This window comes from Chroicocephalus ridibundus, chromosome 1 (genome assembly GCF_963924245.1).
Source record: "Chroicocephalus ridibundus chromosome 1, bChrRid1.1, whole genome shotgun sequence".
Taxonomy (NCBI): domain Eukaryota; kingdom Metazoa; phylum Chordata; class Aves; order Charadriiformes; family Laridae; genus Chroicocephalus; species Chroicocephalus ridibundus.
Window position 1 is genome coordinate 49,250,997 of NC_086284.1, and position 144,179 is coordinate 49,395,175.

At 39.6% G+C, this 144,179-nt stretch overlaps 2 protein-coding genes across 5 annotated transcripts in view; both read left to right on the plus strand.

The window, feature by feature from the left end:
* The first annotated feature begins 9,690 nt into the window (after window positions 1-9,690).
* Window positions 9,691-87,390, plus strand: SCEL (sciellin). 3 transcript variants are annotated; one of them, XM_063344344.1, is made up of 18 exons: window positions 9,691-9,851; window positions 35,744-36,058; window positions 42,523-42,596; window positions 46,414-46,531; window positions 47,223-47,285; window positions 47,599-47,670; window positions 52,374-52,442; window positions 54,257-54,322; window positions 55,432-55,497; window positions 57,555-57,587; window positions 58,854-58,925; window positions 70,682-70,741; window positions 73,736-73,795; window positions 75,285-75,374; window positions 78,658-78,732; window positions 80,036-80,144; window positions 84,489-84,591; window positions 85,634-87,390. In XM_063344344.1, exons 3-18 carry the CDS (start codon window positions 42,554-42,556, stop codon window positions 85,648-85,650), a joined length of 1,116 nt encoding a protein of 371 aa, XP_063200414.1. In that variant the 5' UTR covers window positions 9,691-9,851; window positions 35,744-36,058; window positions 42,523-42,553; the 3' UTR covers window positions 85,651-87,390. The 3 variants fall into 3 exon arrangements, with proteins under 3 accessions (XP_063200414.1, XP_063200592.1, XP_063200501.1); XM_063344522.1 differs by having other exon boundaries at window positions 47,602-47,670; XM_063344431.1 differs by lacking the exons at window positions 9,691-9,851; window positions 35,744-36,058 and adding an exon at window positions 41,122-41,244.
* Window positions 87,391-98,110: 10,720 nt separating this feature from the next.
* SLAIN1 (SLAIN motif family member 1) overlaps window positions 98,111-144,179 on the plus strand; it is a 57,309-nt gene continuing 11,240 nt past the window's right edge. The window contains exons 1-5 of one of the 2 annotated variants that reach the window (XM_063336015.1): window positions 98,111-98,664; window positions 101,959-102,098; window positions 131,783-131,932; window positions 133,851-134,000; window positions 136,817-137,155. In XM_063336015.1, coding sequence (XP_063192085.1) covers window positions 98,180-98,664; window positions 101,959-102,098; window positions 131,783-131,932; window positions 133,851-134,000; window positions 136,817-137,155 — 1,264 coding nt within the window. In that variant the 5' untranslated portion in view covers window positions 98,111-98,179. The remainder of the gene's footprint in view (window positions 98,665-101,958; window positions 102,099-131,782; window positions 131,933-133,850; window positions 134,001-136,816; window positions 137,156-144,179) is intronic. The other variant, XM_063336023.1, reaches the window with a different exon arrangement.

The following is a 144,179-nucleotide window of genomic DNA, read 5'->3' on the forward strand; positions in this document are numbered from 1 at the left end:
TTCCTCAGTGTTGTTTTTATGCTGAACTGAGACTTGGCAATGTTTTCCATTGGAATGTGACACTGTCATGTCAGGTCAAAAGCGAAAATGCCAGTCGGTGTTTCCCAGTGGTTGTACACACGTAACATTATGTCCTTTCGTTGAACTCAGCCTTTATTCCTGAGAAAGAACTGTTATTTTAACTTGCATCACTGCAGATATTATCAGTCATAAACACATGCAACTGTTCATAAGTCTTATGTTCAATAGTCAAAGAAAAATACCTACTAACTTTGCCATCAAATATTTTAAATTATAATTTGCCAGAACCAATATTCCTTTTTTTTTTCCACCTTTCCTTTCTTCTTCCCTTCTTTTTTTATTCTGTTTGTCTGTCCTCCTTTATTGGATTTTTTCACGGGTGGACAGAGGTGGAGGGATGTATATATAGTTGGCAAGGCACAGACCTTGGACTAGATTTATACTAAGCTTTGGCAGCGATTGCCTGTGTAACTGGTTCACGTAAAGCCCTCTCGTGTCTTTTGTTTCTAAAATAGAGATGAATAATTCTTACATTTTTCTGTAAACTCTTTAAAGAGCATCTGTATAAAAATCTGTTATTATCTCTGCTAGAACCCCTCCAAGTAGTGTTTAGAAGATTTTAGTGAACGAGACGATAGGATTAATTCATTCTTTGATTTATTTTTAATCTCAGCCTTTTGAATGACAGAAATGCGATGCCCATTACCTTGGAGATGGACACATCTGCAAATCTGTTGGAGTTAAGTAACTGAGTACTGCTTGCACAAGCTGTCATCTAAAGGTTGAAAAATCTTGCATCATCCCTGAAATATAAAACCAGAAATGCTCAGTTTCCCAACACTGCATTTTACAAAGCTCTGGGCCAACTCCTTAAGTAAGTCCTTAGAGAGTTCTGTTTAGTCCGTTTGAAGGGAAATTATCTAATTCAATGTATCTTCTCTTTTATTTCAATATGAATTATTCTGGATAAAGGCAAATTAAAAACTAAGACTGTATCTCTCTTGTTCTGTTTGATTACCAAAATGTCAGTGGGAAATTAATCTTTTTCATTACAAAATAATTTCCCTCTCACATATGTCTCTGTCTAAGCAAATTTTAAAACACTTTGCCCTTACCAGGTGCTATATTACTACAGGTCTCTGCCTGCAATAGCCTGTGAGTTTATACCAGAATAGAGATGCTTTAGGACTCTAAACCCCTGCAATAATTGTAAGATTTTAAATTCTTTCTAAATTTTCCTTTTAATCCTATTAGAGAGAGAGGTCCAGCTATGAAATTGAGTTACACATCGCAATTCCTGATACATGACCTTGATGTGACTACATTCGGAGTTCAAACTCCTATGTAATTTTTTTGTGAGTAAAATAAACTCGCTGTAGCAATTCCATTAACCACAAATAAAGGAGAGTTGATTATTTTTTTCATCATGTTGCAATAATATGTACGTACCAAGCAAACTCACAAGTGAGTTTCAGTCAAGTGCAATGCACTTGGAATCATCAGGTAGATAGTCCTATATACACGTTATTTCAGGTCCTGCAAGCAATAGATCTATATTAGCATAGCAATACCCCAGACTAATTATTCCTACCTCTGAGGAAGGGTTAATTACCATAAATGTAGTGTTACATTGACACTGTTACATAGCATTTAGTCTAAATCAAGCTGAAATATTTTTACTCCATGATGCATTTCAGATATACATGTACCTAGATACACCTAGCCAGAGAGAAACTAATTGCCCATCTCTGAATGCGCATTTACACCATGATGTTGGTTATTCTCTGTGTTTATCCCAGGTTCCAGCTCCTTGTATTGCAGACATAGTACTTCAATCTGACCTGGAACAGAGTGGTTCCTTCAGGTCGACGGGGGATACAGCTGAGAAGTAGTTCATGCTGGAGTCCACGTTATATCGAATGGACACAGGTCTGTTTATACCCCCATCCCCGCCAGCCAGGGAACTTCACTCTTCAGTGGGGGTACGGAAGGCAGATAAGCCATGTCCACCCAGCTTTACAAAAAAGCTGTTCTTGGTTTGGAAGGTTCCTGGATCAAACACCAACTTCTCCATGACTTGGCCATTTTAATTTTCCATCCTCTGCCAAAGATAAACAATCAAATTTTTATTTAGGTATCAAAGCGAGGTGAGTGGTTAGAAGTACCTTGACTGCTGAACAACTTGCAAATGAAATGCAAATAACTTCCATTTGGATGGCAAAGGCTAGGCCTCTGCCTTCTGAAATTTAGCTTACAACTGGAAATTAGCTTCTCCTTTGCTACATTGTGCAGTGGAATCATAATTGTGTGTTTGGCATTAGTCTGTTGCCATGGTTAGTAGGAATCAGGGTAGGATGTGATGACATTAAAAGGTCACTTCAATCTCTAATGGCTATGGTTCTGGGAATGACTAATGGCATTGTACCGCTACAAATGTAGAGCTGGAACAACGTGATTAACTGTAACTGACTCTTGTTTAAGCATAAATATCTCTGAAATTTAGAAGAAAGGATGATGAAACCATACAAAAAAGTGAATGGGCGTATTTTTCATTTTGTTCTTTTTTTTGAGATTGCATGTATGGTCATTGGATGGAGTTATTTCACTTGTACGAAAGTATAACTTAGCAAAATGAGTGTATTAATAAATGTTATTTCTGGTATAAATCTATGATTGTATTTAAACTATCATCCCTAGATAATATTTTACAGGGGAATGACTTCGACCAATAATCACCACTATTTTTGTTTTCCTAGAAATATTTCAAGACTGCCTTTAAGATGTGACTCTTCTTGTCTAGTCATAGGAAATAAGGGATAATGTTTATTTTCAGAAGTACATATTTGAAGTGTTTGACTGAAACCACTGAGTTTGTGCTTGGTTTCAGACAGTTGGGTTTGATCTGGCAGAAGAGCATGACTGAGTCATCCTGAATTGTTAACACAGCCCTAATGGTTATGTCAGAAACTCTTTAGTGGATGGAAAGGAGATAGAGCACAGATTCCTACTACAGCAAAAACTGTTAAAACAAAAAACAGCCCAGAATATGTCAATTGTGAAGGCTGTTTTCTAGAATTTCTGTGTAGTTCTAATATAAAATTTTTATTTACTCATGCAGTTTGACAGGAAAGTAAAAATATAAAGCCTTCCTGCCATCCCTCTCCTTTTCTTTTTCCCTTCCCTTCCCTTCCCTTCCCTTCCCTTCCCTTCCCTTCCCTTCCCTTCCCTTCCCTTCCCTTCCCTTCCCTTCCCTTCCCTTCCCTTCCCTTCCCTTCCCTTCCCTTCCCTTCCCTTCCCTTCCCTTCCCTTCCCTTCCCTTCCCTTCCCTTCCCTTCCCTTCCCTTCTTCAGAGATCACCTAGTCCAACCCCCTGCCAAAGCAGGTTCACCTGGAGCAGGCTGGACAGGAACACATCCAGGCAGGTTTTGCTCTATATTTCACTTTTACATGTAGAGGAGTTCATTGCACATTTTGCATTCTTGACAACTGTTTGTAGAATGTTTCCTTTCTTTGCTGGTCGACATCGACCAAGCTGCTCTTCACTGCTGCTGTGAAATGGTGGTATCTCCATCTCCCTTTAAACAATACTCACAGCTTCATGATAGGTCTAAGATCTGTCAGTTATGTCATTTCACATGCACAGTTTCTACAACTTGTACTCCAGATGAAAATTTCCTCTTGTCCCTCAACCACCATTCCCCAGAAATATCATAGGAAGATAAAGTGTCCAGAGAAGAGAATAGCTTAGATTAAAACCTGATTAACCCACAGTGCTCTTCTCACTGTCAATAAAGGCTTTGCTTTCAGCAGCTGGCTCATCCCATTAGCAATGCAGTTCATTTGGGTAACGCAAAAGCTCAAGTATCTTAGAAGCTTTTCCTTGTGCTGAAGTAATCCAGTGCTGATCATGAAGCCAGTGGTAGAGTGTGATGACTACAATACCTTTGGTCATAGTTTGACACGTAACCCTTGGCTACATCTACACTGCTAAAAGGAGAGGGCAAGGTATCAATTCCTGACCCCATGGTCAACTGCCACAGACTGACTCATGTCCCCGTTTCCCATGGCTTGCGGCTTCTCTAACAGGTTTGCCTTGGAGACAGCTGGTTGATGTGATCCACAGTGGATCCACATAGAGAAGAAAAGTTAGGCAACATGGGTGGCAGAGAATCCTGAGCAGGAGCCCACAGCCTATCTCTGTTTATTTAGCGGTTAGAAATTACCTTTTGAGAGTAATTCAGTGCCTGGTCTTAAGCTGGTAAGAGAATCAATAATAAACAAATAAATGAACCGCAAATCCACACCAATTAAAAGCCCTCCCAAAATAGTATCAGGATGCACTGGCCGGCACATGTTAGTGGGAGGCTTCCCTTTGAAAACCCTTTGTCAGAAAAGGCAGATTTTGCAGTGTGGTGACAGCTCTAATGGGACTTTCTTCCTGATGGCTGGGAAGAGGGTGATGTTGCCTTTATTTTCCCAGTTCTGCAAACAGCGGGAACTCTCCAGTCCCTTTTCCACTTTCCCTGCCATTAGAAAGTAGCTTGACACCTGCTATGGGCACTGCCTCCTGAGAAGTTTAGGTGTGCCATCGTGTTCTTCCTGTCCATCCTCACAGGTTCTTGTTCATAAATTAGTGAAATCCTTTTGTTTGTAAAGGAGGACTGCAGGTTACTTGAGAATGTCCCTTGAAAACAGTAAATAAAAAAAATAAACATGAATTTGCATTTGGTTTCTAAAGCTTCTGTGCACATTCATTCATGAATGGAGATTTATCATCCTCAGCTCCACAAAAGAGTGGAAGTAATGCATCCCACAGTGAGGGAACTTGCCTCGGTGACAATGGAAGATCAGAATAAAATTCTTTATCTTCTCCTGCCCAATCCTTTGCATTAATCACACAGCTCCACTCCTGATTATGAGTATCTGGCCATTCTCAGAGGCAGCTGGACTTCGCCTGCAGCAGAAGAATAAACAAAGAAAGAGTAAATCCATTCTTTAATCTCAAGTGCAGAGATCATTTTTTCTCCAATAATAAGAAGCTTTCTTCTGAGGGTGCACAACTGCACCATTGGAGCATCTGTCTTGTGTCTTAGCACATGCTACAGATGATCAAAGCAGCAGCTTTTGTTTAAAGCAAGAGAAAAACTGGGTGGCAGAACATCCAGGGTTGGCACCACAAAGCAAGGGGGAAACAGAAGAGCCAAACTGTATAAAATATGTTTTCAGCAGTTTGCCAGTGTGCGAAATAACATTGTTAGGTGGCTCAAGTGACACTGTACTGAAATAATTTATTCAACAGACATTCTCCCCATTTTTGTTCTCAAATTCCTTATATAGATTTTGTATATGTAGATTTTTTTCAGCATCTATGTCTCAGTTCTGTAGATAATCAGTCCAACTGACAAAATAATGTTGCTGTTTTCCACAACGGTGAGCAACAAATTCTTTTTTTACCAACACTTTTCTTTGCTTGCTAAGCAAATTTAATCTCCATTGTTAAATGAGCAATGAATGAACCTAGGCACTCTGTTCATAAGTAACAATTCTCAAAATGGAGCAGGTTCTATTTATACTAGTTCTACTTTCATACAAATGTAACATTGAATCAAGCAATGACATTTGCATGTATTTCTATACGTGATTAATTCATTTCATACCATCAAACAGTACAGAGAAGGCAAACATTCTAAATCCACAGCAAATCATTGAAATACGTATTTTTAGGCACCTGATTCTGTTCAGGAACAGGAGGTCTAAAGTATTGTATATGAGTAATCATCAGTATCAGTCATCTTCACATGATTTATTAATGCCTGGCTAAAAAGCTCTGTTGTAAATGTCCAGCGCTGTTTTCTTTTTTCTATAGGGAGAAGAAAACCCCAAGCACTGTCATCATCAGCTGGCTTGTGTCCAATAATTCCAAATTAATTTACGCGGCCAAGAACTGGGCATTAACTTCTCTCGTATGTTAGGAGAGTAGGTAATAAAATAAAACCAATCAGTTATACCGTAGCAGCTCTTTGCTCTGTAGGAGTGGGAGGAGAGGGTGAGATCACCAGTTCTGCAAAGCTGAAGTGACCAGCTGACTTCTTTGTCTGCTAGCCTGCACGCCCTCCACTAGCGAAAGAAGAGAGGAGACATTCCTCCCTCCTACTCTGTGAATCAGCAGCTTCCACACAGAGCCACTCTGCACAATGAAGCTAAGTGGCCCGGTGACAGTCCTCCTGAAGACAGTTTATGCCTCCGTAATTTTATTCCTTCTTGCATCCCACCTGTGGAAAGAAACAGCTTAGTTAATGAGAAGAGTGATGCATAGCTTTAATTCTCATCGTTGTGAATACGAGCAAGGCCCCTGAGAACACTGGAAATAATTACGTTATATTCCCTTCTGTTTTAGCTGCTATGGCTGGCTTTGTTCACAGCAGATGTTAAGGGAATTTCTTGCCATCTTTAAGACTGGCACTTGCCCTTTTTGGCTTGGAATCTTCTAGGATGTGTCATTTCAATTCTGAGGAATGGATGCAGGCATTTATTGCTGAGTTACCTTCTACGAAAGAAACAACCCCACCTCCTGAAGTCAAATTTTCCATTTTTTCTATTAATGTATTAAAGTCCCACATGATCATACTGCATTGTAATGGACCGCTTGAGTTTGTGAGTTCTTTATACAAGACCAAAAAGCAGCCAATTTAAATTTATATGTTGTATGTGTGCCTATAATTCGAGTTTAGTCGTCTTTAGTCATAGAAGATACAATACAGTAGGTAAACACCACACACTATGAACCGAAAGCATTTTTAAGATACAAGTCACATGGTTCTGTATATTGTGCGTAGGAAGGCAAGATTTCATTTTTCACATGCTAAACAGGCTTCTATATAAAACATAGCTATAAGAAGATGTGTTGTTATCAGTCAAAATCCAACTTGGTTTTAGATTTTGTTTTACACAATAAAAGACAAGCTCTGCCTACTTGTAACTGAAAGTCTGTTGTGGTTTCCTCAGTACTTTGAGGAAACACCAGTCAATAAGAGCTCTTCAACAGTTCCCTTCATTCCAGCTGGAAAGGAAAATATTTTTAATTATCTCTAGTTAGAAACTGCAGAGAGGGGCTTAATACACTGTAGTTATTCTGAATTAAGATTAAAATGCTACTTGATAGCTGCTGGCTTTTTTTAGTAGCAATTATTCTGAGTGCATGATAATACTTGTTAGCGACTGCGTGTGCTTTAAGCTCTCCACTCCTTGATATGTTCTTGAACTTCTGCCATTTTGCAAGGGGCACTGAATCAAAGGTCTTGATGGGGTAACAGTGGACTGACATTATAAAATTAACATGTCCTGAATTATTATCCAAGAATCACAGGCTCACAGGCAGTGAACGTTTTGTAGAATCGCTAACTGACATTAAATGGACACTGCTGTCTTATTAAAAAGCTGTTAAAAATGATACTTAATAATTCACTATGATTTGATGATCAAGCATGCTAAATATTCTAATTTATTGTTAGTTATGAACTAGTTTGATGATAGGAAATTATTGTGTCAAGCTAATATATTAATGCATAAGTGTTATTTTCAGTACTGTTCACTGAATATTGGCAGGTACTGGTTTATTTGGTTGTATAATGTCGTTGCAGTTTATGCTACCCAAGACTCACTAATAATAATATCATTCAGTCCATCAGTCTGTTAAAATAACCTAAAATAGATTTGATATGGAGACTGAATTAAACACAACTAATTAGTATGCATGCATGCGTACATCTGTGTATACAGAGCTCATAATGAATTACTTTCAGTACCTTTTAATTGTGAAGATGAGGACTAGCACCCAAAAGCGAACCAAACCACACAGATGATAAACTACTTTTGTCTTTAGATAAGGCTTGTATTTCTAAAAGTATCTTACATGCAGCAGTTCTGCATCTGAGATGCTTATTTTTTAATCAAGGGCTGTCAAACTTTTTGACAACCAAGGGAGAGATTACTTTAGAGCTGTTTACTCAAAGATTTGATGGCAAATAAATTTTACAGTGTTAAAGGATGATGGAAAATGATCTGAGGACCATTTGAGAATTCTTCCATGGCCTGCCAGTTTGATGGTCTAATTTGAGTAATAAGCACATTTTGCTATGCCCTGCATACAGATTCTGCAAATAATTGTGTTGCAGATGCAGCATTGGTGCAGAGATTCAGGTTTTTATTACCGGTGAGAAAGCAGAATGTATACTGCACTGTAATTTATGATCCACTTTATGTGAAAAAATATGTTCTAATATAAACAAAATTCAGGGCAGTTCAATGGCCTCTACAAGATGTCAGAGTGAAGATCAAAGTGTTCTCTTTCGTTATTGTAATTTATGGTTCTACAATATTATAGGGGCAAAAAATGCAGATTCATTAGTGGATGAGCAGGTGATATATGTAATCACTCATGGAGAAATCCTGACTTCCTTTGAGTCAATCTTCTTATTTTTTTAATTCTATATCTTCATTTCTCCTTGAATTTTCCTAACAAACAAGCCTATTGAAAACTGTGTTTATTTTTGTTTGTTCAGTTTATTGGAGATAGCAGGCTTAGATATAGTCTGAAAAGAATATGGTTGCATATGTCTTTTTTGATCTGTGCCCAGCTTATTTCTATACATTTGAAACACAGATTCCTGATGTCCCGTGTTGCAAAAGCGCAGTTCTGGTTTGTCTATTGAATACATTCCTTTAAAATTTTATACATGCAGTTCCAGTTTCACAGTGGCAATTAGCAGCTTCAGGGAATGAATACAGAATCCTGCTGGTCACCTGCTTAAAGTCCTGTTTGTCTGCAGAAGATATTCTACACTGCCAAGACTTGTAACGTGTGATATTAACCCAGGAAAGCAAATTACTATCCCCGCGATATGCAGCACAGAGACATGCTCTAAAGAGCTCAGCTGAATGACTCTTGCTTCAACGCAGCTATTCACCTGGAAAAAAATTTAGCGTGTAAAGATCTCAGATTATGCTGTTAGCTGTAATTTACCTCAACCAAAACAAACTAGAATATAAAGGCAATCTGTTTGAGGAAACAGAGGAAACAGGACAGGGAAATTTGTTGTGAGGGATTTTCTTGTAGAGGAAACTGGCTGGAAGCAAAGATGGAAGAAGATGCAAAGAAGTGGCCAGAAGAGTAAGATGGACAGGAAGAAAATGGGCTCTGTGGGAAGCCCCCTCCAAAGTGGTCTGCAGTGTTTTGGGGCAATGTCATTATTCTGCGGAGGTCGATGGCATTTTGCTCCTGGCTTTAGAGCAGCCAGGATATCACTCTTGACGCTTATCACTCATACTTGACCTTGCAGGCAAGAAAGTCATTGCAATTTAGAGTGCCTCAAAAAATAACTCGTGTCACATGCCTGTTGGGCTCAGTATGAGTACAGTCTTTATGTGTCAGAAAGGCAGATATATTTATTGCATCTAAAGATCATCAAAGACAGATTTCTGTATCAGATCACTTTGTTTACAGAGCAGGAGGAAAGCTGGGCATGTCTGGATTTATCCTACATGTTGACTCACAACTACCCTATTCAAAGCCAAAACCACTCCTAGTAACGCTTTCAGCAACTGCCAGCTAGCAAGAGTTGATAACAGCCGAGACAAACTTTCAATCTGCTTTAACCTGAAACTTGAATCTTGGTGAAAGAGGAATTTTAGCTGTAGAAAGTAGTAATTGGAGGCCACATTAGGAGTCTATTCACTCTATTCAGTGATCAATAAATCATCGGCTTTATAAGCAGTGGAAGTTCCTGCATCTGGAAAGCTGACCTTAGCTACGCTCTTCAGTATCGAAATTGGTAAGTCCATATTATAGCAATAAGTTTACCTATGGAACTTGGAAATGTGGATTAAGTTGAATTAAAAAAAAAAATTAAGAACATTTGTGTTTGACTTTCAGAGTTTTCCATATTTCCATATATTTCCATAACCTGTGCTTAATTTACAAGTAGTGTTTCCCCTGCACTCCTGCCATGTGTAATCTGGGCTCTGGTTGTCATGAAAATGTCTTTTTTCTTCTCAGCTCTGCACTAATACGCGACTTATTTAAGTTGGCATCAGGAAACCGTTCAGTCAAGTAGATAGACTGTACTAAAAAGTCTGATGGATATAAAATCCAGGTCATACATATTTAGCAGAGTTGGAATAACAGGACAAATAGAAGACACGCCAGCATCTTCTAGCACTGTTTCAAGAGGAGGTGATACTGAATGTACACAGGAACCTGCTTTCTTTATTGTATTACAAAGAGATTTCCATGCTATTTAACATGTGCCTTCTCCTCTGATAGATGGCCTTAAGGATAAGGATTAGGATGACCATCTTGTGAGGGGCAAAGAACTAAGTTAGACATTACTTATTTTACAGCATTTTTTTAATTTTTTTTTTAATTTTAACAAAGATTTGAGGAAATGTACAGTATCCCGCAGGTAGGTTTAATTCAATGGCGTCTGTACTGACTTCCTCAAAATCCTTCCAAAACAGAAGTTTTTACTTTGTAATTGCATTTATATCTTGCCCTATCTAAACTTCCTTGCACCAATTACACACAAACTTTCTTCAGGAATGCAGACAGTAGGTCTTATGCATCTACCTGATACTTGCTCTTCGAATTTAGCTTAGTGTTTGTTCCTACAGAGTTTAGAAAATGTACTCAAAATCATTTAATCTAACCTATTGAATTGAAATACCTGGTAGATAGGAGGTTATATTTACTTGGATCGGGAACAATAGGCTTAGTTATTCCCCAAGCTTCAACAGGTTTCAAGTTCAGTTAAGATTTTGACTTGCATTCCACCAGTATGAATACTTGCTCTGGCATCTGAGCCGATTGACTAAGTCACCTCGGGCAGTTGAAATCCACTTCAGTTTGCCAAACTGGCCTGTGACACTAGTATCTGCCCTCTTACTGTGTTAAAAGGTGGGCAAATAGGCAGAACTTGGGTAAACACGCAGAATGAAACAGAGCAAGTTATTGGGGATCACCAATGTACTAATTAAAAACTTTAGATGAATTTGGAAGAAGTGAAAATAGTGCAGGAAACCTCATGATTTGTTATGTATTAATTCTGGATCCAAGCAGGGCGCCAATCACAAATGAAACAGTACGTCATGAGCTATAGAACTAGAGATGTCCCTTGCTGCTACACCAGCTTCTTAACCCAGACCTTTCAGGCTCTGCGAACAATACTGAAAGGGGTGAAGGATGACTAGGCCAGTCTCTTTTGAGGCTGCGTAAATCTGTATCCTTTCAAATGGATGGTCTTACACTAAGATTGGTCGTTTTTTGGAAGTAGGGTGAGAATGGCCGGATGTCCCATCCTGACCACGCACACTTGGACCAGCGCTGCAATTGTGCAGCTCAGCTCTGCTTTGTGGTTTCCATTGAAGTGCTACATCATTCCTCCTTATTTCTGTGGCTTTTGCTGCAGTTGCATTCTGCATATGGATTTTTTTGGAGCCAAGATTTCCACAAGCAGCACGATATCTAAAAGATGGCTATCATCCAAAGCTAAATATCATTTCAGTTCTCTTGAGCTGAAAAAAAAATCAGAATTATATTAAAGAGGCTCCTAGAACTCAGTTATACAAAGGATTAAAATGAGGGTGACTTTTCTAACTGTGCTTTTCTTGTTGCATATGCAACAATTTATGTGAAAAGCACACATTCTATTTTCACTATGTTATTTGTTTAGAACCTATGACAAGCAAATGGCAGCAGACAAAAGCAGCTCAGGCTAAGTATTTGTTAAACATGAAGTTTTACAAAACTACAAAAAGCAATAGAGGAAAAAATTGCTATATGTCTAACTCAGATACTAATTTCCACTGAAATACTTGAACGACAACCAGCAGAAATACATCTGAGCAGTCTGAATACATGTATCCCAAAATTTAGAGCAAGTCAGCAAGGAAAGAAAATGAAAAAGTCAAGTTTAAAAAGTCTAGGGAGAATATTTTTTCTTGTGCTTGCGCACAAGAAAGAAGAATGATAAAGGTCCCCAATAAAATGAAGCGGATTTAAGCTGCCATTTCTCTCCTGGGATTTCAGTCGTGTGTTGGAGAAAGCTCTTCCATTTGTTGTACTGAAGATTTGATAACAGCTCTTATTTTTATTGCTCTATTTCCACCTAGTGCTCTAACTGCAGATTGCACTAAATGGTAAGCATGTTCTAGAATCGATAACTGCAAATCAGTATCACTCTCAGTTCTGAGGGAATCTGCATTATAAATAAGCAAGTGGATATAGTAAAATTAAATATTTAGTTTATGAAAAGGTATTTGCACTGGATCCCGGTCTAAAGGCTGTCAAGTATCTAGTATGGTCCTTGCTGCATGATCTGTTCAGAAACAAGATTATCGGTTATTTGATTCAAATGTTAGAATCCCTCTTGTGAACGTAAGTTTAGCGTGAGTTCTGTCGTTAACTGAAGACAAGTGAGTGCACATGAGCAAGGAGGGCCACACCGTCATCATGGAGAGGCGTTCGTTTCTCTCACAGGCAAGTGTGTGCTCGCGATGAAGTCTAGAAAGGCGTAGTTAAACCACCTGGAAGTTTTGAGGTAGACTCATCTGGACAGCCTATCCCCATGTATCTGGACCTATGAAGTATTTTACAACACTTTGTAACAACCATGACGTTTTAGTAACAGAACTGGAGGGTTCAAAAACTCATCAGGAAGAAAATAGGAGAGATTTTGTGCTGAGCTATGAATTTATTTTTTTTTTCAGGAGGCCGAGTAGAGCATAGCTAGAAGGCACAACTTATGGATCGGCCTTGTGAAATGTAGCAGAAGGTTTATGGAGAGATACAAGCATACATAGACAGAACAAGGGATGTTTTAAATCTCTCTCTTGTTCTAACACAAAAGAAATTGCTCTTATACTTTGTGGTATACATGCTTAAAAAAGTAAAAAAATACTGGTATTGCTACTCTCAAACGGTACTTCATACAACACAAGTACAGCCCTAACTTGACAGCTAAAGATGGGTTTTATTCATGCACTTTTGTAGCAAAATGTAGACACAGCAATTCTGTTTATTTACCTGCTCTTGCAACTAGTGTAAAATAGACAAATGGCTCTTAGTTCCACCACAGGCACCATCTGAAAAACACAGGATGGTTATTTCTCCGAGAGTCTGATGTGTAGGGAGATGGAACATCCTGTCTTCAGAATTTTGTAGGTTGGACATTTTCTTTAGGAAAAAGGCTTCAGCTCCTCCTTTTCTCTTGTGCTCTCTCTGAGCACATGCAAAATATAAATGAGTTAATGCCCAGACTTAGAAACTGCAGTGTCCTTCACTCAGGACAACATACTAACTGCTGGTTTATTTAGATAGGAGGCAGCACAGTTGTGGCCACTTTCTTTTCCTGGATACAAGCAGGGCACCAATCACAAATGAAACAGCACGTCGTGAGCTATGAATAAACCAAGGAAGGTCCCTTGCTACTACACCAGCTGTGGTCACATTTATTTTATAATTAAGCGTTTGCAGCAACTCTGGTTTAGTGTTAGTTTAGTGTTAGGCTTCCGATTTTGAAGGGTTAGGCAGTGCCTGAAAACACATATTGCACCAAACTCTTCAGGTCTTCATCAGGGCAGTATCACCTCTGGATGCTCCTCACCCAGTTTAGATGTGAGGTGGACACCAAGTTCCTTGCTCCAAACAAGGCAGATACCTACACAGAGACATACCTGTATGTGGCTAGAGAATTCCGAATAAAATAACCTGCCTATGGAATTTACATATTTCTGGAGAGAGGTAAGAGATGGGCTGAGGATTTTTAGAGGTACAGCTTTCCATTTAATCATGTTAAAGAACAATTTAACCTTTCAAAGACTAAGTGCATAGGACTCTATAGTCAGCAGTTTTCTAGCAGAACTGCCTTGTCGAAATACTGGATTATTTTTACCTCTGTGAGCATTACTGTGAACTCTGAGCTACAGAATGGCTCAAGTCTAGACCAGTTTCTATTATCCCACCTTATTGCTTGAATAGTAAAATCAAATTTTATTTACAGTCAAATTCTCCTTATTTGTGAAATAATCTTAATTGCATAGTGCTTTTAACGGAGAATACATGGAGAGGGGAAAGTGGACAGCATCATTTTATTATATCATCTGGGTTACCTGAGAGCTGTGCTCCTGAAAGAGAGCTTCCTGCACTGAAGCTCAGATTTGCTTTGGTTTGAGTCCTAAAATCATCTGGCAGGACAGGTAAACTGGGAGGGGATTGCTGCAGATGCAGCTCTGCACTACAGAAAGGAGCCTCTGAAGAGGGTAGGGTCTCTACGTGGGGTCCATGGGAAAGTCCAACCCATCTTGGAAGAGCTGTCCTTGTCTTGGATCATGGTAAGGTGAGGGGCTGTTTTATTCTGGGCAGTTGCCCTGTCAGAAGACGACTATCTGAGTCTTTCTATTACTTCAGGCGGAGTGGGACTGAGACAATGTCCTTCCAAGGGGATGGAAGGCAGGACTTGGTTACGGGAGAAAAAAAAAGTATTGCCAGTATCTAAAATCAACTATAAACTAGTGCAAGCAGAATAAGTGATTGTAAGTAATGATAAATAACAAGATTACCTGACAGAATTAAAATTGGTACATTCACCTCTAAGTAATTATTTGTAATAATACGTGTAGTATTTCTTACCCTATCATCCTTCAAGGAACTGCTCTTGGCAAATAAAACCAGATTTCCTTGGAGGATTGCATTTATGTAAATACTTAATAGATTGTGATTAAATTAAATTAGCACTATGTACCAACTTCAGTCTCGTGTGTATTGCCCTGTCCTATGATCTTTGGGCTACTGCGTACATCTGGATGAAAATATTTATGTTTTTTGAGAGACGATAATGTGGAAAATTAAATCAATTATAGAATCATAGAATAATCTAGGTTGGAAGGGAGCTTTTCATTAACCTAAGTCTGACAAAACCACTGCTAAACCATGTCCCTAAGCACCATGTCTACCCATCTTTTAAATACCTCCAGGGGTGGCAATTCCGCCACTTCCCTGGGCGGCCAGTTCCATTGCTTGATAACCCTGTTGATGAAGAAATTTTTCCTAAGATCCAATCTAAACCTACCCTGGTGTAACTTGAGGTCATTTCCTCTTGTCCTATTACTTGTTACTTGTGAGAAGAGACCGACCCCCACCTCTCCACAACCTCCTTTCAGGTAGCTGTAGAGAGCAATAAGATCTCCCCTCAGCCTCCTTTTCTCCAGGCTAAACAACCCCAATTCCCTCAGCCGCTCCTCATAAGACTTGTTTTCCTGTCCCCTCACCCGCTTTGTTGCCCTTCGCTGGACACGCTCCAGAATCTCGATGTCTTTCTTGGAGTGAGAGACCCAAAACTGGACACAGTATTCAAGGTGGAGCCTCACCAGTGCCGAGGACAGGGGGATGATCACTTCCTTAGTCTTGCTGGACATACTATTTCTGGTAAAAGCCAGGATGCTGTAGGCCTTCTTGGCCACCTGGGCACACTGCTGGCTCATATTCAGCTGGCTGGCAGCCAAGAGCCCCAGGTCCTTCTCTGTTGGGCAGCTCTCCAGCCACTCTTCCCCAAGCCTGTGGCGCTGCATGGGGTTGTTGTGACCCAAGTGCAGGATCCGGCACTTGGCCTCATTGAACTTCATACCATTGGCCTCGGCCCATCAATCCAGTCTGTCCAGATCCCTCTGTAGAGCCGTCCTACCCTCAAGCAGATCAACGCTCCTGCCTAACTTGGTGTCATCTGCAAACTCACTGAGGGTGCACTTGATGCCCTCGTCCAGGTCATTGATAAAGATATTAAAGATAACCAGCCCCAGTACTGAGCCCTCAGGAACACCACCTGCCAACTGGATTTAATTCCATTCACCACCACTCTGTGGGCCCAGCCTTCCAGCCAGTTTTTTACCCAGTGAAGCATACACCCATCCAAGCCATGAGCAGCCAATTTCTCTGGGAGAATGCTGTGGGAAACGGTATCGAAGGCTTTAGTGACGTCCGTGTAAACAACATCCACAGCCTTTCCCTCATCCACTAAGTGGGCCACCTTGTAATAGAAGGAGATCAGGTTAGTCAAGCAGGACCTGCCTTTCATGAGCCCGTACTGACTGGGTCTAATCACCTGGTTGTCCTGTATGTGCCACACGATGGCACTCAGGATGATCCGCAGGATGATTATTACAGCTAAAAGTAGAAGGGGGACCTGACTAGGATTTTTGTAATATTGTAATGTCAATATCATATTTTGAGTCACTCTTTTCTATTGTGAAGGCTGGTAGCAAGAAGGGTACTTCTGCCTTTAATCCTTTCGATTATAGAGGTATGGACACACTAGATTAGAGCTACATACCATCCAGGCCAGTAATTTGTTTCTGACAGGGCCCTGAGCCAGATGCCTCAGAGGAAGGTGCAAGGACATGCACTCAGAAGTAAGGACAGTGCTCAACCTCTCGCATGGAGACAATAAATCATGGAATACAATCATAGAATTATAGAATAGTTTGGTTTGAAAGGGACCTTTAAAGGTTGTCTAGTCCAACCTCCTCTGCAAAGAGCAGGGACATCTTCAACTAGATCAGGTTGCTTAGAGCCCTGTCCAACCTGACTGATGATGTTTCCATGGATGGGGCATCTACCACCTCTCTGGGCAACTTGTTCACATGTTTCACCACCCTCATCATAAAAAGTTTCTTCCTTATATCTAGTCTAAATCCTCCCTTTTTTAGTTTAAAACCGTTTCCCCTTGTCCTAGTGCAAGAGGCCCTGTTAAAAAGTTTTTCCCCATCTTTCTTATAAGCCTCCTTTAAGTACTAAAAGGCCGCAATCAGGTCTTCCCAGAGCCTTCTCTTCTCCAGGCTGAACAACCCAACTCTCTCAGACTGTCCTCATAGGAGAGGGGCTCCAGCCCTCTGATCATTTTTGTGTCCCTCCTCTGGACCCACTCCAACAGGTCCATGTCTTCCCTGTGCTGAGGGCTCCAGAGCTGGATGCAGTACTCAAGGTGGGGTCTCACCAGCGCAGAGTAGAGGGGCAGAATCACCTCCTTCAACCTGCTGGCTTCTTTTGATGCAGCCCAGGATATGGTTGGCCTTCTGGGCTGTGAGTGCACATTGCTGACTCACATCCAGCAGTACCAAGTCCTTCGCAGCAGGGCTACTCTCAATCCCTTCATCCCCCATCCTGTATTGATACCGGGGGTTGCCCCGACCCAGGTGCAGGACCTTGCACTTGGCCTTGTTGAACCTTGTGAGGTTCACATGGGCCCACTTCTAGAGCCTGTCCAGGTCCCTCTGGATGGCCTCCCATCTCAGGTGTGTCAACTGCACCATTCAGCTTGGTGTCATCTGCAAACTTGATGGGGGTGCACTTGATCCCACTGTCTATGTCACTGATGAAGGTATTAAACAGTACTGGTCCCAATATGGACCCCTGAGAGACACCACTTGTCACTGGTCTCCATCTGGATATTGAGCTGTTGACCACTACCCTCTGGATGTGACCATTCAGCCAATTCCTCATCCACTGAACAGTCCACCCGTCAAATCCATATCTCTCCAATTTAGAGAGAAAGATGTTGTAGGGGACCATGTCTAAGGCCTTACAGAAGTCCAGATAGATGACATCCGTAACTCTTCCCTTTTCCACTGATGTAGTCACTCCATCACAGAAGGTCATTAGGTTGGTCAGGCAGGACTTACCCTTGGTGCAGCCACGCTGGCTGTCTCGAATCCCCTCCCTGTCTTCCACGTGCCTTAGCATAGTTTCTAGGAGGATCTGTTCCATAATCTTCCCAGGCACACAGGTGAGGCTGACAGGTAGGTAGTTCCCAGGGTCCTCCTTTCTACCCTTTTTAAAAATGGGTGCAATATTTTTTTTAAGTCACCGGGGACTTCACCTGACCGCCATGACATTTCAAATATCATGGAGAGTGTCTTGACAACTACATCAGACAATTCCCTCAGAACTCTTGGATGCAGGTTGTCAGGTCCCATAGACTTCTCTATGTTCCAGTTTCTCAGATGGTCACAATCTTGATCTTCTCTTACAGTGTGAAGGACTTTGCTCCCCCAGTCCCTCCCTTGTGGTCCATCCACTCAAGAGGTGTGGGAAGAGAGGCTGCCAGTGAAGACTGGGGCAAAAGATTGTTGAGTACCTCAGTCTTCTCCTCGTCCATTGTTACCAGTTTGACAGTCTTGTTCATCAGGGGGGGTACGTTTTCTTTGACCTTCCTTCTAGCTGACATACCTGTAGAAGCCCTTCTTATTATTGTTTGTGTCCCTCGCCAAGTTCAGCTCCAGCTGTGCCTTGGCCTTCTCGATCCCATCCCTACACAACCGGGCAGCATCGCTATACTCTTCCCTCCTGGAAGAGTACGTACAAGCGTATACCTGTCCCTGTTTCCATTGCCTGTGCATTTCCTTCCTGCCCTTTAGTTTGACCAGCTGGTCTTGACTCAGACGTGTTGGTCTCTTGCCTTCCTTTCCTGATTTCTTACATCTGGGGATCAAGAGCTCTTGCACTTTAAGGAAAGTGTCCTTAAAGATCTGACAGCTCTATTCTTCTCCCTTGTCCCTGAGGGCAGTTTCCCAGGGGGTCCTATTGATTGGAAGTTTGCTTTCCTAAAATTCGGGGTCTTGACTTTACTCTTCCCCTGACCCATATCCCTCAGGACTGTGAACTCCACCTGTTCATACTCCATCTATTCATACAGCTTGAGCAGCCTCTTGAAGATTCATCCTGCAATGCCAGAAATAATGAATAAATCCTTCACAGATTTTTCTGTCTATTGTACTGAGTGATTCTGAAATATAGCAGAAGCTCTCATGTCTGATAGTTCCTTGAAGATTTGGTGTAACAGAACGTAATACCTGCTGTGACTTGGAGGGACACACGGGGCTGGGAGGCAGAGACAGCAATAGCTAGGGCAGACCCTGGCCCAAGACCCATAACAATTCATACCGGGACATACCTAAGCATGTGTACTGAAAATCCCTGACAGAAGTAAGCAGACACTTCTTTGTATCTGTGACAAGGGAGTAATCTAACCCTTTGTGTTTCGTGCTGGTTTTGGGAGGATTTCAGAACTTGCATCTGTCCTTATTCTTACTCCCAAGTTTCTCTCTGGATTTATGGGGAGAATTTACATAGGTCTCAACAAGAGCATTAGAGCCGTTCAGGGAAGGTCAGACATAGCCAGAGGATGCAGTGAGGTGTCTGTCACTCAGACTGGCATGCAAATCTCTGAGTCAGGCCATTTCCGCCTGCCTTAAATGATGCATGGAGTCAGAAACCCCCGAACATGGAGCCACCTGAAATTCCCTTTCCCTTTGTGCAGTCATCTAGGAGTGTCAATGCAAAAACACTGAGGGCAGGGGATGTCTTACATCTGTCTTGCAGGTGCCTTATTCTGAGATTTATCTATCTGGAACCAGAAACAGATGGATGTCCACCACCTTTACTTCAAAGTACTGACTAAGGACCGCTCCATTAAACGCAAATTGAGGAGAAAGTAATACAAGGGACTTGTGGCCACCTTGTGTTCATAGACTCTACATAAGCAGCCTAGGGGCTAGGGCTGGGACTCCTCCCGTTTGACTGGCACACTGCTCATGACAACTATAGAGAAAGCTTGCCATCTGGAACATTAATTTCGTACATGACCATATTTAAGCTCAGGAAACCAATATTTATTTCTTACAAACATGAAATTTACTGTGGAATTAAAATATATAAAGCAGTGGTTAAAGTTACCCTCATCTCTACACTATCTATGTCTGCTTCTACTGTGTGGTCATATATTTGCCTGAATGTATATTCTGTACCTTGTTGAATAAATCAAAGCTGTTATGTATTTTACCTTTCATAGTAGTACTGCTTATGAGATAGTGTGCCTGTGTATTTAGATTAGCTTGGGTGTTCATCACAGAGCAACACCTTTAGTGCTTACTCACACAAAACTGCAAGTGATTAAATACTATTTGACTCAGTGGGAGCATTGCAATATAATATGCTTATTTAGTACGCTCACCTCCTTGGCTTTTAATACAATTTTTTATTTACATTTAAACTGCCTGCTGTATATGAATTTCAGTTTTTGGGCTTGTACTATTCTTTCTTTTTGCAAACTTTTTAATAGTCATCTCTGTTGCAACGGAAGAATGAAAATAAATCTGTACATTTTAGTAATTACAAGAAATTAATTAGAAGGCAGAAGTGGAGATAGTTTACATTTCATTGACTTTCTAATTATAGAGTTGCCAATGTACGGGTGATTATCTCCTTCCTTCTTGTTCATTATTAAATGAAGAGTTCAAGGAAGCCCTTCATCTTTTTTACATACCATGGTTGTCAGGGATGGGATGTGGCAAGGATGGGGGGAAAAGAGGGAGGAAATAGGTTGACGCTGTCCATGAAGAGAAGATGCACATAATTACAGAGTGAGTGTGGACTGCTTTTCAAAGTTATTAACTCTGGCCTGGTCTTCCGTGTGGGGAAGCAGCAATTTATATAGTTTACATACAGCTTTGGGAGAAGAGAAATTGTCACTCATCATAAGAAGAACGAAGGTCTATGCTTCAGATTGTTGAAGTCAACAGTGATGTATCCTAGGGCTTAATACTGGGGCCAGCACTGTTCACCGTCTTCATTAATGACCTGGACGAAGGAGTGGAGTGCACTTTCAGCAAGTTCACAGATGATACAAAACTGGGCGGACTGTTTGATGTGCCAGATGGTTGTGCCACCATCCAGAGGGACGTTGACAAGCTGGAGAACAGGGCAGAGAGGAATCTCATCAACTTCAACAAAGGCGAAGTCTTACATCTGGGGAGGAAAAACCCCAGGCACCAGTACACACCGGGGGTCCACTGGCTGGAAAGTGGCTTTGCTGAGAAGGTCCTTGGAGTGGAAGTTATCCAGGAGGCGGACAATAAGATGAGCCAGCAATGCACCCTCATGGCAAAAAAGGCCAGCAGCCTCCTGGGCTATGTTAGTAAGACCATTGTCAGCAGGTCAAAGGAGGTGATCCTTCTTCTCTTCAGTATTGGTGAGGCTGCATCTGGAGTACTGTGTCCAGTTTGGAGCTACCCAATACAAGAAAGATACGGACTTAGTGGAACAAGTCCAGAACAGGGCCACAAAGATGATTAAGGAACTGGAGCACATTTCATATAAGGAGAGGCTGAGAGAGCTGGAACTGTTCAGCCTTGAGAAGAGAAGGCTCGGGGGGATCTCATCAAGGGAAGGAATGATGCAGAGACAGTCAGACCCTTCTCAGTAGTGCCCATTGACAGGAAAAGAGGCAATGGACATAAATTAAGAGTCATAAAATTCCATCTGAACTCAAGAAATCACTTCTTTACTGTGGGGGTGGTCAAACACTGGAACAGATTGTCCAGAGAGGTTGTGCAGTCTCCGTCCTTCCAGATATTCAAAGCCCAACTGGGCACCATCTTGGCAACATACTCTAGTTGATTGTGCTTGAGCAGGAGCATTGGACTACATGATCTTGAGAGGTCCCTTCCAACCTCATCAGTTCTGTGATTCTGTGATTCTATGAATTGATCCTATTATTTGATTAAAGTCTGTGTTGTGGGTTAACCCCAGTATGCAGCTAAACACCACTCAGCCACTTGCTCACTCCTCCCATTATGGAATGGGGGAGGGAATCTGAAGGGTAAAAGTGAGAAACCTCATGAGTTGAGACAAATACAGTTTAATAGGTAAGCAAAAGCTGCATGCACAAGCAAAGCAAAATAAGGAACTAATTCACTGCTTCCCACTGGCAGGCAGGTGTTCAGCCATCTGCAGGAAAGCAGAGCTCCATCATGCATAATGGTTACTTAGGAAGACAAATAACATAACTCCAAATGTCTTCCCTTTCTCCTGTCTCCCAGCTTTTACTGCTGAGTGTGACATCACATGTTATTGGATACCCGATTGGTCAGCTGGGGTCAGCTGTCCCAGCTGTGTCCCCTCCCAACTTCTCGTGCACCCCTAGCCTACCCACTGGTGGGGTGGGGTGAGAAACAGAAAAGGCCTTGATGCTGCGTAAGCACTGCTCAGCATCATCTAAATATCTGCATTGTCAACATTGTTTTTGTCACAGATCCAAAACATAGCACCATACAAGCTACTATGAATAAAATTAGCTCTCCCCTAGCCAAAACCAGTACCAGTCCATCTTCAAGGATGGTGGTGGAGAAACATACAAAAGTATTTATCTTTTGAGTTGTTGACTACTTTGGATATCAGATGGCTTCATTAATATCTAAAGTGATAATGATTCCTGTCACTCAAATCCCATCCTCAAGTTTTGCCCTTCCCAGTAGTGGCTGAAAGATGTCAAAGACCACTAATGTGAGAACAAATGTTGAGACCAGAAAAAGTTCTGCCATGCGGAAAAGAAGATATATGGGTAATAACTGGAAAATCACTCATATTCCCCAATTATGTTTTTAATAACTTTTCCCATATATGTATGTGTAGAGATTTGAGTAAGGTGTGATTTACAGATGAGAGGAAAGCTAATGCAGTACTTCAAGAAACTTAGGGCATTCTCTCAAATGCCATAGAAGGTTCTTTCTAAGTGTTGGCAAGCCCTTCCAATTGAAATCCTGTGGAGACTAGGGCAGGAAAAATACTCTAGTGAAGGGATATCCTTAGTAAAATAAGACTGAATTACAGAGAAGTTAAAATACTGATCTTGAGGTGTGAACTGTCTGTGTCCAGTTCTGGGCTCCCCGGTTCAAGAAGGACAGGGAACTGCTGGAGAGGGTACAGCAAAGGGCTACCAAGATGATGAGGGGACTGGAACACCTCTCTTATGAAGAAAGGCTGAGGGATTTGAGTCTCTTCAGTCTGCAAAAAAAAAGACAGCTGAGGGGGGATCTTATCAACACTTATAAATACTTAAAGGGTGGGTGTCAGGAGGATGGGGCCAGGCTCTTTTCAGTGGTGCCCGGGGACAGGACAAGAGATAATGGGCACAAACTTGAGCACAGGAAGTTCCACCTAAACATGGGGAGGAACTTCTTTCCTTTGAGGGTGGCAGAGCCCTGGCACAGGCTGCCCAGGGAGGTGGTGGAGTCTCCATCTCTGGAGACATTCAAAACCTGCCTGGACGCGTTCCTGTGCAACCTGCTCTGGGTGACCCTGCTGTGGCAGGGGGGTTGGACTCCAGAGGCCCCTTCCAACCCTACCATTCTGTCATTCTGTGATTTTGTTTCAGTAGTTGCTAAATTAAAATGCTAGCTTTAAGAGCTAATTTCCTGACTGGTGTAAACCACCTAACTGCATATTTTGACTATGGGGTGGTCTTGCCCTACCCTGTATCTTTTTTTTGTTTGTTTTGTTTCAGTTCTGTTGATTGTGAGACTTGCAATGAACTGAATCATGATGTTTGCTGACTGACAGAGGCAATCTGAGGGACTAGTTGGAGGGCATGGCCAAGGGCAGGACAGGGAAGCCAGAACTGTTCCTTGTGGTGGGAATGTGGTAATAGATCAGTTTAAACTGATAATGAAACCGCACCCTTGCTGTTCACTGCAAAACCTATTGTCAACACCCGTTTACTGGATCACCGCACTGTACAGTTAGATAAAAGGCAGAGATACTGGTTCATGACGATCTCTGTGGCATTTCCTGAGTGGGTAGTCCCTGCAGTTATACCTTTGACTGTTTAGGAGGCTGGCCTCACAAAACCCTGAGAAAAATTGTACTAAGAGGCTATAACTGAACTTGCCCTTCTGCATGAACCTCCAAGTGTTGCATGTTTGTGGCACTGTCTTCAAATCCCTTCGTTCCCTTGTTTGCAGCTGAGCTACCATCATCCTTTCTCATCCTGGGTATTTGCCTTTATTTGCTCCTTCTGCAGCATAATTCCGATGTTAATCTGTCCCGATCACAAACCGTGTGGAAGGAATAGCTGACATGCCATGCATTGTTCATGACATAGCTCTCATGCAACATCACTGCTCATCCTGTCTCCCTTCATTTGATTGCAATTTTTCTAAAATGTAAGATTTCCAGGGAAAGAGATATTCTTTTTTTAACATGAATACTTTTATCACTGCTTAAAAACCAGTAGGAAACATTAATCTTTATATATGAGGGTACAGTTCTCGAAACCCTTGATGAGCACAGCTCTGTAGGATTTGCATTGTCGGTGTATGAGATCAGATTGATCTTTGACCTTCTAGATCCTTTTTTGCTTGCTTCCATTTTCTCTTTGACGTCTTCCTCCTTCAGTTTTATTTCAGCTCCTTCCAGCTCCTCTTCAGTTACTTTGCTACCTACTTCCAAATCTCAGTCTCCATCTGCTCTGCTTCTTCCAAACAGTGGCACTTGCAAGTCATGTCCCCACTGTGTTCTTTTCATGAACTAAGTTTTGGTCTGGCTAACAATGATTTTTGTGTGTTTCATCGAGCTCTCTTATTGCCTTTGGAAGGGGGGGATTTAAAATATATGTTTTCTGAATAAATAAATATTGGACCTTTTGGTGCTGAATATTTATATTATACAGGATGTCAGATAGCACTGTAGGTAGTGCTATCTTATATATCTATAATGCCACAGTAGAGATCCAAATTTTAACATATTTACCAGCTGGGGGAAAAAAACGTGATTTAAAAATATTCCCTAGAGAGTGAGGTTTAATCCTCCCAAACAAAGACTTCAGCGTTATTTGCAATAATGGCAGGCTGAAGTTTGTATGTACATCATGCTCGGCTAATTCTGTCCTCCTATACTAAGCAAGCGATTGAAATTGATATTCCAGTCATCTCTTGTGAAATCCATTTAAGAAAGATTGCTCTCACTTTCAATTGGAATTACCCTTAGTTCCAGTAGTATACCCAGAAGGAGAAAATACCCAGTAGATCTCCAAGGCTCAAAGCCAATGCTATGTCTATAAAAGTTTTCAAGTTATGTCTGGTATCCATGCAAAATCTCTGAGAAACAAAAAAATTCGTGTTCAAAATCATGTGGCTTTTGCCAAGGTTCCTGGGAAGTTGCAGCCCAGAATTTGGATTGGGATATTTCAGACCTTAAAGCGGCGGCCCCAGCAACACTAGCAGATAACTCTGCACTGCTCTGAGTGGAGAAGTAGTTTGATCCAAGCGTTGCTTGTCCTCACCACAGCTATTTTTACAGAAAACCACAAGATTTTACTGGCTGGACTTGATGGCATGTGAATTCTGATCTCTGAGGAGTGCAGAACAGCAGTTCTGGCAGTTTCATTTCCTGACTGATGGCAAAAAAAAAAAAAAAAAAAAAGACAGAGAGCACGACCAGTGAGACACATAACTGCTACACTGGATTTTGTGGTATCACTTAAACAGAGAGGCAGGCTGCAGCTTAGCTGTTTGTAACCACAGAAACAGAAAATGTTATTTGGAAGGAAGGAGGAAGTACACCAAATCTACCACGTCTCAAACCTGACGGTGTCTCTTTAAAATGTTCTTAAACCTGTTTAACACACCCCTACTTTTCACCACTCCCTGGGAACATGCACCTCTTATAGCAACTTGTAAATCAAGAAAAACCAAACCCAGCAATTTATTCTCCAGTGTGCGCTGGCTATTTTCACACACCCAACCTGGCCATATAATTAAGCTGCAACATAACTCGCTAACTTGGAGCTTTCTGCTTCCACCTAAAAAGAGTCTAGGACTATGAGTTTAAGAGTTTAAAATATTCTGGAGCAGAACTGCATATGGTAAAATGAAAATTAAGAAAAGACAAAGAATTCAAAGATTGAGATTTAGGCACAATGCTATGGAGGTTCTGCTCACAGGTCCATAGAAGATGTCAAACCCCATTTATAACTGGTTTGTCGGTAGCTCGAGAATCTGAACAGAGCGAATACAGTAAACTGAAAGTAAGGCAGCTAAACCCAAAAATTCAAGTCTTACTTTTGTTGTAGCTAGAGGGTGAAGATCCAGAAAGATCTGACAAGTTCCTTCTAAAAATAGAAGGAATATTTCCTTTGTACCCATGAATGAAAGGGACAGAACTGCCAGGAAAGCACAATGTTCTTTTGGTTTCTCTCGCTCCTCTCGTCTTGCAGTTTCTCTGTGGGTCAGACTCCCCACATGGTCAGATTATAATTTCCTTGTCACACTTTTTGTGTAAGTGGCCGCAGTGCAGTAGGGAAGCTGCTTTCTACAATGCATCTCAGGACACGTAGTTCACTTGAGAATGAGACAAATTTTGATGTAGTATAGATGTGGTACTGCTGAGGCTGCAGAATGAGCTTTGTGACTTGAAGTTTGGCCAGACACAGAGAAAAAAAATCTGCATGCTTGTTTCCTCTTCCTTTTAATTTGGAAAGAAGTCATTGCTTTCTGCAAGAGGAAAAAAATTATTTTAAATCCTGCCATTACATGGCATTTGTCTGACATGTCCAGGTGTTTACAGAGTAGATGCCTACATCTGACTTGTCATCTTAGGCTCCCTTTCAAGACAGTGGAGAGAAATAGTAACTTCCAGAGCCCAATGCTCTGACCTACTTTAGTCATCTACATTAGAGTGAGATGAATTACATTAGGGGTGCCTTGAGTGACAAATGCAGAGGTAGGAGCCTAGCTTTTGATGTAGCCTAGCTTTTTTGTTAAATAGGGCCTGGGATGGAAAGTCTCGCCCAGCTCTGAGGAAAGAAGTGTTTGAAAACAGCTGTCACCAGTTTGGCTTCTCCTTTCATTGAGCAGAATTCAGATTATTTACTTAGACATTAATTGTCACTTAGTTTTCTCAGGCTAATAGCCCGCACGAGGACCCAGAGCAGCCCACATTCGAAATTGCTGGGTTCTTCATGGCATGCTCCTATAGCACCATGGCAGGATCTGGAACTTCAGGAAGTGATATGGGACTCCATGATTACATATAGATAATTACAATAATTCTGTTCTGACTCTTTCCTTTGTAATATCACCCAAATTATTTGGAAATCTTCCTGTTTTAAAGCCCAGCCTTGTTTTCATTGCACTTAAAAACAGCAGCAACAAAAACAAATGAAAAAAACCCAACTTCAGCTCAATTCTTCGTGTAGTGAACATTAAAACTCATGTAAAACATGCCAACATTATTTCCAAAGTACTCACAATTTTGAAAACAATTATTCAGAAGAATATAATTTACTCAGAATAAAAGGGAAGGAGAAGCTGATATTTAAAATGTACTACCTCACCGTTGTAACAGTCTATTGGCCAGTTCATATCAAAGGACAAGTATTTTGTAAAGGCAAGAAGAGAGCTCAGTTGTTTCTTCAGCTTCTCAGCCCATGAAGACCTACTTGCAGATATGTCAATTTTGGAAATGTATTCTCCTTTCTTTCCCATAGTTCTGCTCGTGATTGAAATCTGCACCTGAAATTTATTCCTTGGAATACACTTGGAAAAGCTATTAATTGTTCTGCTTCTGTGGACAAGGGAGGACAATGAGACAGCTGAATTCTTCTCCAGAGAATCTAGGAGGGGAATGTGTAGGGAAGATGCCACCTCTGTGAAACCATTTTCTATTTTACTCCTGCAGATGACCTACATTTCAACACATATCATAAATCTGTCATGCTATTTTATCTGTTCTTTGAACAGATGAGCAATTTTATTTGACTGCAAAGGTATTTATGAGTAAGGAAAGGGTCTTAAAAATGTGCTAACAAAATACAGTGCTCTCCATATTTACATATACACATACTCTCCACATTTGTCATCTAACTAGAGAAGAAATTCAGACTGAAGAAACTAAAATAACAATGCTGAATGACTCTCAGCTGAGAGGCTGAGTGACAGCCCCTTTACTGAGTAGACTGGCTTATTCTAATACCTAAAACATCAACATTCTACAAAAATTTGTATCACCTTAATTGTGTTGCTCATTGTTTACATCAACATGAAAGAATTAGAAAACAATTTTAATGCAGTTCTAGTTATGTGCCTTACATAAATTTTGACCATAGGGGCATAACATAGGAGTGACAGTCATTGGGCAGCTCAAAGGTCTATTTAGTCCAATATTCTGTCTCCAACAGTGGCCAGAAGCAGTTTTGCTCAGGGAAGAGTGGAAGAACAAGGAAAGCATATCACTTGCTTTCCCTAAGTGCCCTTACAGTGTCTACCAATTTGCATGTTAAGATCTTTCTTATCCAAATGTAGTTTCTGCTTACTTAGTAACCATCAGTGGATTTCTCTTCCACAAGCTTGTCTTGTTTCTCATTGAACTGTTTCTCATTGAACTGTACACATACATACATATATAAGTATTGATATACATACACACATACACACACACAAGTACAGATATACATGTATATAAATAAATTGTTGCATTTCATAAACTACTGGAAACACAGCTTCCTGCAGCAAGGACAGCTTACATGCATATTGTAGGAAGAAATACCCTTCCTTCCTTCCTTCCTTCCTTCCTTCCTTCCTTCCTTCCTTCCTTCCTTCCTTCCTTCCTTCCTTCCTTCCTTCCTTCCTTCCTTCCTTCCTTCCTTCCTTCCTTCCTTCCTTCCTTCCTTCCTCCCTCCCTCCCTCCCTCCCTCCTTCCCTCCCTCTTTTTTTTTTTTTCCTTCCTACCAGCATAATTTTGATGCCAAATAGCTCTTGTACTGGGGGACAATTGAAATACACCTTTCTCATACTCTTTTTTAGACCGCTAATACCTCCTTTCATATATCCCTTCACCACACTGAAAGGGTCTCAGCTGATGCATTTGTTCCTTGTGTGGAGAAGTAATTTTGTATCTTTGATCATCCTTTTTTGTCCTTCTCTGAAACTTTTTAAGTTCAACTCCATCCTTTCTGATTCCCATTTTTTGGCCTTTGTCTTATTTCTGCAGTTAGTGAATTTGTCATTTTGGAATGCATTTTCTAAGAACTTTTCTACAGGAAGCCATTCTGTGCTAACTGTACCACAGCCAGCGTCTTCCAGGAATGGGGAGAAACCTTCCTTTCTTCCATGCTTATATTCAGCTTTGATGTGGATAGAGAACAGGATCACAATCTGTTACATTTGGCTGGCATGCATAGCAGTTACATGTGCTGATAACACCAGTGTGGAACTCACCCATCAAATGAAGATTTCATTAAACAGGCGGGATATTGGTTCACTGGGTTTTTTTGATTGATATAAAATTTCCACATAGGTTTTCAAATTACTAGCAAGTTGTCAATCAACTAATTTGATCCAAACAGTAAAAGAAAGAATCATCATTACAAGGGAAAAGGCTGTTTAGCCCTAGCAGATAATCCCACCACAATACCAGGACAAGGAGAGAAATCCAGTCTATCAGATAAGTGTAATCTGAAGTTCCTCACATGGATATGATTTTATTGGACAGATACATCTCTTTATCTGCATCAGAAAAAGAACTGCCGGGGGTGGGGTGGGGGTTGTCTCCTGTGTATTTACGCTGCCCTTAACCAATTAATTGCTATAAGAAAATTTCAGATATGGAGCAGGAACAAACTTTCCTCCCTTTAACTTCTCCTCCTCCAACATGTTTTAACAAGATGGCTTTCCCTAAGTTCAGCACTGTTGGTTCTTTCCCAGAGCTCTCTGGGATTTTTAGGTGATGGGGATATTATAAAGTCTTTCTAGTTCTTTAATGAAAAAATGCACATCTACTCATAATTCTCACACTCCCACTATTATTGATCAGAATCTGATTTTCATTTCATTAGTCACCCATATGAATATTCTTTGTTAATTCAGGTAATGGTAACACATTAACAAATACGTTATTTATCAATAACACAAGCTACAAAACTGGTTACAGCCATTCAGCTGGTACCACACAGGTGTCATTTGACTTACCAGATTTTCCTTAGATAACTGATTTTATCAGTAACTCTTTGTGGTCTTTAGCTAAGGTAGTAATGGCAGTGGTGCAAGATCAAGATACACAAGTTGAGCGTGCTATGGACCAGACTTTCAGGGACTTTTGCAAGATATTTCACGCGTTTTCAGAGTAGAGAGGTATTCAAATTGTGTGAAAACCAGGCCCACTAACATTGAAGATTGTGCATCTCCATGAAATGTGGTGGCACCTGCTATGATTAGCATCTTGCTCTGCCAAGCAATTTTAGAAAGGAAAACATAAGACTGCTCAGCCGTTTTCTGTGGCAACTGGAAGCGGTGAAAGGGTTTAGATATTTTGCATACTATTTATAGCAATTTTTTCTTCCTTCTTTAGTTTATGAACTTTGCCACACCTTATGGGAGAACAACGGGCTGCCAAATACATCTGCATTGTCACTAAGGTTTTCTTAGCATTTAAAAAACGCATATGAAAAAGCTCTGACAGTGCTCCTTCTGGTACTCAGGAAGGTGTGGTTAAGCAACCAGACTGCATACCTTACACTAACCAGCTGAAAGGTCTTCCCCAGAAACAGCAACCTGCAATGGCAATAGGAAATGTAAGCTGGGTTGGCAAAAGTTTATCCATGAAACACAACATTACCCCTAGTGTATTCTGGTGTTTCATATCAGACTTACTGAAATGTTGTACTCACTTTAATGGTAACATAATTTAGTGAAAGTGGCTTTAAGCTGTTCTGCTTCTGCACAACAGCTGTTGCTACATGATATTACAAAATTACTTTTCTCTCTACCTATTTTCATCAGCCAAGTGATAAAATTCTGAGAAGTAAAATATATGTTAAAAAAAGGAGAATTCCATATATAACACATAATTATTTGTTTAGACAGTGGTGGGACCAATATCTGTATGTCATAGTAAAGGGGCTGTAGTATTATTCTCTCTCCAGTGAATATTTAAACGTGGAGGTAGAAAAACTGCAGGAATTGTGTTCCCTCCCATGAAAAATATCTTACAATGCAGTGACCAGGACACTTCTTATCTACCTTTAAAACCCACATCTTAGTATGAGCTAGGATGCCCATGGAGAAAGGGGGTTTCCATCTCACATCAGATCAGTAGTTTATTTTACTTTGAGATGTCTGTCTAGGAGCAGGAGGACCAGAATCTTCAGGGGAAAGTTACACAAATCCCATGGGATTCTAATGATAGAATAGCCTGCCCGTGGAAAAAAAAATAAATCATACTCCTTATTTCTACCTCTCCTATCTTTTGTAGTCATGAATGCTACTGGGATTCACACAACCGTTTCTAGCTTGATTCTGAGTCATACATACCTCTTGGTAAGGGCGTACCCATAGGCAATATGTTCCCTCGGTTAATTATTTTGACCAGGGGTGAAAAGTACTTCTGTACATAGAGGCAGCACAAGTCCCACGCATCCCTTTATTTTATGTAGGACTGGACAGAGAATTAAGGGAGGAGCAGTCCTTATGTTAGTCACCTTCAAGAAAAGGTGTCACCCTATGCATGACTGCCGCTTCCTTTTCTATGTTAAGTAGTATTGTATTTGCTGCACTGCATTCTTTTTTCCCTAAATGACCCTTCCCCTTTTGACTTAACCTGTTAGGACTGCTGCCTACATATATAGGTGATCTTAGACCAAGCTTAAGCAAGAAAAATGTGCGGGTGGCACAGAAGTGCAACCCACCTCCCAAATAAATGTTAGTAAAGTTAGTAAATACTAGCTGTGTCTAAACGTTGCCTGGCAGCTGGCTGTCATCCACTGCCGACATCTATTTGCGTGTTTTAGAGCGTTTAGTTTCAGTCATCTTTTGACACGAGTTATGTTGAACACAATTCACTTTGGAAGAATCAGGTCCAATGAGTAGGACCATACTAGTTAGGTAAGGAGGGGTAGGACCCGGGCTTGAGCAATATCCTCTGTTTGTCCATGCCATTATCACGCACACTCCTTGACACAGTTTTCTTCCTGCCAATTAGTTATCTACGAAAAAAACTTTGAGCATAGATCTCTCTAGGGCAAGCCCTGGACTGTTTCCAATAGGAGTGTGGACAAGGCCACACAGTTCTTTTTGGAAAGCAAGTTTAGCATTATTCATACAAACCAATCATCTGTGCCACTTGTCCTCAGGCCAGAGACCGGGCTTTGGTATGTTTAACCTAATAGGATAAATTTAGCTATTTGATCTGTATGTTGAAACTATAACATTTGAACAGCATTTGCTAGAACGTCTTTGTCTTTTGGACCTATCATTTATAATAATAGCATCTTATAACCCAGAACACAAGAGTTTACCAATCCTACTTGGAATGTCTGAAGTATCAAAGGAGTTTTCTTTTGGAGGACACTATGTATGAAAAAAATGTGCTCAGTAATGTATTCCTGCTTTTTTGGGAGGAGTCACAAAATGGTATTTGTCCAAAAAGTTGCCTGCTGAGTCATTGCTCATGCCTGTCTCTCTGTTGAGAAGCTACATAAAAGCTCAATAGGGCTAGGCTATATTATGTCATTTTCATATGATGGCCATCTTATACACCTTAATAAGGACGTGGAGGTAGAATAATATTTTACAGTATGTTTGTACTTAAAAATGAAAACTCAACAAAAACTGACTAGAAAATGATGTAGAGAAAATGCATCTTACTAGCAATCAAGGGACACAGGCTTTGCAGAAAAGTATAAACTAAAGCTAAGTACACAGAACACAACCACGTTGTTCAGAGAAAGCTGGGAATTGGGAAGTACGATAATGTATTGCCACTGTAGGGTGCTACACACATTTGACTTTAATAACACTGAGTAAGCCATTCGAATATAAATGATGGCATTTCTGAACTAGTTATGTTCACTTTTCTGCCAGTGCTAGTCTATTTTAAAAGCCAACATCCCCTACTTGTCAGTTTCTTAGGAGGCATTTTAAGAATTCTTTGGATGACAAATAAGCCTAAGCCTCCACTGCTGATGAGGTAGTAAAAATGACCTTGCAGAAATGGCCTCCAAAATATGCTAGCAGTCTAAGTAGCAAGAGATAGTGACCTCTGATTACTAATCAGCAAAGTCCTCCTATTGCTTGTTTTTAATAAATTAAAAATAGGAGCTAATGTAGGGAGGAATTCTAAGACATTTCTTGTTTTTTTCTCATAAATCATGTCAGGCCACACACTCTGCTAATGTAAAGTGAGCTATCAGAATGGTTTGGGGGGACTTATATCCCATTTTATCAGCTGAGGATGGGGCCATTTATGTTTGTATCTATTTTTCAGAGTTTCTTCTTTTTTTTCTTGTGAGAATGGCAAGCAAAAGCGGAGTATTTGCCTAACTCCCAACAAGCAGGTTACATAGACATTACGGTGATAGGTAGATATGAAATTAGTTACTGACATCACCAAAGCACTTTACTGTTTGTACTAAAAAAAATTTCCCCTGACTCTGATAAACCAATAGTAAAGCTTGGCCCGATGCGGTGAACTAGTAGATTAGGTAAATTCCATTCTTTGATTAAAAGTCATTGGTGGACAATACAGTGGCATATACACACCTGTATTTTTTGCATTGCTCTTTTCTGACACTACTGGAAAATCTGTGTCCAGAATGATATCTGTTTGTGCTACAACTGGGGGATTTTCTTGCGAGCAAGAAAGGGAATAAGTGAGACATCATTCAAATTCTGATACAGTCGAAGCAATTAAATTTCCCTGTACCTATATTTCTGTCCCTCCTTGATTAAATAAGGACCTTAAACTAGAGAATGAAAACAGAACTTTTTCTCTAAACCTGACAGCAGAACAGTTCACACAATCTGGGGCTGGCTGGATTTGTGAAATGCCTTATTTGTTATACTGAGATACAGAGGCAAAGTTTGAGTTCCTCTGAATTTCTGAAAGCTGAATTTCTTCCGAGTATGGGAAGCTTGTTCATGGAAAATATTCACTGTATGCTCATGCTGAAAATGTTCAATTCCTGATACACGGCACTGCATCATATAGTCTTTATTCACCAGATACAAAACTTCTATGGGATTACCATAGAGAAAATCAGACAGAATGCTTAGAATTAAGATGGATTTCCTTTAATCTGAAAAAAAAATGTTTTGCTTTATTTTTTCCAGCTTTGAAATACTAAGTAATCAGCATAGCTAACATTAAAAATTCACCATCCATTGAATCTGTTGGTTGGTGCAGATCAGTCAATAAAAGATAGCTGGCCTGTTTTATTCTTAAGATGAGGTCAGTACCATTGTTGGAATTTCTTATATTTTTGCATTTTCCTGTAAAGTGTCTGTTCTCTGTGTCAGATACCAAAGATTTAGCAAGGACTGTCTTAAAATAAGCCTCTGGGTAGCAGAACCACCTTGCTGTGCCCCATAGTTTCTTCTCTGTGTCCAAAGGTTATAAATACAGAAAAATATAAATTTAATTTCTCCAGACTTTAGTGGTTGTATCTCTATTTGTGTTTCCCAAATATTTGGGCTAAAGAAGGCAGCACTGTGAGACAGGTTAAGCTTATCTCTGACATGCAAGCAGAACTCTTCTGGTTGAATGTAAAATGATAACAAATTAATACCATCTGGCACCTGGACTGTGAAAGAAAAAGGCTTCAAAGCAAAAAGATATTCCTAGTCTCAGGTGCTGTTATTATAAATCAAAGCTATATGTCCATTTCAATTCAAAGCCTATGTAGATTTTTTTAAGCTAACTCACATTCTGAGTTGCTTATGGGGAAAGACATCTGTTTCATTTCGGAGGTGTGTGTGCTAAAATTGCAAATCATAAAATCATAATATGTCTGTAAAGAGATGCATTCACAAAGTTTTCTTCTCAATCGTAAAAAGATAAACATATAGTACGGTGTACCCGAACATGCCAGGACTGCTCTGAGTATTCTTCATTTGCAGAAACCCGGAAGATGAGACGTACTAAGTTCAGAGAGGTTTGCTTGTTTGTATTCATTAATTCTGAAAGTTGTGGTAGTTAGTAGTTTATACTTGGCATTTTCTTGCCTGCTGCGCTGCTTCATCAGCTGTATTTCATCAGATATAACCAACGTTTAGACAATAACTTCATGCTACTAAGTACCAAGCCTATGAAGAGGTAACCATCAGCAAAAATAAGGACTAGATATATGGCTAAGGAGGCATTTAGTAAGTTACTTTGTGTCAGAGTTTGCTTCTTTTGTGTTGAAAGAAATTCTTAATTTTCACAAAAGACAATAAGACTAAAGGTTACTCAGAATCTTGTATACCCACATCTTATATATTTCATTACAAAAGCTCCCCAAATATAAAATAAGTGTGGGGTTGTATAAGATACTTTAAAAACAGACTCGGTATCTTAAACGCAACCATAGGGTTGTATACGGCTTTCCTATAAGGAAGTTTATGTTCCTTGCCACTGTATTTATTAATAGTAAGGCAGTTCTTAGTCTACAGAGAAAGGTATTGTAGCCACTGTAAAGGAAAAAAAAAAGTAGTGAAGGCAGCCTCTTCTCTCCTTTCTGTTTATTACTGCCTGTACTGAAGGAGAATGCAAATGTGCAGAGATAAGAGGGACTTGCAACAAGATCTCATGTGGGAGGGTTTTCCCCCACAGGTCTTTCGCCTCTGCCCACATATTCAAACAGCGCAGACACTTAATGCCTATCAGATTCCAGCGCGTGTTCCCCATGTAACACTTCTGCCGAATTCTCCTTTTATGAAACATGGTGTTTCTTCATGTTCACCTGTGCAAATACCTGAAACCCTCTAGCTGAGAGGCAGCCCTATAACTCGGTGACGTATGTTCTGTGGAAAATCCAAATGAGCGTGGTATATTTTTCCAAATAGTAATTGCTTGGTTTTCTGTTTCAAGGTCCGTGAAAGCATTTCATTTGGTGAAACCCAACCCTTCTGCACTCAAAAAGTACAGCAAGCACAGAAGGCTAACAACTCACTGGTACTTTTAATTGATCTGGAATTTCTACAAGGTGCCACCCTTTTCCACACCTCCTACCTCCTCCTTAAGTGACTCAGCCTCTGAAGGAGAAATCTCTTGAGTTTTCAGACAGCTGGATGGGGAACGACAGTTCAGCTCTCTGTCTGCTTTGATTGTACCTCACTTCCAGGTATCTCCAGGTTGACTTACCACACTGAGCCACACCAGGACACTAACTTCTACCGTACCTAGGTGAGGGTGTTTACTTTTCTGTTTCTATATACCATGTATTGAAAGTCCTACGTTTTCAGATGTTCTGTGGTTTCTTAGCGTCCAACTAAGGATTCCACTTCAAAGTGGAATCCCACTGCTTTTCAAGATGTGTGGAGAACTTGACTGTGAAAACACAGCTCTTAAAGCGTCTTATTTTAGGTGTTCAGGTTCCCTGGACTTCTCTGAAATCTTCTCTTAATTACTTCAATATTTACATTATATTGCTAATTGTATTTTATTCTAGTGATGTTTCTCTGATGACAAACTCACTTTTCATTAATGGTTGTTTTAATGTCATTTCTGCACTTTGGTTCATCTTATTATTTCTTTATTATTTCTTTGGATTTTTTAATCTAAAATTACAGAGTACTAAAATCTCATTTACTTCAATTTGCTTCAAGTATATGATTTTTGGGGGAAAAAAAAAAAAGCAACAGTTTGCTTTCATTTCCCCCTTTGCAAAAGGTATAGCAAAAAATACTCATTCTGTTTTGATACAATGATTTATCTGTACCATGAACTGCACCCTGTATAAACAGGAAGGTTCTTCATTAAAAATATAGCAAAGTGAAAGGAAAGAGTTGGATTAAAAAAATTAAAATTATCACCCCCCTTCTACATTGTATGAAAAAAAAGCCATTTAAAACTGATCTTATATTTCTAATTTGAAAACACATACAAATTTGGGTTCTGACTTAGCAGCTGATTTTACATTAGTGACAATTCCAAAGCTTAATTTCTTTCAAAACAGAATCTCCTCCGCCCACGTCCTGAAAAACCAGTTCTGAGACCTCTTTCTGCTACAAATAGATGAATGATTTCTGTCGTACATTCACGTGTTCTCTAGTCCTACCTTGCCTGTTCTAACCTTGCCTGTTTTCTCTTTTACACACATACGTGTGTTTTTCCTATTCTCTGTGAGGGTTATTATCAATTCTGTGGCCTGAACTGTATAGTAAAATACTTATTTAAACACAGTCTATTATTTCCAGAAGTTTATAAATGTATTATACGGCTATTGCTCTGACATGTAACTCTTGGAAAAAAAATCCATTCTAGGAGCATGTTTTTGTTGTTCTTCAATGGCTGTAAAACAAATGTAGTTATTTTTACATGTAGTTTTTACATGTACCTACAGTCTTGACCTATGGCAGTGGATACTTGTGACAATTTTGCAGGGAAGAATGCGCAGCACCAGTTATACATACAGATCTGCACCTGGCAGAGTGGGCCTTTGAGGCTATTTAGGAGATGATATGTTTGGAAATGTGCAGCTTTGGGTGGCTCTAGCTGTGATGGTGATTTGAAAACCAGCCTTTATCTGCGATGAAGAAGAGAAGCAATGTTTAGAAATAGAAATCCTTATTTGAGTTGAAGAATAGGTAGCCAGGTCTGACAGCACAGTCATAGTGCTTCTGATATTTGAGGGGAGAAATCATGGATGTAGAGAACAAAGCAAAATTGGTGTTGACTTCTGAACCAGCAAGATTTCACCTCACACACTAATGGATGTCTATCTAGAAGAACAACTGTAATGATGTCTCCAGTGCCTTATTTCTGAGGCTTGGAGATCTTTATCCTGTATGAAGTCGGAATGACTTAAATCAGTTGCTTGCTCACACATTTAGGTCTTACTATATTCAAGAGAAATGATGGAGAAAACAATAAAGTTTACTGACCTGACATGAAAGTTGTTAACTAAAAGGAAGGAATTACTGTAGCTTGCTTTGAAACTGTGATTAAGTAGGATCAAATGTGCTTTTGTTTAAAATATTATATTCTCCACATTCTTCTCATATAAATGAAAGATAATGCATGAAGTATAGAATTAACATTAACAGCTCTAATAGAAAAAAAAAAGAAACAAAAAATAAAGCTGAAGTAAGCCTTCATTTTAGTCAATCACCAGTACTTATTCGGTGCAAAATTTCTCCTGGACTGCAGTGAAAACAGCAAATGGATTAAAACGCAAAGGATGTGGAAAATTAATTTCCTAACCTTTTATTAGATTTCTATTGGAACAATTCTAAAATGTTGAGCTCTGATTACTCACAAGACTTTGAATGTTCAGCTTACTTCAGAGCAGAATAGTCTTTCAAGAAGATGAAATTTTGGTGCGAAGTTTCATATTTGGCATAAGGAAAGACCAAAGTGTCTGTTTATTTTCTTTTTCAAATAGCAGATACTAGACGATTTTGAAAAGCTGGAACTTTAAGAACGCGTAACAAACAGTAGTCAGCGAGCTGTGGCTGTGTAGAGCCATGTGTAAGAAACCTACTTGTTCCAGCTGGCTTTTTTGTGTGGACGTGCCAAACTCAGTGGCTTCTCTACAATTTTGCTTTAGCAAAGCAGCACTAGAAGTGCGAAAACAGGAAAATTCTGAAACTTTTTTGTTTTAAACTGGTTGTTCATCTGCAACTTTTTGTATCACCCAGTTTATTAATAATAGTAGGAAGTTTGATAGTTGAGGCATTCACATTTGCCAATGCTTTATATGAAAAACTTTAGTATAAATCCAAATGTTTTGATTTTTAAAGAAGGTGTACCTCCCTTGACACTCCTTCAGCAGCTACTATGTTGAATTACTTATTATACAGCGCGATGATATGCAGTACCTCTAAGCTGTGGAAAGAAATATTGTTTATTAAAAGCAAAATACATATAATCTGAATATTTATAAATAAGGTCTTAATCACTGTCATAGCTAGAAGCTAAAGAACAAGGACGTTTTTAGTTGTAAGTAGTTCAGTCTGATGTGGAAAACATGATTCTTACAGGAAACATTTGTATTATTGTTATGTATTTTTTTAAATATAGCAATACATATATGTGAAACCTAATTACATAGAAAGTTACAGCCAAGAACAGAAGAAGGAAGGCAAGAGGCCTATGTATTAGAAGAATGGGTGTGTTCAGGCCAGCTGAAAACTAGAATGTCTAGCTTTGAGAATTTAAGGCAGGCCTGAGATCTTCTGCTGATCATTCACCATAGGACGTGGAAAGGAGATGTAGGAATGTGAATATTTGTGATAAAAATAGAATTGGAGACCTGTGCTGCTTTCTGATTAACTTACTGCAAGCTTGGAGGGGCATTTGACTTGCGCTGAAGTCATGTCTGAAATTTTTTCTGGATTTCTTTGGGATTGTATTTGGATTTCTCGAAAAATGGGGGAAGGTCTGAATTCAGAATTGGCATGTCTTAAAACTTTTGCGGAACTTCTCATTGGACTGGCTGGGGCAGTTTCAATTTTCTTTTAAAGTTTCCTGACGCTGTTTTTAATTTCAAATTACACTGGAGCTGCATTCCTGTTTGTTTTTGTTTTGCATTCCAGCTGAGTTGTTTTGCTTCAGTGGTTGAGACCTTATTAAGAATGCCTGAACATAATTTACTACTATACTACAGAAGCCTGTAACTTCTCTTTATCACAATTCCATTTACTACGTTAATTTTTGTTTTTTTCTCTCCCCTGAACCATGGGCTGAAGATAAACAGTTCATTGACCTATGTGAACAATGTGACGGTTCCAGATCTTTATCAGATGAAGTTTTTAAATCAATGTGATCTTCACAGTCTCCTGTCCATTCTCCTTTCCGGATACACACATACACACACTTAGTTCACAACAGTGAAACAAGAAAAAAGTGCTTTGATGAGTTGTATTCTGCCTCTTTACACAAGATTCTTTTAATTTCTAGGATCCTGAAATTTAAATCTTACTACGATGATTCTTGATTGTCTGTGATAGAGATTAAAGTAGGATTTTCTTTAATTTGCATTTTAAATTTTAATATATTAATCTTTGATATACAACTTAAAAGTTCTGAAGAAGTAAGCCTTGAGGACAATATGCCAGTATTCTGTAAGACTAAAATGCCTGGGTTTAAAATTTCAGAATAGCTGGTACATTTTTCAGTGCTGAGTGTAAAAGCGAGTGTGCTTGTTTCTTATATTCATTTATGCGTACTACATTCAAACTTGGAGACTAGGTAGTAGTTTATTCTGGATGCTGTACACATGTGCAACAGAAATATTGTTTTGCCCTAAAAACATTAAAAAATGAATATAGGACAAGTGACAAAGCACTGTTTCAATTAAATGATGGAGGATGAATGAAACACTCTTGCTCTGGGCTGATTTTAGTTCTTTGCTGGAATTTCCTTTGTCATGCATGGATACAAGTGGGAGCTGCAAATGTGCTTTCCAGGGTCTCGGTGTCATTAATGCATTTGTAGTTATTCCGTAGATTTTAAAGACAAGCCTCAAAATATATGGATTTTCTACTTTGGAGATAATTTATATCTCAGAACAAATGTCTGAGGCTTTCTTGTTTATTTTTAACAAAGATGTATGATACTTTCTTGCCAGCAATGTGAGAAATTTCAGTTCCCATCATGAATCCGTGGAAAGCAAGGCTATAGAATAGCATGAAGTCTACACAGTAGTTTCCTGTTATTTTTAAAGATAAATATTTAAATTGGAAAATGTGTATTTTAAACAAGATATTCTAAGACTCAGAATGAGCAAATTTGGTTTAATTTCCACAAAAGACGACTCCACTTTCAAAGTTTTATGATTCACTTCCCCTGGGAAATGGCTTTAAAAGACTTTGTTAGAAAATAAATCCAAGTTCCTTTCATACAAAACTACTACTTTTTCTCCAGATGAAGTGCCAGCACTCACTGTTTGTGAAATATACTGAAATGTCAAGCTTCCTATTATCCTGGGGCTGACTGAAATAAATACCAGTATCAGACATGTAGCTGTTGCTAAGCTGAAAATGTAAATAAATCAGAGTCCTCTCTATCATCTTGTGACAGTTCAGGAAAATTTATAGCAAGATTGGTTATTATCTAAAATTGATTGCTTGATAACCTACCTGAACAGCTTCTAGGAAATTCAGTGCATATCTGCTTAAATCCTTACGTCAGTAATTTTGAAAAACATTTTATAACCTATTGCAAAATAAATAAGTCTCACCATAGCCCTGAGCATACTTTTATTGGGTGGGAACCAGATCCAGCAGTCACATGTTTTCTTCACACACCGTGCCAAAGCATGCCTGATACCAACAACTAAGGTTAAAAGAAAGAAGAGTGGGTCAGAGCCTTCCGATTCACATGCCAGAATTTTAAACTCTGGTAAACATCTGGAATTTCACAACTGGGTAAGATACATGCTGAGTTTTGGACTCTGATATTATTTTTGTATTTATTCTTTACTTTCTAAAACGATCTGAATTTGTTTGCATCCAGACTTTGGTTTCCTGCTTTCTTTTCTTGGTAATCATAAGGTATTTCAGCTATTGCCTGGCAGTAAAACACACAGAACAAAAATCTGCTCTAAGTGCAATTCATTGGGGTATCCACTAGTTTTATATGCTTTGTTGTCAGCCTTACTTTTAGTATTTTTGCCAAAATTCAACATCTTCACTTCCCATCAATACAGAAACAGCCACAGGCTCTAGTCTCTCAATCCACTTTATCTTAGGTGAGTGAGCGCTACACTCTACGTCTGCAAAAAAACAGGACAACTGTGTCACCCAGGCAACTGGGAATGTTTCTGATTTTTAACAACCGCTTCTGTCACAAAAACTGTTTTCTGGTACTTCTGTAAATTTTAGCAGCCTGACCCCTGGAACCGGTTGGGAGCTTTCCAGCTTAACATTGTTTTCTTGGAAAATGCTGCTTTTCAAAAAGGAATCCTTTTGCTTAAGAGGATCAGTTTTGTCCACAGTCTTAAGTCAATGTTAGAATTGCCTTTTTTTTTTTTTTACTTAATTTTTTGTCATTAAAATGTCATTATGTTCTGCTTGATGCCTCCTCTAGGAAAGCTGAAATCCAATTTCAAAGCATACCATGAAATCTTTTGAGCGGCGCGACTCCTAAATAATAATTATTTTTTCTCAAATCAGCAGTCTGGGAGGCTCGTTTTTGTAACCTGATTTGAGATAAGGGAAGCTGCCAGTGACTGGAAAACTGCTGCAGGGCAGAAGAACCGCCTCTGTCCCGGACCCCGACATTTGCTGCGGGCCACCGAAGCTGCACGGCCGGGTCAGCCCACGTGTGCTCGAGGCGCCGCTGATATCGTCTTCCCATTAAGCTAATCGCCTCACCCCATCCTTCGTTAATCTGTCTTCTCCTCCAAAGGCTCTCACAGCCCAACATGTTCTCAGGGAAGGAGCTCCCAGCAAGGAAAAGGAGGGAGAGGAGATGTGCCTGTGTGGAGGCACAGGGCAGGAGCACACGCAGCCATCACCAGGGAGGGAAAAGCCACCGCGGTGGCTGATCTTCAGTTCAAAGAGGGCTGCAAGCTAGTGCTAGGTCATTCCACCCTATCAGACTAAATTTGTGTGAGGAGGTGATGAATGTGGCAAACGAACTAAAACTGATTCCTAACCTCACCACCAAACTCTCTCTTCTTTTTTTTCCATGTTTTCTTTTAGATTCCTGCAGAAGGACACCCCACTGAACACAATGTCAGCTTTCAGCATACGAAAACAGTCTCCTAGTCAAAGCGGTAATACTGTGTCTCCTTCATTTTCTGCTCCCGGGGCACTTACAGGTGGAGGCAAGGCCTCCCTCCTTTCCAAGCACCGCCATGCCCATGGCGCAGCTCCCTCACAGGCCACGCCGCCGCTCTTCAGCGGTGACAGGATGGTTTGTTAGATTCACAGCAGAACTTGCTTCCGACGCAATAGCGATTTTATGCATAAGCCTTTGCTGGCAAAGATTCAGGCCGAAACACAGTGCAGTGTGGTGGAGCAGCGGGGCCGGGCAGCCTAGTGCAAAATGGCGCTTCCCTCCACTGGGGCCTGTGGTTGCTGGGGAAACCCCACAGGTGCATGGCGGCTGGGGGGGCAGACAGGGCATCCATTGTCCTCCGCACTGTCTCTTTGACTCGCTCAGGGGAAATGAGAAGAAACTGAGGAACATTAGGGTTCGGGGAGGGTAGAGAAATGCGATTTAATCACTCGCAGATGGGAATGTTTGTTCCCCTGGAGGGACAAAACTTGAGGAGGGTTGGAGTTTGCTTTCTATCCGGAGAAATGACCAGAGGCAAACTGGAAACAGAATGAAATCTTCCATTTCCCTCGAACCTGCAAAATACTTCTAAAGACTGAAAGGTTTTGAGGCTCATGAGGACCTGGTTTGGGTGGGATGCACCAGGCCTAAGTACACCAAAATGGGCGCAGCCATGGAGGGGAGCAGATTGGCTCTGCCGTGTTAAGGACGTAAACTTTTTATTGCCAAAATAAGAAGGCGATAAGCTCCATCTGCCTGTGCTCATGTGACCTGAACTGTTGTATCAGATCTATATTTCATTTTTAATTGAAACTCGAGACAGAGTTCATTAGACCATAAATGAGTAGTCTTCATCAAACCCAAGGCCTCATGCATTAGCAAATTACTTGTGATGTTTCTTGACAAGAAAACACAATATATATTCCTTGGCTACTGCCTTTATAGGAGATTTCCCAAAACCTTTTTTTGCACTAAGCAATTAAGAAGACCATGATTTCTGTGAAATCCAAGTGATTTTTGGCTAGGTGATTACAGTTTTCCGAAACTGCTGTTGGAAAAAAAGACAATATTGCATATGCAAGGTTAATTTTCATAGTTCGGTATATACTGAGTACTTCTTGACTATATAGAAATGTTTAAGTTATGTTATGTTTGCGTCAAAGAAGGTTATAGATGACAGTAGAGCACAGATTAAAATGTATTGCAGACAGTTTAAAGGATCTTTGGCTAAAACTATTAGTATGAAAGGAATTCTGGAATAATTTCCATCCCTTTAGTTGCCATCAGCTATCCTTGGTGTAGAGAAGCTTTATACCTGGAATGGATATATTTGAAAGCACATTTTTCCTACTTTCAAAAATTAACTTTTTTTCAGTGCAAACGATTGTACCAAATTAATATCTAAATATATATGAGAGTGGGAAGGTATAGTTTTTGCTATTGGATCTTCACTCAAATCCTTGATTACTGGATGCTTCAAAGGTTTTTTTTCTATCTATATATATTTATCCAAGTCCCTATTACATCCCAGTCATCGCTGGTATTATCAGTATATTCAAACCAGCAAATATTTAGATGCATTTAATATAGTCTTGTTGGCTAATTACAACTATCTCCATTCTTGGCAGTGACTATAAGACACTGCTGTTGTTTAAACTGATGGAAGTCCTTCCCCTTTTCTGTTTGCAATAAATGTTTATTTTAATAGATATTTTAATGAAACAGTGGAGCTATGCAGGCAAGGATGGGATGTCTTCATTTTTGAAGTTGTTAAAGTTAGATTTTTATAAATACTTTTAAGAGAAAAACTGTCTCAATTGGCAGTGAACAGGCTGATGCAGAAATCACGCAGTGAGGATAGATGACTTTTTGTTCTTAATTTACCATGATTGTCAGCACATTCTTACAAATCTCATCTTTGATGTTCCTGTTCATTTCTTAATGGTCTCAAAGGGCTGCATCTATGCTGCTCATAAAAGAGAAAGCCAAACCTTGTCATCAGCAACACAAATCCGTGCTATCACAGCCATGCTTCTTAAATGGTTGTCACTTCTCTAGCAGCCCAATCTTGGAGAGAGCAAGTCCAACACAGAGCCAGAGAATGCAAAATGTGAACAATGAGTCCAGTCCTTTAATTCCTTCACTGGCCTTCTTTTATTTGGCAGTATGGTTGTATCTACAGTGAATTGCAACAGATAAGAGCAGACACAGTTGGGGTTACAGTCAGATATACATTTTTAGATTGAATTTTATCTTTGTACTGCAGTGTTTTTCTTTCATAAAAAAATGTATTTTAAAAATCAGTCTTGGCCATTGTCACTTATAATAAATATTTTGGTGCTTTAGTATCATTTGGTCTTCCATTTGATGTAGTTATTTGTAATTTTTCAAGTTATCACTACAGCTGAGGTTCTTGCATTAAATGCAAGAGCTACATTTTCTTATAAATCACAGCAGAATGCCAAAACACAGCTCTGATAAATGACATAATACTGACTGCATGTATTTTCTGTGAAGTGTTGTCTTTCTATACACAAACAAATGTCCTTACTGAACACCAGATAATGATGTCTCCTGAAATCTGGTGGTGTTGAACTCCTTTTGCGTGGATGCTCAGAGAGTGAGGACTTCATGAAGAAAATCATGAATGTCTCTAAAGGGAAAAGTGAGAAGCTCAGTATTCTTCATCAGTCAGTTTGTTAATTAATTGGATGCTATTGACAAAGGTTTTGCATATTTAATTTTTCACCTTCACTTGTCTGGTAAAGTTTGGGGCAAATATCACAATTAAAAAATGGAGTTTCTGTTTGGGCTTAACTACTAGTCTTCCATTTTAAAAGGGAATGTTAAAATGGCACAACAGTATTCCCCTTCCCCTCAAACAGGCTGATGATAGGAAACTTAGGTGGGAAGAAAAAAAAATGAGCAATAGTTTTGCTTGCTTCTGGGCTAACCCCCTCACAAAGAGAAACCAAAGGAGCTTTCTAATACAGCAAGGAATATATATTATCACAAATCAAGCGAACTAGTTAGTTAGTTGTTTAGTTCCTCAATATACTAAATATAAGCTTTGTTGGCCAAAGTTATTTTAGGTTGTTTTCATAATTAAATAAGGCTTCCATGTTCATACACCATGTGGGTGTGCATGTCTGTCTGCCCCTCCCCATAACCTTTGAAACCATATACCAATTTGAGTTAAATCTGACATAAAGATACAGACCTTAAAGGTATTGCTTTTATTAAAAGTCAATAAAACTAAGTAGCTGGTTAGAAGAGACCCTGCTCATTCATTCACTGAGGAAAAAGTTTCAGACGGAGCCTGACCCTTTTGAGAAACCTGAAAATCCACACACGTTGGGCTGGATGTAGGTGGAGGACCATGTGATCATCTTAAGATTAGCTTTCATTCAAAATTTGCATCCTGTCACACATCTAAAAATACAAAAACCACAGAAAACACCCCAGGAAATAGGATTCATTAGTTTGACTTTCCTGCAATTACTGTTGTTTTTATATTTCATAATTCCCTTATCAGATCTGTGATATTTGTTTACATTAAAAGTATACCAAGCTGTTTCATAATAAGGATGAAACTGAATTTAGTTTGGTGAAGTGGGCTTCTGCAGTCCCTTCAAGATTGAAGGGATTAAGCCACAAACTTTTCAAGTAAATGGTCTGCACTAAACAGGAGTGATAGCTGAGGATCCAATCTGTGTTAAACTTTTACATATTTCGGCCTTTCTAATTGTACTTTAAGTTTCCAAAATTATCCCATATCTTCATTTTCAAGACATGTTTTTCTGCATTTGCAGATAATAAGAGCCCCTCTGTTGCAATTAAAAGCAGACAACAAGCCAATCATGATATTAATAAACGACGGACCCTTTTGCAAGATAACAGCTGGATAAAGAAGAGGCCTGAAGAGGAAAGGTAAGAAAGATATGAAATACATTTCTTCTGCATTTAGTTCAGTGTGATATGTACATTTTCTTGGAGTGCCTACTTTTTCATGAATGGTATCAACCAGAATTACATAAATTTCATCAAATACCTATTATTTGCTTATCTTGATGAGATATTGATTACCTTTTGGAAGTACTAGTCTGCTGAACTTTCACTGACTATGTTTTTCATTGTGATTTTTGAGTACTGAGCATTTAATGACATGTCAGGCTTCTGCTCTACAAGAAAAATCCCACATTTCATAAATTTAGATTGCAAGAATGCGATCTGACTCTTTTTTATACAAGCATGAAGATTATAAATCTTAACAAGTTCTTTCAAGGAGCTTAAGTGAGAATCAGTTGAAATTTACTGTAATACAAACTAGGACTTGTATTACAGTAGAAACTCCACCTTTAGACCAGGCCCTCATTACAGTAGAAACTCCACCTTTAGACCAGACCCTCATTATTTGGTCCACAAACAGCACGTGGGAAGAGATAATTCTTACTCCAAAATGCCTGGAGTCATCTAATGCAGAGATCTGTACCTCATGTGGTTACGGTGGTAGTGGACAGCTGTGAAATCTGATGGAGGACAGAAATCTTTTGCCAAGAAACAATTTTCTATTTTTAATATTAAAATTTGAACTAACCACTGTCTTTGTTTTGCTTTGAAGTGCTGATGAAAACTATGGAAGAGCTGTGCTTAATCAATACAAATCCCAAGATAGCCTACACAGGTACAGTAGAGTATCTGAACACCTTTCTAATTATATTGCTAAAGAAAACTGAGTATCCTTTTACTTATCCCATTTATAGCAAGAGCTTTCTTTGTTCAGTTTTAGTCTATATATGTATCCACTGTAAATCTGACCTCAATACCAATAATTGTTAAGTTGATGATTGCAATGGATGCAGGGTTGGATCTGGTGACACCTGGATGGTCTGAAATCCTGTATGATACCTTAATTCAAGATTTATATATTGTTTTATTGGTGATGAGTTGTTTAATCAAAACAGTGAGCAAAGTGGCATTTCTAATCTTTTTTGTAGCAGTAGCACCAATGAAAAGGAAGATCAGAAAGCTGTACTTGGACGATACAGGTCTGATACTACCTTGGACAGGTAGGGTTTTTTTCTGCATTTATCCTATTTTGTGATTCTCAAACCTGTGGGAGGTCTTAAAAATAAAAACACAAATGAAATCAGTGGGGTTTTAAAATTTTTTAATTTAATTAACGCCTAAGTAGAAGACTTTGAATGATTTTTTTCATGAATTGTCAATAAGATGGATGGAAATGCGATTTGAGAAAAGGTTCTTTTGACATCTCGCTCTTCTTTTTCTATATCAATTTCTGTGTATATTCTTGTCCTCATGAATGTAAGTATCTCTGCACAGATGATATCCACTCCTCCCCAGTTTCCTGCTTTTCAAACTATAAATCAAAGCCGTATCTCCAATAGTTAAGCACAACATGGCTAAACCCCTAGTTCTTTGCAAATACTTGCTGCCACTTCATACCATGATCAGTACAAATATCATAATCATATGCTTTTCATACAGGTGCTTAATTTGAATGTCCTCTTCAGCTTCCACCTCTGCTGAGTTCAGACATGACCATGTCTGTGTTTCCAGATTCTTTCGGTGTCACATCTTCATGATTCAGCACCCATTAACATCTAGTATCCACAACATGCTGAGGCTATGAGCACCAGCACCTAAATGCACACTGTGGAAAAAGTGCAGTTGTTTGGTTGGATCTTAGCACTGTGCAATTTTCTTTGATGATCCTTACTCCCATTGTAAGAAACAACAAAAAATTGTTACTTAAAATTTACCTTCTCCGTAGAAGTCTGGAACGGAGTAGGCTACAGGGCTGAGTGATATCACCACTCCATCGATTCTTCTACAGGCTGGTGAATCCTTCTGTATTTGTTCACTCATCATGGGGAAGCCGTTCTATAACTTCAATTTACCTATTGCCTCTTCTCTGTATCTTTTCTATTTCGATATAAGTCTTTTTAATCTGGGGGTCCAAATCTCCATGTAGGTATTTAAAATGGGAGTATAACTTGCATACATAGAGGAGTATAACAATGGGCCTCATTTGCTATTCTTTCCCTCATACTTTATAATATTCAATTTGCTCTTTTGAGTGCTGTTGAGAATTGAGCTTTCATTTTCATAACATTATGTATATAACTCCAAGACCTCTTTCCTGAGTGATAATAGCTGGTTCAGAGATCAATTGTTTTCTTGGCAGGCATTATTTTGTATCTAAGAAAAGTGAATGTCATCTGCCATTTTAGAAATCTGACATGTTAGCAAATGTCTTCTGAAAGCCTTGCCAGTTGGCATTTGTTTTGACTACCATGAGTTAGTGTCATTGGCAAGCAACATCATCTCACTTTCCTTCTTTTTCAGATAATTTGTGAACATATGGAAAAACACAGGTCTTGTAGAGATCCCTCCTTCCACTCTGAAAAATTGTTGCTTATTCCAAACCTTTGTTTCCTACTTTTGAACCAGTTATTTATGCATGAAAGGACCTTCTCTATTACCACATAGGAGATCAGTTTACTTGAGTCCTTAAAGCAAATTTCTATGAAGTTCTTTGGAAATTCAAGTAGAACCGAGTAGAATCGAATCAAGAGTGCCATATTAGCTATGGCACTCTTATCCACATGCTCATTGACTTAAAAACAATTTTTAAGGCTTGATTTTCATGCATAGAAGATTACGAATTTTGAAGTCTTAGGACAATTCCAGTTTCTACAGTGTCGCTGAACAGCATTGTCTTTTTGTACTCTATCTATGTCTTTTTGCTTTATGCGGAGTTATGAGGATGTCTGAATTATTTTAGGTTGTGAGCTGACTTTGTGTTTTCATATACACAAATATCTAACATAAAGGGTTCTTAATATGCAACAGATGACAGAGAATACAAAGAACAGATTATAGGTGTGAATATACATCTGCGATAACTAATGCAGAGTAAGTCCATAAATGGACTGAATAATGATGGTTCTATCTTGAAATAATCACAATGAGGAAGCTGCAGTCAAGTTGTTTATTTTTCCTCATTCATTATTGGTCTTCTCAAAACTGTGGAATATAGCCATTCCAGGATTACTTAGAGCACACCCATTGCCAGCAGGCACTTCTGTAAGGGATGACCACGTGTTCTGCATCTCCTCAAACTTGCAGCCTAAGGCATAAAAGGGTGTGGTGATTTCTTTTCTATTAGCACCTTTTTATAGCCTGCAGCCAAATTTGGTACTTCCACTTCCTCTTTGAAGGATGTTCTCCACCAGGTACAATTCCCTTATTTTCTTATAAATTATTTCTGGCAAGCATCACCATAGTACAGAAGTCTCCGAGCTTACAGCAGATCAGTTTGCAGAACAGTTTAGTTGCCTGTGTGAAAAAGAAGCATTCATGTTTTTTCCTGCTCAAAATTAAAAGGCAGAGTTGAAAATGAGCATGTTCCTGGAATGTTGAATAAAGTGTAAAGGACTGCTCCTAGTAGAGGAGACAGAAAGAACTGTCTCCTAGTTCTTGAGAAGAAGTACCTTGGTGTTGGAGATCTCTTAGAGCTGTTTACAGAATTAATGTAAGTCATATTGCCTATATGGAAAATAATTTTTGTCTACCTAAGATGCTGTAAAGTGGTAGTCTTCCACCCTGCAAAAGGTCTTTAGGAGTTACCTGTTTTCAAGCCAGAGATTGGAACATCTTTCCAGAATTCTGCTTTGTATCTCTTCTGGCCCTGACTGTAACATCCCAGAAGACAAAGATTTAAAGAATCTGGATCTTTCTGGATGAATGTCTCTTCAGTAGCATGTTTTCAAAATGGCAAAATGTTATTAAAATTCTAATGGAAAAAAAATTTAAAACTGTTTGAGGAGTATAGGAGTGATTTTGAGTTCATTGCATGTGTAAATGTGACAGTGAAAACACATCTAAAAGACATTTTAAGTACAGCTTTTTGATTCATGGATACTGCCATATCCATGTTCAAAGAAGGTATTGGTTGATATGAATTTTACTTAACCCAATATCTACAAAATTTGGACATCAGTTTCAGTATTAAGAGCATGGAAGAGATGTTGCAGATGGCTACGTGCAATTGCACTATTTGCTGCAAGCACAAGAAAATGCCAAACATGGTTAAGTTGTTAACAAAAATCCATACTTGATGGCAGTAGGTGCACATATACTTGTGCTGGCATGTAGATCTACACATCGTAACTCAAGACAACAATTGCATTGTACAGGTGATCGCAGACAGCCTTTCTGGATGGGAGGAAAAATTTTATTTATGCATTTATTTCTCTATTATTATTAGCAACTAACTGAATATTTGAAAAAAGACAGGAGAGACCTTAAAAAACAAATAGTGACAATGCTATTTTTCCAACTACTAAATGCTATTAAGTCCAGAATAACTTCCAGGAAGAGTAAATCCTGACTGCATTTATAGCAATCAGATCTGAAGAGATGGGACTGAAGCAAATAAGACACTTTCACTGTCTGCTTTATTAGTAAACTAATATTTTGGAATGGTAGAAATGATTAGAAAATGAACTAAGAGCAAACCAGAAACCACTGTTCAGTCATGGTATGAACCTGTTTTGCAGTATATCACTCATGTGAAGAAACTACAATAGAACCAGGAAAAGAAAGGTGAGAAAGGATGATCACAGGGATGGAATAGCTTTCACATGTGGAATGTCTGAAGAGACAAAGTTTCTTTAGCTTGGAAATGAGTGATGCAGGGAAAGTGAGTAAGGAAGGAATATTTTCTCTTTGCTGCACTGTAAGAATGTCAACATACTGTATGAAATGTTTAGGTAATGATTTAAAGAGAAAAAAGGAGAAAAAACAGAGAAAAGAGCAAGGAAGGGAGGGAGGGAGGGAGGGAGGGAGGGAGGGAAAGAGAGAGAGAAAGAGAAAAAGAGAAAAAGAGAAAAAGAGAAAAAGAGAAAAAGAGAAAAAGAGAAAAAGAGAAAAAGAGAAAAAGAGAAAAAGAGAAAAAGAGAAAAAGAGAAAAAGAATACTTGTTTTTCTCCTGAATATGTGTATTAATTGTAGGAGTCACCACCACAGGATATTGTGGAGGTCAGAAATTTAAATTGGTTCAGAAAAACATTTTTGGGGGTAAATGGATAATTGATTCAAAGGTGTCTGTTGAAGACAGCATTCTGGGTGCAAACAGAGGATATTCTTTGACTACTGCTTATCAGAAGCTGAAAAGTTGTACAAAGAAAAATTAACATTATACTTACCTTTCTTCTTTCAGTTTTTTCAAATCTTCTGCTACACTGGGCAGCAGTGGAGTAGGATGCCAGATGGCCCCTTTAAATCTTAAAAATGAGCAAATACAGAACTACTTAAAGTATTGTGCTGATATTTTGAAAATACGAAATGAAGCATGAAAGAAATGCAGGTTCATTGGGTAGCTGTGAATTAGAAGAAACGCTCATGTTTGCATCTGTAGTAATGCTAGCAAGTTTAGTGAGACCTCTAGTGATCTTTCGAGTAACTGTATCTGCCAGTCACAGTCACAAGCTGACCATATTAGCTAGTTATTTGCACAATTAAATTTAAGACTTGAAAAAGGCATAGAGCACATGCTGGTGCAGATTATGTCCCAGATCTCCCTTGAAGGCTTTTCATGAAATTCTGTGATACTTGGCTGAAGGCAGGATACAAAATGTTTTGTACATAATATTAGATTATAGTTCTAGGATTAATTATTTTGTATCTATAGCTTCAGTTTATAAAAGATCTAGACTTTGTATTATAAATAATTTCTGTGTTTCAGAATTCCAGACAGAAGTGACACTGACAAAATAAATAAGTCTCCAACTCTGAATAACAAGCAAAGCAACAGGTATGAGTTTCGGAAACTTTATCATCTCAGTATTACATATTATAATTTATCATGTATCGTTTATCATGCACTATCATCTAAGTATTATATATTATCATAACTTTTGATTACATTTACATCCTAAGAATATATAGGGAAATAGTTTGTATGGCATATGGCCGAATAGTAGGCTTCATTTCACTACCTGACATCTGGAATGCAGACATCCATATCTAGGTAATCACAGACTCTTTTTATAGCCAGTGAGGAGAAAAGGTGTCTTTTAGAGGTCAACTCATCTGACGTCTCTCAGATAGTTTCTTTAGAATAAGAGGAATTTTCCTTAAAAATGCCTATTTCTCCGTATAGATTAAAAAGAGAGACTAGCTTGGATTACACATTTAATCCGCGTAACACTTTAAGAAATGTGTTTTTTAAATGCAAAAAAGAAAGAATTAAGAGTGTTTTGCAAACAGTTCGGTGTGGGTATGTTCCTAGAGCTCTACATGTCTCTGCATGAATTCTACAAAATATAATATGTATTTCTGAGGAAAGACTACATGAAAAAATTCTGATTAAGGTTTTCAGTAGGAAATGCCATTGAACACTGCCAAAGGAAAACCTGAGTACCACAACATAAAAGTACTTTTTTAATAGTCAGGCTAACTGATTTTTTCCAGTGGCAAGGTTTTCTTTCGTCAGAAGGTCAGTCTTCTGTTTTAAAAAAGGTTGAAACCTATTTTAAATTTAAAATAAGTTAGTACAAAATCTTTGACATGTTATGAAAAAAGTTGTGAAGAATCAGAGATGGCCACTGTATATGTGTAATATGACTACACAACAATGAACATTTATTTTCTAAAGAACTTGCAGCTCTTACCTAATTGAAATTTTATTTAAAATATGAAAGTCAGAAGACCTCAACCACCATACTTATAAATGTAAAGGCACAAATATATTGCTGTGTGCCTTCATCGATGTCAGTGGTGTTCTATAAGTAATAAATTACACTGAATGTAGTTGCTAGTGAAGACCGAGCACAGCAGTTAAATGTCATTTTGCAAAGTGTTGAGATATTACGCTGAAGAGCAAATTAGTATGTCTGGCATTTGAAGTTCAAGTGAGATCATTCTTTTAAATTATGATTTTGCACCTTTATGTTGTAAATCATGGTGATGATGACACATGAAACATCACATAAATTAGATTTTATATTATTTTGTCCAGACATGATTTTTTTTAATAGAAAAATGAAGGGGGACTTAAGTGAGACTTAAATGGTATATACTTTTTCCTGCCAGAAAGCAATAAAATGATTTCAAATCTCTGTTCTTCAGTTATTCTCATTACATTAAGAATTGCAGAGGACATGACAATAACTTTTTGATAAACTTTATGAGAAAAATCACTGGCTTGGAATTTATATAGTTAGGAGTATGAGGATTACTGGCTCCTTTTACAGGCATATCATAAAATAGAGCAGTATTGACAAAATTTAATAAGAAACATAAAACTTAAACTATGAAAAATATATTAATATTTCAGTGGTTGGAGACTGAAGTATAGGTACAGAAGGCAAAATTTTAAGAAGTCAGAAATTACTTTGGATATCAAGTAAAGACACATCTGTTCTCTAAGCATCAGAATCCTTTAAGGTGTCCTTTGAGGTAACTCCAAACTTTCATCTGTTTATATATAAACTTAGTCATACCATTTACCATACACAGTTGTATCATTCTGATAGTAGAAATAAGATCTCTTATCATTATTTTTTTCATTTAAAGGGATACACTTATCGAAGATTAATGAATTAATTAAGTATATTTCCTTAACAGAGAATCTTGGACTCCTAATGCATCATCCACAAACACTGCTGTGACTTCTCCAATCAAGAAGAAAAGGTACTCATTAACACCATTGCTTGGTGGCCGGAGGATATATACAAACCTCAGTAATGTATCACAGTTATATTAAAAAAATTACCAGCTCTCTCCTCTAGCACGCTCTAACTCCTCAGCAAGCTTCAAGAGTTCATCTTTTACATGCTCTGGCTTTTTCCGTGGGAGTACAGTGTTGCACGGTTGTTCTGTAGAGCCAGTTTTGTGACCCTGGTGGATATAGCACAACAGATGCTAACTCCGCTGCAGCCCCTAACTCAGCTGGTGTACGCCTTTTCAGTGTCTAAATTTAAAGCACTGCAGCTCACCATAATTGCGACCAGCTGAAATCTCTGATGCCAAACTTGACCCTGTGCTATTGCAGTACATAAGAACCACACCGAGGTTTTCTGCATGATACACAGCTAGCTTTAAAAATCTGAATTCCAGATAATATTACCTGGGCAAGAATAAAAACCCGGTGTAGAAAGAACTACAGTTTTAATTTAAAATGTACTGCTGGCAATAGCTGTATTTTTATGCATCACTCCCACACACAAATCCTGTCCATTTATGATTTTCTCTTCCATATTTCATGCACAAAAATTGTAATCAGTAGAATTATGAAGGTAGAAATTAAAATGTCACCATTTTGTTATTAACAGCCCTCCTTGTTCAATTTAAGTTTATGGTGTTTTCAGCCCACTAGTTCTCCTCAGGCTCTTTGAAGATGTTAAAGGTCATCACTGAATTGCACTGTTTAAAGTGCAATTGCTTTTTCCTCACAAATTGGATTGATAGTTTCGAGGGGGAAAAAAAAAATATAGAAGAACTGAAAGTGCTTGTGATGTTTACGTGACCTCTAATACCAGCCTGAATGTGTTTCTTGGGTTGATACTTGACACCGTTTCCGTTGAGCATTGTATCTGGTTGCATTCATTTGTCTGAAAAAAAAACCCAACAAGGTCTAAAAATTATTTGTATGTAGTATTTAAAAATACTAATAATTTAAGAAAAGTTCCAAGTATTTCTGCATCACTTCTGACATTCTGACATTGTTAACATTCATAGTGTGCTGCTCAGTCCCATAGTATTAAACTAATACTCAAGAATTTTTTTGTTGACACTGACAGGCAATCTTGGATGCCTCCACCGGTTTCAAGTAGTAAGACCATAACAGAAACAGTGGAAACAAAACGGTAAGTACTGATGATCACTAGTTATTTCCTAAATCTTGTCTAGACCTGATTTGAGGAGTGAGCCAACAGGACAATTCTTTGAGGGACTGAGTTTGATGAGTTAGATGGCATGGGAAGAGAAAGTATCCCATGCCTAAATACTTCTTTTGTCTCTCAGCAGCTTGATGCCCAGCATTGACTGAGGTCCAAGTATATGAAGTGCCAGTGACTTGAGGTTACATAAGTGCTCCGAAAATTTTTCTACAGTGATTGCATGCTTTCTTCATGGTTTTTCTTTGGACAGTTCCAGTTATCTCTCCACAAGACAAATCTGCTACAGAATGACTAGCCATAAGGACAGGAATCTATAGGTGCCATGTGGTCTGACAGCCAGTGGCTAACCCCTGGGCCATTTGGGTTAACAATGTGGACAAAACCTCAGTATCTGCTTAGTTAGCTCTCAGTAAGGTGTCCAAGAAATAGTTTAGCAGAAAAGCTCAGGCTAAAGTTACTTGCAGATGAACATTTAACGTTTATTTCTAAAATTATGGTTGCTTTCTGGCAAATCAGAAAGAGAACAGGGAACATTTCTTGTGCTTTCATCTAAAAGCAGAATATGGATGGTTTAAAATATTCCTGAATGAAGTTTCATTATATTCTTTGCTTAAGTCCCCTGTTGGCTGCAGCATGGTCTTGTGCTTCCCTGATTTTAATCTGGGAAACTTCCAATATGAGTCTCATGCATATCAATGATGAAAATTAAATGAAACAGAAATGAACAGATACATTCTTGTGTTCACTAGAATTCCTTGGTAGACCATAGCCTAGGGAGTTTATGGAAGACTTTAAGATGAATCCTTAAAACCAAGTTTAGAAATTATTTTTAATCTTATTCTGTGTTTACTACTGTCCATCTTTTTGGCCAAGATTCAAAGTCACTCACCACCCAGAAGAAAGATAGCTCCTAGATGCTAAAGTTTATTTTCTTTTAAGTTAGTGCTTACTAGATATTTTTGATATTTCAACTGTGATGAATTTATCTGGCTTCATTTCAATATCTCACTATGATCATGGTAATTTTGAAAGCATAGGATAGGATGCATCTGCCCAGCTTCCAACAAAATGCCAGGATTCCTGTGTCCTTCTCAACACTAATTATCCAGTTACTCCCCTAATCTCATAGTCCAGAGAAGACCAAAATACAGGCATATTTTTAATGAAGCTTTCATGACCCTTCCTGGATCATCTAACAATGTTGTCACCAAGGACAGCTGGTTAAACACTGATGGGCATTAAATGATTAATTTGTTTATCTTTTAAAAGTGCTTTAAAGATGTGAAAGCTATATCAAATTATGAATATTACTATAACTAATAATAGTCACCAAAGCAAAGCCTTTTACTCGCCGGTGAGTTTCAGGAAATAAAGTGCTATGCATAGATGCTAATCACAGTTTTATAAGGTCACTATCAGTCTTAATGACAGGTGGAGCAAAGAGCTGTGTCTTTTCTTCAAATATGAGAATGGCCATTTGTTCTGCTTTCCTTAGGAAGGGAGTTCAGCAATCATGGTTCTGTGGGGGTTTTTGGTCAGGGTTTTTTATTTACTTACTTTTTCTGATCCTGAGACCTGATTCTAGCCTTCTATAGTCAAGCATTATGTAAACTTCTGGAGTGCTTTGCCTCAGTTCCAAGCTGGTTAAGCATACTTTACAGAGCACTTAAAATAAATTGCAATTGAAGCTAAGAATGTAAGCAGCTAACTGCAATTGGAATTTTTGGTTGTGAATTGTGTGCTGAAAACAAAACGAAACACTATTGGTCAGAGTGATTGACTGGAGAATGTTAATCGAAGAATGACTGTCTTAGTAACATACAAAGAAAATGATTAGAATTTAGTATTATGCTACTTGAGTTAAACATGCCGTGTTCCACATTAAGAAACAAAGAAAACTACCATCTTGGAAGGAAGGAAGAATAAAATTAATTGCTGTTGATTGATCTAAAATCTTGCAAAGTGCTTCAATACTAGCATTTTGCTACTTGGTTTCTGAGATGTTTATCCTTTTCTTTCTCTAGGACCACTTCAGAAAATTCAGAGGCTCCAACGACGTATGTCTTGCTTATTTTGCTTCTTAGTAGATTTAGAAATGCAACATAGTCCCGTGCACAAACCTTATTATTTTACATTTAGTTATAGTACAAAGACTCTAAAATTTACCTGGGAGGCTTCCTCCATAGTCAATGTCACAGGAGCACATGAAGAAGACTTCCTTCCTTGCAGAAATGTACTTTCACATAGCTGACAACATTTAATTGGATATTTATTAAAATTGAAAAATCAACTGTTACTGCAGAAAAAAAAAAACGCTTCACAATTTTAGTTCCACAGTTATATATGTTGCTAATGCAAATTCTCCTTTACATTAAACTGGTGCTCTAAAGAAAGAGTGAAAAAGAGAGCATGAGCAAAGTAAAGAAAAAGAAAGTGGTAAATTAAAAAGCTGTGCACTTGCAAAGGCTTGTAATAAAAGGCATTAACATAAGATGAATTGATGTAAAGTACTTTAAACTTATTTGAGTGTCTGCAAAGGTTGCCCTAATTTTAGAAAATAAATTTATTAAATTAATTCATTAACTAAATATACATTTCACATGGCCTGAATTAGGAAAAGATTACTTAACTAACCTATAATTTCATGGCTTTTAATTAAGACAGCTACAAAACTTGTCATGGCTTAGTTGCAATCCTAATAGAAAGATTCTCTAATGAAGCATGTAACTCTCACATCCAACTGTATCACCCACCTTCTCCCTTTCTTGTACTTTGTTATAACTTTAGTATTCGTGTAGTGACCAACCTCACTGATCACACAAATAAGTAAAAATAGGAAAGTGCAATTGTTTACTTATTTAGTTTTTTTAAAAAAAGTAAAATTTATTTAGTAGGTAGTAGCAAAGTATTTAAAAATTCCTTTATTACTAAAATATTTTTTAAAAAGTAAAGAAATTCTACTTTATTAGTATAGCCATACTAGCAAAACAGCTAGTCTGGGAATACTAATTTTTCAAAAGGCCCAATGCATGCAGTAATATTGTGAACCAAAGTGTTACATAGGTCTTTATATATTTATATTTTCATATATGTCTCTTATATAAACAAAACTTTATATATTATAAATATATATTTAAATATTATAAATCCATGTAAAGAAAAAAAAACAAAACAGAAAAAAGTTTCTCAAAGAAAATCCAAACTCACTGTGATTACACTTGTAAGAAATATAATATCTAAAATGATAACCCCAGTAAAATCATATAATGCTTTTCCAAATATCTTCTTATGCATTAAGTATGTTTTCACCATCCATATTGCAGGGCTGCCTTTTCATCAGAACAGGTGACCCCGCAGAAATCAAAGACTGATGTGGATGACCAAGCTCCAGCAAGGTAACATAAGCAGATAGAATCAGAACAGGGGTTTGATAAACATTGATAAATGTGATATTAAGTACTCAGTTTGTTTGATTTCCATATTTGACAGCTTATTTGGACATGGTGTGTGATAAATGCAGCATTTATCTAGTCCCAAGAATTGGTCTAGAAGTACAAACTTTGAGTTCCATTTCATTGACTCGCTAAGTTATCGCAGATGGTTCATTTTTGATTCTTTCAGTCCACCTAGCCTGCATCTTAAAGAGCAGCATATAGAAAGTTGCTGCAAATGCTTGGAAGCAGATGAATTACAGAAGCGTGGGTTATGTAGTCTATTCTCTTTGGGCTTCAATAAATTGTGGGAGAGGTAGTATCTACACAGTACTAGATAACATAAAAATTTCCAACTTGTGGATTGCAGTGTTAACATTTTAAATAGTGAAAAAACAACATACACCATTTAGTGTGACAAAATTAGTACGTTTAAACAGATGGACTTGTTCTCGTGGTATGAGTTAGATGGCATATGTAGAAATGTTTCTTGGAAAGTGTACAGAATACCATGAAAGCTATCGGTGGAAAAGACATAGAAATGGAGGGGTTTTTACTGAAAATCCACCGAATTGTAAAGTTCTTTAGTAACATAAATGTTATATTTTTCAAAACAGTCATCAATAACTGTGCAAAAAATTTGACTTTGTGACCTTGACCAGAATAAAATGCTTGAATATGCAATTAAAAAGTGAGTGAATTAGAGACTGATTTCTAGATATGTACCAAGAATTATGGTAGCTCATTTTGCAGTTTTTACCAGGAAATACTAAATGGTGCAGACAGAAAAATTAGTTTAAATTAGCTCATTTTATTTAATTTGATTAATAATGTACAGTTTTCTGAGGTTTTTATATATATTATATCTATATATTTCCCCCCTCGCCCAAAGCCCCCAGTATGTAAAAATAGTACAAAATAATTACGAAAAACATCTAAAAGATGTCTGACAGTGTTATCCCTAGGAAAAAAGCAATGTTTCAGTGAAATGTTTTCCGGCCGACAAATATGGGAGATCTTAGAGAATTAAATACGCCACTGTATTAACTAGGGAAGTCACAGCCATTCTTCACTCCTAAAGGCTTGTTAAGGTCTTACTTAATCCCCACCCTCAATCAGTTCACATTCATCATCCCCCGGGTGGCTCTCATTACCATATCAAGCTTTGTATTCCCATCCTTCCATTGGTGGAGAGCTGGAGGAATATTTCACTGGTCTACAAGTTTCTATGGCAACGTTGCACTGCTACAGCTATTTGTGTCAGTATATAAACTATAAGTAGCCTGTAATCTTAGTGGGCAAAATTCAGCCCTCTCTACTCCTGCTATAATTTCTTTACATTTGGCTGGTGCTTCAGATGTCATCCATCTGCTGCTGATGTGTCAGCTTCACAAAACTACAGATTTTCGTTAAATTTACGCTAGCCAAAAATGCACTAAGCAGCTGTCAGCAGAAGTGCCTTTTTTCTATTAAAGATGTCGTATAAATACTACACTTTTGGCAAAAATGATTGTGCCATACAAGGGAAGTAAACAGTTACATGAAAAGTATTGCTAGTAACACCAACATTTGTTAGAATTATATTTTATCTTACATCCTTTAATTTCCTCTATTTTTACTTAGAATGGAAAGATTTTCAGGACATGCTTTTTAAAGTCGTATTTAATTGATATTTGTCTCCCATTCAGGGTTCTCATAAGGATGTTAAAGGCATCATGAATTAATTTCAGTATAAAAAAAGTGGAAAATGGCGATTGGTTTTCTATCAAACTGGTCAGTGATCCAAGGAAAATCTTTTGGAAGGAATTTACCCAAAAAGGATGTCAGATACTATCTCTTTTGGCTAAAAGTGTAAGCTTCACTGTGTACTGTTCTGTGCAAGGCCTAAGACTGATTCTGTTAACTTAAAAAGCAATTTTTGCATTGTTTTCAAGTACAGCAGTTAGATGTGGCATCCATCTTAAAATATAGGTGCACAATAATATACATAGCATATCTGAACACGTGGACATATGGACCTCCACCTTTTGGAGATGATTCACAGAATGGAATAGGCATCTCATGATTAGTTAGGGCATCCATAGGTACCCTAGACAACATAAGTAGGCTAGGATCCAGAAAAAGTAAAGATAACCACTGTCTAATAATGATGTATTTTTCAGAGCGTAATAGGTTATCCTCAAATCAGGTCTCTTGGAATATTACAAATGCAGCAGCATATGAGCACTGCACTCCAGACATACGGAGACATTTTTCTGATTTACTCAATGAGTCTTTTATTCATTGCTTATCAAGTTCTTTTTGTGTTTTATTTCCATTTCAGAGTACATCCAAGATTCTTACTCTGTGTTTTTCCATTACAGAATTGTAGCAACTACTAAATGCAGGTGTTTAAAAAACTGCATCTTTTTAAACAGCCATGTTCTGTGGGCAGTCTTGTTAAACCACTTCAAACATCCTGAGGGTGTTTACCACAGCTTTAGTCAATCTTTCATCAATGATTATAGTTAGGAAACAAAAATGTGTATTTCTGTAAAATGCTTTTATATGGTGTTAACTTGTATTTAACTGCGCTGCTTCCTTGCATATGATCTATACAGAAAGTAGCGGTATTTGGCACAGTGGGCCACATATACCAGTTCAGTAACAAAGGTATTACCACCAAAAGCTGCAGAATAATCAGAAAGCCATTATTTCCGACGTTTCATAAATTGTAGGAATAGTGAATTTGTCTTTTATTTTGCATAGGTATATCAGAATTTGTGTTGGGTATACTTGATGAGAAGCTTTTGAGGTGATAGTAACAGGGGCTATGTAAGAACTTAGAGAGAGAACTCACTCAGCTCTTAAAGCATCCATAGTGAGATTGTCTGCTACTAGTGAATGACTATTAGTCTGTAGGAGCATGGCATATTTTAGAAACTTTTACATAAGCATTTCTTTTTGGCATGCTGTCTACAGCAGAGTTAAGTTGAAGAAAATGTCTCAGCTGTGTCTTTGTATGTATGTGGGTGAGAGAGGCAATTTCTAGGGAAGAGAAACAAGGAACTAGAATATTTTTCTGACATAATTAGGCAGATACTATATTCTTGGCTCTTCAGCATTTTATTTTCTATAAAGTGCAGTAAACTGAATATTAATCTGTAGAGGGTTTTCCAATATTGTACAGGGTAATCCACTATAATTACTCCTGTCAGACAGTAGTAAATTTAGACAATGCTGTAAATATGTTTGTATTATGCTCCTTTTTAATGTTATTCCTATTTGACCCAAAATCATAGAATCATAGAATACTTTGGGTTGGAAGGGACCTTTAAAGGTCATCTAGTCCAAACCCCCTGCAATGAGCAGGGACATCTTCAACTAGACCAGGTTGCTCAGAGCCCTGTCCAACCTGACATTGAATGTTTCCAGAGATGGTGTTGCTGGTTTTCATTATAAAAGATCATGAAAGAACAACCCATCAATTACCTGCGCTTAAATTATCTCTTGCAACAAGGACGCATTTTTCTGTGTCTACCAATATTTGGCAACTTTGTAGAGTGGAAAAAATAATATACAGATTTTTTTCAAATTATTTAAAAAATATGAGTAAATTGGTATTGGCTTGGAATTAAGACCATCGTGTCAAGTATCCTAAATGAACATTTATTGATAAAACTTGTATTGTTATAGAGCTGCAAAGAGCACAAAACTGGGAGAAAATGTAGGTGCATTTTGAGACATAAGCCAATTATGTGTTCCCGTTACATGAAAAAGAGAAATCTGGTCTATGGAGAGACCTGGACAATTCCAAACAGCCACTAGAAACATCCTAGAGAATTATCTTGGGTTGGACTAAAGTTTAGATGACCATAATAAGAAGGTATAACTCCCACACGAGGTATTCCTGTGTGACTCTTCTTTCATTGTGATGTCTTTTTTATTTGCTTTCACTTTTTAGAGAGACCTTCAGGAGACCTCTAAAATGTTGTGGAGGAAACTTGTGTCACTCAAAAAATGTTGGAAACAAGGATACTAAAATAGAACTCACGTAGGCATACCCATAATTCAGTAGTCATAACTGCAGACAGATCTTGCTTTGTCTGCAATGACAATTTTTTCCTTATGGTAAAGTGAAGTGGCTTTAAACTTTCTAAACTGTTTTTGATAGTACAAATTAATACAGTCATTTTTGATGATACATTTTTGCATTTCAGCAGAAGGCAAAAATATTAATTCACTTTCTAGTGACAGGGACCTTCTGCCCTCCAATTCTGACAGATTTGGCATTCAGTGGAATGCTAGTTTACAGCTTTTCTGCATGTTGATATAAATGATTTGCTGTTGCAGAGTTTATGTGAAGAGATCCAAGCCCATTATTCCTAACTGAAAAGTTAATACAGTGTTTACAGGGTCAGACATATCCTCCAAGCAAAACTGAGTAAGTTGTTGCCCTTTCTTCGGTGATCTTTCCCAGTCCACCTCCTATAAAACATCCTGATCAACAGCTTCTTCCTCTGCATTTAACTCCAAAATCCTCTGGGCTAAGCATTACACTGGTTTTGGCACAGTATAAATTGGCTTTCACAGTTGACTGCAGAGCTCTTCTGTTCCCTCATCCTCGGCTATTATTGATGAATGCGGACTCCTGGCACTGATTAGTGGGCATAGCGGTGTGGAAGGAAATGCACTCTGCTTCAGAACAAATACCTTCTTTTCTCAAAGAACTTCTTTATTCATTCTCAGTTATACATGACAAAGTCTAAAACAGCCATGGATGGCAGATCAAAATTCAGACAGGCCCATGATGTTAAGCTTTATGCAGTGAGATGCCTAATGGACTTAATATATTAGAATCATAGAATCATAGAATCATAGAATCATAGAATCATAGAATCATAGAATCATAGAATCATAGAATCATAGTTTGGGTTGGAAGAGACCTTTAGAGGTCATCTAGTCCAACACCCTGCAATGAGCAGGGACATCTGCAACTAGATCAGGTTGCTCAGAGCCCCGTCCAATGTTTCCAGCAATGACGCATCTACCACCTCTCTGGGCAATCTGTTCCAGTGTTTCACCACCCTCATCATAAAAAATTTCTTCCTTATATCTAGTCTAAATCTTCCCTCTTTTAGTTTAAAACCATTACCCCTTGTCCTATCGTAACAGACCCTGCTAAAAAGTCTGTCCTCATCTTTCTTATAAGTCCCCTTTAAGTACTGGAAGGCCGCAATAAGGTGTCCTTGGAGCTTTCTCTTCTCCAGGCTGAACAACCCCAACTCTCTCAGCCATTCTTCATAGGAGAGGTGTTCCATCTCCCTCATCATTTTTGTGTCCCTCCTCTGGACCTGTTACAACAGGTTTCTGTCTTTCCTGTGCTGAGGACTACAGAGCTGGATGCAGTATTCCAGGTGGGATGTCACCAGAGCAGAGTAGAGAGGCAGAATCACCTCCTCGATCTGCTGACCACACTTCTTTTGATGTGGCCCAGGATACAGTTGGCCTTCTGGGCTGTGAGTGCAGATTGCTGACTCATGTCCAGCTTTTCATCCACCAGTATGCCCAAGTCCTTTTCAGCAGGGCTGCTCTCAATCCCTTCATCCCCCATCCTGTATTGATACCGGGGGTTGCCCCGACCCAGGTGCAGGACCTTGCCCTTCGCCTTGTTGAACCTCATGAGGTTCACATGGGCCCACTTCTCGAGCCTGTCCAGGTCCCTCTGGATGGTATCCCATCCCTCAGGTATCTCAACCGCACCACCCAGCTTGGTGTCGTCTGCAAACTTGCTGAGGGTGCACTCAATCCCACTGTCTGTGTCATTGATGAAGATATTGAACAGTACTGGCCCCAATACAGACCCCTGAAAGGCAATACTTTTTCCTGATCTCCATAGGGACATTAAGCCATTGACCACTTCCCTCCGGATGTGACCATTCAGCCAATTCCTCATCCACTGAACAGCCCATCCCTTAAATCCATGTGGTCACATACTCTCCTGCCTGATAACTTGAGGTTCCAGAGCATGGCTGGGGGCTGTTTAAAATTTCTTTTCTTACTCTCTTTTCCACAGACATCCAGGATCAACTTCAATTTGGCTTCAGCATAAGAGCAATCACAATAATATAATCAAATTTTTAAAGTCTATTTTTCATGATTGTTTTCTTCATTGCCTTCACAATTGCAAATACCAACATTGGAAAGGTTTTTATTGCTTTCATCAAACAACGAATGACGTCACTAAAGCTCTTTTGTAGGCACGAATCACGTGTTTCCTGTTTCTCTGCCATTTGAAACTTTATCCGAGTGTTTTCAAGAGAACATCCCCACTATTAGCTCTGCTTGAATGTCTGGATGGGATTCATTTGTGTTTTCCTTTTTGATGGTGATCTGACTTGTCACCAGTTAAACCAGAATTACAGAACTATTATCCACTGAAATAAGTGAGATGTGCAAACATGTCTGACAGAGCAGAAGGACTGAAAAGTATTAGAGCTTTATCTCAAGTGAACTCAGTTAGAAATCAAATGCAGACCAAAAGTCAAAGCAAAATGTAGGCAGCTCAATTTCTCTAAGAGCATAAAATGAAAGAAATCATACTTTGTGATTACATCATACATTCATTTTTATACCTTTAAAGATTAGTTACTGAATATGTCTATAGGTTTTTTATACATTAAATTAAGGAAGACATTAGATACCTAACATTAATAAAATTAGATAACCCAAAAGAGAATTTTTTTGTAAATGGAGGAACTTTTGCTGATATTGATTCAGGGTCAGAGATATTAAGCTTTTGAAATTTAGCTAATTTCTGGACAGCTTGTGACACAAGCCCTAAATAATTTCCCTTTTTGTTTGTGTCTGAAAGGCATAGAGGTCTAATATATGGTTAAACTAAACCGTAAGTTGTGTGTGCAGCCTGCCTTGGTAGCTTTTTCTAAACCAACTTTACTTATCTTCTTTGCTAGCCTTTTATTCTGCTGGACTCTCTTCATTAGTTGTCAAATTTCTAATCCTATTTTACACAAGCAGCCAGAGGCAAAATAGGCAGCAGCAGCAAAGTTCATGGTTAACAGCTTTATAGCATGAGGCCCACAGTGGCCCAGTTGCACATAAGTTTTTCTGCCCTCCAAAGTGGGGCTTTCTTTGTAGATGCATAGTGCTATTTCAAGCATTTTTCTGCAAGGGGATGTTAAAGGCAGAATAGACTTTTTTTCTGGAGGCAGTCATATACAAAGAGAAAAGTAAATGAATTGATGGAATGGTCTTCCATACTTCAATCATGATAACAAGCACACCTAGGTCTTAATCTAAATCTTAATGTTTTTATTTTATAATAAATTCATTAATTTTGTCAATACTTCATCCTTTTGTACAAAATGTGATACAATATCGTCTCTACTGCTGTTCCAAGTATTTTTATACAGAACACAGAATTTTATATTTGTTATCCTGAGTTAGGTGGTCCTAAAAAAATTTCAGTCATGTCCTGAGGCTGTATTAAAATATTTAATCTTCTTGAATTTATGAGCAAACAATATATTCTTCCTCCTGGCAGGCTGTCTGACCTACCTCTTTCTCATCCGTTTAGAAAAATACTCACCCTAGGCAGAATGTTCACAGTGATGTAATGGCTGTCTCTGAAAATACGATGCTTGGAGGTGGCATCCGTTGGAATGACCTATGAAAAATGTCATCATCCATTACAACTCACCTACCATCTTTGAAATATATTTCCCCAAGTTTGTCTAAACTGCTTTGTGTAGAAGTTTTATGCTGCTGTTTTCCATCATCTTCTATATTTTTTAAAGTTGTTGACAAATTTAAGAAGAATGAATTCAATTCAGCAAGCCTTGGACACCAAAAAGGTTTATTTTTTCAAATGGCAGTCATACCCGTAACTGGAAAGACTTCTCAACAACAGCCTTTCACTGCATGTGATATTCTGATATTCAATGAGCTTCTTTAATGTATGAATATACAGGTTAGTCCCTTCTCTGCTTCAATACTTGACATCTCTTTTAGAAGTATTAGAAAAGGTGTAAGTTGCATTGCTGATTTTTAGCATGCTAACAACTTTCAAAAGAAACCTAAATTGAAATTCTGTTTAGACTCTGTATTGCATTTTTAATGTGAGACTGGCTTATATTGTAACGTCAATACTGGTGCCCACTGTGTGCTATTGCTGAAGTAAATGATAAACTCCATGACTCTATGGTAAATGAAGCTTTGCTAACGACGAGAGATGAAAAAACTCAGCAAAAGTATGCCCTGAACCTAATCAGATAAATTCTGATTTATCCACTATGTCCTGCAGCTTGCCCTACTTTATATTTTATCCTTTTATAAATAACAGCTCTGAGACTTTAGCTGTAGTTGCTAATAACCTGAACTATGCTTGAACCAGTAACTTGAAGTTGCATATGCTATGACCTCTCCTTTGCACTAGCCAGCCACCTCAAGGCAAAGAACAGGCAAGACATCAGCCTCGATTACTTGCTATGGTCGTGTCAAGCAGGTGTTTCATGAGGCTGAAAGTTTGAGAAGTATTACTGGTGCAATAAATTAATCTCTTCTAAGGGTTATGTTTTACAGAAGTTTTGTTCCATAGGAACCATAAAGCGTGGCTGAACAGGTCAGTCAGCGTGTATTTTTGTGCTGTAATCTGCAGCTACAACTGTTTCTGTTCACTTATTAGGACTCTTCGGTGTTGGCATTCTATAAATCAGGCTGCTAGTTGACAGGGTGTGTACATACAGCCTAGACTTTTATTACTTTTGCTGCTATCCCTTTGGACAGCAAGTAAAATCTTCCTCGCAAGCCAGTCAGTGCACTGTGATACTCAAAGTGCTGAAAATAATGTACGAGGAAGTAAAATAATGCTGTTGGCTGCAAAGTCATGATGATTTAAAGTCTACAGATGGGAACTAACTCATCTATCCCTCGAGTTGCGCCAAGGATTAATATGGGCCAGTAAACACATTTCTGAAGGAATGATTCTTAAATTATTGGAAGTTTGTAAATCTATTCTTTTTTTCACGATTTTCAAATAGGCAGTAGGTCAAGGTTGAACTATTTGAGATAACTCCTCTTTTTTTTGGTTTGAAAACTGTCCACAGTGAATGAAGCAATTTAAGGTAAAGCAAATCTGAAGTTACCTGGGCAGAGTGTTAAAATACATGTAAAAACTTAAAAATATTACATTTTAAAGCCAAAATCTTTCCTGCTGATCTTGAGGGTGTTTCTTCATTCCCTGTTGACAGAAAAATCTTACCTACGACAAGAAGAAGTATATAAGTGTTATAACTTTCCAGTGTTCTACAATCAATTTCTGTAGTAATATTAATTCAATTATGAAGCATTTGATACGAAAACACTAAGATATTCTCACATTTCTTACAACGATCAAGACAAGAAGTTCTAGTATTTGGGCCTTGTGGTGGGACCATATTTTATCTGCAAAGTATTTGATTATTTTTATAGGAAGGTGTCTTGAATTAATTTATGGGATTCTGAAAGAAGAACCCCCAGGAACTATTAAAAAATATGAAAGTGAAAATTAAAAAAAAGCGAATACAATATTTTATATCTGTACCTTGAGTAAAAATTCCAAATGTATCTGTTTTACTGAGCTAAGTCTCACAAAAAACATATTAGAATTTGGTTTCCCAAATGTTTATATTCCATTGAAAATCAGACCTAGGAGCGTACTGGCCTGCAGGGCACAGCTTTGCTACTGTCACAGCCTTTCTGTTGCTCCACACTGTGAAATTCAGCAGAAGTAAGCAGAAAGCATACTGATAACCCCGCTGAGTAAACTGCATATAATCCCATGATTGCAGCCAGAATGAGCAGGAGTCCCAAATCTCCTGCTCTCTATGTTTTGGGTGGATATGCCACACAGAGGCTGATATATACGTGAGGGTTGCTAGCATATAAAGGTCATAATTGAGGTAACTGCAATTGCATAGCTTCAGTGGGCCTTATGGAAGACCCGAGATTCCTGTTTTAAATAACTCTAAGAACATAAAGGAATGGAGGATGCAGCAGACAAGAATAATAATGTATATTTTACTCAAGCCACACACGTGCACAGCTGGAGGTTTTTTTCTTCATAAACATTGCCAACATATAAGTTAATAAAGTTAACCTGAGATCTAATTCGCCTTGTTACCATTTTAGTGTTGCTGCTGTACTGAGGTTGCAGCAACAACTAAGTACTGTTGCTAGGTACTGAGGAAGCAATTTACCATCCAGTTAATAAAGGAAAAGATATTTTTGATAACCGCAAGACTCCAGCTTCTGGAGAAAAATTCTGAAAAATGTGAAATCTGTAATAATATGAAGAGAATTTGCAAAAGTATATCATATGTAGATTACCCATTTATTAGTGACTGGTGTGGAATTCTAGCTAACTGGCAACAGACATTCCTTGCATTGAACTGGTTTTGTTTCCTTCCTAAACAAACAGAGATCTTGATAATCTCGTCAAAGGGAGCCCCAAAGCTGAGAAACATGACCAGGAAGAAATGTGAAAAGGCTGTCTCTATCTTTCACTGAGATGTCGTTTCGTGACAGAACCATTCAGAATGAACTGTCAGTAACGAGACATACAGAACGTTGTTGACTACCAGGCTATAGAACAGGTCATGCAGGGGAGAACTGTCATACCATCACAGGGCATCACTCTCTTCCCATTGTTTTCTTTTTAAGAGTAAATCTTTTAATTTTTTGTAGTGAGTTAAGGTTACTAGATGGTAACCTTTTAGGTAAAGCTGCTGAAAGTTTTTCAGTTGACGAGTTTGCAGTTGGAAAATGCATTTCCAGATGTTTTATAGAAATATTAACACTAGTGCAAACCTTTGAAGAGAAATAAAAGGCAGTCAAAGCAACACGGCATGTTTTGACTTGATGCTACTAAATGTTGCATTCCAAGAGTATAACAGACATAAACTTACATTTCTATTTTTAATAGTTATGTTACATTAATATATATTATGTTTAATGTTATGTTATTTTATTCAAAAAGAAAATCAATTAAACAAGAAGATCTAATTCAAGGAAGATTATTTTTTTCCTTACATCAGGTAATAATAATAGTAAATCACACCCTATCTCTTTTATGGAAGTTCAAGAATCAGCGGGTGTAACTAGTTCTCAGCATCCTGCAGTTTAATCATGAAATTTCTTGTGAGAAGGGAGATTTTAATTGGGAAGGAGCTGGCCCAGATAGCCTACCAAATTGACTAATGAACTTTTTGACTGATTTAGCTAGAAAGACTTAGTCCATAACTACTTTTTAAGTAAGAAATTATTTATGCACATATCAGGAATACTTGGCTGGTTGTATTATCTGGTAAAGATTCTTGGTAAAGATATCATAGCATATTAGATGTCAGGCACTCTTTGGAGTTGTCCACGATGCATGTTCAGTGGGAATTATCCTTTTTTGACATAAGTATTAGGTATAACTTGTTGTTTCCAAAATATAATTTGGTCCTCTTATTCCAGGAAGAGTGTGTGCTTATGTGCATATGGGGGGCTATATGTCTGTGTCTGTGAATATCTTTGCATTACTAAAATGATGTATGCTTTGAACTTTTCATCAGTTTAATCTTGTCTTTTACAAAGAATGTGTTAATTATAATTTCTTTTTAAGTGAGCATTTAATTTGGCTAATTGACAGCTGGCTATACTAATTGTGATTTGATCTGGTTTTTGTTCTATCTCTAAAGGAACCAAGATCTTGATAACCTCATCAAAGTGAATTCAAGTTCTTTCACAAGTGACAAGGAGTAAGTCTTCAAAGCTTCTCAGGCCCTGCTTTTCTAAGGCAGTGAGTAGTTTGTAACTATGAGAATGTCAGGAAAGGTAATGTTGCAAATCTGTAAAATGTTTATAGATTAATAAATAGCATTCCTTATACAGAATGATGAATGCAAACTACAGATCAATTAACTGACACACGCACTATCAGCTGAACACTTAGTATCTATGGCAAGCTGTCATACATGCTTTATATGCTTCCTTAATATAACTATTAAAGAAATATTTTAATATAGTTAAAGAAGGGGCATTAAAGAAAATATTGTAGAACTAATGGATGATAAGTGTTCCCCCAACAAGGTGTAACAAAGCATTTCAATCAGCAAGGGCAGTGATCCATAAAGAACAGCTTGAACTTACATTTTTGAACAGCACACCAGTTCACTGCATTTTAGGCCAAGTTTCTTGTGGTCTGTAAGCAGCCGTTCAACGTACAGAAAGGGAGAAACTTACTGTGCTAGTAAGAGCTATGTAACATTTGTCACACCTAACACCGAAACTCTACAGATAACTTCAAGAATGATGTTCTAAACAGTAGCGGCACATAAATGTTGCCAACATGTGATCATCTATTTTGCAGTAGAGAATCTCACATATATGCATACTTATATATTTATATATATATGTATACTTAACACTAACATGTAAGTTGAGTATGATTGTTTTGCAAATTTTAATTCACAGAGAATTTGTTAAGATAGAGCCCACGACTTTGAGACACTTCTGAAATTTAGGAGGCATCCAAAGTTTTAAGATTAATAAACCTATTATGGATTGAAGTGACCAAGTTACCAGTTTCACAGAGCAAACTTAGCCTTTTGCCTTTGTTCTCTGCTTCTACCAAAAGAGAATCAGGGATTTTTAGATTAGTTTGAGTGCTTTTCATAGGTCATTCTGTTCTCTAATTCACTGAACCATTTTAATAATTTTTAAAAATCCAGGGGAAAAACTAGCCATGAGTTTAATTGTATTTTTGAAATAAATAAAAACAAAACAAAACATTTTCTTATATGTAAACTTTGGGAATCTTTGGATGCTTACATTTTCAGTAGAAGTACAGACATAAACAATGCTTTAATTGCTAACTATGATGACACTTGTCATCCCAGAAACAAAAATATGTGGACATTTGGACATATTTTTAGGTGTTGTCTTAAGTCTCTTAGTTTAAATAAAAACTTTTTTTTTTTTGCAAATTAATGATGCAAACAAGGATTAAGCTGCTGGGAGCCTGTAAATTAATACTAAGTTTTTAGAAAGTTTATGTTTCTCCTTCACTATCTTCACTGTCAAAGAACAATCAAACTACAGCATTGATATGATTAAACAAAGTCTTTTTATTTTCTTGGATGTACTAGATAATATTTTTTATTTAATTGTACAAAACCTTTCCTTGCTAATGGAAAATTTTAAACATATTTTCTTATTATGGTCAATAACATAAGTGTTCGCAAATTTTGAACATAAACTTAACTAACAGTTTACTTTTTTCCTTTTAAATGTGTGCATAAATAGATTTCTTTCTTTTACTACACTTTACCTCTTCCCAGGTAGGGGGAATATTTGTTTATTGTTTCAGAGGAAAAGACCTTGAGAATTTTACTGAAATAAATACTGATGGTCAGAAAAATAAGAGGCAAGGCTGTCATAATCTTTCCCTTATATACTTAAAAAATGTTTGCGGTTGGTTGGATATTAGTATTAATAGGTTCTTCTCTGTAAAAATCATTAGAGGAGTCGAAATTAATATTTTTATTTGATTTCAACCATAGAATTTTAACTTTTTTAAGTTCCTCATTAAATACAGGCTAGTAAATATAAATAATTCAGTGTGGAAGAAACACTGGTAGTATTTGATTTTATCTTTTTGTAACTCTAAATAGTCAGTGCATGACCATCAAAATGCTTTAAATTAATGTGAAATGCTCCCTCAAAATAAAAATTGTCCTTTAAAGAGGAGTATCATAAGTAAAATTTAAAAAATCCTGTTTGTTCTTAGTATCATTATTCATTTTCAAATGAGAACCAGTATGGCCTTTTCTAATTTTAAACAATACCTCAATGGATAACATTATTATTTTTAATGACAGATGAATTAATACAAAATAGTAATGTAAAATTTTGTTCATATATTATATAGATGACATATGTTAATATATTAAATTTATTACATGAAATTAGCTTTTTCACAGCCAGTGATTTATGAGTTACTAGTATAAATGTGGTCATATGGTCCTAGAGAATGTATACAGCCTCGATAACAACAGTTGTAAGAGGAATCTGGGCTGGATATAACGACAAAGCAAATAACAAACTTTGGCAGCCATTTCTGTAGCTTGTAGTGCTGGTGCCTGTACTGAATGAAATTATGTTATCAAGTTAAAATGATAGAGCCATAGTCTGTTTAGAAGATGTAGGCAGGCCCTTCACATGTAGCATGGCAACATGGTGTGACACAGCGGTCATAAACTGAAACAAGAGAGATTCAGACTGGATATAAGGAGGACTGTCCAGCAGTGGAACAGGTTCCCTGGAGAGGTTGTGCCATCTCCATCCTTGGAGGTTTTCAAGACCCAACTAGAAAAAGTCCTGAGCAACCTGGTCTGACCTCAGAGCTGCCTCTACTTTGAGCAAAAGGTTAGACTAGAGACCTCCTGATGTCCCTGAATTACAACATGAATTATCCTACAATACCATAATAAACTTAGCATTTTTGAGTAGTTTGTCATTCTTTTGTAGTGTCACAATGGAGAGAAAATGAAAAATATTGAACTGATAACTCTTACTTCATAACTAACTAAACACTTATGAAACAATTGTGATACATACAGTGTAGTCAAGAATCTTCCTTGTAAAATGCGAATGATTTTTTTCTTCTTCAACATAAATAATTAAACTGATTTAATATGTTTAGGTTGAATCAAATAATTTGATTAATTCTGAGGTCTTTCTCTCTTTCACAGAGATGGGGACCTTGGTGATCACACTGAAGTAAAGTCTCCTGATGATCAAAATAAAAAGCGGTGAGACTCAATTCATACTTCTCTATAAAATTTAAAGAGCTTATATCAAGAGTTGTAGTTGTTCAATGTGGTTCCAGAAAATGTGAATTCCTAATACAAGCAAGCAGAATTTGCATAACTTAAGGTATCTATATTATTTCTAAAATGTGCCTGATTAAACAAATACAACAATATAGCTGCATGTATTGTGATAATAAGTAATGACTCAAACAAAATCTCTTGTAGTGATGAAAATGTCTGATGACAAGATCCTCATAAGTATTTTTGTGCTTATCTAGGTGTTTTGTGAACTCAACCGTTAGCATCTCAAAGAAATATAACTAAATGCTGTCATAGTTTAAAAGATTCACTGCTACTGGGTTTCATGATTTGCAAAAACTAAGATTTTGGTCAATTAAACAGAAATTATTATTATGTTTTCAGGCACCATTCTGATAGTGTCTTTTTGAGTCTTCCATTTAGTTGTATATCTAAATGAAGAGGAAGAACTGAGCTATCTGTATACACAAGTACTTCCGCTCTTTTTTAATATAGAATATTTTTATCCTAGCAGTCTCAGTTGACAGTCTGACCAGAGAAGTATATAGTGAATATGTATGGTGAATGACTTGCTCTTTTAGTTCTGAAAGGGGGCCTGCCAGATTAGGAATCAAGCACAATAGAGGGTGCTGCTTCATGCAGCATGCTCTGCATATAAAACAGCGCCCAGCACTGAGCAAGCTTCGTTTAGCAAAGCTTCAGACCTTGGCAAGCTCACTGAAATAAATCAAGCTGCAGACCAAACATCCAGAGTTAAGGCTTATAATCATCAAGTTGTTTCAGAATATAACCTTTGGCAGAACCAAACAAGAGCAGCCTTTGTCTGAGCTGCTTTATAAAATCATCAAAAACGTTATTAGCATTTAATCCTGAAATCCTATAATTTGTCTGACAAGGTTTATTTTTATGTTTGGTTGCATGTCATGTTTGCGGCAGGGAAAACTGCAGGAGACAAAGTTTCTTTTGCTTGACTCGTAATCCTGCTTTTTGAAATAAGATTCTATGTATCTGTTTAGCTCGTCATTTCTAAGAAAAACATCACTGTAGTATATCCCCCCAGAAAAGAAAATTTGGAACTAAAATATAGTAAAAACAAGAATAAAACTTTATAGAGTACTGCCAAGGAAATGCAGAATGCTATCAACCACTGAGACAATGCTGCACTGTTGAAAAGCTCAGTGGGCGCTTTGAGGTAACTAGAGTTTGATTAACATTATATGAAGTTTCTGATATAAATATATCTACCAGCATAAACCAGAGGTCAGTAATTCTGTTAAATTTCACAAGCAACAGTTTAACAACAGTGAGAAAAAGATAAATTTTTTTTAACCTACTGTTACTAGCCTGAGCTTCTACACTTATGGCTGTAAGTGTAACTGAAAGCTGTGTAGCTGAAAATGATTTCTAAAAAGTGCTTGTTTTCTTGTGTTGCTTTTTGGGTTTTTCTTAGGATAACTGAGCAAGCGTATGAAAATCCTCCAAGGGCTCCATATAATCTCCCAGAAATAAACTACTCCAGTGACAGTGAAAGAAAGACCAGGTACTGTGGACAATTAATTGAGAACCATAATGTCTAAAGTGTCATTTCTTGGGGGCGAGGATGGGGGGGAAGAAACCATCTTTATGCAAGAAATTTCAGGGATGTTTAGAAACCTCACACTGGTCTCTGGAATCATGCCAGCCCCCTTCCAGATTCTGCTTCCAGGATCCCACAAACAGAAGCCCACACAGCCCAGCTCTAGTGCACAGGGTGGAGAGCACAAGACATACCCTGGGTAGCTCTAGAGATGCTGCTGAGGCATGAAATTCAGAAGAGCAGTTAAGCCAAAATTCGTATATAATCAATAGAGGAAAGGCATTTCCCTGCATATTAGATGCACCATGCTCTCAGGGAGCTTATTTCTTTCTGAGGCTGTAAGGAAATCATTACGCTCTTCACTCAAGTGCCTTGTTAAGTTCCTAAAATGACATGGGATGAATCTGAACCCATCCATCATCTCTTATCCCAATCACTGAAACTGCAACATGGCTTTCTGACGATTTGACCAGGTACAAACTATTTTTAAAACCATTTCGCTTGCAATACTCTTGCTCCACCTGGATTCTCTCTCTACAAGCACATGTATTGCAAATCTGAGTGAAAAATGTAATATGGGGATATTTAATAGAACTAACTAAACACCAGGTCTGTTGGTAACAGGAAATCATTGAAATAAAGGAAACAATATATTTTTCTTAGGTCAAAATGTATTTTCAAGAAATATGACAACAAAACCCATAATATATCATGCTTGAATGAAGGACCTTTTTGAATTAGGAGAACGTCTCTTCAGTACTAACCCACCCATCTACGTGGGTTTAAGTATTAATGTAGACAGGACTGTTTAAAGACAGTCCTATATCTAAGGTGTGGTATTGCTGTATAGTGGTCATGAATTACCAGAGTCAAGGCTGATGACTTGGAAGGGAGAGGAGAAATCTTCTATTGAGCCTTACTAATAGGGAAAATAGCAGTCACAGCCTGGTACTTTATGTTAACTATGGCCAATGTCCCAGTCCTTAAGCTTATGCACACCTGAGCCTTGGTGTGGGTATGACTGGGCACAGGGTCTTTGATCTCTCATTTTCTTACGTTTGCAGTAGGACATTGGAGCGCGGTTGAAATTTGTGCATTCTGAAAGTTCTGCGTGGCCTTGAAGGCCAAGCCCATAAATTGGCTGAGAATAAAAGAAAATCCAAACAGCATAAAATTTTGAGACTCAAAATGACTATTCAACACAAAAATTAATTAGCATTTTGCAGACATACAGCTTCTGATGTGCAGTATTCTGATTATCTTTGAAAATCAAAATAGAGAACAATAATACAAGAATGGCAGGGCAAAGAACGTGCTTCGATATGCAGTGTTACCTTACACTTGACAAAAGGTATACCCCCTACCTGAAGCTGTAATCCCAATTTAATTAATGAAAGCCTACTTTAATGAATGGTCTTTGCAGGTTATTCTTTCAGGTTTTATGGAATAGGTTCTACAGAGTTGTTGAGTAGTTTGCTGTATAAACAAATCACACCATAGCAAGTAAAGGAGTGAGTGATATGAACTGAAAGGAGGGACTTAGTCAGATAGGCAGTTCTCAGGCTGCGCTGTGTCTCACTTTTAACTTAGTGTCTTGTCAAGCTGCCAGTCTATGCATTTATTTGAAAAGGTTCTGAGTTTCCTCACGCTTTCAGTTGGCAAGACTAGAAACTGATGCTTAGGAAATATTTTTGATGTAGCTTCATAGTTTTTTGTTCTCTACTTATTTTTTTTAAAGATGTGGTTATATCTATTTGTGTATATTTCAACCACAATACTCTACCCAGTTATTAAAATCCAAGGGACACTCTTCTCTACACTAGGACACGAGAGGGAAGTATTTTTGTCTATACAACTTTCTAGAAGATAAACAGTGTTATTTTTGGGCATGCTGCGTCTAAATACCCATATTAGTTGAGTGTGCAATTTCGCCCTGACCTCAACCCTGATTTAACTAGATGATTTGAAATGTCAACCTGACTCAGCGCTAGATTCTGCAGCTAAATACAATGAGTTAAATAACAAGCTTAACAACAAACCAATCACAGATAGGCCCATACTTCATAGGAATAAAGAGGTGAGATTCCTACGCCACTTTTCATTATAGCAAGAAACTTTAGGCACTTACACCATCAATATACTCTACCCTGTGACATGTGTTGTGCATGTGTCTAGCTTGGTCAGGGCAAAAATAGCCAGAAAAACTCTTCCAAAATGTGATCGCTTAGCTTTAGTTTGCTTTCCAACTTAATAAGCTTACCTTCGTCTTGCCTGAAATGTAAATGGAGCACTGGATGTTCATCTGAGGAGATACTTTCTCTGTGGTGAAAAAATCCAAAAACAAGTATGCAGAAAAGTGTATCTGGGCTGTGTAACACCTTACAGGATCAGGTTATCAGTCTGTTATACTTTCCCTGGAAAAAAGACACATTCTGGAAAATACAAGATTATAAAAAATTGCTCCTAACATTGCTAAACAATATTCAAGAGTGATGTGAAACATGTAATAATTACCATATACCTTATGAATTTCTGAAGGAATAGGATAATTAAATCAGTTCAGAAATGTTCAAAACATGTATGGAAAGATGACTTCTTTGCCTGTCACATACATAACTCATCCCTTCCACGCAAACAAAGAAGTTAAGGAACTAGAACTGGGGCTCTTAAAAAAGGAAGATTTAACTCCCCTGATAGTTAAATTCAGTGTATTCCTTCCTACTGTGATGCAAGGAACAATACAGTTACTGTAGTGAACACAAATCACATATTGAACAGTTTGTACTATAAAGACCCTGACTCTCATTCTAGGGACATCTTGTAATTTTGTCTGGCTGTTTGACAGCTCTTTGAGGACTAGTGAAAGAAGGGGGGGAAAAAGGAAGAAAATGCAGTGTGTCACCATTTCCTGATATGTATCATTTAGGCTGGGATATCAGCACAGGTAAACCCAATACCATCACGTAGATTTTGCTCAATGGGCTTGTGGATTTAATTTTGAAATGCTGAAGAATCGTTCAACAACAGAACACAGTCTAGGGATGCTATATTTCTAATTTATGCTTTTTTACTTAATATATTATTTCTGATGTGAAAATACAGAAAAGGAATTCATCACCAAGTATGCTGATTATTTTTTTTACAAGCGTGTTACATTAGCTTAATTTGCATATTGTCATAACTGTAGTGAAACCTTTAAAAATAAAAAGTACTGTTTAGTGATTGCTATGCACTCACTGCTTCACAGCAAATCATCATATGGTGCCTATGAAGAAAATATAACTGGAAATACTATCAAAACTGTTTACTCTACTTCTGATCGGTAAGTACACACCATTAACATTGTAGAGTATCAAAGGACACAGACGTTTTGCACACGCGTTCAAGTGTTCAGACAAAAGAGAGCAGTGGAAGTCACCATTAGGCTCGTCAGACAGCTTTTCATACAGAGCTCCCTTTCAGTGAGATCTTGCCATCATTACCACAGTTCAGCAGCCTAATATTATGTTAGGCTTGTCACAGCTGACATTTTAAAATATCTATAGAAACAATAGCCCATGCCTTAAGTGACAGAGTTGGCTTTGTGATTCTGTAGGTTTCTACCTCGGGCAGCCACTTTGCAAAATTTCCTTCCTTTGTGAGAACGGTGTCTGTAATGACCAACTTTATGTACAGATGGGGAGGAACAGGCTCACATGACAATGCTGTTAAAAACTATGTTTTCACACCAGTTAAGATATTCCCAAATATAAGAAGGATATTTGCTCGATCAGTAATATCTTACCTCATGGGCAAAAAAAAATTAAATGTGACACTATTTTCAGCTCAGATAATTTGGACATTTCCACTACTTGGAAATACCGAAACAGGAAAAACGTGTATCCTTTCCAATGTAAGTAGAAGGAACTCTGTGAATGATTCAAAATTAATCCAATGGTTTATCATTGAGTGGAAAGGAGCAAGACCAGTTGGTTTTGTAGTGCAAAACCACCATCAATAGTTGTATCTAGAGAAACTACAGATTGATGTCACATAAGAATGCAAAAAGAGCTGAGAAAATTTTTAAAAATATTGTTATGAATACCAGGTAGGTTGTTCTATGCATGTGTTCACTGTAACTGCCATGAAAGTAGGATTTCTGCCTGCAGTGCAGAAAATTAAAAATGTTTTCAGGCACTTCCGCAACGTAGAGGAGAACTCTGTATCAGACTGACCAAGTGTTAGCATTTTAAGTTCAACTAACAATTTACTTTTGTGATTAAAACATTAAAATCACTACCCTCCACTTCATCCCCATTTAGCATACATGCTCCCAGACATTCAGCAGCTTAATACAGTCTTATTACTGTTTGAAATCATTCCGTTCACTGAAGAAGACCATTCTTTCTATTAAGGTATTTTTGCTACTTGACAATTATGCTGAGCAATTTGGCCGTCGTAGGTGCATATATATTACGCCTGTCAACTAGAATGGAGGGAATATACACCTGACATTTTTCCATTTATAGCCATTGGACAGTAATACAAATGTCTTTCCCACATAGTGCACTAAGTTTATCAATTTTCTCCTTGAAATTTCAGTGGTAGCTCTTTTTCTGACAGCTGATGTTATATTATATACACAGGAGTATAATTGGAAAAGATATATGTACATACTGCAGGAAGCCCTTGGGCATAGATGCCAAAATGATCTTAGATGCCTTGCAAATTTGCTGTCATTCGACTTGCTTCAAGGTAAGAATTCACCTGCTACTAAGAAATATAACTTGAATGTAATGCCTGATTTATATTACACATATAATAAGAGAATATTTAGGCCTTAGGCCTTCTCCACCTGGGAGAAGAGGAAGGTTTGCACACTGAAGGAGAAGATTAATGTAGGAAATACTAGTCTCTCTCTCTCATCCCTATGCATTTCTTTCCATCTCTCTCTCTCCCTCTTTCTCTACTCTCCTTCTCCCTGCCTCTCCTTCTCTCTGTTCTCTTGCAACTACAAGGAGGAGAAAGGATGCAGTGGAACGTATCCTGAATGCCCTATGCATTTATAAGCCTACAGTATACACACTTCCAGTCTGATACAGTGAATTACATCCCACTTACACTTTCTTCATATTGTAAAATTTTATTCTATTTTTTTAATGCAGTTTTGTAAATCATAGAATCATAGGGTTGGAAGGGACCTCTGGAGATCATCTAGTCCAACCCCCCTGCCAGAGCAGGGTCACCTAGAGCAGGTTGCACAGGAATGCATCCAGGCGGGTTTTGAATGTCTCCAGAGATGGAGACTCCACCACCTCTCTGGGCAGCCTGTGCCAGTGCTCTGCCACCCTCAAAGGAAAGAAGTTCCTCCCCATGTTTAGGTGGAACTTCCTATGCTCAAGTTTGTGCCCATTACCTCTTGTCCTGTCGCTGGGCACCACTGAAAAGAGCCTGGCCCCATCCTCCTGACACACACCCTTTAAGTATTTATAAGTGTTGATAAGGTTCCCCCTCAGCCGTCTTTTTTCCAGACTGAAGAGACCCATATCCCTCAGCCTTTCTTCACAAGAGAGATGTTCTAGTCCCCTAATCATCTTGGTAGCCCTTTGCTGCACCCTCTCCAGCAGTTCCCTGTCCTTCTTGAGCCGGGGAGCCCAGAACTGGACACAGTACTCCAGGTGCAGCCTCACCAAGGCAGAGTAGAGGGGGAGGATGACCTCCCTTGACCTGCTGGCCACACTCTTCTTGATGCACCCCAGGATGCCATTGGCCTTCTTGGCCGCAAGGGCACATTGCTGGCTCATGGTCATCCTGTTGTCCACCAGGACTCCCAGGTCTCTTTCCACCAAGCTGCTCTCCAGCAGGTCAGCCCCCAACCTGTACTGGTGCATGGGGTTATTCCTCCCCAGGTGCAGCACCCTGCACTTGCCCTTGTTGAATTTCCTCTTTGCCCAACTCTCTAACCTGTCCAGGTCCCTCTGTGTGGTAGCACAGCCTTCCGGTGTTTCAGCCACCCCCCCAGCTTTGTGTCATCAGCAAACTTGCTGAGGGTGCACTCTATCCCCTCATCCAGGTCATTGATGAATATATTGAAGAGGACTGGACCCAGTACTGACCCCTGGGGAACACCACTCGTCACTGACTTCCAACTAGACTCTGTGCCCCTAATCACCTCCCTCTGAGCTCTGTCTTTCAACCAGTTATCTATCCACCTTACTGTCCATTCATCAAGCCCACTCTTCCTAAGCTTCCCTATGAGGATGCTGTGGGAGACTGTGTTGAACGCCTTGCTTAAGTCAAGGTAGACCACATCTACTGCCCTCCCCTCATCTATCCATCCAGTCATGCTGTCATAGAAGGCTATCAGATTAGTCAGACATGATTTCCCCTTGGTGAATCCATGTTGAGTACTTCTGATAGCTTTCTTTTCCTCCACATGCCTTGAGATGACGCCCAGAATGAGCTGTTCCATCATCTTTCCAGGGATGGAGGTGAGGGTGACTGGCCTGTAGTTCCCCGGCTCCTTCTTCTTGCCTCTTTGAAGACTGGAGTGACGTTGCCTTTCCTCCAGTCCTCAGGCACCTCGCCTGTTCTCCAGGACCTTTCAAAGATGATGGAGAGTGGCCCAGCAATGACTTCTGCCAGCTCCCTCAAATGTTCTTGATTAAGTGACATCTAAAATTGTGTCTTGTGGAGAAGTCACACTCAAAGGCATTAGTAAGAGGTATTAAAAATAAGCAATAGAGGTGAGATCGTTTTACCCACCGAGATCAAAGAATTGGTTAAAATTTGGGTCCTATGGATAGTTTCTGCTGTAGGATAAAATGGTGCTGAAATTGGATATGTCTTTGCTTCAGTCTTATTTATTAAAAATTATGTAAGTCTTTTTTCCTGTTTCCAATAAGAATGAAAGCACAGAAGAAATTTTTTTATGCTTGTCATTCCAAAGTCTAAGCTTCAGCCTAAAATTCACTCTTAAACTTTTCTCGAGGTATGCCTACCAGTTCTCAGCCATGTAGTTGCTTTCTGCCTCATTTGTTTTAATTCCGCTTGCACCTCCACACTGAGTTTGTTGTTCTAACAAATAATACTCGGCAAAATCACCGCATTAGCATAGCTCATTTTTCTGCCCAGTCGTGCATAGCTTTTTGCTTCTGCTTCTGACAGCAGTTCTTTTACCTAGTTATTGCATGAAAAGTAACCCAAACCAGAATACAGCGGAAAGGTCGTACTTAACGTGTGAAGTGATATATGCTTTTTGTCTCATATGGACTGAGCTCTGTGAGCACTAAAAATGCAATTTCTTCCATGGAAATTATTATGTAATACTCCCTCAAATCTATTATTGCAAGTAAATACAAACTCTGGTTTGCTTCCATTCTTTTTAGATGGATCAACCCACACAAAGTGGAGTGGGCTTTTTATGCAGTTAGGAGTGTTAACATGTTGGTATTAGCTGAATTATCTGTTAAATATTTAAGCTTATTTTTTAAATTGTATTCTTCTTGCTACCTATTCCCAAGTGGGGACCTGTCTGTCCCGCAAAATTCAGCTTAAGTTTTATACATTTACATGTGTATAAACATACACATTTATAAAAGCATTGGCAAAAGTTTAAACAACTATTGTAAGTCTATGGTTCATGCTTGTAGTTATGTATTTAGCTAAGCATTGCAATTTCTCATCATTAATATTCATTTAGCTCTTTACAAATACCCTGTACCCATTAGAGATTTGCATGTGGCTGACAGCAGTATAAGGTCTTTTCTTCCTTGTAAAGGTACATACCAAAAGTTCAGTGAGTAAATAATCCAAACTTTAGGGTTTTTTTCTCTGTATAAAAATGCGAGCTAATCTTGGTGATCAAAGCTTTGGAAACATGCCCATCCTTTTGCTGATTTATAGATGGAAACATAAAATGAGTGAAGAGAGTAGACTGTTTTAATAGTACCTTAATACTAACAGCTTATGTAGAAAATATATAGAAAAGACATATTGCTGTAAAACTGGGAAAAAAAAGAGTTCTCTGGTACTCTACCATGTTCTACTAATCAATACTGACCGCTCAGTTTCAATGTCATACTAGCTTTAATGAGCATGTGTAACATAAGGCAATTGTATATTGTCTGCATCCTGGGCCTAATAATTCACAGTGCCTTTAAGTCCATGGTGTTGATATAACACAATTTATTCATTTAGCTGCAAAAGGATGTTTTGGGTAAGACTGTTAATTTTTGATTTTAATAAAGACTTTCAGTCCAAAATTATCTGAATGGACAGCCATCGTGAAAATTACAGAAAGGCTTACAGCCCTTCTAGGATGGCTGGCAATTTGATTACTGAGTTGCACTGTAAAAGTAATACTGGTTTTCGCTTATCAGAGGATAAAAATGTCCAGAGAGACCAGAATTTGCCGTTCTTTTATTAGGTTACAAAAAAAGGGTTGATCCGGGTGTCAATATTCTGGTTTATAGATTGAATTACTTTGCTCCTTGATCCACTGTAGGCTTTCTTTGTGATCTTGGGAAGTCAGCTTCTGTGTGTATCTGTGTATTTTCACCCGTGAAACATGGGCGATGCTTCTCTATCTCGAAAGTTAGCTTTTTAAGAAATTTGTGAAAGCAATGTCATGATTTTGCAATAATGGGAAACATATTTACTGGTTAAGATAATGTATCAGAAAACATTTTTAAATAAGCAGGTTTAGATTCTTTAAGAACTACTTGGAGTTGGATGATTAAGTCTGATCATGCTTCCTTTACTCAGTGAAGAAACAAAAGGATCTCAAAAGGGTGATTCATATTATTTTTGAATAAATTTGTAAGCTAAGGCAGAGAAATTACTCTTTGAAATATCTAGGGGAGGTAAGGGGAACTAGTAAGGACTTAGATATCTGATCTAAAGGTGAGATATTCCAATGTCTAATTTAATGTTCATGAACACTACTCTTTCAGAGTTCAGCCTTGATGATATTGCAGTATTCATAATCCCTATTCTGGTCTGAGGTTGCTTACTCCCTAAAAGACAGCATGCTGGGAATGAATATTAGAGAATGGTTTTGGTTTAATTTTTCTTGTTGTTTATACTTGTGTGTTGAAGTGTGAAGTATGCAAAAGACCACTGGAAGATCTGAAAGCAGGAGACAGCATTTGGATTTACAGACAAACTGTGCATTGTGAGCCTTGCTATTCCAAAATTAAAGGTAAGATGCAAGATGTATTGTATTGAACGTGAGAAAAACAATGTAGAGAACTTCATTCAAATAACTTCAATTTATTACAACACAACTATTTCTTTTGCTTATTTCTGTGTACTTAAAGCTTTTCAAAATATTCAGTAAGACTGGGTTGCTTAGGATGATATCTAACCCCAGTCTCCAGACACAATAATTATTCTGTACGTGTGATGGAGATGGTTTAAGGTCTCATTGTAATCTATAGAGTCCTACCTGTGCAGTCAGTGGAGACACCTACAGTGAGGCAATGGCATCTTGCCCTGGACGTCACAAGAATAAATTCAAAGGCCATCTGAGAATCAGCCTGTTGTATTGAAATGAATAAACCAGGGTTCAGAGGTATTTTCACCTAACATAGTCTTTCTGACCAGTAAAGTAAAGATATAAAATCTATTAAATTATAATGAAAATATTGTACTGTTAGTACCAAACTTACCTGTGTAAACATTTGTGAGCATAGTGAGTAAACAAATGTGCAAGGCAGTGAAGAATGAAGCTTTTGTTTTACTAATTTTTCTAGAAGTTGTTAGATTTTAAGCCTTCTCTGTTTACGGCAATTATGAATTCATAATACTATAAATCAGTACCTGTGTATTGAATAAAGACAAACGGAAACCTAGATGAAATGTTCTGCTGACCTGGTCTTCACCTACGTACTTCTTGTGAGATAAGAACGTGTCAACTAAAATTATATTAATCAATTTGTTTTGTTAAAAAACTTCGTGCTATTTTGCCATTGCAAAATTTGATGGGAAGAGTGAATGTTACAAATAATCAGAATATAAAATTAAAAAGGCATCGTGGCAGTTATGAAACTGCAGAAAGACATACCAAGGATCTGTATACTGGGCATTATAAATTAACATATCCTATTTCAGCAAATGACAAGATGGGACAGTCAGACTTCAGTAGATTTTCTAAAAAAAAAATTGATCTAAAGTTTCATTGTGTGACGTTTAGAGAATACTGATTTGCTTGGCATTGCTGATCAATCTTTTCTCTCTTGCAGAAAAATGGATCTACTAATTTTGACATACAGAAAGCATGATAAAGAAGCTCCACTAGTGTTTTGTTAAATGTATTGGCCTGTTAATTCAAACGGCAATGGGAAATGATTAATTTTTACTGCTAGGAACAAATACTTTAAATGCAGTCCTACTGCATGGTTCCCAAAGGAATTAATTCCATGAGAATTTAGATGCCTTTTCATACACACATTCCAGGAAGCAAAACAAGATATTGTACAATTTATCCATCAGATCTGTGAGACTGCTAAACTGTACATAAAACTAACGATAATTTATTGAAATTTCTGAAGAGCAGCACATACCTACACATATGTTTTGGAGGGGCTGTATTCTCTTTACTGAAGCATCTCCTCAGATATAAACATCTGTTATCTACATAGCATGAATGGGATTAATCTCATCAAAGATTAGTCATTTGAAAGTCAGTTATTCAGTGTAAACTACTGTTTTCATATAGAGTGAGGTGCGTCTACTCTGTACCTTCGAGGAGAGACATCAATCTCCAGAAGAAGATTCTTCTCAAGTAACTTAAATGATACCTCTCAGACAGAAAAAATCATCTTTGGAAAATGCATCTCTATTACTGCAGAGGGATTCTAAACAAAAATTGTTAGAGGGTTTAACTTAGAAATTTCCCACTCCATGTTTGTAATTCTGGTAACTATTGTATTAGCATTTTTTTTAAGAAGTGCACACTTAATAGTTGCCATGAAATCATGAACTACATACTTTGCATGACATGATGTTGTTGTATTTATCTTTCCTACTTTATGAAGCTGGCTATCTAAACACCTTGCATGGATTCATCTCACCTAAATTTAAACATCTACAGTGTAGACATCTCCTTCTAAGTTACTTATCTATTCTGTCTGTATAGTCGTACAAAGAAGTAGATAGTTTTTAGGAAGTGATTCGATTGGTCAGATTGCAAACATCTATTTTACCGTGAGCTTAACCATGCTCTGAACATATGTCTTAACTTTCCATAGTCTGCAAAGGAACCTGCAGTGAATAGTTCAGATTTCTAGACATCTACATTAGGCCAGATAAAATCCTTCCTTTGAGACTACAATGAAAGCATTTTTTTTTCCTTTTAGACAGCATGTATTAAAGTATAGAAACTGAAAGAAGAGTCCATGCTGATCTAGTGGGAGATGTCCCTGCCCATGGCAGGGGGGTTGGAACTAGAAGATCTGTAAGGTCCCTTCCAACCCAAACCATTCTATGATTTCCACAACACTCAATTGTTACCTGTCTTATTTGCCTAAAATAATAAATAGTTCATCGGTTTACTGGACAAACAAAGGTGTTGACTACTAGTCTCTGCCATGAGATGTTTTTCATCATGGTTATTCACAACTGATTTATCCCTCTTACCTCTCAGCCGAAAAGGCCTTCTTGGATATGATCATGACAGAGTCAGAGTGCTCAGAGGTTGCTGGACGTGAGCAAGAGCTTGGAAGGGTGAAAAGTGCGAAAGCCATAGATTAATATTAGATTGCTGAACGGCTGTCCCAGCCAAACTTTCTCTCCTCGTCTGCACATTCAGTAGTGGAGACGGGATGTATGGATGTCTGCATAATTTAAACCACTGGGCCTGCAGCTGAATCACGATGTAATCTGCCTTGCCTGGCTTAGAGGATGTTGAGACTGATACATAAAGGAGCCATGAAAGAGTAGATAGTTTGTTTGGTTGGTTTTATGACAATTTCTTATGAATTAGCAGCAGTAGCTTTAATAAACCTGTTATTATAAATATTTATTGTGGTGTGTGTCTATTTCTGTTGTTGGCATATTCTAGTTAAACTATGCTCAGTATTACCCTGTGCTGCACCAGGAACCAATGAAACAACAGGTGGAGAAAATTAGTGGCAAAGTTTTAATGCTATGGTCACAAATTTGGTCCTGTTCAGAGACCAACAGTTACTGCTAAGGCTTCGTTACAATGGAAGATGTTAGATATTCATTTCAGCCAGCACATCAGAATCCAGGACTTCCTAGCATTTGAAGGGATGAGAGATTTTAGTTTAATCCATTAGAGGCCAGGAGCAAACTCTGCATCCAAATATCTGCTACTTAAATGCTCACTGACAGAGAAGTAGCAATAAGAAACAATAAATAATAATTCTGTGCTCATTAATTCATCCTTGCTGAACAGTCCCTGGTAATTTTGCCATGTGGGTTTTTGTTATTTTTTATTATATGTTGTAAGTTTGCTGAAAGGAAGCACCGGTTTTGTGATGCTTGGTATTTACCATATAAAAGCCTGGATGGCAGGACTCATTAAAAAAAATCATATTAACATCTCAATACCGATGTATCAAAACTTAATTGTTTTTTGTCCTTTTTGTATATCATTAGCATGTGGTGGTTTATTTCTCTTTGACTAGTGCTTCCATGAGACAATCCAAACGAACAGTTTGCTGGCAGCTGTTTTAATGAACGCGTTATCTTCAATAATGCATTAAATTAGACTGAAAAGCTGTATTGAGCGATGATGTACTAAATTATGTGGGGTTTTGTGATTCATCAGGCCCATTTTCTCAGTGTGTAATGGATACTTTATTTTACAAAGCTGGGGCATAGCTCTACAGGGGGGAGAATCAAGCAGTAAGAGGAAAGGAGTGAAATAACGCATATAATACATATTGATGCTTTTAAATATGTAGATGGCTTCAAAGCTACTGATATTTATAAGAGCAAGGAATGTCACAGGAACTGTTTTGCTGTATTAATATATTCTGTCGCATCCTGTGTAGGTTCTTACAGAACGCTCAGTCTGAGCATCCCCTCCCTAGCAGGGCCTAACGCAAGGTGACGAACGTCTGTAACATTGTCCTCTCATCCTCTTCCTCTTGTAATAAACATCTCTGTCAGTTTGACAGGATACGCTTTCCGTTATTTCACAGAGCTTCCTTAGCTAGGCTTGTAAAGCACTGGTCAACATCAAAGGGCCTGGCTTTCATTCAGTAGGTTAACCCTGTTCCTTGCTCCTTGGCATAGAGATGCTTGTCGTGTTGGGATAGTTTCGCGTGTTCGGTTTATTTACTCAGAATGTATGTAGGTCAGAACTCTGCTACGCCTCTTGCCTTCCTTGATATTTTAACTTAATCCTGTTGTTTACGATGCAAAGTATCCACTTCCCTGGTTGGTTTTGCTTTCTGATCATACTTGCATGTGGCTCGCTGTAGCTACTCTGTTACACCAGGAGGTGGTTTTAGCTTCCACTCGAGTTGGTATCAGACTACAAGAGAGAAATATAGCCTCCTTTTCTCTCTTCTGTTTCACCAAAACACCTCGGTTTTCTTCACAGCAGCACAACAGCAGAGACACCCTTCATTCCATACAGACAAAGGATACAGACACTTAATACTTCGGTAGGTTTGATGTGATGAAGTCTGAAATTGTTGACCGAAAGAGCTCCATTTAGTTCCTAAACGGATGCAGAATCACAGAGATCTTCAACCGATGAGGTATTTCCTTCTTTGACTTCAAGGGCCTGCTCTCCTGTTCTGCACTTTGCCTGGTCTGACCAACCCAGCTCTAATCTCCTGCATCGGTAAAACGGGGACTTAGAAACACTTCTTGCGTTTCAGGGAGAAGAATCTGAAGATATTCTGCAAACATGCTGTTTGTCACATACTGCTAAGATCAGACCCCCTCAAAATTCTGCTGATAACTACCGCCTTTTAAAATCATGGAGACGGCGCTCTCCTCTTTGAAGAGAGCACAGGCTCAACAAGCGGGAGGGCCAAGTTCCAATTTCTCCCCCAACGTACCTATGTTTTAACCGTGGAATAGATTAATCTGAAAGAGATGTCCTCATTAACGTTTCTGCCATGTTCCCTGACCTGTGCAGGGTGGATCCTTATGGCTGACAGACCACAGGAGAGCTGCACCGCCTGCGCGTTCACCTGCTATGCGCCTATTGACCCCTCAAGAATGACTGATGAATAGAAAACACAGAGACGGTCCTGGGAGCAAAAACCAGATACTGGAATTTCTCCCTCTCATCTGAGTGGTCTAATTCATAATTAAAAGCAGTCTGAATGATTCTCTGTTTATCTCTGTTAACAACCTGTTCCGCTTCTGAGGAGCTGCCTGCACTCAGATTTGTCTGGAGCAGGATGGTGAGGGAGTGGAAGTTTGAGGTTTTTCATCTGAGAGTACTAAAGATGTCTTCGCGTGACCATCTCTTCTAAGTCTTAATATCTTCTTTGCATTTCTAGTCTCTTAGCTCTTCTGGACAGGGACTAACTCCCCCTGTTCGTGCAGTGCCCGGCACAGCAGTGGCCTCTGGGTGGTACTGCTGCACCTGTGTAAGTGGCTCAAGAAAAAAAATCAGATTTCACCTCCCTTTCCAAGCAAGCGGCTGGTAAATTTACTGGTTTTGTGGAGTTTTTATAACTGCATCAGTTATAAAATGACAGCTACCATCTCACAGCCTGTGCCAAGACTTAAAACTGGTTGGTTTTGTCCTGTCAGAGTCAATATCTGAGTCTAATCATGCCAAAAGCACTTGTCTGAGTCTTGGCATTGCTGTGCAGTCATCAGACATCTGTTTAGGGAGCTTAGACAGCTATTGTGGTCAAAACAATGGGCAGCCAAACATTTTTAAACTACCTACTTGGGAAGAAGAAAGGAAACACAGTCATTTCTGGAGAGAAAATGCAAAGGTTTTCTGGCATTCAAGCCATTTTTCCCAATAGGGGAAAAAAAATAGTGTTCACATGTCAAAATACCCAAAAGAAGCAGAAAAAGGAGAAAAGATGAAGAAAAAGATGAAAACATTATGCAAAGAAGCCAATTAAGGACAATCAGAGATTTTGAAAACTGGGGATAGGAATTTAAAAAGTAAAAGTGTTGCCATAAATAATGCAGCCATTGAAATCAATAGTTAAACTTGACTATCAGATGAATATTCCAGAAAACGTTGGTCTGTCTTCATATCTTCTCGTTCCTCTGGGGACTTTCCACACATGTAACTTTAAATTACGTTATCCTTGTGTGTAGTTCAAATCTTCACATTCGGAATGGGAATCCAACTAGCTGCACTTGTAGCATTATAATCTCAAACAGCCAAGTATTTAAAATACTAATATTTGGAAAACCTACAGGAGTATACAATTGATAATGCATTTGAATATTGCTTTTATCCTTTTACCAAAGTGACCAATATGTAAAAGTAACAGTAAAGCCTTTTGTAGTAAAAAAAACCCAGTTTTCTCACAAGAAAATTCTTCACAGGAGCAAGCGTACCAGTTTTGACATGAATGACACGTGCGGAAAGCTGGAGGAGGAAAATAGGGAAAGAGCAGGATTTTTTTCTGCCCCTTCCCCTCTAGTGTGAGACATCCCAGAGACTCAGTCAGAGGAGAGCACGTGCTTTGAGAGAACTCTGGATTCTGTTTTTCCTCAGTCAGAACATAAATGAAACAAGGGAATGGAGGTAGGCGGGACTTCGCTTCTCATAAAGAAATTGGAACAAACACAAGGAAAATATCTAGCTAAGGATATGCTTAAACTGAGAGAGGGTAGATTTAGATTAGATATTAGGAAGAATTAGGAAGATCATGAGGGTGGTGAGACACTGGAACAGGTTGCCCAGAGAAGTTGCAGATGCCCCATCCCTGGAAGTGTTCAGGGCCAGGCTGGATGGGGCTTTGAGCAGCCTGGTCTAGTGGGAGGTGTCCCTGCCCATGGCAGGGGGTTGGAACTAGATGATCTTTAAGGTCCCTTCCAACCCAAACCATTCTGTGATCCTATGCTCTTTTTGTAATATCACAATTCACATGTCCTTCATCAATCCAGTGAGTATACTCAAGAAATGCCTTTGCTGCACCACGTTTATTCTGTTTCCAGGTAGTCCCAGAAAGGGCTGATTATAGAGCAGCTCTCCTCCAGCCTCCAGAGGTGTGTTTGACACTGACCATACACCTGCAGAATGGACAAAAGGGACCTAGAACCAGAAAGACTGATCAATATCAATCCATCATTTCCCAGACCCAGGAGACCTGGCAGGGCAGAAGGAATGGCAAAAATCTTTATGCTGGTCTCACGACCTGTTGCAGGAAAGCTCTCAAGTACTCTGCAAGTCATACAGCATATGGAAGAGAGGGTCTGGAAAACAAGTTTGGATTTGGGTTTTCTAACTGTACCTAAATTCCCCTCTAGCTGTCTTTGCCATTTGTTGGATCTTTTGTGATTGAGTGGGTTATAGATAGTGCAAGGACAGGTTTTTTACCTGCTAGGCTTTTCTTTAGATCCCGACTAGAAAAAAAGAAATCACAAAAAATAAATTACATGGGCATTTCTGGATATTCATCCAAGATTTTTGCTTGATCAAACTGAACTTGGGTGAACATTCAGGTATTTGTTTTTTGAAACCGATCCCCATCTGAAAATTTAACACCCCCACTTTGACACAAGAAAAACCTTCCAAGCAACTGCAAACTTTCCATGCTTTTTTGACATTCATTCAACCACGGCATCAGTGCTGTTCAGATGTGCCTTCTCAAAAAACATATTTACTGTTAGACTGAGGGGGTTTTGCAATATTTAAATTTTCCTAGATATGTCACATAACCAGTGCTAAGCACATTGCTGTTTAGTTTTTTAACGTGGTAACTTCTAAACCATTTTACAGTATCATAAAGCATTCAGCCTGTTGGCCTATACTTACTAAAATGTTGCAAACTGTAAAAAACATTTAAATATCCATATGATGGCATTGCTAACATCGATAATAAATCTTTTGCCACTTTATCGCAAAGCTGCCAAATTTCTTGAATCTGGTTCTCCAACTACTTGCAGACAGACAAAACTAAAGATGACAGAAAATGAGGAGGAAAAAAAAAAAAAGACTTGAGTTAGTTGAACCCTCCACTATGTTCATGTCATCATGAAATAAGGCATTTTTCCCGTGTCAATGGCCGCTTTTCCCTGAAGGGAAATCAAGCTGAAATCGGGATTCTTGGCAAAAGGTGTGTTATGGATTTTTAGCCTCCTGGAGAGAAGCTGTGCTGCTGTCATTATGATCTTCAGCATTTTACACTCAAACAGCCTATCTGCTCTTTCAAAAGCTTTACTTTAGCATTATCAGGTCATTTATTAACAATCTTGAACTCCGCATCTCCCCCTCTGCCTTCTCCTTCTTGTTCATCAGTGGTAAGCTTCTGTGAACCAAATGATATTCTCCAATATACATGTACACTGGGAGACAATGCAAATGTTCAAGCTTCTTTGAAAGCATAATTAGTCGTTGCTCTCAATGAAGGCTCATTAGAAAGAAACAACCCTTCCTGATTTGTAAGATTCAGGACTGATGCTTTCTGTTGGAAGGGAAGGGAAGGGAAGGGAAGGGAAGGGAAGGGAAGGGAAGGGAGGGGAAGGGAAGGGAAGGGAAGGGAAGGGAAGGGAAGGGAAGGGAAGGGAAGGGAAGGGAAGGGAAGGGAAGGGAAGGGAAGGGAAGGGAAGGGAAGGGAAGGGAAGGGAAGAATGCATTCGAAATCCAGAGTGATTTGATACGGAATTGATGAGTCAAAATAAAATAACAATCCATTAAATTAGAACTGTCATGTATAGTTCTGTCCAGAAGGATCTACAGACTAGGAGTCCCTAAGCTTAATGCACAGACAATATCTTTGGATACCATAAACACTGATTTTCTGGAGAAACTGGGGCTCACAGAAAATGATGAAACTTTGGATTTGATCCTATAGAAAATCCATTATAATAGCGACTACAATGTACTTCAATTTAACATTAATTCAATAAGGAAAAAGCCAGAAGGAATCATAGTAGTTTAAAAAAGGAAATTGTATAAAAAGGACAACGCCAATTAGCAGGAAATTAGCAACAGCTAGGAAGCAAAAACATTTGCAAGAGACACTGAGAATGAAGAATCTATGCTGTAGCTCCAGGAAAATGTTTAACTACTCGAATATTTTAGAACAAATTAATAAATCTAACAATAATAAATTGCTAGGACCAGGTAGTAGCTACGCAAAAACTCTGCTGCAGCTGAAGCGTGACACCGTTGAACTTCTCACAGACATTTCCCCTGGCGTTCAAAGCAGGCTTGCTGCCAAAAGAATTGGAAGCATCAGCTGGGACATCAGTCTTGGAAAAAATACGAAAGCTGCTCAGGGGAAACTCCAGTTCAGTTCGTCTGATTTTCTATCAAGCCAATTTGTACAAATGATAACAAATAACAGAACACAGAGGCATCTGGTTATGTGTGATAGATTGGAGGAGAGTCCATGCGGCTTTTTTAAAGCAAGGTATGCTCATGAATATAGGAGTGTTTCTTGAAGCAGACGATATGCTTCTGGTTAAGCTGATTTCTTTAACTGAGTACATTTGGGTTTACAAGAATTTTTTGTCACAGTCTTTCCCTATGCTACCACGACATAAGAAAACATGGAATATTCATGGAAAGGAAACAACGGGTTCAAAAATTCAGTTTTCATTGTGGAGGGAGACAGGAAACAATGGGAGGTTCAGCCTGAATTCAGTGGGGGCAAGGCTATATAAATTAAGGCTTGTCAGCTTGGAAGAGAAGTAACCGAGTTTTATAAAGTCATGAATGACAAAGAGAAGCTGAATAGAGAATGATTAATCGTTCTGTCTTTCTCAGAAAACCAGAACTAAGGGACACCCAATTAAATTACTAGGCAGCAGATTTAAAGTAGATAATAGGAAGTAGTTTTTCTTACAATACATAATTAAATTGCAATGCTAATTGCCACAGGGTGTTGTAGAGTCCTAATGTTTAAATGGTTTAAAAATAGGGCTCAGCAAATGTAATATTATTACACATTGGTGGCTATCAAAAATAAACGGTCCAGATGTCTCGATTCGGCGACTTCGGAAAGCTGGAGAAAATCCCTCAATATTTGTCTTGTTTCTGGCATATTTTCCTTACGAAGCCACTATCAGCCTTTGTTAAAGATGGAATACTGGATTCTGCTGGCATGGTAGTGGCTCCATTTTTATAAAACTACTTTCACAGTCATTTTTTCAGACTGGAACCGTGCTTTAAAATAATCTCACCAGACTTGGAGCTTACTGTCTGTCCTCTGACCTTATTGCAACACATCTTTTGTATAGCCCAGACTGGATTTACTGCAATTAATTCTTTACCGGCTTGCCTGAAAAGGCAGGTCCAGCCTGCAGCTATCGCAGCATAAAGCAACAGGCTTATTAACAGAGAAGAGCAGATGGGATTTGTAGACTTCCTGCTTCTTTGTTCTCTGATTCAGAAATTTCTACTATAAGATACCATGTAAGTAGCATCCCATAGTAGATCTCTGCTGATTTAGGGCATATAATTTATCAGGTCCGGGAATAACAGATTTCATGGGCACGGTAGGATGTTTGGGGTGGGTGTTAAGCACGTTTCATCAACGCCTTAGAAAAAAAAGGAATGGAACCATCAAGTCGTCATTGTGGTTTCTAAAGAACTTATGAAGTTGTGGGTTGATCAAACTCATCAGCTAGTGGAGTTCATTAACAATTTATAGTAATGGCAATATTGGGAGGAGGATAATTTGTGTCTAAAACCCCAAACAATTAGGTCAAATATTTTAATGACTAAGGTGTTTAAACCATCTTTGCAGAAGACTATCAGGCCAGCACGAGGACCACGAGGCAGTATGTTTGAGAACACACATAGGATCTGCCAGCATCTCTACGTGAAATTACATTGTTCGTGAAATTACATGTACATTTAAAATACAGCAACAAACGCAACACAGTGAAATGGATTTTTACCCTTTACTAGATCACCTCCACAAAGTGACTGGAAAAAAGATGAGGTCTCTCACACTGACTGTGACCGTGCTAGTTGAGGCATGCACAAGTTTAAGGCTATTTTCTACCATACTACCGCATGGAAATTAGGCTCAAAGCAGTGCCACTCACGGAAGAGCCAACCTTCTGGACCACTTTTGGAGGGACGAGATGTAATGAGCCCGATCCTGCCTGTTATCAGTTGATCTGAACTGCCTGGAAAAGCTTTTGTACCCGTGCTAAGGCATTATGCTCAGCCCTAAGCTTTTTCTCCTTGGGAACTCAGCCCAAAAAAGTGTTTGCAGGCAACATTTGTGTAGGCAGCACCAACAGTAGAAGGCGGCTGAAAATTTGCTACTACTTTTACTCCTAATTGAGGACAAGCATTTCCATGGAGACTCTTAAGACCACGTGCTATGATGCTACATGCTGTAGCGTGTCTCCAAATGCGTCTCGTGATGTATCTCCAAACTGGTGTCTGCATTAGAATTTTTTATTGATAAAATATCCTGACCACACTGTCACGTTCCTGTTCTGGCAATTAAAAAAAAATCACATACCTGTTTTTTTTTGTTGTTGTTGTTGGCCCACTAAATAACTTTGCTTGCCTCGTTCAAAGAGAAAAAGAAGTAATTCCTCCATTTTGAATCTCTTTCGAGTATTTCCTCTGCCTTATTGCATCATCAAGCACTGACATTATCATAAACATCTTAGCTTTTTTTCATTGTATGTTGCTGATATCTAATAAACTCTATATTGCACATGATGCTAATTATCTTTTTTTATCACTTCACAATCTCATTGGATTAGCATATACGTTTCTAAGAATTAAGGCTAGTACCATTATTAGTGATAACAACTTGAGATGTATGCTTTTTGTCCGGGGCTAAACATGTAGGAACTCAATTCTTCCTTTACTTATGGGAATAAAGATTACAGCTATCTGTCGTAGTGAAAACTGGATAGTGTTACTCACTCCAATGACGCATGGCAGAATTGGGCCGGGCAGTTTTTACACTCTCAGGATTTTTCCACTTCTTTCTTCCAAAGAGACAGAGGAGACCAAACAAAAGTTTCGGTTTAAGCACTATCTGGTTGCAATCTAGTACACCGGGGGTTATATTTATTCTGTCCAGTGATAAAAGTTACATTATCTGGAAGTCAGGGCTTTGTGCCGGGCTGCAGCTTCAGTTCCAGCCGTTCTTGTAGTACCAGTTGTTATTATTTGCACTTGTAAGAGCGCTTAAAAGACTGACAAACAATAGTGCCATTGTCCTATGCATGTGCAGAAGAAACTTTCCAGAGAGAAAAGTGTGACAGGCTGGATGATTTCAAAGTTGATTTATGCTCTGTCCCTCCTTATGTGAGAAACCTGGGACAGTGACGAAGCACTGTGAAGGCAGTGGTGGCTGCTATTGCTACTACTCTGCCCAAAGCTGATGCTCAAGAATTGGGTAATGACCGACTGATAGCCACTATTAGCGGCTGGACGAGCAACTCACACTTCCTGGAAATTTGTTCCTTATTTCATAGAATCATCATAGAATGGTTCATGTTGGAAGGGACCTTACAGATCATCCCGTTCCAAGCCCCCTGCCACGGGCAGGGACACCTCCCACTAGAGCAGGTTGCTCAAAGCCCCATCCAGCCTGGCCTTGAACACTTCCAGGGATGGGGCAGCCGCAACCTGTTCCAGTGTTTCACCACCCTCATAGGGGAAAATTTCTCCCTGATGGGAGACTTCAGGACGGTAACTTTGGAGGTTGTCCCTTGTAATTGCAGCTGGGAGAAATGAGGGTTGTGTGATGGCTGAGCTGCCTTGGGCGGGAGGAAGGGGCAGAAGAAGCGATGGGACACTTTCAGTACTGGGCAATGAGGAACAACGTGAAAACACCACCATGAGCGAAGGGTATTCATCCCTCTCTCAAGCAAAGACAAACCCATCAATGTATCCGGGCTGTGTTAAAGCAGTTCATTTCAATACAAGGGCGTCTTTCACCTCAGAGGTTCTCCTATACGTGAACAGTTAGTTACGTGGTAATGCAGGTTTTCCACTGCGCTTGGTTCAGCCTTCCTGCCTCACCAGCAACACGTCTTCAAAAACACGTCGCCCCTTTCCTCCCTGTGAATCCGAACTCCAGGAATCAGGGCGTTTCCAAACCACGAACCCCCCCCCCCCCGTCTTTTTGGCTGAATTCGGCTCCTTTCGAAGGAAGCCCCAACAAAGCCTCTCTCCGCGATTCCCATTCCCATCACACGTCCCATCTGCATAATGACAACCCTGACAACCACCAGGCTCTAATTACACGCCTCACGAGAGGAGCGGCGTCCCGGCCCAGACCCAACCCGCGGCTGGGGCGATGAGGAGGAAAGTGGGGGGGGGGAGGCACCTTTGTTTAAATCCCCACCGCCCCCGGGGCTCCCCCGCCGCCCCTTCCCCTGGGCGGATGGAAGGGGGGGCGGCTCTTTGTTCCCGCCGTGCGCGGCGTTCCGGCTGCCGGAGTGGGAGGGGATCGCACCCTCCTCCTCCTCCTCCTCCTCCTCCTCCTCCTCCTCCTCCTCCTCCTCCTCCTCCTCGCCGCTGACGGGAGGGAGGCGCAAAGAGGCGGCGGCCGAGCGCAGGGCCGGGGCTCCCCCCCACCCCCCCGGCACTCCTGCGGCGGGGGCCGGGCGCTGCCCTCCGGCGGCGCGGCGGAGCAGGTGCCGGTGGCGGTTAGCGGCGGCGGGCCGGCAGGATGGAGGCTGCTTTGCTGAAGCCGGCGATGATGGCGGAGGTGAAAGGCAGCGGCGCCGGCCCCTCCGTCAGCGCCGAGCTGGAGGTGAAGAAGCTGCAGGAGCTGGTGCGGAAGCTGGAGAAGCAAAACGAGCAGCTCCGCAGCCGCGCTGCCGCCGCCGCCACGGTGGCCGCCGGCCCGCACCTGCTGCTGGCCCCGCCGCCGGCCCCCGCCGGGCTGCGCCCCGCCAGCCCCCCTTCGGTGGCGGGCGGCGGTGGCGGGGCCGGGCCGTGCATGCCCAGCCCGGTGCCCACCCTGCTGTGCGCCGCCGCCCTGGGCCCGCCGGAGCCCCTCGCCTATTTCAAGCCCTCGCCCGGCCTGACGGCGGCCGGCGGCGGCGGGGGGCAGGAAGGTGGCGGCGGCCCGGCCGCGGGGGCCACGGTGCTGGACGAGGTGGCGGTGCTGGAGCTGGAGGACGGCGGCTGCGGACAGGACGAGGATACATGGTACATGCCGCCGGTTCGGCTCTGCCCCCCCCACCTCCCTCTGCACCCGGGCGTCCGGCCGGTGTGTCCCGTCCCCTCTCCCCGGCCGGGCCGACGGAGGCCGCCGCCTCCCTCAGCCCTCACCCCGCTGGGGCTCTCCAGGCTCTGATTAGCGTTAGCTCCCAAATCCGCTTGATCTCGTTCTGCTTAAACTTAAATCTGCCTTTTTTCTTTTTCTTTTTTCTTTTTCCTTTTTTTTTTTTTTTTTTTTTTTTTTTTTTTTTTACCCTGAAACGGTGCGGTTAAGCAGGGGCCCGTGTGCAGGATGGGGCTCAGGTGGGGGCCGTTTTCCCCCTGTCGGGCCCAGGGGGGTCGCGCCCTCGGCGGGGGTTTCGTGCTCGTTTTCTTCCCCTTTGAAAGAAGCTCGTCTCTCCCTCTAATTTCAGGTCTCAGCCTAGTTTCAGCCTCCCGTTTACATAAGGAATTAAAAATAGCGGAATTGTGCTGGGAAAGCCCTTGATCTGAGCAGCGAGTGCCTCCCCATCCTAAAACCCCTGCCCGGTTGCCTCCCATCGGCGGGGATTTGGGGGGGGGGGGGGCGGGGGAGGGGGGGGCTTTTGTCTTTTAGACGTTGAACTAAATGGTCGGTCGTGTATCTTAATAAATGCCCCTGGAGCTCCAAAAGGCACGGTAGGGTGCTGGTAAATGAAATAAAGCAGAAATGAATAACAAGGGAATAAAGCAGAAAATAAAATCGACTGAGAGGAATGATTGTAATCGCTTAAAAAGAGGTAGAATGGGAAATTATAGACGGAAGGTAGACTTATTTATTGTACGCCTCTGTTTATAAACTTAAGTCTCTTATTTATAGACTTATTTAATTAAACAAGTGAGCCTGGTGCCTCAAAACTTGTCTCGGCAATGTGGACAAGCACCGTAGGGACACTGCTGGAATACTGTGGAAATCACTGGCTGCATAACCATGTTAAATGTAATTGATGCTCATTTGTTTTAAAGTGTCAGTAATAAAATATATATAATCTATATTTAAATAACTGGTTTAAGAATCTGTCAAAGCTTCGATGTAGTTTTCTATGCGGTTGGCTTTTAAATTGAGCTGAGGTTTACGTCAGCTGAGAATAAAATACAGTATAATGCAGCTGAGATGGATGTAAACATCCTTATTTTTGGTGGCAGAGAATGAATTTAAAAATTGATCCAAATAGCGTAAATATTTCTTGAATGATGGCCGTGTGTACATTTCATGGTACAAATAATACCATGCTGCAGTTTTGGAAAATTGCTTTTGAGAATCATCAGCAAATTGTATGGAAATTTTTGTCAGTGTTGTTTCATTGTGTGTACTGTTAGTCTGCACAGGGCTGTTTTGGGGTTGTCGTTCTGGACTTGAATCGGATTTTACATTGGTCCTAACTTCACTTCACATTAAGGAATGTTGAATTTGTTTGATCCCATCCTATTAAAGAAAATGTTTTCCCTGTTCACATTACAGGATGGTAGAAAGTCATCATTATTTTACGTGCCTTAGTAAAATTTCCTATTGGATTTGGCCCCTGGAAGCAATCCTAAATGCTTTTTGGTGGCCAAAATTCACCTTCATGTCACACATATGTATCCACAGAAGAATTTGGTAACAGGGATGTGCTAACTAATTTATTCCACTAAGGGTGAGTTGTTTTAGCTCTTGAACTTTTTTAGTTCAAGGCTAAATCTCTCCTGTTGTCTGTGAAAGGTCAGCTGTGTGATGCCGGTGACTTTTTTGTCATGTCAGTCTTTAAAGCAAACTGCTATCTGGAAAGCCAAAGACCAGTGCTTATCCTAGTTGTTGATTCATAATTTTAGGCTTTTTTTTTTTTTTTTAGCTGCAGTTACAAAAAATCCTGTATAATTGGCATCCTTGCAGACGAGTCAAACCTCTTCTTGCTCTTCAGCTTTTTACACAAACGCCTGATGGCTGAGAATTCATCAGTCAGATGTTCAGCTTTTGAAACATTTCTGCAGGTTAACAGGAAAGCTGAAAGAATTTTGTGTTCAGTTTTTTTTTTTTTTCTTTTCGCTTTTCTCAGTATCATTTGTTTAAACGTGTAGTGAGGCACTGCAGGAAATCGGGGGACATGAGTCCTCTCGGAGAAATTCAGTAGTTGATCTCTGCTGGGGTTGCCAAGAGAGCGAGCAATCGCAGTTGAGGATATTTATTCCTTGTGAGCCGGGTAGAAAGTGCTGATTGACTTCACAGGGAAAAAACCAGCATTGAGCAGGCATGGGAGAACAGTTGCTCTTGGAGGACTTGGGTAGCTGTTGAGCCAAACCCCTGAAGATGCTACCTGTTAGTGGTCCCCTGAGGAGCTCGGTCCTTTTTTCCCTTTGTTCTTGCCTTTTGCACCCCTGTGTGCAGGCCAAATTCCTTGGCAGCCCGTGGAGTGTTTTGCTCATGCTTGAGAATCTGCCTCTGACTGTCCGCAGCCCCATCGATCAGAAGTGGTCAGGCCAAGGAGCTGCCAAGCTGTCTCAGGCAGCCAAGAATAGTTCCCTTCCTGGGAGATCCTCTCTCTCCCAGGTGAACTGGCGTCTGCTTCTGCCTGATAATCCGCAAAGGCGACAGCAGACACGCCGATCCCGGCTTCAGGAATGTCCCCATGAAATCTCCTTTGATACCTGGCTCCCTACTGTGCTTGACCATCTGATTAGTTGCCTACTTTTGTCTGAGAATAATGCATATACACTAGCTTTTCTCACTTTTTTTTATTTTTTTTTTTTGTTCTGCTGGAATTGAATATTGAAAATATATTTTCATTGTTTCTCAGCAAATGTTTTCTAATCTTTAGAAATCTGACTCGTACAACTTTTGGTTCATCGGGGAGAAGATACTGTGTATGCAAGATTAAATTATAATCAGCACTCTGACAACTTGATTAAATTGTTATAGGTAAAAGAGTGAAATAGATAACAATGAAATTGTGATTTAAATATAAAATCAAATACTGAAATTATCTAATCTCTGGTAAAGACAAATATAAAAGGGAAGACTGATAGCATTTTTGATTTGAGACATCTACTTCAAGTTTGTTTTGATGTGCCAGACCTGTAGAGTTCATATTTTGCCACCTACTTTTCTGAGGAGAGAAGAAAACAACTAGTGTAAACTCTTTACCTCGGTCTACCTTTTGTTATTAGAATATCATACTGTAGGGCTTTGCACTGTTCCAAATTATTAGTTGGCAGGAAAGTGAGAATACAACGGTAGACTTCTAAGTATTAGATATCTTGCTGATACCTGTGTGTATTTTGGTTAAGGTTGTACGTCTTGCCTACCAAGAGTCTCACTCCTCAAGAGAAATCACTGAGTCCTCTGCAGTGGTGCAGGCGTGTTCTGGATCATCCAAGTCCTGAGATAGAGGCTGCAAAACGTTCCCTGTGCTTTAGATTGGAACAAGGTAATCTTATTCTTTGAATTTCTTTACTAGTTAGTTGGCATTTTTGGTCTGGCATTATGCTCATGTTTGGTGTTTTTCTGCAATTTAGCAAGCTTTACAAATGGCAGACACACAGTTTTTTTTCCTATGTATGGAAGTCTCCCTCCACTACATAAATGCTAACAATTGTTCGCAGATTTTTTTTCTGATCATGCATTTTCTTAATGTGTTTTTCTTCCTTAGGCTTTTCTTCCACTGCGTAGCGTGTGATTTTTAAACTTGGCAGTTTTCATCCATTGCTTAAAATAGTGGACCTTTTGGTTAGAAAACATTGATGCTAACTTTACTATTGGTATCTCTATTGAGGTTTGAAAAACAGTGCTTTTGGGTTTTTGTAAAGACAAAATTATCACGGTGCTATACAGTTTTAAAGGCGTATTTGTCCACCTCTAATGTAGCATCAGGACTGCGTTTAAGTGTTGGACAGATGAAGAAGAGCTTTAACTTGATTGCCAGCACTGCTTTGTTGGGCTTTCGGTAGTCTCCAGTCCTGGGATCAATCTGATGGCTGTTCAGTGCCTGTGGACATGTAGAGTTATATCTAGGCGTGCTGAATTTTGTTCTAAATAAGTATCAGCCAGCATTATTTTTACTTTTTTACAATCTAGGATCCAATTAAGATTGTAATAAGGTGTTGTTGAAGTAAGTGATTAAGGTAGGATATTATCTTAAGGTTTATAACTCGCTAGGAAAGAAGAAGCAAATGAACAATATAGGGAGATGACAGGAGAAGGAAATAAAGCTAATGACAATATGAGCATATGGCTGTATAAGCTAGCTACAGCCGTCATTAAGAGAGATTGAGCATGTTCCTGGATGCTTCGGAGGATATGCGTAGCTGTGGATTAATTTTACCCAAAACCAGGCATTTAACTGAAGTAGTCTCTGAAGGCATCTGTCTCTTTGCATGGAATATAAAAGATCCTACAATGGTTATTTTCCTAGCAATATTCAGTTGAGCTCATTTGCCTGCAGTTAGGTGGGTCAAACTGAGACTCCCATGTTAGTAGTCATCCCACCTAGCTTTGTGGTAGAATTTGGCTTGCAATTTGGGCACCTGAGTTCAGGCATCTGTAGTGTGAGGTGGGTGGCCGTGCTTGGCAGTCAATGGGAGTTTGGTACGGGGAGTTAGAGAGGAATCTGGGGAGCTGCTCAAGTGGTGAGATGTAGGTGTTGGCCTTAGGATGAAGTCAGTAGCTCTCCGGAGTCCACTGACACTAACGGGTGCTTAGCACTCAACTCCAGTCTGGTCACCTGAAGGTATATCTGTGTAGCGTAGGGTGTCCCAGTCCAGAGCCGAATTCTGGTGTAGAAACTCCATTTAAATTACCCCACACAGATGGCAAGAGCCGTTTGAGATGGCCTCGGTTACCCCAGCTGACCTTCAGCTTCCACGTGGCACAGATACAGACCTTCCATAGGTCCTGTGCCGTATCTGCCATTCCTTCGATGATATCTTGGCCTCTCAGATGGGCCAGCGCATCTGGGTATGGGCAACCGAATCAAGTCCATAACGTGAGTATAGAAACAAGCTAGAGGAATGTGTGACTTATTTTTCCGTTACAAAGTATTATTTAAATTTAATAGGCAATAAAGACATTAGAAAAGCAAATTTATTGTTTCAAATTTAAATCTAAAGTTATCAGTTCAGTCTCTCTCTGTGCACAAGTCACAGAGAGTGGCATATGTCACAGAGAGTTACGTTGACAATGAGTTGCTTTGATCCATATGTTCTACCAGTGATGATGGGCTCATGAATTCTGTGGGATCTGTAGAAAGTTTCTGAGAAATTGTATGCCACATATAAAACCCATTATGGGAGCAGTATGTTCAAGGAGCGAATGGACTCATGTTTCTACTGCAGCAATTCTATGCTGAAATTGTTTTAATTAGTAATTCGGACTTGATTAACTCTCATATTTCTGAAGATACGCCTCTTCAAATAATACATAATAAGCAAATAAGAAGTTGGTTTCACAATATTTATTTCTTCCTCAGAAGAAATCTGGTTTTGAAACCAGATTTGAGTTTTTTTGTAAGAATCTAGTAATTCTGTTTTAAAATACAACAGAATTTCTGTAATCTGACTTTCCTGGGTTTTGTTTTGCAGTCCACTCTATCAGCAAGTATATGCGTATAAATATGTACACATATTTTTATCCTAACTTTAAAAGTGACTCAGTAAGAACGACATTCTTCTTTTCTGGTACTGAAGTTTCAAACTTTGTAGTTGTAAATTGAACAATGTTTTCCCCTTTTAGCCATATGTCTTGAAAGGGCATTTTAGAGGGATTTTTTGAAATTCCGTTGTGCCACTTTTGCTTGGCACGGAGTCAATGGTAACACTGATGTATTTGAGAATTACTAAATGTGCAGTCAAAAAATGTGTATAATGTACCAATCCGTGATTCCTGAAATGGCTTATAGGTAGAACTCGCTTAGTAATTTTGTCCGTGGTGCATTAGCCAAAAATTAATCCAGTTCTAGATTGTCATAGCTCTTTAGGCACTATAGTGCATAATGAAATAAAAAGCAGTAAAAATTGATTTTTGTCTGCAAAGTCAGCATATCTGAATAAGTGCATGCAGAGAGAAGAGCTGTGAGCCAAAAGAAGTAAAACTTTGCCAGTCTGTTTTTCTGAGTTCTAACTAATTCCTGTTCTCTTCTTAAGATTTTAAAATCTGTGCTCATTTATTCTTGCTCATATAGTTTTTCCCTATTACGTTATATCCTGATTTTCATGAAACTATTCATTTGTTGCCTGAAATATCCCAGCATTAGGATAGCTCATAACCAGGCTGAAAGTCTTCTGAGAGACGTCTGCCAAAGCAATCCTAGGGAGTGAAATAATACAATGACTACTTGGTCTTCCAGGCTGGAGGATCACTTGAATGATGCTATTTTACTTTTCCCCTTGTGCTCACCAGCCTGTTTCTTTCCTAGTGAAAATGACTCTTTTAAGTTTTTCATGGTGGAAGTAAGATTTCATCTTGGTGTAAATCTTTAAGGCTATAAGAAATAAGAGCAGTGGTGGTCTCCAGCAGGTGGTTCTTCTGCGAACCGCTGTGAGAATATGGACAGGCTTTCTCGGCATTCCTCTGGTTTATCACTAAGTAGGTAAAGCTTATATGTAGTCTATAATGAACTAGGCTTATTACAAGCCCTGTTTCTGTGGATTAAGCATGCTAGCTTTAAGGAGGATGAAAGTTAAATTAACCTCCTATGATAAGATCTTTGTTTGGAATTGTTCCTGTTTTCCGTGAGCCATTCTGGTGTTAAGGTAATATTTGTTTGTGGTTTGTTTTGTTTTTTAGCTCTGTGACCTGACCTGACTTACTTCTTTCTTTTTGCTCTTCTTCAAATCATCTTTTGTTTGAAACCTTTCAGATTTGTTTTGTTTACAGCAGTTCCCTATCTACTGTAGGGTCAGTTCCCTCTCCCTTTGGTTTTTAATCTTGCTGTCTGTTTTACTTCTTTACATTCATTCAAATCAGCGGGGGCACATCCCAGTCTTAATGGTGTGGTGGAGCTTCTTCTGTATTCTCTTGGTAATGCTTGGAGATGTTGGGGCATGTCAGTATTAAGCCCAGTGAGAAGGAGATGGGATGTGTCAACTTCCTCGCTGGTGCAGAGGGATATAACCCCTCTGAAATAGATGAGATGGTGTTGATTGACACCCTGACTGAAGGTACCTTATATAGCTTCCCTGCTGTAAAACGCTCTGGAGCGGGTGGGTGGATCAACTGAGGAGTTAAGAGGCTTAGCAAGGAGTCGGTGTGTAGGAGCTCAGCTTTTATGCAGGGTTTCAAAGCCTATCTCATCCAGTTCAGCATTCCAGACAGAAAACTCCTCTTTCTTGGAGAATATGAAGCATTGGCTAAATTCAGAGTTTGGCTTAGATGAGTTCTTATTCAGAAATGCTGCTTCAGATGCTTAAAAAGAGTAGGCAGCAGAAGTCTGTAGGTTTTGCAATGGCTGCAGTAATTTATAGTCTTAAGATTAAACTCTTCTTTGTTTCTTAAAATGAATAATGTACTTCAGGATGAATGCTGTTATGTCATCTGTGGATGGTAAAGTATGTTGTGAAACAGATCTGTCGTAGTTTCTCTGCAATTGCTTATGATTTCATAAAACCCAAGAACCTTATCAGTGAAATTTTAGCCTTTATTGTGCTGGATCCCAGTGCCACATGTCAATCAAGTTTGATTTGATATAACATACCCAGAAGAAAAGCTGGGGGAGGGGGGTGTGGGGTGGGAATATAATTCAATAGTACTATATTCTCTTTACCTATAAAAAAAAAATCTTGTAGCTGGTAGTGTCCCAGGCAGAAAGTTTTATCTGTGTATGAAACTTGTTGCTTACACAAAGAGGTGAGGGTCTGCTCCATTCTACTAATTCTTTTCCCCTTCCCAAGGGCTCATAGTGAAGTCATTTAGTTTGAAGTCTTTAAGATACAAAATACATTTCGTCACCTGTTAAGAATTGCTGTCATAGGGAGCTTTTGCGCTGTAGTCTGTTAACAGCAGAAGCAAACAGAAAACACCGTAAATGGATGAAAGCTTTTATTTTGTATGCTTGAGCTGGATCCAGTGCTGCACGCAATGCAGGGTGGGATTTTTTTTATTATTCTAAAATAGTTTTAAGTTTATTTGTTGTCCATTGATGGATCAGATATGTATGTTATAGCACTGAGGACTGGATTAATAAGATTTAATACAGCTTTCTCATCCTTATTTTTCATGTGTAATGGAGATTAAAGTTTTATGTAAAGTGCTTTCAGGGTAGCAAATGATAACATGCTGAGGCTTGCAGATGATTGGATTGTTGTTGCCAACATAAATAATAACATTTCTAAAGCTCTAGAAGGAACGAAGGAAGTGGCATGGCTGATTTGGTTCCTTTCTGTGTATGTTTCTCATAAGAAAAGGTGATGAGCAACTGTGACTCTTATCAGCATCTGAGCATCTTTTGGGGGATGCGTCATCTCGGAGGAAAGGATGTGTAGCTGTCTTCTGCAGCACAAGCTCAGTGTTCAGAGCGCACGTATACGTGGGCAGGAGTTATGTCCTATTAGATTTCATTTATTTGACGTAACCTCTTGTAGCAGCTGCATAATTCCATGCAGTTCTTAGAGGTTTTGCAAATGCTGATACTACTGGATTTTCTAATACAGCTGCTGAGGATGACTTGTATATTTCAATTGGGAAAAACTCGGGTTTGATATTCTACTTAGAAGCGTGTGCTTGCATTTCAAACAGAATATTTCTCTCTACTATTGAAACGTTTCTACTCTGCAAGTACACTTCACGATAGAAGTGTTGGGATGAAAACCCTTATGGCAACAAATGCACAGAAGATCAGACACTGCACTTTTTATTCATTTCACAGATATCCCTTGCGTTTTTAATACGGCTTTTAGATATGACTTCTACTTTTCATTGAATTATAATAAACATACTATTTAAGACTTTTGTTTCATATTTCAGGATTGATTGTTGTGCAGCTCATAATTAAGTATTTTCTTACAATTGATTTCTGATTGCCATTATACTTACAAGAAGATGCTGAATTCTGAAGTCTGTGTAAAGGTTGGTAGAGAGGTGACGTTGGATCTTACCTCAGTTGAGAAGATACCCGTCCCATTTTACAATATGTATGTTCTATTAATCCACACTAGCTACTGAGCTGGGATTGTCAGCTCATCATGAGTGGTTAAACAGCTAGAAACACTGTCAAATTTTACATGAGGATTTTAGCAGGCTTATTTAAAATAAGAATAATTTATGCTTGCAATATAGGCTCAAAGTCTGTAGTGCAGCATATGTCTAAAAGCAATAGTAGTAGCATCAACCCTGACAGTTGCGCTAAAAATACAGACACAATTAGTGTTATCAAGCAGAGTACTCATCACTGGTTTTGTTTCCAAACTTGCAACTACTTTCCTGGGTAGAAATAAAAAAAAAAAACCCCTAGGTTTTATTAATTGACCTGAGGCCACTTGAAAGCTTACCCATATTTTTCTAACGAAAAGAGGATCTTTTCAGAACTGGGCTGTTCTGGAAGCTGTCATTTCTTTTTTGCTCATGATAGTCTGTGTGTCTTGCTCACTGTTTGCTGGTCCCCAAATTGTTGTTGCAGCTTTTGTTTTGCATTCTGACTTTTCTTTCACTGCCTGTTTTTGGTGTCTGCAGAAGAGAGCTCGGAATAACACTGCAGAACGCAGATGAGCCTCCCCCATCTGGTATATGGAAGTAGCAATGCTTCTTTATTAAAGTGTTGTTTATTTCTGTATTTTCACCTTCAGTGAGCACTTTGGTTCTTGTCTTCATTGTATTGCGGCTTTTGGGAAGCTTTTGTTAAGACTGTTTTATGCCATGACCCCTAAGTATCTTTTTTTGTTGGTTACTTCTGCGATATAGTCCACAGTCCTGTAAATAAGCCAGTCTTTTTCCTTGGCCTCTGACCTCACAGTTTAATATATTAGAAAGAAGTCAATAATCTGCACTTGCTTTACCAAATGTTCCAGCATATCTCTCTTCATATTTCGTGGAAATAAAACATTTACACCAGTAATTTGCTTTTACCTAGGGATCGTGCAAAAGTTCTTCTAATAAAATAAAACTTTTTTGACTCTACCCAATAATGAAATGAAGTGAGCAAGCTCAAATCTGGATACTTGTGGGGCACAGGCATTCACAGATTTCCTTGATCATTTTTATGTTGCAAGACAGAGGATAATTTAGTACAAATGATAGGGACATAGGAGTTCATAAAAATCAACATTCCAATTATATAATTTTATATATGGAATTATAATTATATCATTTTCTTTTATGAACCTCCCCTAAAATATGATTTTCTTAATTTTACTTCTAGAATGGAATGTATTTGTAAAATTTATAGTTACAGAAGGTGTTTTGTTGTGGAATATTCACTTTTTTGGGGGCGGTGTCACTAAGCCGTTCTTAAAGTCTTTGAATGTGCCTTCATCAAGCACTGTAATTGAATGCTTAATTAAAACCTCCACACCTCTGAGAAGACTGAGGGAGAAGAGGAGTGAAAGTCTGCCTGCAAGACTAAAAATTGCTTTTCTCAGCAAAAAAAAAAAAAAAAAAGTTGAAACCTAGGTAACTCTTGTTTTGAAAAGAATTTGCAGCAGTTTAAAGATTACATTTTTACTAATTTTAAAGATTCATAAGAAAATAAGCCATAAAATATACTTCATGTTCTTGAATATTTTATTTTATGATTGAAGTATGAGATATTATGGAAAGCTGGTATGGGGTAATGATTGATTTTAAAGTGACATTGACCTGATAGCTTAGACTTTATTTTATTCATTTATTTATTGTTTTTTGTTTATTTCGTTGTGTTACCACAATTAAAAAGTCATGTAAACCAAGATACAAGAGGTACCTGGATCACATTCAGTGGTCAATTTGGAGCACACTTACCACTTCCACAAGGTAAAGTACCTGTAAACTGCGTCTGCCCGTCTAGCTGAGCTGAGATTGTACTCACCTTGTAACACCGGAGAAATTCTGTATGATGACACCACTTTGGGACGGCTTTTTCTTGAAAGCAGAATCATGGAAGTTCTGCTGGTGGCTGCAGAGGGGCATTGCAAATGCATTCCTGACTTGGAACAAATAAGTTTTTCCACCTTTGGAAAGAAAGCCAGCTTCTCTTGTAGTCACTTGTCTTCATTATGTAGTACAAATGTTAATCTTGCTACCCCTTATGTATTAATTCAGGGTTGAGATGACTTGTACCTTGAATTGCCCGTTTCTAAAATGGTTACATATAGAGGTAAAAGGTGGCAAACTTTGGTGAAGATGTCCTCATGATAAATACAGATAAAATCCCCTCTAAGAGTTGATGGGTTGTATCCTCTGCTGCGTAAGAGAGAGAAGATCAGTTAATTTCTCACTTAGTTTTATCTGCAGTTGCTTAGTCAGAAACAGATCATTTCTGACTAAGTATGGTAAGCATTAATAGCCAGAGAGCTCTTGTAATTGTTGGTACTAAAAGTTATGATTAATTTAATCTAAAATAGTAAATTAAGTTAGATACCTAGAAAAAGAAAAACCTAGTTCTCTGCTGACTCTGAAGAAGCCAAAGGGGCAGTTCATCCAACCTGTCCTACTCTGTTCTTAAGCAGTTGTCTGAAATGAGTCCAGAGATACTAATTTCTCTCTGTTAATTAGAACTTGGATAGTACTGAATGTTGGAAGGAATTAGATGACAATATTTATTTATACTGTGAACAAGTCTTGAATATCCTCTGCATCTTTTGTAAGAACAGCACTGATGCCCTTCATTTGGAGATGGTTTCTTGTTGTCTCCTATTTCTTCAGTCATGGCACTTCAGACCTTGCTCATAACCATTTCTTTAGATGCCTAAGCTCATTTTCCAGAACAGGGACAAACAGGACACTGGGTGGTTTTTTGTGTGTGCTTTCACATACTATGAGCTGACCTGAGTCTTTCTGTGATAGTTAGGCACAACAGTTTTGTGCTAGAGTCCATACACTGGTGAAGTAGTAAGGTGTAGCAGAAGATGTAAATGCTATAGTATGCATCTGCATGTCTTAACTGAGGTACATGCGGTATTGCTTTGTGTTGCATCTGAATCAAAGAGGAAAATCTGGGTGATTGAATCTCCCCTGGAAAGACTTTTTGTATCTCAGTTACCAGAGTCAGACATGGAGCTGTATCTGTTGTATGTGACAGTAAGTACCTTGTCCTTGGGTCTCAGGCATTTATTATGTGAAATCATAGAACATGATGTGGCCCAGTTTTATTCCTCTAATTTTAGGCATGTGTCTGGTATACCTAATTTAACAGCACAGTCATTTTGGCAGTAATTAATTTGTCTTAACAAGGGTGCTTGTAATTAGATGTGCTCTTGGGTCCTTGAGATAGCCAGATGGGGCAGATGGGTACGATACAGGAGCCGCACAACAGCCTTGCTCATCTGGACCAGATGGAGCACCTCAAATGTCATTACATTTGGGTTTTACACAACTGAATCATGCCTCTGCTGTTCTGTGCTCAAGAGTGGGCTCTGCTCCAGATTCTAGGTATTTAAATGAAAGTTTTCTAAGCACATGAGGTAAGTTTAGAGTGGCCAAAACAGGAGTGCACTGATTCATTTCTCCAGAGCTGAAGCTGTTGGAGTCACAGACCCAGGAGATTCTTCCTCTCTGGTCCACGTGATGTGAGGCTGCTGCACTTCGCTAATCCCAGGTCCAACCAGTTGTAAGGCTGAGCCTTGCTATCAGATGTCGCACACACGCTTGTACATGCACACCCCATGTACCTATCCAGACCAGATGGTTCCTCAAGTGTCAGATCCCAGACCTCCACTCTCTGGTAGCAGACCCCTACACCTGTTGTCCTTGCGGTGTCCAGCCCCCAAACGTCCAGTCCTATCCACTGGCCAATCTGACTTGGTGTTTGCTGGCATTGTACCTGCCTAATCATATGGACCTTTCTGTTAGCTGTCCTAGACCGAAAGTCCCTCCAGTGTCAAACCTGTAGTTGCTTGATAGCAGGTTTGCAGACCTTGTGTCCTGCTCACTGGCTAGTGTGGCTTGAAGTTTGCTGGAATCTGTCTCATACATAATAGCACAGAGGACACCCTTTGCACAGAAAAATGGCTTTGCATTAGCCTACCTCTCAAGCCTGTCCAGGTCCCTGTGGATGGCATCCCTCCCCTGCAGCGTGTCGACTGCACCACACAGCTTGGTGGTGTTGGCAGACTTGCTGAGGGTTCACTTAATCCCACTGTCCATGTCACCAACAAATATGTTAAACAGCATCGGTCCCAGTACCAACCCCTGAGGAACACCACTCAGTGCGACCATCCAGCCAATTCCTTATCTACCAAGTGGTCCATCTGTCAAATCCATGTCTCTCCAAGGATGTTGTGCAGGACAATGTCAAATGCTTTGCCTAAGTCCAGGTAGATGATGTCAGTTGCTCTTACCTTATCCACAAATACTGTAACCCTGTCATAGGCGGCCACCAAGTTTGTCTGGCACGATTTACCTGTAAGGAAACCATGCTTGTTATTTTATCTTTTCTGTTTAGAATTGCTTTTTACACATGAAGAAGTTCAGTATGCACTTTGTATCGATGCTATCATGTCACTGAAAAGTTACCAGCACTCAAGAAAATAAGTTGTGCAAGATAACTTGCAAGTGCATACTTTTAGCATGTGAACAGCCTTTAAGTAACGTTAAGTGCTTGACACTTCTTTTAAATTCACTTGAAAGCCATTTAACGATTTGTGTCAGAAGTGAAAGTAAGCTGTTAGGGCTAGGGGCTGTCATTTGTTTGATCCTTCGGGTGAGGCTCATATAATGTATTTCCAATTTCATTGGGCTCAAGGTACTACCACAGTACAGCCGTAGTAAAAGGGTAGGATTGAGCATTAAGTCTTAAGAATTTGCATCTGACTGGCAGCATTTTATTTATTAATTTATTTATTTTAGAGCTGTTTGGCGCTTCATGTATTTATGATTTTTCAGCTTCAGGCAATTTTTTCTTCATAACATGTCTTAAGTCTTATATGGGTGCCGGGAAGGATTTTGTGGCCTGTAGCGTGTGGGCGAGAGCAACTTAGTCATCTGTTGTGTTGGTGCCTGCAAATACAGAGGACCAGGCTCAGCATCCTAACATCTTAAGATCTTTTCTTCCTAGGAATCCAACATTTTTTGTCAAGAGTTAAGTTGATGGTTGGACAAGATGATCTGAAAGGTCTCTTCCAACTTAGGCAATTCTGTGATTCTGTGTCCCTCAAGTAGCTCTGTGAGACACTAGCAAACCTTCTTGATGTTCTTTCTTCCTCTTCCCAACCCATAGGAGCGTCACGGGAGAGAGCGATTTGTAGGCCAGCATGCAGTAGGACAAGATGGAGTGATGGAGGGAATCATTGCTTCAGCCTCTTTCTTTGTAGTGTCACCAGTCTTCTTTTTTTGTCACTTCTGCTTCATGTGTTGTAGTCGTATAGCCAATGTTAAGAGTGCCTCATGGTTGTTTCTTAATGCCTTTTGAAACACCGGGTGTGAAATACTTCACTGTAATCACAAACAGATCTTTATTTATAAATAAAAAAAAAAAAATTCCGTTTGTAAGTAGGCACATGTGTTCTTGTTGTGTTGGACTTAGTCCAAAAAACATTTTGTTATTCTTCGCCTATGTGGGTGCTGCTAAATCTGAGATAATTACTTGGAAGAAACAAAATGGGTTTTATGGAGAAGCTTGAAGAAACATATCAAGCTTTGTTGCTCAAGCCCATTTCCGCTTACTGTGGACATGACAGGTTCTGGTGGTGGAAACACTTACGAGATACCATAGGGTGCCTTTTATCCTGAAAAGTTAAGATGTGGGCACAAGGATGATGCAGCATAATAATGGTATTGATGGTGCTTTTGCCTCTTGTGTGCTCTGACTCTTGTCTCTTGTGCCATTCTCATGCTTTTCCTGTTGTACTGTATTCTTGGTTGCTAGTGTCATACTCCTCTCTTCTTCTCTGTCTTACTTACGTTACTTCTACGTTACTTCTTTGTAAGGAGCAAGGATTGCCTCTTTGTTAAATGCTTGCACAGCTCTCGCTGCAGTGTAGGTACCTATGGGAGGTACTTGCAAGGTGAAGTTTACTTAGGGAATCTCTCTCAAGATGTCTGAAACCCCCCCAGAGGAGCTTAATTTACAAATGTGCTGTGAGTTAGTGCCAGGAGAAAGCGGTCTTTCTCTAGGGAGTCTGAAGAGACTAATCTCTCTAGGCTAAAAATTGTTGTTGCAGAAGCCCTGGCCCCCATGACAGTAATGTTAATGGTAATGCTCTCTGTATCAAACATCTATATGTCATTTTACCCATTTTTCTAGAAATAACTATCTGATAAGTGCTTCTTAACATGACTCTAGGTTGGTGTTGAACCTTAATTCTACATGACGGTATCTATTCTGAATACCTTATTATACTTGGCAGTCACTTAAACCTCTGTTAGAACTTTTCTTAATCGTAAGCTTTCATGGATTTTTTTCCCCAGTTCGGCATTTCAGAAATATTAAAAAGCCTATTTTACAGTAGCTTTTATTTTTGAAGGGTTTTGTGTCTCTCCTCTGCTTCGGGTGATAGTGTTAACACTTTCTCATAATAAGCACATGACTCTGACACCTGCTATATTTATCTGAAAAGCCACAGGGGTCCTGGAGGGTAGTGCTGCTTTTGACCTCAATTTCAGCCTAACTTTCATGTTTTCCAGTCTGATTCGATATCGTCAGCACGTGTACTTGTGGAAAAAAAAGGAGTGTGGCATCTTGGAACAGGGTGTCAGGCTCAGAAACTGTAGACAGAGAAGCTTCCTGGCAAAACCCTCCTGCCAGAGGTTTAACCTGTGAATAAAGATGGCAGGGAGATACAGTTGTAGGGGAAACTATAATTTGTTTATGGGTGTTTCTTGGATGTAGGGAAAATTCAGAATTAACCAGTAAGGTTAGAAAAAAATTGCAGTTTATCGTTAATGTTTTAATTAATAAATCTTTTTCAAGTTATGATAAATGATCAAGAAAATTATATCCCAGCAGACACATATATTTGAATTCCACCTGGAATGTAATTATCCTACACTGTTAAGAGAAGGATGGGTAATTATCCTTCTATGAGTCTGTCACAGAACAGGTTTCTTACCTGTTATGCTTACCTCTGTTGCAGATGGTAACGTACAAAAGAAAAAAGAATTATGTATGCCGTCAGAAATTTTAAATTTAGGAAATGCAATAAGCTATATTTTTCCTGCAGGCACCTGTTCTCCTGAGGAAAAAATTACATCTTTGACTCGAATTATTGCTACCATATTTGTTTAGCAGTATAATACACGTCCGCTTAGGAGAATTGTTGTACATCCTGTGTGGCGTGTGGAAGTGAAGTGCTTTCTTATTAACTGAAGCAAAACTCTAGCTACCTTCTCTGAAGTTGTGTACTAATCACTAGATAGTGGTTAGCTCTTTTGTTTTTCCTCTAGTCCAATGAATAGACTAAAGGAGCAAGCACGTTTTCAGCAGAAGAGCACGAGAGCACCTTGTGTAGTAGCTGAGCTGTGATCTGCAAGGGGAGTTGAACTAATACCTGTTCTTTAAATCAAGCAGGGAAGGGTTAAGTGGCCTTGCTCCTCATCCTAGAGGAATCCTCTAAGCGTGGACTTAGAGAATGAAAGGGCAAAGGTGCCCTTCATCTTCTTCCATTTTGTGAATAGCAGCTGAGCCCTTCTTGAAATCCATATTAAAAAAATTCTGTTCCCTAAAATAGTCCTTTCAACATTTTTTTTTAAATTGTTTGCACTGTGGTTGAATGTTTGCCCTATTACATATTTGTGAAGAGTTTTAGTTGATGTGATTTTTATTGTAATTTTTTTTTCTGTAATGACGCTTTTACTACTGTCTCCTCCAGTCTTTTATTCAACTCCTGAGACCTTAGGTGCAGAAAGGGAGCCTGTCCAGCAGAGTTCTGTGGGACTGCTGTGGTTGCAATGACTCAGCTCCTGTACTGAATGCGCAGGAAGATAAATATGATGGCACTGACGATCTTAGACCTACCAGTACAAAGACACAAAGATTCAAGACATCACAAAGCAGCTGTTGTTCTCTAAGGGATGAAAACAGCAACAGCATTTCCAAAAGAGTAGATGCACTGCCGTCATTGGGGTTTTAAAACTGCTTTTGGCTGATTGAACTGGAGATGTCTAATGTACAGTTGCAAGAGATTAAGGAGTGTTATTTTGGCACAAAAAAGCCCTACTGGGCTAGCTATTCTTGAAAACTGACTGAAGTTAAGAAAATACACATGACCTGTACTACTTTTGCTGTGTAGAAAGCAGCTTGCTGACAAGATAAAAGCTGCTCATGTTCTTCATAGCTTTGAAGGGTACTCTTGCATACAGAGCATATACAGGCACACAGAAGACCTTACCTCTCCTTGTTGTGTTATGAAAACGTAAGTAGACCCTAAGAGTTGACCCTGTCAGTGCGTATAGCCTATCTACACTGTGCAGAGTCACAACAAACAGCCTAGCTCCAGTACATCCACACGCTGCGGTGCAATGCCATGTGGAAGATAGACATCAGTGTAGCTTCACTTGCATCCAACTTGAATGAATATCATGATACTCTTCGTATTTCAACTTTCAGGTCACATCTTCTCTAGCTACCATGTCTGTCTCTCTCTCTCTGTGTTAAACATGCTGTAAGTGCTTTCAAGATAAAGTTCATGCTACTTTGTTTAAATAAACTTCAGGCTTGAAATCAGGGACTAATCGAAAAAACAGAAATATCTCCATAGCATGAGATTTGTCTTCCTCCGGTGACAGGGAGGGACAGAGAGGAGCACAGTTGGTTCGGTAGGACTGGAGGTCAAATTTGAACACTGCAAATTGGTTGAGGTGAATACAGACCACAGAGTTTATTAAAGACGGAGGAGGTGTTGCATTTTGAAAAACAGTATTCCTCCACCTCTACCCTCACATGTGTCTAAAATTCAGATCGGCTTCCGTACCGTAGCTTATGTAAGAATTTTGAGTCATCCAACAAAATTAATTTCCATCCTTTACTTATGCCATGGTAAACTGGAATTAATTCTGTTGAAAGCAGGCCTTCCACCACTGTACAATTAACTTGAGACAGACGCCAGTGAAGTGTCTCCAGGCTTGTGGTAGGAGGGGATGTAACTAAATAAACGGTACTAGAAAAAAATCTGTGTTATGGTAATTTTTTTTAATTACTTCTCATGTACTAGATAGAAGTAGTAGAAAACTTAAGAGTATAGAAATGCAGTAGGAAAAAGACCGTGTTGATCCAAAGCCTATTGAAATCACTTGAAGTCTTTAACTGAATTTCTCATGGTTTGTGCATTGTCCTTATGTTAGTTCCCTACGGTATTTCGCCTACTAATTGTGTGCTTTGAGGGATGAATGTCAAATAACTTTGAGAGGAGTCTTCTGCTTTGTGTTTGAGATTAAAAATATGATAAGCTGAGATTCAATATTTATTGGTTCCCACATGAGTGAAAATACAGTAAGTTCATGCTCTTGATTTGGCTGGCAGCAATCAGTACAAACTGTTTAAAACTCTGGAGCTTGATTTCCTTCTAGTCAGAGATTTTGCTTGAGGAGAACTTTATAAAGCTTGCTTAGACATCATGGGGTTCTTCTGACACACATTACAGAGCTACACATTGTATTCTTGCCGTTGTACAAGTGTTGGGAAGGTCAGGGCTGTGCTGGAGACCTGAAAGCAGCATAGCTTTCTTCATCAAGAATCACAGAAGGGCAGGGTTGGAAGGGACCGCTGGAGATCATCTAGTCCAACCCCACTGCCAGAGCAGGGTCACCTAGAGCAGGTTGCACAGGAACACGTCCAGGTGGGTTTTGAATGTCTCCGGAGTTGGAGACTCCACGACCTCTCTGGGCAGCCTGTTCCAGTGCTCTGCCACCCTCAAAGGAAAGAAGTTCCTCCTCATGTTTAGGTGGAACTTCCTATGCTCAAGTTTGCTCAAGCATTACCTCTTGTCCTGTCACTGGGCCTGACTGAAAAGAGCCTGGCCCCATCCTCCTGACACCCACCCTTTAAGTATTTATAAGCATTGATAAGATTCCCCCCTCAGCAGTCTTTTTTTTTCCAGACTGAAGAGATCCAAATCCCTCAGCCTTTCTTCATAAAAGAGGTGTTCCAGTCCCCTAATCATCTTGGTAGCCCTTTGCTGTACTCTCTCCACCAATTCCCTGTCCTTCTTGAACCGGGGAGCCCAGAACTGGACACAGTACTCCAGGTGCTGCCTCACCAGGGCAGAGTAGAGTGGGAAGGATGACCTCCCTCAATCTGCTTGCCACACTCTTCTTGATGAACAAGGCCTTCTTGGCCACAGGGGCACATGTGAAAGTGAAAAGATGTGCGAATCCATGATGTGCTTTGTCAGAAGTCCCTGCTATATGCATATGCTTATTCTGGAAAATATTCCTTGTGTTGATGTAACTTCATGGCAATGTTTGTAGAGTGTTGACATAAAGAAAAACTTTCATCAGTGGTGTAAGAGTCATTTACAGGTTCCGCTGTACTGTATTGGCAAAATACCCTTGCACCAATGGGCTTACTTTGTGTTTATTAAGTAATTCAAAGAATCAAGTGGATGTGTGGAGCAGACTGGGGAAACGAGTATCTTTGAGCTGCAGGAGAGATGCCCAAAAAATTATCCTAAGTAGAAGTTCAAGAAGTAATCTGACACAGAACTGTCCAAAATGAATTTTGGACAGTCCAAAATGAATTTTGAACCAGCTGTTTCTACAACTGAAAAAGGTTGTCAGTGCATCTACATGACTTGTACAAGGGTGGATGCACCCTCCATGTGAATAGGGGACGTGAAACTGCTTCTCCTTCCCCTTGGATGCTGAGGCAAACTCCAGATGTCAGGGTAGCCCCTGGGGACAGAGCAGTGTGGCTGGGGAAGAGGAGGACCTGTAATAAGAGTCACATACCGAGTATCTGTACCAGATGGATTAGTAGCTTGAAAGTCTGCTCCTGAATAATAGATAACCATGTCCAAAGAAGTGGCAGGCCAGATTTCTCTAAGTCAACTTTGCCACCAGATACTTGTTAGGCTGAGGAAGTGCTTATGTAAGTGCACAGCTTTATGATCGTGGGCCCCATATTGCAAGCAAATCCCCACCCCAAGATGCATTATTAAGCTTATATATGATACCAGGTTTGTCTCTTCATTGACCCAGAATCTCGGCTAGCGAGAGTGGTGAGCTAGAGGGCTCAGCAAGCCCTCAGCAAGGACGTGCCTGGGAGGGGTTGTAGAGCTACAGCTCCCCAGATGCTTTATGTAAAGTGTTTTGCAGAGTCTCTCAAAATAGTATCTCTGGTAACTACTCTAAATCTCAAAGTGGAACAACTCATCCTTGTGATTTGGTACTGGGGCAGCAAATGCTGTTTCTGGGGCACAAGGAATTTCTGCCTCCTCTCCTGGTTAAAGCAGTTTAATTGGCATTCTTGTTGAAGGTCTTGATTAGATTATGGGCCTAGACTTTAAACTTTCTCTGTTTCTTTACAGCAGACCTGAAAATTAGTGACGTAACAATATGTTTTATACAGAAATGGGAAATACTAACTGTGTATGTTCTGGTCAGCAGTCTATAGCTGGATATAACCTTTGCACAGAGACAACTGTAAAATACAAACCCTACAAACAACCTGATTTCAGGTGGGGTCGCCAAGAGTGCATCTCCTTCCCCCTCCATGGATGTATGTCTTTGCACCCATTACAGTTAAAGGCGCGCCTCTGAGAGATGATGACAGTATGGCTGTTTTGAGTCAGAGAAAACAGATATAGGTCCTTCTTCTATTATTTGGGTTTTTTTGTAATGCTGTGCTCCACAGAACAGTGGCATTAATAATCTAGCACAGTAGTTTTCAAACTCCTGGTCACCACCGCGTTACTGTGTGAGACCCGCATCCTGGGCAAGTATCTCTGATGAGGATGCTGCAAGTGTTGAATTGTGGAGGCTGCGGAGGTAACTCCTGCCACTGCATACTCTTTGCTGCTGCTTATCTGCAGACATTCCCTTGACTCCTTCAGACCTAGGGAGAATATGCCGTGCTGCTCTGCGGAGCAAACATCCACCGGATTGAAACGGTGTGAGTTATACAGCAGACAAAGGTTGTCAGGGCTCTCTGCAAGCAGCAGAAGGCGGTGAAGAGTTGTCCTGGGAAACACGCTATAGGCACACTCAGACCTGGGAGATGCTTCAGACCTGTGAGCCAGCATTTAAAGAAAAGACAAAAAGACGTGTTTCAGTTCAAAATTTAGCTGGTTTTTCTATTTTTTGAGTATTGGGACAAATGGAGCATTTAAACCAGCATTGAGTGATTGCAAAATATGCTTTCCCACAGTACTGTCTGGGATTTTGCTGTATCATGCTGTCACTGGAATATAGACAAAGCAGTAACCAAAGGTAATGAACTCAAGGAGGAAAATAATGTTGGGGTGAGTTTCACAATGCTTATGCAATGAGCATGAGATTTCTGATTTTGCTTATGGTGACGGTACAGAATATGAATCTCTCTTTCAAAATGGTAACATTGGAGTGTAATCAATGACAGACCTGTGATTTTTAACAGAAAATGTAAACTGTGTCACAAATTGTGCCAACCAAAATGTTTTCCCTTTGGATTAGCAGGCAGCGTTAAGCAGGCAGTGAGTAAAATGTGATTCAGGTGGATCATGATGCTCAGACGGCGTTAAAGTGGAAAGTGTGTCATAACTTCTGATGCTGCCTCACTTAAATCTAATGCTTTGCTGTGCAGTAGACTGCAATAGCGACGTCTGTGCAAAGACACCTATTTCACGTTAGAGGAGTGAAACCACCACTCATAAGCTGTATGACTGATATGGTGTATGGTATGGTGTGGAGCTTTCTGCAAGGTTATTTGAACTATTTGGGACCAGATTAGTTATACCCACCAGGTTGGGTGCAGGTGGCTGCTAGTTGAGGTACGCTGACTGTGGAAGAGATCTTAGTTGCTTGCTACTGTCTTCCAACTTCATTTATGCCTACAGGAATTGCTGCCCCTTCAGCTCTCTTATGAAGAAAGGCTGAGGGATTTGGGCCTTTTTAGTCTGGAAAAAAGACGGCCGAGGGGGGATCTTATCAATGCTTATAAATACTTAAAGGGTGGGTGTCAGGAGGATGGGGCCAGGCTCTTTTTAGTTGGGCCCAGTGACAGGTAACGGGCACAGACTTGAGCATAGGAAGTTCCATCTCAACATGAGGAGGAACTTCTTTCCTTTGAGGGTGACAGAGCACTGGAACAGGCTGCTCAGGGAGGTGGTGGAGTCTCTGTCTCTGGAGACATTCAAAACCCGCCTGGACACGTTCCTGTGCAACCTGCTCTGGGTGAGCCTGCCGTGGCAGTGGGGTTGGACTAGATGATCACCAGAGGTCCCTTCCAACCCTACCATTCTGTGATTCTGTGATCTACAAGCTGAGGCGATTAGATGATGGCTTCCTTGCCCATCTCAATTAGTACTTGCTTGTGAGCTTAACCAGAGACCTGATGATTTAAAACCAGAACAGGCTGAGGCAGGAGGTCTGTCTAGGGGGCACAGCAAGAGTTGGAGAAGATGTTGCTGTGGCCTTATGTACATTGTCTGCACATCACGGTGATAGATCTTCTTTACCCTTTGGGTGATGTTGTAATGTACTTACCATTTTGTTCCCTGTTTTGTTGCTAATTGTTTAAATACTATAAAAATGCTGTTGTTTTGCTCTGCGCCATATATGTAAGCAAACAATCAGTGTCAGACATTGATTTCATCTCACCCACGTTCTGACACGTCGTAGAGTCAGTTCTCTGACACGTGTTTCTTTTGGAGGCAACATTGGCTTCAGCAGCCCCACCTTCCTGCTGTTATTTTCTGCTTCTCCATCTCTCCCTTAAATGCCCCAGGTACAACTGGGTTCCATCTTCCTGGTTAAGAGGAGTGAAGAACTCTTCCTTGTTTGAAAAAAAACAAATGAAGAAAAAGGTCTTTTTAATACAGATTGGATAATTGATCTGATTTAGCATGAAGTCTTGCAAGGACAGTTGTATTTGGTGGTACAGTGTACCAGTACAGTCGACAGCATACCCCATCCCTGTAAGTGTTCAAGGCCAGGCTGGATGGGGCTTTGAGCAGCCTGGTCTAGTGGGAGGTGTCCCTGCCCAAGGCAGGGAGTTGGAACTAGATGATCTTTAAGGTCCCTTCCAACCCAAACCATTCTATGACATGGGGAGGATTGGGGTAAAGCATTAGCCTGTAGGACGGTAGCAAGGGCTCCCCTTTCAACTGCAACTGCTGCCGAGGAAGATGTTCAGCAACCTTAATTGGATATCTACAGCTGTTTCAGTAGGATGGATGCTCTAGTGCTGCGAAGGAGTTGTCTTTTTCAATTGCTTAGACAAAGGGAAAACTGAATGCAGTCTCTGAAATCTGTTTTTAAGCTCTGTTTATTGTTCCCTGAAATAAATGCTGTCAGAGTGAGTTTTGTTTGAATATATGTATCCGAGCCAGTCACACTGGGCCGCCTTTGTAGGCAGCACAGACAAACAAGCACAGCTCGTCCTTTTAAAGTGGAGGCGAGGTGAATCGTGCCCCATCCTTTCTCTTTGGAGTATGTTGCATCTCATGCTGACTAGGTCAGCCATCAATGTCTATATATAAGAACATCTTTATTGTGCCTGGGTGACACAAGATCCTGCGTCCAAAAGCACAATAGATAGATACTAGAAGAAAGTGAGAATATGGGGAAATAGCATGCATGCCTGCCCAAACACCCTCCCAGCTGTATTTCCAGTTCAGACTGAACCAGATGTGAACTCTGATTTAGATGTGATTTATTATTAACCTTTGGATTCCCCATCTGCCAATTTCTGTAGTCTCCCCATGTAAATTTTTGCGTTCACAGTGTCCTTTGGTAAGTATTCCTAGTTTTGGAAGGCTCCTGACTCCTTATTTGAAAGCTCCTAAAATTAACTGTGGTAAACCCTCTCCTTAATGAATGAAATGCTAATAGTTTGGCAGGAGAATCTGGGGCTGTATATTTTGTTTCAGGTTACCTTAGGTAGTAATACACAAGAGTGAGTCTTCTGTTCAGAAAGGTGCATCTTACGTCAAATCAGCTGAAATGTGAGAGCCTGTACGTTCTGGTTAAGGATCCACCAAATGGACTGAAAATAGAAACTGGACTGAAAAATACATCAGACTGGCAGTTTACATAAAATGGCACTTGCTGAGTATGGGAGCTGGGGAAGCAACAGCCATTTGGGCCCTAGGTCCTGCCTAGGGCTTGATACTTCAGCATAATATTTGTCCAATTTGTCAAAAAAGGTGGGCAGCGAAGCCAAGTTTGGCTGTCACCTCTGCTCAGAAAATTTGCTTTTGGACCTGTGCATGTGGGGAGAGTTGTGCACGCAGAAAGAAGATGAATGCTGAGACAATTACGTTTTTCACAAAGCCTCTGTGCTTGTCTGTTTATATAGCTGTTCGGTAAAAAGTTTGCCTTAAATAAAAAACGGCAAGGTAAAAAAAAAAAACAACCAAACCCAGCCCTCCGAAGCACACAGCTAAGGCGTAATATTTTTTTATGTAGGAGTTTTGTAGGAGCTGGCCCATACCTTTCTATTTTATTTCCTTTCTAGTCTTTTGAATACTTCTATGTTGTAACATCATTTTTATGACAAAGTTGGGTCAGAGAATAGTGGTTGGAGTCTCTCTGCCCTTCAGCTTGCTGGGAGTTGGAAAGCAGTGTGGTCATTTTTCCAGTATGTGTCCAAAGACAATTTTCAGGTCAGCCTTCCACTGAATTTCATTGAAGTAAAAGAGTTGTGCATCTGTCTTGAAAAATATGTAAATATTCCCTGCTCACACTGATAGATAATCATTGGCACAACTAGAATACGTCAGACAAAGTGTGTCATTCCTGAATCTTACTTAGATTTACATTTTTGTCACCACTTGCAGCATGCCAACACCACTGCTGATTGCAGTGCTTTGCTGTGCTAGCTGAAAGTCCTAGAAACTACTGCAATTTAGATAGACTTTCTGATTGTGCCTTTTAAAGAGGTCTGTGCTATTTTTGCTGGGGTAGCTCTTGGGGTATTGTTGCGGTTCTATATACCAAGCAGTTGTATACCAACGCATATCAACTGAGCTGCTTTCTCACTCTACAGGAATATTAGATCCCTTTATATAATTTTTCAAAAAAGGACTTGCTTTATGTGAACGAATTGGGAAACAAACTTTTTCAGGTACTCCCAGTTCTCACATACTCTTAAAACTAACATTATTTTTCAGTTTTCCTAGGCTTAGAGGAAAGTGTGCAATCTTTATTAATTTTCTCGTCTCCTCCTCATTTATCACTTGTGTGTCCAAACTATAACAGTAGTTGTTTTCATTAGACATTTGAAGCTGAGCTTGATTGCTTTTTATTATTTTAAAGTAGCACAAGACGAGTATTTAATCTTTTTTTACAGTACATGGCAATCCTGTATACTGACTATTAAAACCACTGTGAAAACTCAGAATTTTGTAGTGAAATAACATTCTTGTAAAAGACAATCAAATGAAGACATTTTGTTGCCATGTAGTTTCTCACTAGCTGACCTATATTAAGGGCTTGAGAAGCCATAGGATTCAGTGTAGAAAACCAAAAACAAAGAAGAATATTGGTATGTATTTGTTCAGTTGTTGTAGTCTAAATATGGAAGGTTCAAGGTTAGGGATGTACACTACATAGTATTTTGGAGACCTCTAGTTACTGACTCTTGAAAGAAATTCCCTCGTGCAGTCTACGCTTCAGGGGTTTCTCTCTGCTATCATTGCAGCTGGCAAAGGGAGGGTGCTTTGCCTCTTTTCACTGAGAAGTCAAGGGACAGAGATGGCAAACAAGCCCCAAGAGCATTTTGTGAGCTCGATGTGCAGGGAAATGGTTTCAGGCAATAGCAGATTCAATGTGACTGAAAATGTGCATTAAACATAGGAAGTGTAGCTCTGTGCTGATGGCAAAGTTTCTACCACTAACTGGATGGCTGCGGTTAGGAAACCATACATGCTGGAGCAAGCTGTTGAGATGACCATGGCTGGTGGCTGTGGGAGACTGGTACGAGGAGTGTGCAACTTGAAAAGCTGAAACCTTCACTGTACAATGGCATCCAGCAAGATGGGAATGTGTACATGCCCCGGACTAACTTCTGGTTTTACGGATACAGCTCCGTACTCGTACTCACAGTTAGTAGAGCTAAAAATGTTGCTGTCTTGGGTCCTGAACTTGTAATTTTGTAACTAATAAAACCACAATTTTTTCCAAAATAAGTAAGTTTTTAGGACTTGTAATTGCAAAGCTAAACTTTGAAGCACTGCGTTCAAATAAACCCTGGAAGATATTACAGTCCTTCTCTTTGGAGCGTAGAAGCCAAACACCTCGCCCTGTGCAGTAGACTTAAAGATTGTACGTACTTCTAAGGTCCGTGTGTTTGGGAGCTACTGAGGGACTTGCAAGACATTATCTACTTAGGCTTTGCTTTGGAAACTTAGCTGCCTGAAGATCTGTCTGTTCCTATGTGGTGGCATCACAGCATTGGTAGCTGTTGAGTATCTAGCACCTCTCTTCTACCTCAGACTACTTTAGGTTCTTAGCAGGAGCTCTGGGTTTTCCAGGGACCTGAGTGAATGTCTTCAGGCAGGTGAGTAGTAGCTTCTTGAGCAAGTGTCCCAACAACGGCAGTGTTGAGCAAGTAGTGGGACTGCCTTCATCTCCTCTTCCTCTGGTTGTCTTTTCAAGCATGTTAGCCACTTGTCTATTTCCAGACACATGTCTAACTGCAGGAGGGGTTTTCAGCCTCTGAATTACTGTTGTACAGGGACCGAAAGCGAAGGCTAAGTATGTGCCTTTGGGAGGGAGATATTAAATACGCCTCACTGAGGTGATACCTCTTAGCTGGTTTAGATATTCTTGTCTACAGGAAGCAGAGGGTTTTGAATTCCCTTCAAGCACCCTTGAATTTCTCCAGTGATTAACAAAATCCTTGTTTCCTATGCAGGACTGTGCATTTTACTACTGAGAGGTATTTTGCTTTTAAGCATGGCTGCTGTGCAAGCGTGCATATGCAGGACACATCAGGGAAGTGGTTTGGGTTTCCTGCTCTGAGAGAAGTGCTGTGTGTTCAAAACTTGCAGTTATGGGATTGACAGCACTGTAAATATTCCCCCAGTACTGGCTCAGAAGAGTGTTTTTGTTCAGGCTGTGTAATTAGTATCCATATGCAAATATCTGCAGATGTGCAATTTAATTGATTTTTAGCTTGAGCTTAAAAAGTATTTTTGACTCTGGCCTGAAGGCCTATATAAAACAAGCTAATTGATAAAAAGCTAGATAGCACCTCAGATACAATTCAGTATGGTTAGTCATTAGTACAACACAGTTATATATGACTTTATTGTTTTCTGTCTTTATAGGAAAGAAATATTTTTTTCTTTGTGCTGTTTAGAGTGGAAGTAGGTTGCTGTTCTGTCAAGCTGAGTTTACTGAGTTTCATAATGGAGTTATGAAAATTGAAAGTTTTTAAAATGTACATGTACTACTTTTGGTTTCTTGGAAACCCTGATATCCTTAGTTAATATAATGTCGTAGATATATCTGAGTCATCAAGTACAGGACCTGTACTTGCTCTGTCTCTGTTTACAGCAGTATAACCCCAAAAAATTAAAATGACATAATGAGAATCTATGGTGTTTATTCCTCGTGTCCCATCTTATGAACTTTCCCATTGATTTGAATAGCAAATTTCATCTTCGCTTTCAAAAGCATGGTTCTGTGTATGTTTAGAAATTGTGTACCTCATGCAGCTTAAATGAGAAATTGCTTTTGGGAAAGGAATTGCTTTAGATACGGTGCTGCATGCCCTGGTTTTGCAGGGTGCTCTGCTCCTTTTGAGCCGTGCAATTTTGTAGATGTTTACTTGTTCAGGTTTTCATGTGAAATTTTCCATCAGTTCTTATCAAATGCTGATTATTCACAGGAGTCAGTATGGTGAATATTTGTGCTTCGGTAGTTGCTCATATTTTTCTGTGTGTGTTACTATTCTCGTCCATTTTAGTGTTTTTGATACCTCCAGGGAAGTTATAAAAAATAAAATCTTAATTATTTTTTTTAAACTTCAGTTGGGTTAGTAAATATTTTAGTTATGAAACGGCTTACTTGTTGCTGATTTTATTTTTTAAAGGAAAGTTTTGTTTGATTGATTACATAGTCATTTTGACAAGTCCTTTTTAAAAGTATTACAGTATACATTGTGTAACGCAGTACATTATCATCAGTCTAGTTAGTAAGAACTGACCGAAACGAAGAAAATAATACCCAAAAAGTTGGGTGCTTCCAGTCTAACTGTAGACTTTGACTAGGACAATTCGTGCTTATTGTATTAGAAAATATTAGTTCCTTTGTTGGTGTGAAAGGTCAAGGGTTTCATGCTTCAAGAAGTCAAATTGTTAATGCGTTCAGTTCTTTGCTGTCAGTAAATCAAATGGACTTTTTGGCTTTTTTTCTCTTGGTGGTTCTTTAAATGTCCCTGCTTTCATTTCCATGACTGGTACTTTTTCTGCCTTCAGCGCATCTTTAGTATAAGGTTCTCAGAGCAGGATTATTCATGTTTCTATTCAACTACCAGTTAGTAACTTCCTTTGTTTTTTAAAGGTACTTGAGTTTCTTATCTCATCTGTGGCAACCAGAGATGGGGCTTTAAGACAAAAATACAAATATTGTAAAATTCAGAGCTCAACAGCTGGGCTTTTACATTTAAAATAAAGGTCTTAACAACACTGTCTCTTTCTTCAGCCTGGTGAAGTCCCCACTGACTGGAAAAGGGGAAACATAATCCCCATTTTCAAAAAGGGAAAGAAGGAGGAACCAGGGAACTATAGGCCAGTCAGTCTCACCTCTGTGCCTGGTAAGACTATGGAGCAGATCCTCCTGGAGGTACTGCTGAGGCAGAAGAGTAACAAAGCGGTGATTAGGTACAGTCAACACGGCTTCACCAAGGGCAAATCGTGCCTGACAAACCTGGTGGCCTTCTATGAGAAGGTCACAACATCAATAGACAAGGGGAGAGCAACTGACGTAATTTACCTGGACCTGAGCAAAGCCTTTGACACTGTCCCGCAGGACATCCTGGTTTCCAAGCTGATAAAATATGGCTTTGATGGACTGACAATTCAGTGGATAAAGAACTGGCTTGATGGCCGCACCCAAAGAGTGGCTGTCAATGGCTCCATGTCCAAGTGGAGGCCAGTGACAAGTGGAGCCCCTCAAGGATCAGTACCGGGACTGATCTTGTTTAACATCATTGTCAGCGACATGGACAGTAGGATTGAGTGCACCCTCAGCAAGTTTGCCGATGATACCAAGCTGTGTGGGGCGGCTGACACGCTGGAGGGAAGGGATGCCATCCAGAGGGATCTTGACAGGCTGGAGAGGTGGGCCCATGCCAACCTCATGAAGTTCAACAAGACCAAGTGCAAGGTCCTCCATCTGGGTCGGGGCAATCCCAAGCACCAGTATAGGCTGGGCAGTGACTGGCTTGCGAGCAGCCCTGAAGAAAAGGACTTGGGGGTGCTGGTGGACGAGAGGCTCAACATGAGCCGTCAGTGTGCACTAGCAGCCCAGAAAGCCAACCGTATGCTGGGCTGCCTCAGGAGAAGCGTGGCCAGCAGGTCGAGGGAGGTGATTCTCCCCCTCTACTCCACTCTCGTGAGATCCCACCTGGAGTACTGCGTCCAGTTCTGGAGCCCCTCCTGCAAGAAAGATATGGACGTGCTGGAACGTGTCCAGAGAAGGGCCACGAGGATGATCAGAGGGCTGGAGCACCTCTCCTATGAGGACAGACTGAGAGAGTTGGGGTTGTTCAGTCTGGAGAAAAGAAGTCTCCGAGGAGACCTTAGAGTGGCCTACCAGTATCTTAAGGGGGCCTACAAGAAAGCTGCTGAGGGACTTTTTAGGACTTTAGACCAGGTTGGATGGGGCTCTGAGCAACCTGGTCTAGTGGGAGGTGTCCCTGCCCATGGCTGGGGGGTTGGAACTAGATGATCTTTAAGGTCCCTTCCAACCCTAACAATTCTATGATTCTATGATGCTCCGGAAATGGCCTCCTAGGAATGAGTAAGGAAGAGCAAACCGTGCATACCATAGTGATGTTTTACTATGCAAACTAGGGCAGTCTCACAGTTAGTTTGGAGCAAAATAACTATGGTAAAACTACTAACCATTGCACGGTTTTTGTATTTTGCAAATGTCATATTAGCTTACATATTTGCCTAGGTGTCTGCAGCACTTGCTTCCTAAATACCTTTTTGTGGTTTTGTCATTAGCACAAGACTTCAGTAAGCCTAATTTTACTGTCTTTGTTAATACTGCAGAAGTGCTCACTACGTACTTTGATATTTCCATTTGAAACATAATGAGAATGTTTTTCTATATTTGATCCTAAAGAATGGAGTTAATCGTGTGGTTTAAAAAGTGTCAATGCCTTGCTGACACTTAAACCATATGAAGCTTTATTTTAGTCACAGTGGCAAAAGTTCTGGAAATGGGGATATTTTAGATTGGTACATCTAGACATTTAGCGTATAGAGAAATAGACTTTCGTGGCTTCTTCGTCCATCTTCCCTTGAGAACACATACTATTTGAAAGAGGAGTTTGGAACCTGGTTTGCCATAAATACTAATTACATTCTTCATGTGGGCTCTTGCTTTCATAGTCGTGACAACTGTTGCTTTGTGCTTCGTGAGCCAGCTCACAGCGGTTATTGTAGAGGGTGATGAATGATGTTTATTTGTGCTGTATGGTTGACCACATCTGGGGGTGAGAACACGCTGGCAGCTAATTGGCCTGGCAAATGATCCGGCTGCTACGAAAAAGGGATCTTGTGTTAGGCAGAAAAACAAAATGGCAAGGACCTGTCATCCCTTGCTCCTTAACTGATGGTTTCTAGTGGAGGTTACAAATGTTAGCTGTGGATGTGATATTGATACCTGCTCTAGCGCGTGCATTTCTTTCAAGGAATGCCTAAAATCAGTTTGCAGTTATTAACTCCTTGTGAGTTAATCTCGTCCCCGGCTATCTGTGTCAATTACTAGTTTGTAGAGTTACGTCCCTCTGTGTTTGCTCGCCTTTTTGTCCTGGCACGCTTAAGTGCTTGACTTTTGAACTGATCACGTTGGTGAGCGTTAAGGACAAACAGCCCTGCCTGGAAGTCGGTGTCGCATTGTTTGTCATCGAGCAATTTCCTAGAAGTGCTGCTTCTGCTTCTGCTCCTGGATAAGGTCTCAGACCTTCAGATTTCCTTAAGCTTGAAGGAACCGGAATCATGAAAACCGAGGGAATCGCGATAATTCTGTGATGTGATTTGTGACAGCAAAGATCACAACTGCATTTTTGTGTCTTACCATGTAGTTTAGCTCCCTCCCAAGGAAACTCCCCTTCTCCGGCACGCAGGCTGTGCCGGTGCTGGCACCAGGCTTGGCAGCACAGAGTAGAGAAGGCTGCTTATTCCTTACAAAGCCAGGAGTACCTTTGAGGGAGTCAAAGCAAAAGGAATAGGGGGGAAATAGCATCTTTTGGACTGACGGCAAACCTATTACTCCAAAAGGTTGCAAGGATGAGGTTGACAGCCCGCCAATGAGATACACTTCCCTGGTGTTCCCACGGTGGCACAGTGTTGGTGTAAGCAAGAAGGAAGAATAAAGTTTGTATGTCTGTCCTGCTAAATCGTTTTGGTGACCATGAGGTTTTAAAATAGGGAGGGTCTGAATATTATTTGAATATCTGTGAGTGTTCAAAACGACTGGATCAGCATGTCCGTATGACACTGCAGATTTGTGGCATTGACTAGCCGCGTGATGGAGAATAGATTTTGAGGGCTTTTGGTCCCTTCTGGTTTTGAATACCAGTTTGCAACATCTGGCACAGCAAAATACACCTCCTAAGCATCAAGGTTATGCCATTGATTTCTAAGCTAGGTATAAGTATATTCCTAGTCCCCCCCCCTTGTGTCACTGTACATAACATCTGTCAGGACAAAATAGATTCTGTCACCAATAAACATGCAATACTCTCATTTGTTTTTCATGTGTACAGGCTTTGCTTGTATCTGAATGTGTTCTCCGAAATTTACCTTTTTAAAATTTTGCCTTTGCCTTCTACTTACAAAAACTTTATCTCTAATATTAATTTCTGAAGAGTGTGTGAATATTGTTTATTTTACTTTCTGAACGCACGTTAAAAAATAGGCAAACCATATTTTACTGGACGAGCTAAGAAAATGTAAATTAAGTAACCCTTTATCTTTTTTGCCTACTCTAAGCTCTTTGTGATGTTACTGAGCAGACCAGATGCCTTGCAAGCTTATTGTAAGCAATACATAGAAGGAGAGACGCCCCATTCTGTTATTTGGTTGATCCTCCAAAAACAGGGGAAAAAAAATTCATGCTTATGTAATCAGGAATTTGATGCTGTAAGAAGAGAAGGCAAAATATGGTAGCTTAGAAGCTCGCTATGGGATTACAGTTGTTTTTAGCACTTGATGGTTAAGAGTCTTTTACTGCTGTGTCTCTGCACTCCCATAACCGATAATTTAACTGCTAACTCAAATGTGCGCTGATTGATTGCCTTGAATAATTCCTTGAAGAGCACTACCAATTTCATCTGTGTTTCTCTATTAACTGTAGTGGTTTTTACTTCCTCTGTTACTTTGTGTGTTGGCATCCAGTGATGTACGTGATAAATATATAGCAAAATGGTGTATACATAAAAAATGGTAGGGATGACAAACTTGCTAGAAAACTTTTTGGAGTGCATTTTTACATGTAGAAGTCTGTGCTGATCCTCTGCTTTGCTGCTGAACTTTGACCGTTATTTTCCTTTTGCTATAAGTAAAAAATGTATAATGATCAGATTAAGATGAGATGATTTTTCTCGCTAACAACACTATTCTATTTATAACTGTAAATCTTTTTTCCCCCCCCCCTCCTCCCTCACATCCGTAACAGCTAGCCGATGGCGGAACCTCTTCTCTACACCTGTCTCCTTGGCTTTTCCCTATAGTCCTGTTGCGAGACTCACCCCATATACCAATGGCTTTAATAGTCCCAGCTTCTCTAAAACCTCCAGTAAAGCAATACTAACACCTGAACGGACAGGTAATGCTTATCTTTCTATTGATTTACAGTGTTTATGAAATTGCTTAATTTAATCTAATCTGGCTAGCATTTAACAGCAGTACACTCTTCAGATGTTTGTATATAGACTCTCATCTCAGAGTAAATTTTTTTTTAAAATCACCTAAAATTTGGCAATTAACTAGAAGTGTAGCTTATGTTCTGTGTTACACAGCATGTTATAGGAGAGTGATGCTAGTAAACAGAGCCTATTTCTCAAGAATGATTTACCTGAGAGTATAATTGCAACTGTGTCACCTTAAACAGTCCCCAGCTTTGTCTGCCCTTTACTGCTCATTTCTACCCTATTATACCCCTTCCTTATGTCTACAGAAACGTTTGTGCAGCCGTGTAATGAAGTTGCAGGGAGAACTTACAAAAACAAAAAAATGGCCAGCAGAATCATGGCTGTTTTCAAGCTGGCATTGTTGCTGCTGTCCGAGATTTATTTGATGTTTGTCCTGATTTTCAGGAGTTTTAGGAAAAACGCAAACTTTCTGTGGGCTGTAAATTGCAAAGGGTTGCATTTTTCCTTCTTCACTCCAGGTATCAGGATTTGATTTATATCTGTGACTTCTTAAGGTGTACTGGCAGTGGAGGAAATAATCTTCTGGGGAAGGGGCATTAACATTTTATTGCTGGCGAGCGCAGGTGTGGTCTAAGGAAGTTAGCATCAGCGTCACACTGATCTGCATGCAATTTTCTTTACAATGCATGAAATTGGTGCAGAAAGCCCCGTGAGGGATATGGGTGCTGTGGGGGAGGTACAGCTCCAGGCTGAATGCCTGGTGTAGGTGTCTGTGTGTGAGCGAGATGTCTAAGCTCCCCTGTTCAATGGGGTGGCGTTTAGTCCCTAAATGAAGGCATCTCGTGCTATTTGAGATACCCTCAGGTATTGTGTCTGGCTTCCCACTGCTGCTCCAAAAGGGCACAGCTGTTACTACCTCTGCAAAACCTCGAGGACCATTGTAACTTGCGGCTTTAAAAAAGCAAACACATTTACTCCTCACAATCCTTACAAAGCAAATTAATCCCCTGCATATCGTTTTGTGTTGGAGGTATTATTAGAGAACAGCTGAATTTAGGATGAATTTTCGGTGGCTGCTTTGAGCAGTGCTAGAGGATGCAAACACATCTGCGATACAAGCACAGCTGATGAGCCTGTGATAGTCACAGCGGTTCTCGCCCTGCAGGCTGTGAGCTTCTAGTGGTCCAGAGGATATTAGAAAGTGATGCACTGTTTTATTTGAAAGATTTTTCTTTGAAGCTGGGCAACAGCTAGCTCATGCAACTAATTGCAATTTAGTTTACATTGTACTATCATGCAGGGAAAAAGTAGAATCCAGAGCCCGCTCCAAAAGGTAGCTCTGTGAAGGAGGCAATGCTTTCTCTGTTGTTGCATAATGTTCAGTCTTAATTGTTATAATAATTGATTTATCTGATGATTATAAACAATTTAAAAGCCAGTAGAATTTAGATAAATGGCTGTGATGTGGAATCTGAGTACTGAGCAGAAGTTGGTGACACATACACACTTGCTTTTCAGAACAGAGTAGGGAGAACCACAGTCCCATAAGAAAGATTCAAGTGCAGATGTGTTTAGACTACACTAACTAAGCTGAGCTGTTTCAGAACTGTATTGGGTAAATTATTCATTGTCTGGGCTATGTGATGCTATTTTGGGAATGAGCAGAGGAATTCATGATTCATTACTACGCTTACTACTTCTCATGAGTATCAAAGGCTTTTGCTAATTGTTAATGGATTGCACTACACTTCTGAAAATTTTTATCTGTTATACAGAAAATATTTTAAGCTACTGTAACATAAAGGACAGATAGTCTTGAATGAAAGATGGCCAGACATATCCACAGACTAAAGGTTACGTTTTCTTACATAGGTTACATTTCTAGGAGTTCCCCTTTGAGCCCACAGTCATCGATAGACAGCGAACTGAGCACCTCAGAGCTGGAGGACGATTCCATCTCCATGGGATACAAGCTGCAGGACCTCACCGATGTTCAGATCATGGCTCGTCTACAGGAGGAGAGTAGGTGGCTTTTTTTCATTTTTCAGAATTTTCAGAAGATTTCCCATAACAGTCCAAACTGTCTGGTCTTGGTCAAGTGGATCTTTCTTAAAAGGTGTCACCTCTTGAATGGCAGGTGGAAGAACCCACACATTGTTGAGTTCAGGTTAATGGTACATGATCTTTCAAAACTTGATGCTTATATAATGCTGAATCCCAACTGGAAGCTCCACACCATTGAGCACATTTAGATTGAGAAATTTTATAATGTCTTACCATATTAATTAAAATTATTTTAGTTGTGGGGAAGGGAGATGCTAAAGCATTCTTACCATGCATACATTTCACAAGAAAGGAAAAAAATAAGCAGCTGTTGTGTATTTTTGTGCCCCTACTTTGATTGTCAGATGAATTTTGAAATTAATTCCCTTTTAAGTCCCAAATTGGGGCATTTAAATTTAGCATTTTGGTTTGAGACTAGTGATTATGCACAAATCTGAGCCCAAAAGTTTGTTTGACATGGATCATAGTTTGGCTTGGTAGTAATTTTTGAAAATGCCTTTATTCATAAATAAAAGGCATTTGACTTAGAAGTCACTCAGACAGTAAGTGCAATATCGTTCTCACTTCCTATTAGTGCCAAGTGAGACATCAAGGAGGAAATGATGAGAGGCAAAACAAGAGAAATTCAAAGATGCTGACTCAAGGAAAATGCTAAGTAATAAGCGACTAAATGAAATAGAGAAAAAATGTGAAGAAGAAATTAGATGTGCGATCTGGCTGCAGCAACTTGAGTGAGCAGGCCGGAGCGATCACTTGTCAGCAGCCGAACTTGCTGAGCATCTGGTAGCACTTACTATGTTCAGCAGAGAAATTAGCAAGTGTGAGACTTTCCAAGATAGCTGAATTCTCAGGTGGCAAATGTGTGTGGTCACAGCTTGGAAAATTTCTGATATTATGTGAAAGTGGTAAGAATTTTATTTCAAATGCAAATTATGACTATCGAAGACACAAAGGATTGTGTTACTTAAATGACAGCTGCCCTCATCTCCTTCAGAGTGAGGTTTAAAAAGGACTTCAGGTACTTAGCTCTTTAAGGAATCAGGTAAACTGGGAAGAAAACCACTGTTTTTCTTATAATCTGTGTCAGGTGTATTGATTGTATTTTATCCTTGTAATAGGAGCTGGTACCGAATGTTTGAGCATGTGACAGTTGTCCACTTAATCCCATGGAAAGTGTTAGTATTATACGTGCATGGAGGCACGCTGTCTTCACAGCCACGACTGGAAACTCCCACTCAAGAGGGAGGGGAAAGCATATTAAGAAGTTTTTATTATGACAGCAAAGACATCTGTCAAAGCTGAGGGATTTTTGTAAAAAAAACTGGTGTTCTGAGAAGGGGTTGGTAGGATGCGTGGCTGTCTAAAACACAGCTGTGTTACTATTAAGCCTTGTCCATGAAATGGCCTGCTAGCAGGAACTAACTCTTGTTCAGGGAGGTTGGAGAGCCAGAATATTTACATGGGTTAAAAGTTTAGGAATTGTCATTGTCAGCATTTTCATTGCATGAATATAAATAGAAGCCTGGAGAAGAGAAGACTCCTGGGAGACCTTATAGCCTTTCAGTACTTAAAGGGGGCCTACAGGAGAGATGGGGAGGGACTCTTTATCAAGGAGTGTAATGGTAGGACGAGGGGTAACGGTTTTAAACTGAAAGAGGGGAAACTTATGATAGAATCATAGAATGGTTTGGGTTGGAAGGGACCTTAAAGATCATCCAGTTCCAACCCCCCTGCCATGGGCAGGGACACCTCCCACTAGACCAGGCTGCTCAAAGCCCCATCCAGCCTGGTCTTGAACACTTCCAGGGACTGGGCATCCACAGCTTCTCTGGGCAACCTGTGCCAGTGCCTCACCACCCTCACGGTGAAGAATTTCTTCCTAATATCCAATCTAAATCTACCCTCCTTCAGTTTAAAACTGTTACCCCTTGTCCTATCATTGCACTCCCTAATAAAGAGTCCCTCCCCATTCTTCCTGGAGGCCCCCTTCAGGTACTGGAAGAGGCTATAAGGTCTCCCTGGAGCCTTCTCTTCTGCAGGCTGAACAGCCCCAACTCTCTCAGCCTGTCCTCATAGCATAGGTGCTCCAGCCCTCTGATCATCTTCATGGCCCTCTGCTGATTAGATTAGATAGATACTAGGAAGAAATCCTTTACTCTGAGGGTGGTGAGATACTGGCAGAGAAGTTGTGGATGCCCCATCCCTGGAAGTGTTCCAAGGCCAGGCTGGATGGGGCTTTGAGCAGCCTGGTCTAGCGGGAGTGTCCCTGCCCGTGGCAGGGGGGCTGGAACTGGATGATCTTTAGGGTCCCTTCCAACCCAAGCCATTCTATGGTTCTATGAAATGTTTAATAGCAATAACTTGGAAAAACTAATAGACTGAGTGTTAATTCCTCTAATTAAGTGTTTAAAAGTTAAATATTTAATACTCATGTAGTCTTTCTATTGACAGAGAAATAGGTGCCTCCTGAAGGCAAATGTTAGGAGAGGCATCCAAGACATCTCACAGGTACTGCATTTTGGAGATGCCTCTATTCTTTTTTTTATTTTTTATTAAAAAGGGATCTTGAGGGAAATAGTTCAGGCTTAGGTGCCTGAAAGGTAGACACCAAAAGTTAGATCAGATTACTTCAGATCTTTGGCGTGGTGACACTGTAAATCCAATTTTTGCTGTAAAGTTATGTCTACTTACCTGCTCAGTTTTCAAGATTGAAGTGCATGTTAAGAGTTAATCACTTGGCAGAAGCTGAATCATCCTCTCATTGGAATTTACAGGCCTTAGGCAAGATTATGCTTCAACTTCGGCATCTGTGTCAAGGCACAGTTCAAGCGTCTCTCTGCATGCGGGGAAGAAAGGGACCTGCGGTGACCAGGAATATGATCGCTATAGTCTTGAGGACGAGGAAGAGTTTGACCACCTCCCGCCTCCGCAGCCACGGCTGACTCGCTGCTCCCCCTTCCAGAAAGGCATTCCTCACTCACAGACTTTTTCCAGTATCCGGGACTGCAGGAGGAGCCCTACCTCCCCTCACTTCCCTTCTAGTGCTTATCAACAGCCCTACTACTCTCCTCAAGCCCAAACTCCAGAGCAGCAACCAAATAGGATTAACGGAGGTGGGTTGCATGCTTTTCTGAGAAGTGTTCTTTTCTCTGCGCCAGTGCCATTTTAAAGATTGTTGTGTCAACTGAGTGAAGTGTGTTTAGCGTATGACAGCTAGATCAGGCCGTGAATTGTGAGAAGCAATTTAAGCCTGTGCGAATGATTGAGGTATGTTATTGTTAAGTAACTTGCGCCAAAATGTAATCTGTGACCTGGTCATCAAAGTTGTTGCTGTAGTCTGTTTTGAAGTGCTGAAAGGATGACCACAAGTGAGGAAAGAAGAAAAAGGAAAGAAAACCATCTTCTAGCAGGCTAATAGCTGGTTAGAAGAAATGATCGGGCTTTTGAGCTTGACCTATGCATGTCCGTCGTGGGTACAGTAAATACAAAATAGGGTTTTCAGACTTCCGTTCCCTTTCTTATTCCTGACTTTGCTGTTAATGCAACTATGTGTGATGAGTGCTTACGGCAGGGGTCAGCACTCTGCTCCTGTTCCAGGTCTGGTAGGGCAGACTGTTAAAGTAGCGGGAGATAACGTCACTCCTGAACTATCCTGAACCACTGCTGCTTTTTGCTCTGCATTTGGGATGTATTCCAGAGTCCCTGGGAGATTTGTCTCTTGGTGCTTACTCAAGATTTAAGGTTCCCTCCATTGTTGCCGTTACCTTCCTTTCATTCCTTATTATGATCACAATTTTCTTCCTCCTGCTGCATCTTACTTTCCTATTCCTTCAGTCTTTTCCCCAAGCTAATTCAAAACAGTCAGTTTTCTGTCAAGAGGCTCGTTTGTAACATTACAGGTTACAGCTCACCCTTGGGCAAGGAAAGAAATGTGTTCTTCGAAACAGTTGCTATTTATAGAGCGCTACAGGTATGCGTGTTGCTTTCCTGACAAATAAGACATGTCAGGTTGGTGCCAAAAGGACTTGCATTCAAAGTAAGACATGGCGTGGAAGTATAATCGACAAGTGGCAGTGCATAAAGAAGGCTGAGGTTAACAGAGGGTAAAGCCACATGGGTGTTTGTTGGTACAGAATATTTCAATGTTATTTTTCTTGCCGATGAGGTACTAGAATGGGACAGCACTGATGAGCTTGCAGGAATGCTGGGCAGATAAAGGAAAGGTTATGGGGCATTTTTGATTTAGGAATAAGGGCAGGATGTGGTGCTGTAATCTTTTTATATGGTCCCCAAATGCTTTTTTCAATTATTTTTTAGTGTTCTGCGTCAGTGGAACTTAAGCATTGGATTACCACATGGAAAACTCAGAAAGTACCTCCAGGGCACTAAAAATACTAGACTCCTAGTTTATTGACTAGAAAGTGTATAAATGTAAAAGGCCACCAATTTTACCACCAGGTCGCCTTTTTTCTCAAGAACTTTGTGTTGGATAATCTGTTTGGTGTTTGCTCAGAAGATGAACACATGCGTCTTCAGTTACCTGTTTGCTGGGGTGGCAGACAGTCCTATAATAGCCAGTACCACTATCTTTAGAGGGGAATTATCTCTTCACCTTCTGCACCTTCAGCCTCTGACTCATGCAGCCCTGATCCACATAAGTAGCAAGTACCGATGGTGAGAAATGTTTTACTTTGGCTGTGTTTTGTTGGCAGACAAGGAGCCAAGTTTTTGCTGTATTGAGTATGTCCGAGTAGTATTACAACATCTCATCGGCACTTCTCATCATCTTGGCAAGAATTTCATTGTCTTTCAGAAACTCCTACACACTGAAATGGATGTAGCCTGCAAAATAAGAATTTGTCTGAAGCTCAATGTGATGGACAGTGTGTTTCCACAGTGTTACAGTTTACCAAGGCAAATGAGAAAGAGGCGTGTGATAGATGGAGGGGCTAAACTGTTTAGTTACTGCTTTTAATACACGTGGAAAGCATCATCCATAATTAATCAAAGTTGCATATACTGCATGCTGTGCTGCTTTCGGTTCTTCCAACAGTCTTCCCAAATCTCTCTTCCCCCAGAAAGATGATTTGTGTTCTTGTATGTGCAGTCAGCAGTCTGGCCACTTGTTCCTCTGATCGTTCACAGAGCTCTCTGTAGAAGAAGAGTAAGTGGCAGGTAAACATTGAATTTTGACACTCAATTGGGGTGGAAAAAATAGTGTTTAACTTTGACCCAGTGTCTCCCCAAGACTTGTCTGTTTGTTTAGCTCAAGTACAATTTTTTGCCATTAGGAACAAATGGCATCATGGGTGCTTGTCCTACCTGCTTTCAGTGAAGTTTGGTATGGCACGCTAGTTGAGGTACTTATTCTAATTTTAACTACCTGTACAAATAGGTGGAAGGTGTGATAAACTTGGAAACCTTTAATAATTCTGTTAAGAGTATAATATTGGTCACCTGATGAGGAGGGTCTGATGCAATGTAGGTGCCCACATGTGCGTGAAAGGCCCAATTCAGCTGCCCACATATAAGCGCTTAGTGCTCTATGAGGTGCTCGGACGCCCCCTGCTTGATGTCTCCATTCCCATGTGTCAGTGCTGATAAATGCCTTAGAAAACCCAGGGTCTCCCAAATGGCGTGAGGTACCAATACGTAGGCACTGAGTTGTGCACTAGGTGTCCAGTTTCCCACTACAGCTAATGGTTTGCTTGTTCTCCATCCACAGGATTGCATTTTAGGCGGCAGAGAGATTATCTGGTGCTTCTGGTGCCCTGGTGATATATATTCTGAATGTGCTTGGGGTGAGAATACTCTCACAGATTTTTCCAGCTGTGTTCGAGGCCATAATTTTGAACTTACACATTGTTCTTGCCAGTGCATTTTAGCAAAGTGCTGCCCCTTGGTGTAATTTTTACACTCTCCATTTATTTTTAAAATACTGTACCATCTTGCCCTTATCCCACCAGTCCCCAAAAGCTTGCTGTGTCAAAAGGCTCCTGCTAAATGCTAGCATAGAGTGGCAGATGTGGGCAAATATATATATGTTAAGATGTGTGTAATGTGTATTTGAGGCCATCTGTAGCATAGGCTGCAGGCATGCTTCTTCTTACCTCTCAAACAACGTTTTGCAGTCATCACCTGTAGAGTGCATGTATTTCCTTTGCTTTCAAATAAGTTTTATTTCCGGTTCTGCCAAGAATTTACCAATAGAAAAGCTTTATGTGAAATCTGCTTTTTTTTCTTCTTCTTCTTCTTTCCCTCTTTCTTCTTTCTTTTTACATGCTCTCACTAAATAAGCTGAATTGTCTGTAATGATGAGATACGTCAGAAAAATTCCATCTCTGAACTTTTTAAGGCATTCTGGTTTTCAGGGATTTTGTAATCAGTGGGTCAGAATAGATGATTTAAAGAAGATCTGGGAAAGATAGGAGCTGAATAGCTTTTGAGTATCTGTTGCAGTTAGCTCAAGTGAGTGCGTCTAGTATGTCTCATAAATTAACAAAGCTTTTAATATTTTGACAGTGGAAAGATTTATGTTTATACCTCTTGCCTGTTCCTCTCATTTGAAGAAGTTTTAATGGTAAAAAGCTTAAAATGTGGCCAACTCTATTAATTTCATAAATACTTTATATTTGTCATTTTCATATAAGAAATATCACCAAATTTAATAAAACCAAGCTGTTTTCTGCTTCATGTTGTCCATAATATAGAATTTTTTTTTTTTAAATGGGACACACAGGAAATTGCTTTCATTTTAACTTTTTAAAAATATTTTTTATTTCTGGTTGGTTGCTTTATTTGTTTTTAATAGATGATATGTTTATGCCCTTTATTAGTTCTGATTTTCGGAAACCAGAAGTAACAGAACTATAGTATGTGGAAACATCCAGAGCAGTCAAAATCCAGGACAGACAAGATACTGAAAATGGGATTGATCTGTTCAGGCCCACTTTTCAGATCTTGAGATAAGCTTACTCATAAACTTTTATCCTGGCACCCCTTATTTCATGTGCATCTTAAAGTGTCTATGTTTATAATACCTGAAAATTGGAAACTTTGTAGTTTGGACAGATTATTCCAACTAAAGAAGGATTTTATTATAACGCAGTAAGAAGGGACAGGTGAAAAATACATCCTTCATTGAGTAGCAGTGCATGCAATCTGGTTAATTTTAATATATATTTTCCATTACATTTTCATGTTGATTTTTAAGTCTTTAGCTTTTTTCTGCTCATAACCTCTCTTGCTCAGTAAGGAAGAGGGAATTCACTGTGGGAAATTGTTGCAGACTTCACTAAAGAAAAGGAGGGAAAAAAAATCTTTATTTTGTCACCTTTGAAGTTATATTATGAATAGCGAGCAGTGGGGAGAAGTCATGGATGGATAGTGGAAAAATCCTTAATTTGCTGTAACTATCTGTGGCGGGAGACATGCCTGTGATGCCGGGGTGAGATAATAATAGTAATTTTTTATTAATAGTAATAATTCTGAATAAAGTGGAAGTGTTCAACATTGGCAAAATGTAGGTCTTGACAATCATGAAGGTGTCTCTTGCTTACCTGAAAGACTTGGTTTTAGTTCTTAATCTGTATTTGTGTTTTTACACACTGATGGCTCTGTTGTATCAAATGACGATTACACAGACCTTTAACTAGGCCCTGGTATACTTGGGATGTCATAAACGTTATAACCATAACAAACACAATGCAAATTCTAACTGAGGTCTTCAAAGATGAGGAAGATAAATCAATCCCTTAAAGTGAAGTCGTAATTGAGTCTCCAAGTTTGTTAAGAATTTCAGAACAAACTCTGAATATCTACGTAATTTAGAAGGTGATATTTAAAATAGAAAAGCACAAATTTTTTTTCCTTATGTTTTTTCCCCATCTTATTTGTATATATAACGTGGATAAGGCAGAGTTGAACTTGCAGGGTTTGTGTGAAGGATTTAAATATGTGTAAGAAACCACGAAATGCTGATATAGATTTCTCTGAGACACTAATAAATAAGATTCATTGTATCACATTTCTTAACGATAGTTCACTTTTGATGAGGCTTGCAAGTCCTTTTGCTCAAATCAAACATTGACAACACTTGCAGAGAATAACAATGAATGAATAAATGTGTTTTAAGACACTTCACTGTAGAGTCAACATCAGCCCTCCTTGCAAGGAGAGCCTCACTGGATGAAGCGTTTTGGCAGAGAGAAGACGGTATTTATCAAGAACCGCTACAGAGCTCACAGTCTGGCAGCCCACCAAGAGCGTACCTCTGCTGGGGCAGCTTTGCTGCAAGGGCAAGGTCTCTTTTCGTGCTACATGGACATTAATCTTCGGCCGGTGATAATATTAGGTCAGGGAAGGAAAAAAAAAATAAACGAGAAGCAGTGGAATGGGGGCGGCCACCAGCAGTGCTGGGACCAGAAGACAGAAGGCAGGTGCTGCCTGTTCTGTTGTCCTGCCAGAAAGAAGCTGGGCCACCGATCTCAGGCTGACTTCAGAGAAGAAATGGCATCGAGGGAAGAACTTCCTGGAAAAAATTAGAACTGAAGCAGCTGGGTAAGAAGCAAACTGCTGTCTTTACTGTAATTTTGTGGACTGTTTGACAAAAGAAGGGGCACTTTTGCCTGCTTTTTGACCCATTTCTTAGCAGTAGTGAATATGATCTGTGCTGTGGGGTGGTCTTTTCATGCACATTTTCAGTTGAGGGCAGAGGATCCTGTATTTCACAGTTTTTCCTCTGCTGTAGGCAACAGGCAATTCAGGATGGATGCCACATAAGGGAAAAAGTGTAAACATGCAGTAAGTGATTTTTGGTGCAAATAAGTGCAGATAAGTGAAATAAGGGCAACATATACCACCTAAAGAACACTCATGAAGTGACAAGCACATGTGTATATGCATGTACTATTCTGAAAAGGTGATAATACCCAGGAACTGATTATTAACTCCCTGCATAACCTATCCTTGCATTTTCTTCACACTTTCAAATATCTCAATAGTACCATGTCTCTAGGTCATGCTATTACATCTCAAAGAAGCCTGGGAAAGGTGAAGGTACATCTGTGATGTTTTGTATGACTGCATCCTCCTTAAACCTCATATTTGTTTTGGCCTAGATTATAGTTGAGATTCATTAGTGAGTTACAGTAACTATGGATGCTGTAGAAGGTGCAGGTTCTTCAGAGTTCCTCGCTGGTGTTAATATCAACATCTTCCAACAGAACAAACTGTAAACAACTAATGATTTATTTTTTTTTAGGCTTGCCACTGAACCAGATCAGTGCAGAAGAGGTATCAGAAACTGTAGCAAATTTCAGCATTTGTCATAAACAGAACTGTTTGGGCAAATTACTTCTCACCTAAGAATACATCTCGGCACTACTCCTTCACTCCTCCTCTCTGTTAATTTTCTCATCGATGTTAGGAGAGCAAAGAGCTCTAGAAAGGGAAGGTTTGCTGCTAGCAGCTTGGAAAAATATTTTTGTTTTCTTCTCGTATTTCCAGCAAGTTCGTATCTAGTCACGTCTCAGTGGCCTGAAATAATATTAAAGTCACATAACTCCCACCTTCTGCTTCCATATATCAAGAGCCAGCATTTCATTTACAAACAAAAGGTCTGTAAGACTCTTTCTACTCTTCTTAGGAGGGGAACAGGTGACAGAAGAAAACTTCAAGGAAGAGATGAAAGAGAATGCATCATCTGAGGAGATGAAAGCTGCAAAATGCCATCAAGACAAACGTTTCTGGGTTTTCCCCAAATACAAAACTGACCTGCTATTTTCATTGCTTTTCAGGGCCATTTATCTCAGCAGACACAAGGACCCATCAAAGAAGTAAGGCAGATGCTCGGTGGATGAGAATTTGCAGGTGCAGCAGGAATCTGCTGCCTGAGGACTGCCTGAGGATTCATTATCAGCAGCAGAACAGACTGCTGGAACCAGAAGGGCCTAATGAACAGGAGGCAAAAGACGTGGCCACCCACGACATGGAGGAAGTCCAAGCTACCTCTGTACCTATTTTTCCTGCTATTGTAGCTGCATCCACTGTACAGTTCAAGGCGCAGATCATGCCTGTGGTGGCTGATGTAGTCCCTGAGTGGGAGAGCATGTAGAGTCCAAGGAATTCTGCTGATAC

Coding starts and splice junctions, on each gene's coding strand:
- SCEL (XM_063344344.1), top strand. CDS start 42,554: ATGTCAGCTTTCAGCATACGAAAACAGTCTCCTAGTCAAAGCG. Junction 54,323..55,431: donor TCTCCAATCAAGAAGAAAAG/GTACTCATTAAC, acceptor TGACACTGACAG/GCAATCTTGGATGCCTCCAC. Junction 73,796..75,284: donor GATGATCAAAATAAAAAGCG/GTGAGACTCAAT, acceptor GGTTTTTCTTAG/GATAACTGAGCAAGCGTATG.